This window comes from Hyperoodon ampullatus (assembly GCF_949752795.1).
Source record: "Hyperoodon ampullatus genome assembly, chromosome: 14".
In the NCBI taxonomy this organism is placed as follows: Eukaryota; Metazoa; Chordata; class Mammalia; order Artiodactyla; family Ziphiidae; genus Hyperoodon; species Hyperoodon ampullatus.
The window spans coordinates 50,081,595-50,223,570 of NC_136927.1; the positions used below are offsets into that span (position 1 = coordinate 50,081,595).

The 141,976-nt window shown below is 55.4% G+C and overlaps 1 protein-coding gene across 3 annotated transcripts; it reads right to left on the reverse strand.

Annotated features, from left to right (window-relative positions):
• Positions 1-7,525: 7,525 nt before the first annotated feature.
• On the reverse strand, positions 7,526-86,675 carry GTF2IRD1 (GTF2I repeat domain containing 1; the record flags this gene model as incomplete). Of its 3 annotated transcripts, none has more annotated exons than XM_079720057.1 (26): positions 7,526-7,878; positions 8,962-9,080; positions 11,606-11,643; positions 13,913-14,105; positions 16,344-16,421; positions 39,189-39,217; positions 39,807-39,990; positions 44,229-44,312; positions 45,805-45,861; positions 46,081-46,130; positions 51,457-51,640; positions 52,750-52,815; positions 53,722-53,769; positions 61,354-61,443; positions 62,046-62,126; positions 62,568-62,605; positions 63,476-63,584; positions 64,508-64,533; positions 70,075-70,258; positions 74,953-75,036; positions 76,455-76,544; positions 77,615-77,925; positions 78,739-78,922; positions 80,728-80,883; positions 83,717-83,858; positions 86,553-86,675. In XM_079720057.1, the coding sequence occupies 26 exons, from the start codon at positions 86,673-86,675 to the stop codon at positions 7,810-7,812; spliced, it is 2,817 nt and encodes a 938-aa protein (XP_079576183.1). In that variant the 3' UTR covers positions 7,526-7,809. The 3 variants fall into 3 exon arrangements, with proteins under 3 accessions (XP_079576183.1, XP_079576181.1, XP_079576182.1); XM_079720055.1 differs by having other exon boundaries at positions 16,344-16,514; XM_079720056.1 differs by having other exon boundaries at positions 45,805-45,903.
• Between the last annotated feature and the right edge of the window lie 55,301 nt (positions 86,676-141,976).

Consider the following 141,976-nt stretch of genomic DNA (forward strand, 5'->3'; position numbering starts at 1 on the left):
GCAAGGGACATGGGTTCGAGCCCTGGTCCGAGAAGATCCCACATGCTGTGGAGCAACTAAACTTGTGTGCCGCAACTACTGAGCCTGTGCTCTAGAGCCCGCAAGCCACAACTACTGAGCCCATGCGCCTAGAGCCCGTGCTCTGCAACAAGAGAGGCCCATGCACCAAAACGAAGAGTAGCCCCCGCTCGCCGCAACTAGAGAAAGCCCATGCGTAGTAACTAAGACCAACGCAGCCAAAAATAAATTAAAAAAAATAAAAAATCCTTACAGATACAGATAGATTGGTAGTTGGCAGAGGCAGGGAGTGGAGGATGGGTGAAATGGGTGAAGGTGGTCCAAAGGTACAAACTCCCAGTTATAAAATAAATAAGTCATGGGGATGTAATGTACACCATGGTAGGGGGGAAAAATGAAAAAATGAGAAATCAGGCTTCAAGAGGAACAGCAGATTTCCTGAGCAAGGAAGGCTTGTATCTCAGACTTCAGAGCAGGACGTCTGGAAGGCGACAGAGAAGAAAAGGACATTCTTTTTGCTGGGGGATGTTTAGGAGATATTAGGAGCTAGTGTTTCAGGCTGTGTGTTCAATAAGCTCTTTTTTTTTCAGGGGACAATAGCACATTGTGTGGAGTTTTCTGAGAGCACCTGCTGGGCCGGGACCGCCTGGGGAGGTGGCACAAGAGAGGACCTTCCTGCTGGACCACAGAGCAGGGCAGACCCTTGTGAAGCAAAGGAAAGGGGAAGGGCCAGCCAGGCTGAAAGCTGGGGCAGAGGCGTGGAGGTATGTTAGGCTCTAGAATGTTCTGAGAACAGTAAGGACATGGTTTGGCTGGAGCCCAAGGCACACTGGGAGGTACAGAAGGAGTTGTTGGGGGCTGGGCCCCAGATGCCGGAGTGAGGCCAGAGGATTTCCTCCTGGGGCAGTGGGGGCCAGCAGAGCTGTGTGCTGGCAGCGCCGGGTGTGTCCAGAGCTGTGGCTGAGGATGGCCCCTCTCTGTGCCACTTTCTCAGATGCCAGTCCAACATCTGTGAGCCAAGCACTCTGCTATAACTGGGGATTGTGACAACACCTCTAATTAACAGTTTGAAAAATATGTGTGTGTATGTGCGCATATGTGTATGAGTCTGTGTGAGTGTGTATACGTGAGATTGTATGTGTTTGTATTTCTCTAGTCCTTCCAGCTGGGGCCTCCTGTTAATGTCCCTTTCCTGTGCACTGAGTGTCTTAGCAACTTTTCTGGGCAAGCCTTGAACTGGAACCCATTTTTCCCCCCTTTTTTTTAAAAATAATTTTATTTATTTTGGGCTGTGTTGGGTCTTTGTTGCTGTGCGCGGGCTTTCTCTAGTTGTGGAGAGCGGGAGCTACTCTTCGTTGCGGTGCGCAGGCTTCTCATTGCAGTGGCTTCTCTTGTTGCAGAGCCCGGGCTCTAGGTGCGCAGGCTTCAGTAGTTGTGGCTCGTGGGCTGTAGAGCGCAGGCTCAGTAGTTGTGGTGCACAGGCTTAGTTGCTCTGCGGCATGTGGGATCTTCCCGGACCAGGGCTCAAACCCGTGTCCCCTGCACTGGCAGGCGGATTCTTAACCACTGCGCCACCAGGGAAGCCCTCCCCCTTTTCCTATTTTTAAAATAAATTTACTTATTATTTATTATTATTTTTGGCTGCGTTGGGTCTTTGTTGCTTCCCGTGGGCTTTCTCTAGTTGTGGTGAGCGGGGGCTGCTCTTTGTTGCGGTGCGTGGGTTTCTCATTGCGGCGGCTTCTCTTGTTGCAGAGTCCGGGCTCTAGGCGCACAGGCTTCAGTAATTGTGGCTCGTGGGCTCTACAGCGCAGGCTCAGTAGTTGTGGCGCACGGGCTTAGTTGCTCCACGGCATGTGGGATCTTCCCGGACAAGGGCACGAACCCGTGTCCCCTGCATTGGCAGATGGATTCTTAACCACTGCGCCACCAGGGAAGCCCCCCCTCTTTTTAAATGTACCTCTGTTCTTCTTCAAACAAGGAGGAAACGAAGACGAGAACTCCTCCCAGCTGGAGGTTGCTCACTGCTTTTCCACCCCTTGCCATGTACCCAGAGCGGGGAGGGGCAGCTGCATGCAGGATTTACCCTGGGGCAGCACTTGGTGGCCTGAATCCTCTGAGTCAGGCAGCCCTAGCTTTGAATCCTGGCTTGGTGCTCAATTTTTCCTAGTTGTGTAACCCTGGATAATAACCCTTGATCTTTTTTGAACCTCAAATTCTTCATCTGTAAGAGGAAGAAAGAATATTTACCTTGCAGGGCTGTGAGGATTAACAGTGCACACAAAAGGTCTTACCTAATGGCTCTGGCATTGTAGACAGTATATAGTGGTTATTTTACTATTATCTGCAAAAGTGTAAGCCAGGTGGAGTGTTTTTCGTACCTCTTGTAGCACCTAGTGTTTATTCTGGCTCCCATTTCCTACATCTTAGGTGGACCATTTCAGGGACATTGATGTTGAAACATCGGGCTTCTGGAGTCTAAACGTTTGACCAGAAATCAAGCAAGCAGGCTTTAATGGTGGAAAACAGGCAGAGGCACCTGTCCCGGTTCCCCATAGATGGGAGGGTGATGGGGTGGGGTCAAGGTTACTGGAATCACTAGGAAGGAGGATCTAGAGTTAAAGGAAGGGAGTTCCCTGGAGGTCCAGTGGTTTTAGGACTCGGTGCTTTCATTGCTGAGGGCTCGGGTTCAATCCCTGGTCAGGGAACTAAGATCCTGCAAGCTGAGTGGTGCAGCCAAAAAAAAAAAAAAAAAAATAGAGTTAAGGGAAGGCTCACTTTCTGCCCCCCTGTGGAGATGAGTGCAGTAATAACATGTTTTTTTTGTTTGTTTGTTTGTTTGCGGTACGCGGGCCTCTCACTGTTGTGGCCTCTCCCGTTGCGGAGCACAAGCTCTGACACACAGGCTCAGCGGCCATGGCTCACGGGCCCAGCCGCTCCGCAGCATGTGGGATCTTCCCGGACTGGGGCACGAACCCGTGTGCCCTGTATCAGCAGGCGGACTCTCAACCACTGTGCCACCAGGGAAGCCCAACATGGTTTTTTTTTTTTTTTTTTTTTTTGTGGTACGTGGGCCTCTCACTGTTGTGGCCTCTCCCGTTGCGGAGCACAGGCTCCGGACGCGCAGGCTCAGCAGCCATGGCTCACGGGCCCAGCCGCTCCGCGGCATATGGGATCCTCCCAGACCGGGGCACGAACCCGTATCCCCTGCATCGGCAGGCGGACTCTCAACCACTGCGCCACCAGGGAGGCCCCCAACATGGTTTTTTTTTTAAAGGAGGTGAAATTTAAAAATTATGAGGTGGAGGGTATTTCTGCTTTAGACTGGATGGTCTGGAGAGGCCTCTGTGGAGGGGACATTTCAGTGAGAGGTAAAACAGGAAGGCGCTGCCGCGTGAGTTGGGAAGAAGGAGAGGCCGCTTTGAGGAAATGAAAGAAGGACCCCCAACCCCATGTGACAGAAGGGCAGTGCTGGGGAGACGGCCCGGGAGATGAGATCAGGGGAGCACGGGGCAGAGGCCAGATCACTCAGAGAGAGTCTTGGGGATGTTGGGGTCCTGCTTCAATCCACACACGTCAACCTCTACTCCCCCTCCCACTTCTGCGTCCTCCAAACTCGATCAACCAGAGACTCTGACACCAAGAGCTGCCCATCCTGCGACCACCAGCCTCCAGCTCTGCTCCTGCACTGTCTTCGTGCCTCAGTTTCCCCGCGGAAAAATCCTTAATACCATTTTCCCCGAAGAGCCCCTACACGAGGCTTCAGAGAGGTGCTACCATCCCTCTCCATCTTTTCTTTCTCCTTCTCTGCCTGGCCCAGGTGGGAGGGAGCAGACCCTACACCTTGGAGGTCAGCAGCTGAGCCTTAATAAAGCTTTGACTCCTTACTTAAAAAGGTATCTAGAAGGATTGTTGTGAAGCCCCTGCCAGTAGAGCTCAGGCTCTCACCCTCCTTTTTTAGCAGAAGGGAAGCAGCTGGGCAGGTGAGGGAGGCTTCCTGCAGGGGAGCAGGTGCATGAGAGCTGCTCCCCGCCCCCCTCCGGCCTCACCCTCTCTTTGTCCCTGCTCTGATTATTGCTTTATTACTGTTTTCAGTCAGATATAATTCCGGCATTTTCTATAATCTTGATCTTTTCATTGATACCAGATTTCTATACAAAGATTTGTATATAAAATGATTATGTACCCACCAGAATACATTTCCCAGCAATTAGAACGCCTGAGATGCAGCTCCCAACATGCTTCTGCACATTCCTCATTTATTACTTTTGAAAGTGTTTTGTGATTTTTTTTTTTGGTGCATGTGTTTACAAATCCAATAACAATTCTCATTTAGAGTTGCAAAACACGAAGCCAATTTTGAACCCAGACAGATGGCGGCTAAATGAAGTTTAATTAAAGAATGAGTGCTTTGAATCAAATCACTTTAAAAAGTACAGTACACTGAGATTCTGGAGAGGTTGCATAAACAGCATCTGGCTCTCTTGCAGAAAGCAGGGGCTGCTTGGGAGGACATACTTGGTAAGGCATCTCCCAGCGTATCTGGGGGTGCTGGCTGGGCACACGGTGGGCAAAGCGAGCAGGCGGGGTCGGGGGTGGAGGGGAGGTGGCCAGCGGCCCCCACGCACATCCTCTGTACTCAGCCCGGACACACCTCCCAAAGCCCAGAGCGCCCGGGACAGGAGGGGAAACGGACACAGGTCACCTCTTGGTTCAAAAGCTTTGACTTGGCGGGTGGGGGGGTCCCCTTTATGCAATGAAGTCCGGCAACAAGGCGCGAAGGTTTGCTGCACCAACCTACCTATTTGCACACGTCCGAAAGATGACAGATGCAGAGATTCTGCAGTCCACAGCGCTGGTGTTTCGGGGTTCCAGCGCCCTTCCCCGGGGCTCCCCGCCTCTCCGCGCAGCCGGCGGCGGGCACGGTCTCGGTTACGCGGAGCCCCGCCCGCCCGGAGCCAGAGCCACTTCCGGCTCTGGCGGCAGATCTGAGCCCGGGGGCGGGGCGGCCCTGGCCGGTCTAGACAACCGGGAGGCGCCAGCTGGGGTGAGGGGGCGCCAGGTGGACCCAAGTCCCAGGCCGGCCAGGCCGCGAGGAGGCCGGTGCCAAGGCTGCAGCCGCTCACTGCTCTGTGGCTGACGTGGAGAAGAAAGGGGACAGACCGGTGGGATGAGAGGCAGAGAAGGGGGACAGACCGGGAGCGCCAAGAAGTTGGCACTCAGTGCTGCGGGGGAGGGAAAGCAGTGGGGTTTTTTAATCCAGGGAGAGACAGGATGAGATGGGGGAAGGCTGGGTGGCAAGAGAAGGGGGCTGAAGGCAAGGTGGCAGCTGCAACGATGTCCTTGATCTCCTAGGCAATTTATGCCTTGAGGGTGGTGGTCAGTATAGGGGATCGCCCCACCCATATCCTGGAGATTACAAGCCCAGCTGGGCCCAGGGCCAGGGGCCTGAGGATGGAGTGGAGAGCCCTAGCAGGTCCTGGGGCCACTGGCATGTAGCAGAGAGAGGACAAGTTTGGGTGGGGCATACCAAGCTCGTGGTTCTGGCTTCTTACATCTTTCTAGGAGGACAGGGCCTTCCCTCCCAGCTCTGGGCACCGGGCTGACCCAGAGGGCTGGCAGAAGCTGCTGAACTGTTTGGATCGTGTACTTAGCTGATTCAGGACTCAGTTCCTCCAAGCTGTAGGCCTCCTGCTGGACCTTGGCTGGACCCCGTGGTCACCCTGACTCCTCTATGCCCCAGCACTTGCATCCAATTGACCTCCAAGTCCTGTTGGCTGACCTCCCTGTTATTCTCCACCTGGCTCAAACCCCTGCCAGCTCTCGCTGGAACAACTACAAGAGCCTCCCACGTGGCCTCCAGCTTCTCTCTCCTCTGAAGTTTCCTGTCTGCTGGAAGTGGACCCTTCCAAAATGCAGATCTGGTCTTGGTTCTCCCCTGGTACTCCGTGCTGTGGCTCTCACCACCATACCCCATCACCTCTCCCCAGCCCACAAGGTCTTCCACCAGGGCCAGGGAGAACAGGATGCAACATGCAAGGCTGGGCCAGCAGAACCCAGGCTGCATTTCTGCCCCCGTCCACCTCTCAATCGCAGCACCATGTGCAGGGAACAGCCCGTCAGGAACACACCCACCTCCCCGTCACACCTCCAGCCGCGCTCCCAGAGTCCTCTGCTCCAGCGACTCCTTGTTCCTGGAGCTTCCAGCTTCTCAGTCCGGGCCTCCCTGCCTTTGCACGTGCGGCTCTCCCCCGCTTTGTCCCACCGTCCTGCGCCAGCCCTCCCCGCTTTGTCCCACCAACTCCTAATGTGCTTCTAAGACCATTTCCTGATTCTGTGCTAGGTAAGGGCGCCCTGCCTTCCCCACCAGGACTGAATGAGCGGCCACTGGGTGCCAGGCCTGGACTACCTCCAGGCCCTTTCGACTTGTCTTTCTGCCTCCGGTCTCATCCTTTCCTTCACCTTTCCACCTGCCACCAAAGTGGTCTTTCTGAGAAGCAGCTGTGACCCATCACTCTGCTTCAGTACCCAGAACTCTATCAAAAACCCACCCCAGGTGCTGGCTTCGGCAGTACATACACTAAAATTGGAACGATACAGAGATTAGCATGGCCCCTGCGCAAGGATGACACGCAAATTCGTGAAGCGTTCCGTATTTTTAAGAGAAAAACAAATACCGGATGCTAACACATATATATGGAATCTTAAAAAAAAAAAAATGGTTCTGAAGAACCTAGGGGCAGGACAGGAATAAAGACGCAGATGTAGAGAATGGACTTGAGGACGCAGGGAGGGGAAAGGTAAGCTGGGATGAAGTGAGAGAGTGGCATGGACACATATATGCTACCAAATGTAAATAGATAGCTAGTGGGAAGCACCTGCATAGCACAGGGAGATCAGCTTGGTGCTGTGTGTTCACCTAGAGGGGTGGGATAGGGAGGGTGGGAGGGTGGGAGGGAGATGCAAGAGAGGGGAGATATGGGGATATATGTATATGTATAGCTGTTCACTTTGTTGTACAGCAGAAACTAACACACCATTGCAAAGCAATTACACTCCAATAAAGATGTTGAAGAAAAACACACACAAAAAAACCCACCCCAGCCCTCCAGGCCCAACCCAAAGCCCCTTCGCCAAGATGCCTTCCCTCCAGCTATGGAGATTCCATACTTGCTTACCATACTTGACTTAAAAAAATATATATATATATATATATATTTATTTATTTGGTTGCATCAGGTCTTAGTTGCGGCAGGCAGGCTCCTTAGTTGCAGCTCACTGGCTCCTTTGTTGTGGCACGTGGGCTCCTTAGTTGTGGCATGTGGGACCTAGTTCCTGGACCGGGGCTCAAACCCAGGCCCCCTGCATTGGGAGCTCGGAATCTTAATTGCTGTGCCACCAGGGAAGTCCCCATACTTGACTTTTCTGACTTCACCTGAGTTACTGGGGCAAGGACAAGACGGCCCCTTACCACACTGAATGCTGCCTGAGGCCAGAGGGGACAGCCTAGCACTTTGCCTTCCATGGTGCCGCATCCTGAGGTCATGTGACCCCAGCAGCAGCCACAAATTCCAGGAGAGAACACGCAACAGTTAGGAACAAAGGCAATGTTTTTTTTGTTTTGTTTTTTTTTTTGTTTTTTTTACTTATTTAAAAAGGCCTTGCCGGCAGGAATATAGTGTAAAAATCATTGGAAAAACTAAAAGGCATCGATACATATCCGAATATACACTTTGTACATAAATTACATTTCCTTTAGTCTTTTTGAGTGAGGTCCTGATTCAGCACTGAGGTCTAGTAATTCAGAGGTCCCGGGAGCTGCACGTTCAGGCCGGCATAGTCCACCATGTACATTGGCCATTGCTAGAAAGAGGGGGACAGAGAGCCCGGGTTAGGACTCCAGGTGATGTGGAGAGCATACCGGAACATTCAGCGCTGCTTTCTGAAGGGCTTCCTCAGATGCTATTTATTTTGAGGCCATGGAATGCCCAGAGATGGGACGTGACCTGTCTAAGGTCACGCAGTTCACCAGTGGCCATGGGGCCTGGGCTGGAGCCTTCTGACCTATTCCCACCTGTGTCCTGGGGGCTAACCACGTGAGCAGACATGTGGGGAGGGAATTGGGGATTGGCTCAGAACTGCTGGTCACCCCCATCAACTCAGCCCCCTCCAGGCCTCAGGCTCCAGAGCAGCTGTCCTGTCTCTCTGGGTGGTGGGAGGGGCTAGGGACCCTCTGTGAGCACCCTGGCAGGAACAGAGGCAGAGCCTGAGCTTTGGGGTTTAGCAGGGAGGGGTCCAAGGATAAACAAATCCTAAAGTCATTTTCAACTGTCTTCCAATATTCTCCCCATTTGGACTCGGGATTTCAAAGCTAATAGTTTGAAATTAGAAAGAACCCTCAAGTGTGTGCCCTTAATGAGGTTTTCCTCGTGGGTGGGAGAGAAAAATCCGGCCACATGGCAGAACAGGTGGAGCCTTGGAGGTGGGGTCTCCATCCACCACTGACCAGCCATGAGGCCATAGAGTCATTCGGCCTCTGACCCTGGTTTTCCTTGTCTACATACTGTAGGGAACACCTCACAGGGCTGTGGCTCAGAGCATGTGATGTGAGCACAGAGATTAGTCTAGCATCTGATTGCCCCGGGAACCCAGGAGTCTGCTTGAGGTCCTGCCGAGTGGGTGGTCAGGTCCCTTTCCTCTCCTCGGCCTCAGCTTGCCCATCTGCACAGTGGGGGTGTGAACTCCTTCCCCGGGCGCCTGTGGGCACCTGATGAGACGGGGGTGGACCATCTCATGGGCAGGGCAGGCAGATGTGTCTGCAGACTCTATTCAGTGCCCAGCATCTCCCCGCACCCCAGACCCATGCTCCAGAGTAGACGAGCCTGCCCGAGTGCCGGCTGAAAGCCAGAGAGAAGAGCAGTCAGGTCCAGGTCTGTGCAACTTTACCACGAGTGAGATCTGGTTGGTGGATGCCACGGACTCCGGGTTAGAGGAGGAGGAAGAGGAGATGGAATTCCCTTCGGAGACCCGCTTTCTCTTGCGCTTGGGGATGCTGCTGTCTTTGGCTGGTGGGAGAAAGGGTTGCTGACGCCGGGTGCCAGAGCCACTGTGTCTTGGCCTCCTGACCCCGCCCCCCCCGGAGAAGGCCTTGCTCTCAGGTTTGAAGTCCCCTTCTCAGCACTCAAGGCTCCCGGCCCACCAGTGGCTGAGGCCCATCTCTCCAGCCTCCTTCCCTAAGCAGCCCTGTGCCCCACTCGTCCACCTTCCTGCTCCCGCTCACCTGTCTGCTTTGCTAACAATAGAGCCTCCTCCCCCAGGTAGGTCTCCCTAGCAGGTTTCCTTATACCCTCCCCAGACCATGTAGCCTGCGGGCTCCCAGCCTCCCCAGAACTCCCAGACTCTGAGCCACACAGACTTAAGTCTTAAGGGGAGTCACTTAGTGGCCAACGGGCCTTCATGTTGTCACAAGTAAAACGTAAGATCCTGCAGGCTTGCTGGGAGAGTCACATGAGCTAATGTGCCTGGTCCCCAGCAAACAGTCAGAAACTGAGAATTGCTATCAGTATTGTTGCTACTGTTACCGCTGATGTGTGATGACCCAGATCTGATTTGCTGTGAATGATGACAGGTCACAGGTACTAGTAGACAGGCAGTGTCCCAATGGAAAGAAACCCTGGTTTAGAGCCAGAAGTCCTAAGTTCAAACTCCACTGCTGCCACTTACTAGCTGTGTGACCCTGGTAAATTGATTAACCTCTCTGAGCCAAAAGGGGACAAATATGATATGAGACTCAAAGGAGATTATGTGTATGAAAGAGTCTAGTACCAAGCCCAGCACAGAGCAGGACGAGCAGGGGTTGTGTTGCTGCTGAATTCAATTCATGTGAATATGTAAGACTTATCAAAAAGATTTGCAGCTGTATATTGGGGAATTCCCTGGCGGTCCAGTGGTTAGGACTCTGCACTTCCACCGCAGGGGACCGGGTTCCATCCCTGGTCGGGGAACTAAGATCCCGCATCCTCAAGGCCAAAAGAAAAAAAAAAAAAACGATTTGCAGCTGCGTGAAGCATAGGTGGGGATTGGGCTTGACTGAGTGGATGGACAGGTTACTGACACAGCCACCAGAAGGGTCTTAATGACACAGCAGGAGGGCAGGCTGGGCCCAGTGGGCAATTATTTGTTCAGCTGCTGAAGCAAAACCAGAGCCTGGCGTCTGGGATGTGGTATAAAGACCCCGGGAAATAGGAGACTCTGGAGGCAGGAGGAGCCCAGGTTGTGAGCCAGGGAGGAGGAATTTTTGTAGGAGGCTCCACATGCAAACAAGTCAGCGGTGCTGGCCCAGGGCTGTGGCCACCCTAGGGTCACTGTAAGACCCTAAAGATGGCCATGGTGGGGGGGGGGGGTGGATGTAAGTGACAGCATCCAGTCTCTGATCATTTGTCCCAAACTCTCCTCCCTGAGGCCTCCATGGAGCCTTCTGTGTGTCTGCCTTTGACTTGGGAGCAGCTCCCAAACCTAGCCACCTCCCTACCATGAGTGCCTAGTGCCATGCCCGTGGCATCAGCACATGCTAGAAGGAGGTGGCTGCTGGTTGCCTGTGCCACCCCAGGCTGTGGTGTCCCAGGGGAACTGGGACCATCTGGAGTTGGACCATCTTGGGTCTCAGGCTGGGTTGGGGCCACCTCGCTGAATTCCGTCACTGTCCCCATTAAGCAGCCATGCTGGGGCCTGCAGTCCATGGTGGCCTGTGGTTCAGATGGATGGTCTGGACACCAGGTTCTAGGCGGCCACCAACTCACTATATGGCCTTGGCAAGTCCCTTCCCCTCCCTGGGCCTCAGTTTCCCAGAGGTACCATGAGAGGTGGGACTAGATGGGTGTTTCTTAATCAGAGGTGCACCTCCCAATCCCCAGGGCTCCATCCTCTCGAGCTCTATGGCACACCTGCTTAATCAGAATCCCAGAGTTTCCCAGGTTCTTGAACCCTGAAAGGTTCCAGAAGACCAGGGTCTGGTGCAGGTGCTGCCCTGCAAATGCAGGCAGAATCTAGGGGGCCCAGCCAGTCTCGGGCAGCGCCTGCCTGCCTCACCCCTGCCGACCCCACGCTACCCCTCCTCCCCTCCCCAGGTGACTTCCGCCATCCTACCTGACGCCCCCTCTTGCTGGTTCCAGCCTGTCCCTCATCCTCTCTAGCAGATCTGACACCCTCTCTAGCTGATCCTCTCTAGCTGATCTGGCCCTCTGTGGCAGGGCCTCTCTGAAGGGCGCCTGCAGGCTTCCTGTCCTTCCAGCACCTGGGGATACTGGCGCTGCAGAGGGAGGTCTCAGGCTCCCTGGGGAGGTACTGGGCAGGGGGATTACACTTCCCTCTATTGCGTGCCACTTGGCCCAGATCTGTCCATAGACTCTGGTCCCTGAGAGGCAGAAGGGTGGCCTTTTTTTTTTTTTTTTCCAGCCACACTGTGTGGCTTGTGGGATCTCAGTTCCCTGACCAGGGATTGAACCCGTGCCCCCTGTAGTGGAAGCTCAGAGTCCTAACCACTGGACTGCCCAGGATTTCCCAAGGATGGCCTCTTTAGCCTCTGACTTACCTGGCACCTTGGCATCATTGCAGATTTCTGCAAAAGGTCTGAAAAAGAGAAAGATGAGGTGGCAGTTAGAAAATGAGGTTTCCCCTCCTCCTTCTCACCTGCTCCCTGAGTCTGGGCGACATCTCTCATGAGATGACATGAGATGAGATGCCGCCACTGCTGGAACATTAGCCAGGTAAGACCCGGATGAAAACGGTCAGCATCCCCACCCAGAGCAGGCACGTGATCACCGGTCTCGGGACCTGGTTTCCTCTAGAGAGAGAGGGTGTCGTCTGACCAAGTGATCAAAAGTGTGTGCCTAGGGGCTTCCCTGGTGGCGCAGTGGTTGAGAGTCCGCCTGCCGATGCAGGGGACACGGGTTCGTGCCCCGGTCCGGGAGGATCCCACATGCCGCGGAGCAGCTGAGCCCGTGAGCCATGGCCGCCGAGCCTGCGCGTCCGGAGCCTGTGCTCCGCAGCGGGAGAGGCCACAACAGTGAGAGGCCTGCGTACCGCAAAAAAAAAAAAAAAAAAAAAGTGTGTGCCTAGATTTATGTAAATGGATATTTGAGACAGTAGTATATTTTAATATATCTTTCACTTTTTATTTTATTGATTATTTGACTTGCAGTGTTATTATATGAACCACCCCCCACAAATTAGACGTAACCTAAATGTCCATCGGTAGAGGACATTATGGTCCATCTAAACAGTCATTAAAGGGAGTTATCATGGAAATGGATAATGGTCAAATAAACGCAAGATAGCCAGAGAGGAAACAGCAAGTTTACTTACTGTCTACAGATAAATACTGTTTGATCTCAGTTTCATTTTTCAAAATATATATATATAACAGGCATTAAAAGAGAAGTGGAAACGTTGAAGGAAAACCCCAGAATGTCTTTGGTGGTTCTCTGTGGAAAGTATGCCTACAGGGTGTGGGGTGGGCATTTTCTCCTATTTTCCAGAAGTTACTTCAGGGGGTGGACTGTAGTTGGGAAGGAAGGGAAACCTCTACTTTTCATTTGAGACCCCTCTGCATAATTTGATTTTTTTGACACATGCAAATACTATTTTAATTTTAAAACATGGAGTATAAAATTGAAAAGAAAATTTGGGTAGAGGAAAAACTAAGAAAGAAATGCACCATCAGGGACTTCCCTGGTGGTCCAGCGGTTAAGACTCTGTGCTCCTAATGCAGGGGAACCGGCTTTGATCCCTGGTCAGGGAACTAGATCCCACATGCTGCGACTAAAGATCCTGCATGCCGCAACGAAGACCTGACACAGCCAAATAAATAAATAAATAAATAAATATTTTTTAAAAAAAAAAGCACCACCAGTGTTAACTCTGAATAGGAGTGTTATGGGTTAGCTTCCTCGTTCTTTCTACTTTTTGTATTTTCCCAAGTTTGCTGTGTGTATTGTTTCTAAATCAGAAAATAATCAAATAAACTATCATATTTTTTAAAAAACACTATAAGGATATATAGTAAAATACAGACAGTGGTTGTCTCTGGGGGGTGGGGGTAGTGAATTACTGTTATTTTCTAAATACAGTAAAATGGGTAAACATGAGGGGAATAGTAAAAAAAAAAAAAATCAAATTTAATTAAAATCAAAAAAATAAACACCCATGAATGCTGAGGCCTTGTGTTTCAGTTGAAAGGGGTTGTAATCAGGACATCCGGGGCTACAGACTGAATGCTGGTGTCCCCGAAAAATTCAAATGTTGAAACCTAATCCCCAATGTGATGGCATTTGTTGGTGGGGTCTTTGGGAGGTGATTAGGTCAGGAGGGTGGAGCCCTCGAGAACAGGATTAGTGCCCTTATTAGAGGCCCCAGATTTCTCCCTTGTCCCTCCCACCATGTGAGGACACGGTGAAAAGAGGGCCATCTGTGAACCAGGAAGAGCCTCACCAGATGCCAAATCTGCTGGCACCTTGATCTTGGACTTCCCAGCCTCCAGAATGGTGAGAAATAAACTTCTTTTGTTTAAGCTACCCGGTCTGTGGTATTTTGTTACAGCAGCCCGAATGGACTAAGCTACCTGGGTCTAGAGCCCAGCTGACCCACTGTGACTTACACTGTCCCTTTCCTCACTCTGGGTATCAGTTTCCTGATCTTTAAGATGAGAGTGTTAAGCTAGTCCGTCTCCTGGATTCTGTGCAAGTGAAAGGTCCCTCTCTCTCCTTTTCTCTCTGTCTGTCTCTCTCTCTGACTCCTGGCTGGGCCTGCTTTGGGGGTTCCTCTCCCAGATCCAAGCAGCACCCTCTCCCACAGCCCCCGCCACCCTGCCCACCCTGACGCAGGTGCTGGGGGCACTCACTGGAGCTGGTTGATGATGACCATGCGGACGTGCTCCCGGGCCTTCAGGATCTTCTCCAGCCGGTGTATGTCATATGTGTTGGGGTTCCGGAAAGGGATGTCATCAGGCAGGCCTGTGACCTCGACAGCATCTGGGCTGTCCCGAATCAGTTTGTAAGGGACCAGCACAGGCCGGTTCAGGCCCAGGGCCTCACCTAGAGGGCACAGGGAGTCAGGGAAGGTGTCCCCTGTCAAAGCCAAGCTGTGTGGGGAAGGGCTGGGACCCAGCACAGCCCCACTCAGTCACCACCGCACCACAGAGAGTTTATAAGTCAACACACACACCACTTTTTTTTTTTTATCCAATTAGCAAAACTAAAAATCCAGGAGGGGTGGGGGTGGGAAAGAGTGGGAGCTTGGGATTAGCAAATACAAACTACTATATACAGAATGAATAAACAACAAGGTCCTACTGTATAGCACAGGGAACTATATTCAATATCCTGTGATAAACCAGAATGGAAAAGAATATGAAAAAGAATATATATAACTGAGTCACTTTGCTGTACAGCAGAAATAATACAACATTGTAAATCAACTATACTTCAATAAAGTTAAAAAAAAATCCATCAAATTCCCTGGCAGTTCAGTGGTCAGACTCCACACTACCACTGCAGGGGGCATGGGTTTGATCCCTGGTCAGGGAACTAAGATCCCGCATGCCTCAAGGCTCAGCCAAAAAAAAAAAAAAAAAAAAATCAATATCCAACACTGGCAATGAAACAGGTACTTTCGCACATGCCCAGTGCAATGATTTGTTAAGTGTGCACGCCTGGACCTGACAAATGAGGACCTGATGCCTGCTAAAAATCCACTCCTGTTGTATTAGAAAACATAAAAGTCCTTACTTAGGTATTTGTGGCTGAAATGACGGGATGTCTTAGATTTGTTTCAAAGTACTAAACCTATCAAAGTGTGCCTGTGGAAACAGATGAACTAAGATTGGCAAAATGTTGGTAAGCACAGAAGCCGGGTTTGGGTTACATGGTGGGTCATTTTGTCATTCTCTCTGCTTTTGTATATGTTTGAAAACTGATTCCAAAATAAAAGGTGAAAAAGACACCACGAACCACCAGCAGAGTTGCTTCCTGTTACTCTCAAAATGAAACCCCAACTCGGAGTCCTGGCCTGCCCACCTCTCCCCGCCCCGTCATTGTGACATCTTCCCACTCCAGGCCCTCCTGCCTTCTCGCTGCTCCCCAGTCACCGAGCTGTTCCCTCTGCCTGGCAAGCTTCCTTCTAATGTCTGTCCCCTCCTGACATTCAAGTTCTGGCTAAAACGTCCCTTCGTCCAAGGAGCTTTCTTTCTTTTTTCAATTAATTAAGTAATTAATTAATTTCATTTTTGGCTGCGTTGGGTCTTCGTTGCTGAGCGTGGGCTTTCTCTAGTTGTGGCGAGTGGGGGCTACTCTTCATTGGGGTGCACGGCTTCTCACTGCAGTGGCTTCTCTTTTTGCAGAGCATGGGCTCTAGGCGCATGGGCTTCAGTAGTTGTGGCTCGCAGGCTCAGGAGCTGTGGCTCATGGGCTCTAGAGCACAGGTTCAGTAGTTGTGGTGCACGGGCTTAGTTGCTCCGCGGCATGTGGGATCTTTCCGGACCAGGGCTTGAACCCATGTCCCCTACACTGGCAGGTGGATTCTTAACCACTGCGCCACCAGGGAAGTCCCCAAGGAGCTTTCTGGTTCACCGATCCAGACAGGCCATGGCTACCCCGTCTCACCCTCATCACACTTCTACATTTTCCTGTTTTCCTTTGTCACTCTCTGAAATTCTTTCTTTTTTTTAACTGTCTTTCTCTGCTACAATACAAAGTGGAGCCAATACTACTAAATTCATCACAAACAAAGTGTATATAGAGCACCTAGTGCAGCCTGGCACCCAGTAATCTAGAAAATGCTACATCAGTGGTAACCGTATTATCAACTGCACCATCCTGGGTTCCGCCCTGGCACCTGGATGCCTTCTGCACAGGACCTGGCACCTTTCATATATTCCATGGCCAGTTCCCTCCCGACACTGAGCCCCTGGACAGTGGGATCAGATGCCTTCCTCTGGAATCTCAGGGCTGAGTGTATGTTGGGCAGACAAGCATCTGCGTGAACAAGCACTTGGCTGTGGGGCACGTACTCTGCCACACAGCCCAGCCCTAGAGAAACAGAAATGCTGACCATAGCCATCCCCACTGTGTGCACCACAGATCAGGGTTTTTTTCCCCTTTTTTGGATGGGGAGAATGAGGGATCAGCTCCCATCAGTCTCGGACAGGGCAACTATGTCCCCAGGGAGCGGACAGGCCAGCTGGGGGCAACTGGAGGCCAGGATGGCTGCAGAGGGAGGGGCGCCTCCAAGGAAGGCTGCCCCCCAGGCCCTGCCCTCCCCCGCCATGCACTGACCGTATTTCTCGTTGAAGAGCTCCTTCACCTGCTCCCGGAGGATCACCTTCTCCCCAAGTCTGTTGGCATCATCTTCATCTACAAGAGGAAGACGAGGGGGCGTGAGCGTCGGCACGGTCTCGGCCACCGGACCTGTTCCTTCTCCCCCATGGCGGCCCAGACCCTCACCTGCTGGTGCAGACTCTCCAGGGCCCGCCCACTCCCCTGCAGCCTGTGTCTGGCCTCAGCCGTCTGTCTGTACATCCATCCACCCGCCCCACATTCTCTGAACACCTTCCCCCGTACAGGCCCCATGTCAGGCATGGAGCACCCTGAGGAGAGGGAGGCCGTGAGCCTCCTCCCAGGAACTCACAGCCTAGCAGGGGTGGCGCCCAGAAGTGCGACGGGGGACACCTCCGATGAGACATGGGGCATGAATCGGGGTGCCTACACCGTCCGTGCAAGTGTGGGGAGGCCCCCTGGGAGAGCAGGATGTTCAAATGGTCTCTTGGAAGGCAGGTAGGGGTCTGTGACGAGTGGGGTGCAGGTGGGAAAAGACAGCAGGTGTAGGACTGGCCCATCCGTGGGCACTGAAGGGAGAAAGGTCACAATGTGCTGGATGCGGCTAAAGCCCGGGCCAGAGCCGGGGAGGGGGCAGTGATGGGTCCAGCAGCGCGTGCCGGCCTGACTGAGCTGGGCTCTCAGAACTCACCCTGGTTGCCTTGCAAACCAAGAGCCCCAGGCCTGTGACCAGGGAGACAGGCGTGCTTTGGGGGTGTAGGGGCCGCACACCCTTCCGGCCTAGCGTCCAGGGCAGCCCTCCACGGGCACTTTCTGCTTGGACCCCGTGCTCCCCTCACTCCTCTCCTTGGCCTAGAAGAGCGGGAGGGGGGTCAGTGGGTCCCCCCAGGGACAGGGTCGGGCTGGGCGGGAGTGGATGGCATGGCGAAGGTCCGGGTCGCGGGCTTGTGCCCTGGGCTGGGGAGGGAGCTGGAGTTCCAGGAAGGGCCCGGGCACCCTCGCACAGTAACCACAGGGCTGGGCCTCTGGGGCGGGGGGTGAGGACTAGAGCTGGCAGCCGGCAGGAAGCCAGGGCCTGGGAGGTGAGGGGCGGGGCAGACAGAGTGGGTCTGTGAAGAAAAACAGCTCCTGGGTTAATCTGGAAAATCTCACAGAACTCGGTTCCATTTAGGAAGCCAAGGGCTCTGTGCCACTCAGACTGTCTGCTGCCCCCGCCTGCCCTTCACGCCCTGTCCGGGAGGCCCAGCCCTCTCCCTGCACCAGCGCCAGGGAGGGGCCTCCAGTCCCAGGCCAGGGCCGCCCCTCAGGGCAGAGAGCTTCCCGCACTGCCTGGTGCCTCCTCCCCCTTCACCCTCTGTCCCTGGTCTGGTCCTGTTCTTGCCAGCGCTCGTGACTCTGGAACCTAGATCTGCCGTATCTCGGAGTTCCTGAATCTCTCTCTTCAACCACGGCCTACCAGCCACCTGGGTGCCCACGAAACACTGCAAATGTCAGGCATCCCAGATAACACCCTCCCTCCTGTGTCCCCATCTTGGGGAGTGATGGCTCCCCTTGGCCACACCAAGACCCCAAACTCAGCACCCCCTGGAGCCCTCCATCTTCCCATACACCCCAACATGGCCCTTCCAGATGGTTTTCAGGACCCAGGATGTGGCGAGAGTCAACCTGACCCTCCTCCAGGTCAGCAGACAACTAGGACCGAGCGCTGGGTCCCAGGGCCACCTAGAGCCTGCAGAGAGGTGGAGGACACTCTCTATCTAGCTAACCCCCTGCCACCAGGGATTGCTCTGGTGGCCGGCATTCTGCACAGGCACAGCAGCACCACAGAGGCCAGGGAAAGATCAGCCTGGATTCACCCAATGAGCGCTTGGATGCTCTGCTGGCAGCTTTCCCGGATGCGGTCATGGCCACTGCTCACCACAGCCGAGGACACAAAGGTTCAGAGAAGTTAAGTAACCTGCCCAAGGTCACACAGCCGCTAAGTGCCAGGAATACTCTGTCTGACCCAAAAGTCCTTGTCTTTCACTCTACCACGCACTCTGGGTTTCCTGCAGTCTCAGTTTCCCATCTGTAGAAAGAAGGGTTGATCTTTATAAAGTGTTTCCTCTAAACCTCTCATTCCATCAGCTCATAGTTCCACGCCTGTGTCTCCTCTCAAGCCCAGGGTAGGGCCGGACTCAGTCAGTACATGACAAAAAGCCTTCTGGATTAAAAGACAGCACCTCGGGGCTTCCCTGGTGGCGCAGTGGTTGAGAGTTCACCTGCCGATGCAGGGGATGCGGGTTCGTGCCCCGGTTCGGGAAGATCCCACACGCCGCGGAGCGGCTGGGCCCGTGAGCCGTGGCTGCTGAGCCTGCGTGTCCGGAGCCTGTGCTCCGCAGCGGGAGAGGCCACAGCAGTGAGAGGCCCACGTACCGCAAAAATAAATAAATAAATAAATAAAAGACAGCACCTCAAAGCAAGCCCACAAGCTCAGGTCCCCGTAGTTGCTGGACATGGCCGTCACCTGTGCACCTCTCTGGGAGCGCAGGACTCACTCACCAACCCCACCTCCCCCTGTAGGCTTCTGCTGCACCGCTGCCAGCTGGGGGAGAGAGACAAAGACAGGGCAGGCCTGGGCTGCACACTGCCCTCGCCTTGTGGGAGGCAATGCCAGGCCCTAAAGGGCCACGCCATGTCACCTCTCAGCATTTCAGCTCACTGTCTTGATATAGTATTCGTCTTGGACAAATATTTCACGAGCACCGTCCCATCTGGATGCAGTGCTGCCCTTGGGCACTTAGCAGAGTACAGAGCACAGCCCTAGACAAGGCAGGGGACAGTGAGGAACACTTGGTGACCCACTGGGCTTGATAACTGTCAGTGCATGGCTCGTGGAAACATGGGGTGGGGGGGGACGACCCCAACCGAGCCAGGGATCAAGGAGGGCTTCCCAGAGGAGGTGACATCCATGCCACCCAAGGCCCCGTGGGACGCAGACTTATCTGCACGTTGGGGCTGCATGCATCCCGTGGGTGCTCAACACATGTTAGGGGACATGGAAAATTTCCCCTCCCCTATGTCCTGTCTGATCTGCCGGGGAGAACACCCCCAAACCAGGCTGCAGCTGACAGGGAGGGATGACACCACATCACAGGGTAGCCAGCACGAAGAGCTCACAGGTCGGTCCCAGGCAGCAAACTGTGGCAGCAGTTAAATGTCAGGAAAGTGGGACCTGAGTTGCCTGAGGGACGCTGGTGGCACCGGGAGGTGTCCTGAATGTCTCTGGAGTGTGGTGGGAGTTTAGGGGCCTTTTTCCGTAATACCAAGAATAATCACAGCTGCTGAGTGGACCAAGCATGTCCCACGTGCAGACTGTCAGGCCCACGATGCACGTTACCACTGGATCCTCCGGCTCAGCGTCGGGCCTCTGAGAGGACGCCCACGTTTCTCCACAGCTGCTCCTGGCTTCTCCCCCACCTCTTTGTTTTTACTTAACTTCGAGGAAGGGGGTTCCATTTTTCTTAGAGGACTAGTTTTTGAATGAAATAGGCCAGGTTAGCCTCTGGCGGGGGCTGGAGGGGAGAGAGGCGCTGGTCCTCTGTGTACTCAGAGGCAACCCCTCGGGTGGTGAGGGCAAAGGAGTGACGCAGTTGCTGGGAGGTTGAACCTGAACCCCAGGTGAAGAGGCCCTGCCTGTGTTCCTGCTTGAGCCCCAGCCCTCCAGCTCCCTGCAGGGGGGAGGGCTGAACACGCTTGTGGCGGGGGCTCGGAGGTGCCCAGGACAGAGCTGCTCTCCTGTGACTTGAATCATGGCCACTGTCCTCAGCTGGCCCCTGGCCGAGTCCTGGCGAGCCCCGGTGTGGAGGAGGAAGGCCATGCACCCTGCTAGCCTGCACCTCCAGCCAAGTGGGCCTGTTGGCAGGCTGCGGGCAGGTCACAGGACTCCTTCCTGACAGAGCCAGGCTCCTGCCACCACCGTCACACACCCACTGTCTGGAGAGGGGGTGGCCAGGCCTGTGGTCACCAGGGACCTCCCCAAGGATGGCTGTGGGCAGCGGCTGTTCCAGCCTAGGCTGGGGTGGGACAGTCCCGGCAGCCATCATCTCCGAGTCTGTTCTGCTTGTGGGCGAAACTAGGATCAGGAAACATGAGAACATGGGGAGGGGGGTGAGGCACAATCACTAGGGCCCCGTGGGGCCTCGGCCGTACACCCAGTGGTCTTTCCCGGGCTCTGAGGTGCAGCCCTGTTGCCAGGAGTTAAGACTACACGCTCTGAAGTCTGACTGCCTGGTTTCAAATCTTGGCTCTGTTATTAGCTCGGGACCTTAGGCAACCACTGGATTTCCTCGTCTGGCAAGTAGCAACAGGGCTTCCCTGGTGGCGCAGTGGTTGAGAGTCCGCCTGCCAAGTGGACACGGGTTTGAGCCCTGGTCCAGGAAGATCCCACATGCCGCAGAGCGGCTGCGCCTGTGCACCACAGCTGCTGAGCTTGTGCTCTGGAGCCCGCGAGCCACAACTACTGAGCCCTCGTGCCACAACTACTGAAGCCCGCGTGCCACAACTACTGAAGCCCGCGCGCCACAACTACTGAAGCCCGTGCGCCTAGAGCCCGTGCTCCGCAACAGGGGAGGCCGCCGCAGTGAGAAGCCTGCTCAGCACAACGAAGAGTAGTCCCCAATCGCCGCAACTAGAGAAAGCCCGTGCGCAGCAGCGAAGACCCAACGCTGCCAAAAATTTAAAAAAAAAAAACCTTAAAAAAAAATTAGCAACAACGACCGCATGGAGCTGCCGTGAGGATGAGGTGAGGACATTATGCCCGTGCCTGGCACAGTCTACGGTCTAGTTATTACTCTTCTTCTCTGGGGGGGGTCCTGCCTGAGCTTCTCTGAACCCAGGTTGGTTGTAAGGACACCAACTGTTGCAAACATTTCAGAATATTCTCCATTTGGAAATGTCACAGGGCTCCATGCGGAGTGTGGTGTGCCCTCAGTGTACCCGCTTGAATGCCTGTAGACAGTGGGGAGAAAGGGGGTCCTCAGGGCCAGTGACAGGGAAGTTCCCTGGCCCAGCAGGTTGCAAGACAATCTTGACTGTAACCCTAATGCTGTGTGGTATTTGGAAAAGCACTCAACTTCTGTGAGCCTCAGTTTCCACATCCCTCAAATGGGAATCCTGGCCTGTTGGGAGGGATCCAATGATACCGTGCATAAAAAAATTTAAGGTCTTATGCCATCAGTGTCAAGTTATCATTGACGTTATTACCAGTGCCTCAGTTATCTTGTGTAGTCTCAGGAAACAAAATCTTCCATACAAAACTCTTCCACATGATGGAAGTTTGTTCTCTTAAGTCCCTGGGTTTGCTTTACTCATGTGGGGGAGACCATTTTCTAAAACTCATCAAGTACCCCTCTCTTATTAAGCACGTGGTTGGGGGTAGGCAGAGGTCACCCTCATAACCTGACCGCCAGTGCTGTCCAGAAAGTGCTGTTGAACTTGCGCTGGCTGCAGTGACATGTCCCCCACTGCCCCAGGCTGGCACTTCTCCTGCCTCTTGCTGCTGTTTCCAGTTTTCTGGTCTCCTCTCTCTCACTACTGTCTATCTCACTACTGTAGCTCTCATCTTGTTGTTTCTAATCTGCTGTCTGTTAGCCTGAGGATTAACTGAATTTTGCCTGGGGAAAGAAAGCAATCAAGCTTATTAAACCACAGTCATGCTATGTACACAGTTTTAAGCCAGTCAGCTTGGGGTGATGCCTGGGGTGGCCTCACAGCCCTCTCCTGGGGCAAAGTACACGAGCCCTGAGCAGCCTGGCCTTTCTGAGCCTAGTCTGAGGTCCCCAGCTCAGGCTGATGACTGTGTGCTGACAGCCATGATGCAAAATGACACAGAGGCAGCCAGCAGCAAGGAATGCTGCTCAGAGGGAGAGACCAGATCTCTGGGGAAGAGTGGAATAACTGTTCCTCCTCAACCCTCTCGAAGCAGCCTCTTCTCTCTGCCAGGCTTGGGCTGGGCGATCCAGGGAGAAAGCAGACCTGGGCGGGCCTGGCTCTCAAGAGAGCAGAGGGTGGATATCCACCCCACCCCGCTCTCAGGTGGGGGACGAGCCAAGTCCCTCTCTGGGACCCTGCGACTTGCAAGATACCTCCCTTTCCTGGCACCAGGCCTTTGCCAGAATAAAAGGGTAAAACTCAGTTCATCTCTTAACCCCTTCCATGATCTGTATTTAGGGGCAGCAGGAATTCTGGGGGTTTTTTGGCCAGGCTGCACGGCTTGTGGCGTCTTAGTTCCCCGACCAGGGATTGAACCCGGGCCCATGGCAGTGAAAACGCCAAGTCCTAACCACTGGACCCGCAAGGAAGTCCTCCATCTGTTTTACAGACGGAGAAGCTGAGGCTCAGAGAGGGGATGGCCGTGCTGCAGTGGGGTGGAAGCCCTCCCCAGGCCCATGACCCCATGTACCCAAGAGAATCTTTCGTATGTGTGCCAAAGAAAACATGCTCAAGCGTGCTAAGAGCACTCTTAGTAACAGCAAGACCATGGAGGGAACCCAGATGGCCAAGGACAGGAGAATGGACAAATCAATCGTGGTACAGTCACTCAATGGAATATTACAGAGCCCTGAAAACAAACAGCTATGGCCACACATTTCAACCTTGTGTTACGTCATGTTAAGTGACAGAAGCAAGTCCCAGGCTTCTTACAATAGGACACCTTGGTTATAAAAGTTAAAAAAAAAAAGGGACTTCCCTGGTGGCAAAATGGATAAGACTCTGCACTCCCAATGCAGAGGGCCTGGTTTTGATCCCTGGTTAGGGAACTAGATTCCACATGCATTCTGCAACTAAGGAGCCTGCCTGCCACAACTAAGACCTGGTACAACTAAATAAATAAATAATAATTTTTAAAAAGTTAAAAAAAAACATGAAATAATTTTGGTTTAGGCCCGTATTATATGCAATAGACATGTTAAAAGAAATCAACCTGTGAGCAGTGATTAAATCACGGGGGACACAGTGTCAAAGACATTTTTGGGAATTTGAATACAGACTGTCTATTAGATGACAGGGAGTTAGTAAGTTTTATAAGTGTGAAAATGGTATTGTGGATCTGAAAAGAATAGCATTGTTCTGGAGAGTTGTGGGTTGTGTGTTGAAATATTTAGGCATGAACAGTCAAGATGTTTGCAACTTACTTTGAATGGAGAAAGAGGCAGAGACAGAAATCAATGGGGCGGGGTCTGTGCCTGTGGGAGAGACAGACAGGGACGGAGGGAGGGAGGGAGGGAAGGAATGTGGCAAAATGTTAAGAATTAATGACTCCAGGGACTTCCCTGGTGGTCCAGCGGTTGGGACTCCACGCTCCCAATGCAGGGGGCCTGGGTTTGATCCCTGGTCGGGGAAATAGATCCGACATGCATGCCGCAACTAAAGATCCCGTGTGCCACAATGAAGACCCTGAGTGCCACAACTAAGACCTGGCACAGCCAAATAAATAAATAAATAAATAATTTTTTTAAAAGGAAAGTATTAATGACTCCAGGGAATTCCCTGGTGATCCAATGGTTAGGACTTGGCGCTTTCACTGCTAAGGGCCTGCCTGGGTTCAACCCCTGGTCGGGGAAATAAGATCCCGAATGTCTGGGATCTTCTGGTGGCGCAGTGGTTAAGAATCCGCCTGCCAAAGCAGGGGACATGGGTTCGAGCCCTGGTCCGGGAAGATCCCACATGCCGCGGAGCAACTAAGCCCGCGCGCCACAACTACTGAGCCTGCGCTCTAGAGCCCGGGGGCCACAGCTACTGAGCCTGCGTGCCGCAACTATTGAAGCCCGAGCATCTAGAGCCCGTGCTCTGCAACAAGAGAAGCCACCACAATGAGAAGCCTATGCACCGCCACGAAGAGTAGCCCCCACTTGCCCCAACTAGAGAAAGCCCGCATGCAGCAACGAGGACCCAACGCAGCCAAAAATAGAAAATAAATTTATTAAAAAAAAAAATCCCGAATGTTGCATGGCGAGGTCAAAAAATAAAAAAAAAATAAATAAATAAAAAGAAGAAAGAAGAATTAACACACACAAACACAAAAAAGAGAATTAATGAATCCAGACAAAGAATATATAGGCAGGCATTATACTATTCTTTTTTTTTCCTGCAGTTTTGCAATTTTGAAGGGAAAGAAACCAAGGGATTGACACACATAAAATTCAGAATATTTGTTCTGGGGAGAGAGGCAGACAGGATGAGGGAGAGCACGTAGGTGGATGTACGTTATTGGTTCTGTTCTGATTCTTAGACGGGTGGCGGGTTCATGGGCATTCACCATAGTATTTATTAACGAGTGAGCAAACAAATATGTGGGAATACGAATGAAAGAATAAAAATAAATGAATGCTAAATGCAATGTGGTATCCTGGACTGGATTCTGGAATGTGAAAACGACATCGGTGGAATAACTGAAGAAATCTAAATAAAGCCTATAGCTTAGTTAATCGCATGGCACCAATCGATGTTAATTTCTTAGTTTTGATAAATGGACCATGGTTATGAAAGATGTTAACATCCTACATGGGTCAGACGGTATTTGGGAACTCTGTGCTATCTTTGCAACTTTTTGTAAATTAAAAATCACTTCAGGGCTTCCCTGGTGGCGCAGTGGCTGAGCGTCCGCCTGCCGATGCAGGGGACACGGGTTCGTGCCCTGGTCTGGGAAGATCCCACATGCCACGGAGCGGCTGGGCCCGTGAGCCATGGCCGCTGAGCCTGTGCGTCCGGAGCCTGTGCTTGGCAACGGGAGAGGCCACAACAGTGAGAGGCCCGCGTACCGCAAAAAAAAAAAAAAAAAAAAAAAAAAAATCACTTCAAAATAAAAAGTTACAACCATCAATCAATTGATTGATTGATGATTACATGCAGGGATTGATGGCAGAGTGGGTTATGAGCCAGGATCGTGACGGATCTGATCAGTGCATGGGGTTCACTGGGGAGGGGGACAGGGGAGGGGAGAAAGCAAGCCTTCTCCCCCAGAGTTCCCTCGAGCTGAGCTCTGTGCCCCCATCAATCCATCTCCCTTCCCTGGGATGGAGGTGCATGGTGGGTGGACCACAACCTGCCTGGGCAGGTGATCCAGGTTCCTCCCTGGAGTCCAGCTGTCTGAACTTCAGCTGACCCAGTGCACACAAGAGCCTGGAACAATGGCCAACAGAGAGCTGCCTGGCTGGGGCCTCCCTTGTTGGGGCTCCAGGCCCTTTCACTGCCCTCCCAGCTGCCAGACACTGGGATGCAAATCTTCCATTTGCTGATGACACGTGCCCACCAGAGACAGTGCCTGGTGATTTACACAGTGATGTTCTTTATTCCTCACGACAAGCCTGACCTTTAGATGTTATGATCTCCATTTTACACATAAGGAAACCGAGGCTCAGAGGAGTCAAGGTGCCTGTTCCCAACCACCAAGGCCACATGGTTTGCGATGGGTGGCGCTGAGGCTCAAACCCAGGTCTCTCTGACCCCTGGGTGCTGCATTCCCATCTGAGAACAGCCCAGTACCTCCTCAGAGGGCTTTCTCACAAACTCTCCTGCAGCTCCATGCTCGAACCTGCAAACCTGGCTGGGCAGAGCAAGTGCCAGGTTTTCTTGTGGGGGTCTGTCTTGGACAGACAGTCCTGGGAGCAGACATGCCCATGGCCCTTCCCAAGGGAAATCGTGTCCTTCCCTCTCCTCTCCCCTTCCCTCCTCCATGGTCCCAAGGCCGAACTGTGGCCACGACTGGCCAGGTACGGAATGCCACACACTAAATGTGATGAGCAGGGCATCAGCTCCCAGCCTGGGCAAGGTGGGCAGATGGAGGCAGTGGACCGCACAGGCGAGGGAGGGCTCTACTGCCTTACGCGGGGAGGGGGTACCGATCCCGATCCTCATGCTGTACAGCAAACTCTGCAGCCAACGACCCGAGAACAGATGTTTCCTGTGGGCTGAGCGTGCAGTCTGTTTGCACGTGTTCAGGACTACAGCCCCAGCACCCGCAATAACACCCGACACATCACAAGCGCTCGGTAAATAACTGTCTGAGAAATTAAGCTCCTGCGTGCCAGGTACTCTTCTTAGATCTTTGCATGGCTTCCTTCACTTAATCCTTCTGACAACCTTATGAAGTTGGTCCTAGGACTCTCTGCATCCTACAGACGAGGAGACTGAGGCACACAGAGGAAGCCACGTGCTCTGGGTTACACAGTGAGTTAGAGGGAGAGCCAGGATTCACCCCAGCCCACTGACCACCTGGCAGTACAGCCTCGTTCTGTTGTGGCTGGGAGGACAGGGCAGGAGTGTCTGACTCAGTTGCTGCACACGGGGAGGGAAGAGATCTTCCTCTGCTCCATCCATGCTGCTGTTTCTTCTCACTCTCTCTGCATCTGCAACCCCTAAACCCATGTTTCTGCCTGCTTCCTTGAGCACCTTTGATTCTGCACATCCCGGGCCGGCTTCTCCAGGTCCCCTCAAACCTGTCCCTCCTCCCTTCTCGTGGGGCCCTGGCTCCAACCTCCCACACGGTCACTTAGGAGAGAAACCTCGGCTGAGTAGTGGCTCCCAAAGCTGTCCACGCCCTAAGCCCCGGAGCCTGTGACTATGTTTCTTTACATGGCAGAAGGGACTTTGATGGTGTGTTTAAATTAAGGATCTTGGGGCTTCCCTGGTGGCGCAGTGGTTGAGAGTCCGCCTGCCAATGCAGGGGACACGGGTTCGTGCCCCGGTCCGGGAGGATCCCACATGCCACAGAGCCGCTGGGCCCACGAGCCATGGCCGCTGAGCCTGTGCGTCCGGAGCCTGTGCTCCGCAACGGGAGAGGCCACAACAGTGAGAGGCCCGCGTACCGCAAAAATAAATAAATAAATAAATTAATTAATTAATTAATTAAGGATCTTGAGGTGGCTAGATTATCCTGGGTTATTTGAGTGGACCCTAAATGTAATCACAAGGGTCCTTGTAAGGAGGCAAGGTCAAAAGCAGAGGGAGAGGGGACAACAGAGGTTGGACGGATGCGCTTTGAAGATACAGGAGGGGCTGCAAGCCAAGGAACGCAGGCGGCCTCTAGAACATGGAAAAGACAAGGAAACAGATTCTCCCTCGGAGCCTTGGGAAGGAACCCACTCTGCGGACACCGTGACTAGCCCTGTGAGACTCATTTTGGACTTCTTAGCTCTACAACTGTAAGGAGATAAACCTGTGTTGCTTTCAGCCACCGAGTGGGTAATTTGTTACAGCAGCCAACGAAACCCCTCTGTGCCCCCTTGTCTCCATCCAAAAATCCAGGTGGGTCTTCTCACCTGCCCTCCCCGAATTCATCCTCTGCTTTGCAAGCCACTCAGATTTTTCCAAACAGTCTATCCGACCATGTCCTTCCTTCCCTTTAAACTCACTGAGGGCTCTCTGTTGTCTGTGGGGCAAATCCATCCTCCTTTCCCCGGTGAAGGAGATCCTCTGCTGGTACCAGAGAAGTTTTCACCCAGCCCTGCCACTCTCCAGGTCCCCACCCAAGAGGGCGTGCAGAACCTGCTGTTTCATGGAACAGACAGTGGAAACCCGGGGCTCCCCTACTTCGTGCAGCGGAGGGGAAAGCTTCTCCCGCTTGCCTTGGGTGGCATTTATAATCCTGCACAGTGGGCCTGGGGCCTGCTGAGAAGCCATCGTTGCTCAAGGCCTGACCCCTGACATCCCTGCAAGATGCTCAGCCGTGTCTCTGGGCTGTGGGAGCCTCACGGCCACAAGGGGAGAAGGGCTTCCCCCAGGGAGAATGGGGTTTTCCCACTCAGCCCCAGGACACCACCCACTCCTGGCCCCTCCCGGTTTTTTCCTTACCCACAAAGGCTGAAGGCACCAGGGCCCTGGCCTCTGACTCTGCTCACTCCCGATGATCTCACTCTGTTAGGGCTTTAAATACCAGCAATATGCTTGTGATTCCCCAAATTATACCTCAAGCCTGGACCACTCCCTGGACACGCCCCCCACCCTCACTCTACATGGAACAGCGCCTGGATAATACCCCACACTTAACACGCCACAAACATGCCTGAGACTCCCCCCCACCCCCCGGCCAGCTCTTCCTGCATCTTCCTCGTCTCAGCTACCTACCCGCACCTCCATCCTTCCAGAAGCTCAGCCCAAATCCCTGAGGTCAAACTCAACTCCTCTCTCTCTCACAGCCCACATCAGCAAATTGTCGGCTTCAGTTACAAACTCTGCCCAGAGTCAAGGACTTACCACCACTGCTGTCACTACTGGGCCTCACCTGCTTTGCCAGGACCAACTCCCTACATCGTCCCCTGCTGCCACCCTGTGTGTCCTCACCCAGCAGCCAGAAGGATCCTGTTAGATCCTAAACTGGATTCTGTCTCTCCTCTGCTCAGAAGCCTGCCCTGGCTCCCAGCTCACTTGGAACAAGGGTCAGCATCCTGATCCATCGTCCACAATCGGCCTTCTCTCCCATTTCCATCTCATCTCCTACCTGGTTCTCCACCCGACCTGGCCTCCCACCCTGGCAGGGGACCTCAGGGCCTTTGCAAGGCTCTTCTCTATGCCCTCCTGGCTCACTACTGCCGCCTTCAGGCCTCTGCTCACCAGCCTTCCCTGGCCACCCCACATCTAGGGTTGTGACTTCTCAGCACTCACACCTGGTACACTTTACCCTTGGCACATGGTCTGTTCTCTGCATCCACACCAGAACGTAAGTTCCACGAGGCAGGGTTCTCTTTAATTGGTGTTGATCAAAAGCTACTTACACCCAGCCCAGTGCCCGGCCCAGAAGACACCTCAGAACCGTTCACAGACTAAGTACCTGGTCCTGGGCTCCCAAACCTGCAGGGGTCCCTCCGCAGGCTGTGCTGTCCTGTCCCCATCCTCACCTCCCACCATGAGGTCTCTTTTGCCACCAGACCCTCCCCCACCCCACCCCACCCAGCCCAGGAGGTTGGAAAGATCCGGTCCACCCAGTAAGCCACGTGCGCTGAGCCATCCTTCGTGCCCCATCCCCCAGGCCTCCACTTGCGTGGCTCAAAGACGCATTTATCAGCCAGCGAGAGAGCTTCTGTTCCGCACGCAGTGCCTGGTGACCCTGAGAGCTGATCTCATTCCAGCCTAAATAAAGGCGTTAGTTGTTCCTGTCGGCTTGGGTGGTCCCAGCTGGGGAACTAGTTTCGGTGAGGTTTTCTGGAATGTTGCAGAAAAGCCTGAAGCCCCCCATTGCTCGCTCCTGGGGCCTGAGAAGCCCCCTGTCTAACAGCCGCTGGGAACCTTGAGGTACCCTTCCCCCACCTGGCAGAGCTGAGGGAGGGCAGGGCTGGGACCACTGACCAGCCCAGGGGCAGACTGGGGTGGCCACGACCCATATGGAAAGGGCGGGGCCTCCCCTCCTGCAGGAAAGGAGGCAGCCAGCCAATTCTGGGCCTGGCAGCCGGGCGTCTGCCCACAAAGGCCTCCAGGCCCCACCCAGCAGATGCCAGCTCTTCCCGGGAAGGCAGAAGTGAGATCATTACTGGAGCCTAATTAACAAAGAAAAGCAGAGATAATGAAGTGGAGAAACATGTGGCTGGCACTGGAACTGTGACATCTTTAGAAACTTGAGAAAGGAGGGTTTTATTTTGAGCTCTTACGAGTTGGAAGGGTGGAGGGGGGTGGCGTAGGGAAGAGAGGGAGGCAGGAGTGTGTGACAAGGGTCGGGGGGGTGGACCATGAGAGCTGTCGCTGCTCCATGTGACCTCGAGGCCCAGAGATAGCAAGTTAACTTATCCAGGGTCACGGACAGTAAGTTAACTCATCCAAGGTCACGCAGCTCCCGAGGGCCCAGCAGGAGACTTGTTCCTGCTCCTATTCAGTCCCTCCCCCCACCCCCAAATGCCCTCTGTTGAGGTCAATCCTAGGCCTAGCTCAGGTTCCCTTCTCCGGGAAGCCCACTCCTCCCAGCACCTGATGAGTGACAGGAGACCCCGCACAGACCTAGCAGAGGCCCCAATGGGGACAATGACAAGAGGTGCCATTTGGGGCTGGAGCCGTTCCCTCCTTGTACCCTCACCGCAAATGGGATCACAGCCCTCCCCTCCACAGACCCTTCACCCACAGCTGAGCTTCTCAAACTGGGCCTCAGGCAACGCTGGGGGTGGGAAGTAGGTCAAGTGGGAAGATCTATTTTCTCAGCAGAATGTAATATGACATAGTTCCTTGAATGAAAACGCAAGTGGAGACTCTCTGAAATGGGGGCTTCCTAGGTAAAGCTGGGGCCCGGCAGAGCTTCGGCCCTGTCCCGCGGGGGTGCTCAGGCTCCGGCCTCGGGGACGTCAGCGGAAGAGCTTGCCAAGGCCGGGTCTGCAGGGTCCAGTCCACGCTGCAAAGCCAGGCCTTCCAGGCCCTCCACGCTCCGGCCTGGCCGGCCTCTCCGCCTTACCCCTCCCGCGCACGACGGGCCATTTATTCCTCCTTTCCTTGCCCTGCTGGGGCACCCCGGGGCAGCCCCAGTGTGACTCTTCCCACTTTGCAAAGAGGGAAAGCGAGGCCCAGGCAGGCAAACCGGACTTGCTGCTGGAGTCACACAGGAAGTCGGCAGCTCTGCTCTGTCTGTGGGGCCCGGAGCCCCTTTTCCGGGGGTGGGCGGGCTTGCTGCTCACCAGGGAGTTCCCCCAAGCTGGCAGGGAGGACTGAGCTGCTGGGCTCCAAAGAACCAAACCAAAAGGAGAGGAAGCTGGAAGCCTGTGTTTGGCCAGAAGGGAGCCGGGGCAGGGCAGCTGTGGCGAAGCCTGGAGCCGGCAGCAGAGGGAAGTGAGTCGGTGGGTGGGAGACCCCTCTGTCTGTGCCCTCCCTAGTTCTAAAGGGCTGGGGCTCCGGGCAGACAGGCACAGGATGCACAAACCAAAGGTAGCTGCAGCGGGCAAAGCCCTTCCCACCTCTCCTGCAGTGCCTCCAGGTGAGTGGCTGCTTGGATGCCTCCAGTGATGGGGAACTCACTACCCAACAAGGCTTTTTATTTTTTATTTTTTTTAAAGTCACTGCTATTCGAGAACCTTTCGAGAATGTTCATTTCCTTGATCTCTCTGGTGTTGCCTAGGACTCTGCTCTCATGGGAGGTTTGCAAACAGCTGCCTGACTCAGCGCTTCTTACCCGCAAATCCCTCCACCTCCTTTCCTGCGGCTCCACCTCCTCCGTTCCTTCACAGGCTCCTCTCCCTCAAGGTCTCTTGGAGGTCGGTGTGCTCCCGGCTCTGCCCTGGGCCCTCTCTGCTGGCTCCACGCTCACCCAGGCCAGCCCCAGTGCCACCCTGCAGGCTCTCAGCACCACGACTGCTCTGGATGTCCCACAGGCCTGCAGACCCCGCCTTGGGGATGGACACCACCATCACCCTTCTGGAACCTTCTACCCTCTCTCCCTCCTCATGCCCCACTGCCACCTCTAGATCCTAACCCCACCCATCTCTGGGTCCCACAGCCCGTGCTGCTCCAGTTTTGCCTTCTCCCATCCACCTTGGTAGCTGGAAGTGTGGTTACCATGGTAATCGTAAGACAATACAAATCCAACCCTATCATTTCCTCGACTGAAAAAGCCTCCAATGCCACCAGAGAAAGCTTGAGTCCCCAGCGTTTAGGTCAAGGCCGTGCATGATTCGGCCTTATTCTTTTTCTGCGATCTTCCCCCCTGCCCAACCAGCCCAGGCTCCAGAACGGCACAGCCCTGGGTATGACTTCAGCCCTGTTTACCTATGTGACTGCTTCTTTCAGCCTCAGTGTGCTCAGCTGCAAAATGGGAATGAAAACAGCATCTACCTCGCAGGCTTGCTGTGAAGACCCCAAGAGGCTCTGGGGCAAAGGCCTGGGGCATGGCACGCCGTGGGCATTCAGCGAGGGTTGGACATGGACGGTCATTTCAGGGCTCCCCACCTCTGCAAGTGCTGCCCCTAAGCCTGGAATCCCCCCATCCCCAGGGAGGAATGTCAGCTCCCGGGGAAGCTCTCCCAGACCCCCAGATGCACGTGGCCTGCCTGCGGGGAGCTGGTTCTCCTGGGGAAGGGGGAGGACTGGTCTTTGCCTGCGGGTGGCACTGAACTTGCACGGGGCTCAGGATACCCACACCGCTGCCATCCGTCCTGTTTCCTGGGGATCAACGTGAGGGCAGACACGCCTTCCAAGCCCCTGGCCCTCCCTGTCTCGACCTCCTCTCCTCTTTCCAGTCACGTCTCAACCCCTTGGTCATCAACATTGGTGGCCCCTCCACGGTGTCCAGGTCATACTTCCTTCTGAGACTGTCCCTTCCCATCTTTCCAGCCCTCCCTCTAGGACCCTGACTCCAACAATCTTCCCTCCGCCCCAGTCACCCTTCCCCTGTCCCCCTGTGTGCAGAGGGGTTCTGGCAGTGCTCTCAGCACCGCCTTCCCCACCTCCTGTTCTCAGGGGGACATCCCTCCTCTGCCCACTCTCCCCACCCTCTCTGCTGCCATATCATCCATTTCTCTAAAATCACACTGTCACTATTCAACCTCTAAAACCCTCTCCTCATCCCATTTCACCCTGCAGCTCCCACCCCACTGCTCCTCTGTCCCTAAAGGGCCATCATCTGCAGCTGATGAGTTCATTTCTTTTCTCTTGTTCTCCCCTGAGCCCACGATTCCACTCAGGTCCTCTCCCCTCCCTGAAACTGCTCTTTTTTTTTCTTTAATAAATGTATTTATTTTATTTATTTATTTTTGGCTGTGTTGGGTCTTCATTGCTGTGCGCGGGCTTTCTCTAGTTGCGACGAGGGGGCTACTCTTCGTTGCGATGCACGGGCTTATTGCGGTGGCTTCTCTTGTTGTGGAGCACGGGCTCTAGACGCGCAGGCTTCAGTAGTTGTGGCACACGGGCTCTAGAGTGCAGGCTCAGTAGTCGTGGCGCATGGGCTTAGTTGCTCTGCAGCATGTGGGATCTTCCCGAACCAGGGCTTGAACCCGTGTCCCCTGAATTGGCAGGTAGATTCTTAACCACTGCGCCACCGGGGAAGCCCACAAAACTGCTCTTGACCGTGCTATCCTTGGACCTCTGGGCTGCTCCATCCCACAGTCCCATCTCAGGTCTGAACCTGACCTTGCAGCAGCACTGGGCCCAGGTGATCACTCTCCTTCTTCAACGGTTTCTCACTTAGCTTCCAGGACATCACACTCTCTGGGGGTTCACTTGTCTCTCCTCAGCTCTAAATGCTGGAGGGCCCCAGGGTTCATCCTTGGACCCTTGAGTCCCCAGTCCCCCCATGGATAGTCCCCTGACTATCCATGCGGAACCCCACTGTGATCCAATTTCATGACTAAAATGCATGAAATACAGAATGGCTCCCGACTGCATGTCTCCAGGGGGACTCTCTCTGTAGTCAAATGCTCTATCCCTAAGCTATACCCCTCAGTGGGGATCTCTCTGATTTGTAGATCCAACTGCCTTCCTAACCTGTCCGCTTGGGTGTCAAATTTGCCCACCACTCGGATCCTCACCTCCCTTTCCCTCTCCAGCTGCTTGGGACAAAATCTTGACGCTATCCTGTTTTGTTTTGGGTTTTTTTGTTGCCACACCATGTGGCTTGCGGGATCTTAGTTCCCCGACCAGGGATCAAACCCATGTCCCTTGCAGTGGAAGCATGCAGTCCTAACCACTGGGCCACCAGGGAAGTCCCTTGATGCCATCCTTGATCTCTCTCTTTCCCCCTCTCCACATTCACTCTCAGCAATCCTGTTGGCCCTACTTTCAAAATATGTCCAGGGCCCCAGGGCCTTTGCACTGACAACTCTTCTCCCTGGATGTCTCGACCTAGATTTCTTTCTTTTTTTTTAAACACTTATTTATTTAGTTAATTTATTTCTGGCTGCACTGGGTCCTAGTTGCAACACGCAGGATCTTCATTGAGGCACAAGGGATCTTTCGTTGCGGCACGGGCTCTTCGTTGTGGTGCGCGGGCTTCTCTCTAGTTGTGGCGTGTGGGTTTTCTCTTCTCTAGTTGTGGCGTGTGGGTTTTCTCTTCTCTAGTTGTGGCGTGTGGGCTCCAGGGCACGTGGGCTCTGTAGTTTGTGGCACGGGGGCTCTAGTTGAGGTGCGCGAGCTCAGTAGTTGTGGCACGCAGGCTTAGCTGCCCCACGGCATATGGGATCTTAGTTCCCTGATCATCGACCTAGATTTCTACATGGCTTATACCCTGTCTTCATTCAGGCCTTAACTTCTGGTGGCCTCTCTAAAATTGTGCTCTTGACAGTCCTATCTTTTGTGTGTGTCTCCATGGCACTTGTCAGTATTGAATATGATACGATTTGTTCTTATTTACCTGTCTCCCCTATTAGAATATAAACACCATGGGAGGTAGAGATTTTTTTCCTATTTTGTATTCCCAGATCTTGCTTGGCGTACAACAGGCATTAAATAATCTTTTTATTGTTGTTGTGCAAAGAAATGAACTCAAAGGATTATGAGCCTTAAGGGCTAGACAGGCAGGACTAATGTTATAGATGCTGATAGCCAGAAGGGGGCAGCAAAGACCTACCCAGTGTGGATGAAAGGTCGGGGGTGGGGAAAGCCTGGGCACATGCTGTGTGACCTTCGGCGAGTTCCTTAACCTCTCTGAGCCTGTTTCTTCCTGTAGGACTGGTTATTGGGGCAGATCAAATGTGCTGGTATGGGAAGGCTTGGTAATCAGCAAATCATCAGCCTGATGTGGATGTTAGGTATCCACGGTGTGAGAAGTTGCCCTAATGTCCATTCTTGGGGGACAGGGCTGTTATATAACTATGATGCACCCTGATGACAGACCATTGTAAAGTGTCTTAAAGACATGGGAAAATGCTTATGTTTAAGCGTGTGTGTATGTAAATTTATGGAAAGGACGAGATATACAATTAATAAGCTTGGGGAAAAATCTGGAAGAAAGGTATCATCGTAAAAATAAACAGCCATCTGGGCAGTGAGATCTCTATATTTTCCAGATTTCCACCATGGGTATGTATTCGTGTTTCCCGACCTACTAGAATGTTCTACAGCTGTTGCTACACCAGCTACCTGGGCGGAGGGCCTCTCCTTCCTTAGTCACCACTGATCTTTCCCAACATATCATGAACAGCCCCCTTTGCTGTCCTGGGTTTACACAGCCTCGGGCCCCTCTGGGTCTGGGGAGAGACCCACCTTGACTTGGTGCTGCTGAGGGCAGAGACTGTTCCCAGCCACCTGCCTCTCTGGCCCCTGGCCCAGTGTCCCTAATTTAACTCAGTGCTGCTGCAGGCAGGTGGGTGAGGTGGAGAGCAGCCTGGCCAGGTGGCAAGGAGCTTCCAGTGGTGTGCACCTCGCCCAGGCCTCACTCACTCAGGCCCCTGGGATTGAGCCTGGTTTAGTCAGACACCCGCTCTGTGCCCTCACTTAGGCTGTGCCCTGTGTTAGAACCACACAGCCTTCTGCTCAACTCCAAGGCCCAGCTTAATGTCACCTCCTCCAGGAAGCCTTCCCAACCCCCAGGAATAACAGTAACAACTGCCAACCCCATTGGCTGAGTCCTTCCTATCACAGCTGGCCCAGGGCTGAGGGCTTCACAAACATCTCTCTCGAGCATCAGCAGGGGGAAAACCGTCCTCCATGGCTCACCCACCAATGCCCACCCTTCATTCATTCAGATCACCTGGGGAGGCAGATATGACCATCTCCATCTCACCGATGAGGAAGTGGAGGCTCAGAGATGTGAAATAATGAGCCCCGAGTCACAGGGTTAGTAAGAGCCGTCTGGGGTTTCAAGCTGGGTGTGTCTGAGCACCAGCCTGTGCTCTCCCACGGCCCCCACACCACCTCGGCCCCCAATCCTAAAGCACATCATCTGCCACCCCTCCACGCGCACAGGTACAGCCTACCTTTCTCCAGGCTACGGCACCTGCCAACGTTCCGCCTTCCCCAGAGACCTGACCTCCTGCTCCAATTCACCTCGGAACCCCAGGAGCTAGCCCGCATCAGCCTTCAGCGACTGTCTAATGGACAGTTTGGGAGCAGCCCTTTCTGGGACAGGAACAGCACCCAGCGACCTCTGGTGAACCCTCGGAGGCCCCTGTGAGTCTGGACACCTTCCCAGCCCAGCGTGACAAATGGCGTTAGGAAGCACACAGCTGGCCTGCCAGCCCATCTGCCCCGGTCCCTCCAGGCTGACACCCGGCCCAGAGCGCCAATGCCTGGAAAGGCGCTGGCAGTTCCATCCCTGAGGCCTGGGGCCAGGGCCAGGTGCCCATCTCTTCTTCTAGGCAGCCTGCCACCCTCTCTCCCATACCACGTGGGCAGAGAAAGCATTTCCAAGGGCCCTCTCTGCACACAGGGGGGCCACAGGGAAGGCCGATGGGTGGGTGGACAGACTGGCACAGAAAAATGGGGGGCGGATGGCCACCCTGGGGTCATGGCTGAGATTCAAGAAGCTGTTCGAACAGGAAGATGAGCTGTCGAGCCCCCCTTGCTGGAGGGCGAGCCGTGGTCAGTGGAAGAGGTCACCCCCCCAGAAGGGGGCGATGGCTGCTGGCTGCCTCTCCGCCCCCCAGTGTTTCTCCCCAAAGCCCGACACTCCGCTATTTGGTGGCTGCTCTGAATTACATGCCGCCCGCCTGGCATCAGTGGGCCTCCCTGACGGAGCAGAGAGCCAGGTGTGGAACCAACACTTCCTCCACTACAGGTTGGGCGTCCCAGGCAAGTCACTGAAGTTCCCTTGGCCTCAGTTTCTTCATCCGTAAAAAGGGGACAAAAAAAGGTGATAGGCAAAGCGCTGAACTCACAGCCCAGCATACGATCACGTGTATTTCTTGCTTTTCAAACTCGTTAAAATATGTGCATACCCCTGGAGCAGCTATATTTTCAGGCCTCCATGGGGCCCTTCCTTCTGGGTAGGAGGGGCTGGGGATCACAGGGTGCACAGGGGGAGGCCGGCGGACTGCCTCGCCGTGTTTCTCCTCTCCATCAGCAGAGGGAGGCCCGGCCATCCTTCCTGCTGCCGCTCATGTGAAGAGGACGGACACTGCCAGGCTCTGACACCAACCTGGGCAGAAAGTGAAGTCGGGACGGGCAGTGGCTTAAAGCTGACTCAGTGGCACAGGGCTAACAGGGTCACGGGGCCCCTGCTGCGGGGCAGGCGAGTGGACCACAGGCTGCCCACCACAGTCCTGGAGCAAGGCAGGTCCACAGAGGGCTGAGTGGCCTGTCAGAGAGCAGGGATGGACCAGGGGCCCCAGGTGGCACCAGGGGACGTGTGTCCTGCCCCCCATGGCCAATGAGAAGAGGGTCCCCGGGCCTGTGATGTTCTCACGAGCACCTGAGCCCTCGTACCCCTGTTCTGTCCTGCAGCCCCCAGAAGCACAGGCCTACCTGTCCACGGGGGCGAAGTGCTCCAGATCACGGGCCTAGAGGCCGGCCAGGCCACTTGCTAGCTGTGTGACGTGGGCACATTGCTGAAATGCGAGGCTCAGTTTTCCCCAGAAGGTCAGGCTCTGGCACCAGCCTCACAGGTGTGAGGAGTAAATGAGATGCCTCCTCTGTCTGTAACCACAGTACCCAGACCACTGCCCAGCCCTAGGAGGAAGGACCGCCGGAAACATGTGTAAAATGGACCCACGTGAAGCGGTCAGCACAGGGTCTGACAGCCAGTCATCTCCTGGCAAGGTTTCCGCCGGGGCCACCACTGCTGCGCTTTGCTGCTCTCATCTTCACCATCTCTACCTTACTAACATCATCCGACTGCTTTCACACCTCCGAGAGTTCTGGAAACACACTTTGGGTGTAGGCCTTGGACCCCTGCTGCTTCCCCAGCTGACTGCCTGCCTCTCCCTCCCTCTCCTCTAGGCCCTCCAAGTCCTGCTCTCCCCCGAGGCCCCACGAGAGCCTTCCTCTCCAGGAAACCCTCCCAAGCACCCCTTCCTCTGTTCCTCCTCCTTGGGGTCCCTGCAGCCCGACAGCACCTGCCACACTGCTACCCCCCTCAGTGAGTCTGGCCCCCCTCCAGGTCGCCCTTTCCCCAGAAGCCCACCGAGCCAGGCCTGGGCGCAGGGAGTGAACAGCTATAGGTGGCAGGGTCAGTGCGCACAGAGGTGGGTGAGGAGTGAAGTGGATGAGACCGCGACTGTGAAATTGGATTCCTGTCCTGCAGGATTTCTCTGTTCCCAGCGCAGCCTCCCCAAGGGCCCAGGGCTGCCAGTGACCCCGCGCGGGAGGAGGGCAGAGGCGGCAGAACTCGTGTCTCCACGCGCAGGCTCTGGGGTCTGCGTATGCAGCTGCCTCCTTGACGGCCCGGCCAGCCGTGAGTGCTGACCAGGTGGTCATGTCACCCCCCGCAGGGACAGCCCCTGCTCATTCAGGGTTTGGGAGGGCCAGGACATAGCCTGGGGGATGGTGTGGGGGGGGTGGGTGGATGCCTTGAAATGGGGCCAGGAGAGGCATTTTACGAAGCGGGTAAGCACTCACCCACATCCCACTGCCAAGCTCGCAGGTTCCCCTGCAGACACCCCTCCCTCTGAGGTTAGGAACCCACCCCATCAACCTCATCTGCTCACCAAGGCCCCTGCATTAGGGGAAGTGGGGGGCACTGACCCGGCCAGGCCCCTCCCTCCTGAACCCCCATCCCAGGCTTAGAAGTCACCAGTGCCACCCCACCACCCCTTTCTCTGTCCCAGGAACCGGGGCCAGGTTCCAGCTTGGCCTTCCTCCTCCCTGCTGGGGCCAGAGCCCAGGGAGGCGGGACAACAGGAGGGCGGGGGCTCCCACTCCAGGGCCCTGGAACCGGTGCGCCACGGTGAGCTCCACTCCGGCCTCTGGCCCCCAGCACCATGGCCCACCCCTGTGCCAAGTGGCCCCCCCATAGCCAGCGCCTCTTACCAGGCTTTGGGATGAGTCCTTGAAAAGGCCTGGAAGAGAAACAGAGATGGGGGTGTCAGGGGAGGGCCTGGGAGCTTGTGAGGAATGCGTGGGACCCACCCCAGACCTGCTGAAGCAGAATCTGCATTTTTAACAAGATGCCCGGTGCTTCGTGTGCATGGGACCCTGGGGACCCTGGGACGATGCGGCAGGGTGGCTGTGCACCAGGCCAAGCAGGTTCTCCCGCTGGCTCTGCCCCGCTGGCTCCACCCAGCTAGCTCTGTGGCCTGGGGCAAATCACTAGTCTCGGTTTCCTCTGCTCTGACACGGGCCAAACGCCTCTTCCAGGGGATGAGGAAGGAATGCAGTGAGCAGGTGCCGCAGCAGGTAGATGGGGCCCATGAAGGCTGCCCCCGCTATGGCAGCTGGGGGGCAGGGGAGCTAGTCTTACCTCTGTGGGGCTCCCTGCACCCTGGCTGGCCTGCAGTCCCCCTTCCTCCAACCCCCAGGGCCCAGGGTGGTGCTGGAAGAGCTGCCTTGTCCATGGAGGGCAGGTCCACCCGAAGGAAAGGCCAAGGGTCTGTGGTGCGAGCTCCCTCCGGTGGTAGCCTCGCCTCTTGTCTCCCTTCCCCTGAGTACCTGGTGACGGTGAACTTGATCTTGTCAGCCACCGCAAGGATCCTCTCCAGGTTCTGGGAGCCAAAGGTGCAGGGCTTTCGGAAAGGGATCCCGGGGGGCAGCCCCTCGATGATCACCGAGCCGGGGTTACTCTTGATCCTCTTGTAGGGGACCTGGACCGGGTACTTGATGCCCAAGGCTTCCCCTGCAGACGAGAGGGACAGAGGAGGTGTCGTCAGGAGCCAGAGGCGGGGCTGGTGGGTTGTTGGCAGCCAGGGGGTGCTCCATGCACGAGTGTGATACACCCCGTGCACAGGGGGGTACAGTGGGGGGCTGTCGTGTAGCACTGCAGAAAGGCACAGTCAGTGAGGGACTGGGAAGCAGGGGCCCTAGGGGGTCGGGGGTGTGGGCGTGTGCCCAGCGCAGGCTGAGGAGTGGCCAGGGGACGTGTGGCTATGGCTGCTGGGAGAGGGCAGGGGCTAACGTCAGAGGCCTCACAGCTTGAGAATCTGAAAGCCGTCTTCCCTACAATGGCCCCTCCCTACAACGCCTGACCCTCCATCAGCCCCACAGGCTGTGCCTCACCCTGGTTCAGGATCGGCCTGGCCTAAAAGGGCAGATCGCGTCTGGGAGCAGGGAGGCCAGCCAGGGTGCGGCTCAGACCTCAGGGCTCTCTTTCCACAGCTGGGGCTCGGCCTCATTCCTGTCGCCAATCCCCTCTGCAGAGGGCTGTGGCATGTCCATCCCAGTGACTGTACTTTGTCTCACAGCCTGGGAGCGGCCCTGAGTCCACTGCTGATCCACTCTAGGCCAAGGCCTGCTGCCTGCTGTCAGGCTGATGTGAACGTCCATGGCTCTCTGACTTAGGTGGGGTGCACCATGGGAGCCCCCTCCTGGACGGAGGGCTGGACACTCCTCAGTGTCACAGGATGCCCCTTTACAAAGATGTGTTGCAGAAATCTCTGCACGTCTTTGCACTAGGAGAAGTAGCTGAACTTTTTCTGGGCAATAAACTAATTTTTATCTCGTGGACACTGGGAATGGTATAACTGGCCTCATTTCCCTTTTTGCTCTGGCTCCTAGGAAACTCAGAGCTTGATGCATGCCCTGCATCTAGCAAGTACAGAATGGCTGAGCCTTCATGTCACCCCTGGCTTCGTGCCATTGCTTCAGCTTGTTTGTTTGGCTTTATTTAACTGAGATGTAATTCACATACCATAACATTTACCATCTTAAACAATCCAGTGGTTTTTAGTGTACTCAGGAGGTTGTGAAATCATCACCACTATCTAACTCCAGAGCGTTTTCATCACCCCAAAAAGAAACCCCATCCCCATTAGCAGTCACACCTCACTCCCTCCCTCTGTGCCCTGGCAACCAAACTAATCCACTTTCTGCTTCTATGGATTTCCAGCCTGTTTTAAATTCTTTATCCTGACTTTGCTGCAGACAGAAATGTACTTATACCCATAATCCATGAATGGGGACACTGCCATCTCTACTTCCTCACTCCTTGCCCCCAAAAGGGCTCTTCCTAAAATGATTGACGGCCTCTGTGTTGCCCAACGCAGAAGATATTTGCTCTCTTTTGGCAAAATCCAACACAGATGACCACTCTCCCCTCCTTGAAGCCCTGTCCTTGGCGTCCATGATGCCTCACTTTCTTGGTTTCCCCTTTCTGGCCACTCCTCCCCTTCCTGGACTTCACCTCTGAACCCAGGGCTCCTTAGCTTTCTGCACGGGTCCTCTTTCTGCTCTCTTTGCACCCCTAGGGGTGTCTCCTCTGCGCCTACGGTCTAATTTTTGCAGCCCATCCGGACACCTCTCCTGACCAGCAGACTTGTCTCTCTGCCTGCCTGTGAGACATCTCCACTCACCCTTCAGACTCAACATATCCAAATGGAGCCCATCATCTCCCCTCTTCAAACTTCCCCGCTCAGCGAGGGCGCTGCCCCTTCTCCCTGGCTGGCAGTTTGGGTATCCACCTGTCTCTGGCAGCTCTGTGCTCCCCACTCCTCCCCCTTGTCATGGTGACAGGTCTGGGTAACCCAGGCCTAAGCCGATGAGCACGTGGCATTTCTCTGCCATGGGGATTGGGTAAAGACTGGACATGTGACTCAGTGGGGATCCATGAGAAACAGGGGAGGGCCCAGGGAATTCTGGGAAACTATCAGGCTTTCCTGAGAGAGCCTGTGGAAAAGCCAGCTCTCTCCCTGGATGGGATGTCTGGACCTGCCGTGGTCATTCTGCTAGCAAGCAGGAAGTCAGCCTGAGATGATTCTGACACAGTGGAAGGACATCAAGTTCATTCCCTGAGCTGCTGGATCCAGCTAATCCTGAAAGCCACCCTACTGCTGGATTTCCTGAGTTATGGCTAATTGTACTGTCCAAAGACAGCGGCACCAATCTTTCTCCCATCCCACATGCTCCTCTTATAGTGTAACATCGACACTCCCCATAGAGAAGGGGGTCTATATACCCTCCTCTTACACTTGGGTGGAACTTTGTAACTGCTTTGACCAATGCAGTATGGCAGAGGGGACACTGCACAACCTCTGAGGCTGGGTCATAAAAGGCAACATGGCTTCTACCTGGCTCTCTCTCTCAGGACACTCAGGAGCCCTGACCAACAAGCAGGAAATCCAGCTACCATGGAGTTGCTATGCCAGAAGGCCCAAGTAGAGGGGTCACACAGAAACTGAGAAAGATGCTTGAGGGGCCCAGCTGTTCCAGCACCAGCTCTTTCCCCAGCCCAGGCGTCAGACATGTGAGTGAGGATGCTGTCCAGATGACCCCAGCTTCATCCGCCTTCTGCCTGCAACCCCAGGACAGACCGTGAGTGACAGCTGCCCAGCTCAGCTTGCTCCCAAAGTCCTGACACCCTCAGAGATAATACATGATCATGGCTATTTTAGGCAACCACGTTTTCGGGTGATCTGTTGTGAAGTCATAGTAACTGAATCATCAGCCAATTAACCCCCTTAACGGTTGAAGCCAGTTTGTTTTTGTTACTTGAGACCAAAAAGCACCTTAACAGATACAGCTTGTCTTCCTCGAGGCAGGACGCAGCTGGATGCCCCCACTCCTCCCGCTGCCCCCATCAATCTGCGCCAGCGATTCTCCCTCTGAAGCACATCTCACTCCATCTGGTTTCCTGCAGCATCCCCGCCAGGGCCTGCCCAAGCCATCATCACTCTCGCCTAAATACCGCTCCAGCCTCTGGGCTGGTCTCCCAGTGTCCACTCCCACCCTCCCACAGCCACTCACTTTCCTCACAGCAGCCAGGAAGACACTTTAAAAGTGCAAGGCTGCTTCATTTACTTCAATCCTCCCAAAATACAAACCCGATATCATGGTTCCCTCCAAGGCCCTGGACAACTAGATGTGTCTTCTGGCCAGCTCCGCAGGGCCCTCCTCTCCCCCAGTGCCTGCCCTTATGCTTCGGATTTTTTTTTTTTTTTTCGGTACGTGGGCCTCTCACTGTTGTGGCCTCTCCCGTTGTGGAGCACAGGCTCCGGACGCGCAGGTTCAGCGGCCATGGCTCACAGGCCCAGCCGCTCTGCGGCATGTGGGATCTTCCCAGACCGGGGCACGAAACCGTGTCCCCTGCATCGGCAGGCGGACTCTCAACCACTGCGCCACCAGGGAAGCCCTATGCTTCGGATTTTGGCTCCTTCTTATATCTATCTATCTACCTACATATATATACATATGTATATGTGTATATATATATATATATATATATATATATATATATATTTTTTTTTTTTAATTTTTTGGCTGCACCGTATGGTTTGTAGGATCTTAGTTCCCTGACCAGGGCCCACGGCAGTGAAAGCACCAAGTCCTAACCACTGGACTGCCAGGGAATTCCCTTGGTTCCTTCTTAAGACAAGCCTCAGGGCCTTTGCACATGCCATTACCTCAGCCAGAATGCCCTTCCTTCACACTCTGCTGATTACCCATCGTTCAGTTCTTTCTTCCAAGAGCCCTTCCCTGGCTTCCCATCTAAGGAAAGCTGTTTTCTCTTGAGCAGCCTGCTCTTTTCCTGCATAATCATGGGACAACGCCTCACTGTCACTGGATTCTGGGTAGAGCTGCTCAATGTTGGTCTCATGTCACTGGTCTGCAGGGTCCCCCAAGGGCAGGGACTGCATGGTTTTCTTGTTTGTTTGTTTGTTTTTGGCATGTGGGACCTTAGCTCCCCGACCAGGGGTCGAACCCACAGCCCCTGCAGTGGAAGCGCAGTCTTAACCACTGGACCACCAGAGAAGTCCCCATGAGACTGCGTGTTTTCTTCACTGCCTTTTCCCCAGTGCCTGGCACACAGTAAGTGCTCAAGACATATTTGTATGCAGGTGAGTGGTCTTCCCAGAGGAGACCACGGACAGAACCGGGATGCTCCTGCCTCTCTTCCCTCCCACCAGGGTGTCCCGGGCTCACCGTATTTCTTATTGAACAGATCCTGGACTTGTTCCCTCAGCGTGTTGGCAATGTCTATCCGTGAGAGTCTGGCATCATAATTTTCTGCAAAGTGAAAAACAATTACGGATTTGGGCTGTTAAATGAAAAGGCACCTGGTGACTTTAAAGGAATATGATTTCCTAACTATGGGGAACTCCTTCTCAGGCAATTATCAGCTCCGTGGACTGGGCACCTTGGAGTCCTCCAGCACTAACTTCTTGACGGAGACGTGTGTTATTTCCGGAAGGACGCACACTCTCGCGACAACAGCAATGAGCCAGAAATTAACTGTTGACATTTGAAACCCACACCAGTGAGCCAGCCCTGGAGGTGAGAGACGCCACAAAAGGGAGCAGCCTCCTGCGTCACCGGCGGGTGGAGTGGGGCCTCGCTCAGGGTCAGGCAGGAGGCAGGAGGCAGCGCAGGGACGTGAGCTCGGCTGACAGGACGGCCCCGCGGAGGCAGGGAGCCGGCCTGGCAGCTCCCAGTGGTCACTCACTCACCCAGAGGCTATCGCTTACGGAGCCCGCGTGCCAGCACCTGCCATGAGACCCCTGGACAAGCCCCCGGCCTTGGGGAGATGAGAGCCTGGCACTGCCTTGTGGGAAGACAGAGGTGGAGGAGGATGGAGGAGGGAGGGGGTGGGTCTCTGGCTGGTCGGACCCCAGTCTGCTAAGAGGGCTGAGTATGAGGGGTCTCGGGGTGAGGTGAGAGACGGAACTCCCCCGTCCCAGAAAGTTCCGGCTGCCCAGGAAGGAGTTGAGAGGCTGGGGGGGTGGTAAGCAGGTGCCCCTCTTGGATTTGGGTCCCATCTCCCCGGGCTCCTCCACCCACAGGGGCCGGCCCTTCCTGCCGCTGGTCTGGCTGACCCTACTTTCTCCTCTGGGTCACACTGACCACCCAGGGCCCACATGGGGAGCACCCACCCTAGGGGACTCACAGCCACACCCTAGAGCTGCCCCGACGTGCACGTGGACAGCTGCTCTCAGCCACCGCAGCCCGTACTGACACCACACTTGATCTTAACCAAAAGGTAATACCAGCCTCCACTATGGGGAGGGAGCTTCCACTGTCAGTCCCTGGCCCCTCCCTGCGTCTGTTTCTCACGGCCCTCTCCACAGTCCTGCACTCAGGGTTTCCCCATCTTCCACGCCTCTTCCTCCACGCTCACATCCTCCCACCCCTCCTTGGCCCAACCAGAGTCCTCCTTCTCGGGAGAGCCCTCCCTGCCCTCCGCGACCTCCTCTCCTCTGATTTCAAAGCACTAAAAGCACGGCAGGCTGCCTAATACGAAGCGGGCAGTCAGCTGCTTCCCCAGATGGACAGCAGGCCGGCTCCCACGCCCTGTACCCCCGAACCCCCAGCCACCTTGCAGAGCCTCTCACTGGGGCTGGCAAACTCCAGCCCTGCCTGGCTGCCCGCCGGCCTCACTCAGACCCCGGGGCCCTGAGGTTGGCGGCCAGCCCCTCCCACCCCTAGCCTGGCCCTCCAAACCCAAGCCAGGTCAAGGTCATGGCACTGGGACTGCGGACCCCATCCTGAGCTGCAACCTTACCTTGAAAGCCCTGTCTCTTCAGGCTCTCGTCCACAAGAGGGTCCCCGGAATCCCTCTCTGGGGGCGGGGGGGAGAGAAGCCAGGGTGAGCAGGCAGCTCCTGGGACCCGGGACAGAGGTGGTATCTGGTGGGGGCAAACCCAGCAGGGAGGGCAATGGGGGGATGCCAGGGTAGACGGGACCAGGACAGAGGAAGCAGGAGGAGGGGTGATGGCAGAAGCCTGGGACCCCTCCCACGCCTGGCCCACGCCTCGGCCCGTGACCCTGCGCAGGGTACCTTGGCTGTCTGTGAGGGGCTCTTTGACTCCTTCGGTGAGCAGCTCAGGCCTGCAAAACACAAGTGGGGCTATCACCAAGGTCCCTCCAGGGCTCCCCGGTACCACCCAGCTCTCCCCCTGGGCCTCAGTCTGCACATCTGTGCAGTGGGAGCTCCTGGCTCTGGACAGTCAAGGTCTGGGGTTTCTGCCTCCCAGGCAGCTGTCCTGCTGACCCACGTGTGTGATCTGGGGGCTGCGCTGGGCTCTGAGGATCCAGCCAGGAGCGAAACCAGCCTGGTCCTGCCCTGGTGGAGCTGACCCCCTCACTCTCGGTTCCAGGATGCTGTATAACTGCCACTGGCCAGGGTCAGAGCACGTGGTCTGGGGGCCTTCCTACGGAGCTGGTTTGAAGTGTAGACACAGTCGGGACTGACTGTGGCAAGATCTTGGTGTAGGGAAGGTCCAAGGTTTCTGGCTGACACCATTTCACTCTGGAGTCGGGGCCTCAGGGACCAGACCCAGCTTTACACTAATGTCTGTATCCCTGCAGACTCCACAGAGCCCGTCCTCACATTAGGTAACCCGCCCGACATCCCTGAGGTAGGCGATGTTTCCATCATCCCACTTGCAGGATGAGGAGACTGAGGCATCGGGAAGGTGAGTAACGTGCCCAAGACCACACAGCGAGAGGGGCAGAGTTCAAACTAGGCATCCCCTCCTCCTCGCCTGCAGCCTCGCCAGCTGAGGGACCCCTCCCACCCCAGGCCTGTTTTCTCATCTGAAATGGAATAATAACCCTGCCCTGGCTCAGAGGGGAACGGGCCTCATAAATCCATACCTGAAGAAACAACAGGACCGCAGAAAGCACTCTGGCCTGGGAGCTGGGAGCCCTGTTCAGTGCCTTTGGGGAAATCATTACATTTTCTGGGCTTCCGTTTCCCCATAAGAAGGCAGAGAGGAAGTGATGGGGTGTCTAAATGTAGTCTGAGGGCTTTTCCAGCTCCTGAAACTGTGATCCAAGGCAGGGTTGTGCCTCCTCCCTCCCTGGCCCTGTAAGCTCGGCTCTGTGTCAGGCACAGATGCCCGCTGCCAGAAGGGACACCAAAGCCTCATCCACTTGATGGAGGGGGTGGTGCCCTGAGAGCCTGGCCTTTGGCCTCACTCCCAGGCAGGGTCTCCTGTGTCACTGCTTGGATACCCCTGTGAGGAAAAGCTCAGCATCTCCCCGGGCAGCCTCACCCACAGACCCATCCTCACACTGAACCCTGGTCCAGCATCCCTTTCCTTCGGGAGATGTGAAGGAGTGATTCTGGTACCTGTTGCACCCGCCATGCCCTGTCAGCCCTCCTCTGGCCAATGTGACCTCCCCAGTGCCCTCAGCCTGCCATTCAGCCCAGACCCCCGCCACCCAGACAGGCCTGCTACAGCTGGACAAGGTTGCACCAAAAATGGGGCACTTAGAATCAGTGCTGTATAATATAGCTTGTCTGGTCTTCAAGCCGCTGGTATCAGCCAGACCTCTTGACCTCTAGGGAGGGGAGGGGGGCTGGAGACAGTCCAATCACTTGGCCAGTAATCCAGTGAAGGCTAGCAATGGATTCCAGTAAAAGTGTGGACACTGGGGTCGGTGGAGCTGCCTGGTTGGTGAACACACTGATGTGCTGGGAGGGTGATGGGGCCTGATTTCACAGGAAGAGGGGATGGAAGCTCCACGTCCAGTCCCTCCCAGACTTTGTCCTTTATGTCGCTTCATTTGGCTGGTCCTGATTTGCATCCTTTCTATAAAACTGTCATTGCAATACAGTGCTTTCCTGGGTCCTGTAAGTCGTGCTAGTTAATTATCAAACTTGGGGAGGGGTCCTGGGAACCCCTGAATTTGCAGCCAGCTGCTCAGGAGTGTCGGTGGTCTAGGGACCTTTGAACTTTAGCTGATGTTGGAAGTGGGGGTGGTGTTGCTGGGGACTGTGTCCTGAATCCGTAGGGTCTGCTAAGTCTGGGAGGTCGGCACCAGAACTGCCCTGCAGCACTGCAGTCAGACAGACCTTCTGCCACTCCTCCCCTGGACCTCAGTCTCCCATCCGTGTGACTCCACCCATGGTTTTCAATTTCCCAAGGTTTTTTTTTTTTTAACTTTGGAGAATTTGATGAAAGCAAGGGACCCTATTTCCAGAAGAATGCACAAAAGAATATGAAAAATTTGGATACATGTTTGTTCAAGAATCTCAGTTAAGAATGTTTTTTGATCAAAGATTTAGGAAGTTTGATTTGATTCTGTGCCAACTCTCATCAACTGGCAGTTGCTGTCTGGAGGCTGTTTAGAAGGACATGGAATTCAGGTTTAGGTGGAAATCAATCCATCAGTGATATCCCCTCCAAGTGCTGATTTCTCATATATATTTTTATAGGCTCACTGTATTTCAAAATAAGGTCTTTAAATGAGGACATTAGGGTGGGCCCTAATCCAATCTGACTAGTGTCCTCATAGGGAGAGGAGATTAGGTCACAGAGAGATACCAAGGATGTGTGGACAGAGAGAAATGACCATGTGAAGACTTAGCAAGAAGGTGGTTGTCTGCAAGCCAAGGAGATAGACCTCGGGGGAAACTAACCCTGCTGACACCTTGACCCTGAACTTCCAGACTCCAGAACTGCGAGAAATAAATTTCTATTGTTTAAGACACCCAGTCTGTAGAGTACTTTGTTATGGCTCCTCTGGCAAACTAATATATATATACGTGTGTGTGTGTTTATATATATATAAACACATACGAACATACATACATAAGACACACACACACACATACATTATACTTTATTGAGATGTAATTCACTCTTTAAGGTACACGCACCAGTGGTTTTTAGTATATTCACAAAGTTGTTTATGCAGCCATACTTCTAATTCCAGAACATTTACATCACCCCCAAAATACCTATTTTTTAGAAGATTAATGAGAAGTGGCGATTTTTCACTAATATTCCCAATAGTATTTTTGGCTATTTTTTTAAATGAAGAATAACAAAATAAATATACTCAAGGGCTCAATCTCTCTTCTCCAATTATCTCTTAGAATCACCCCAACTGTTCCACTGGACAAAGTTAATCACTCTTTCCTACTTGAATCATTTTCTTCACTTGGCATTCAGAAAACGAATTATCTAAATTCACTTTTTAAAATTGATATATATATATATATATATATATATATGTTTTTTTTTTTTTTTTAAGCAATGAACTCCTGATACAGGCAACCACATGGGTGAATCTCAAAAGCTGAGTGAAAGAGCCAGACCCAATGAGATGCACAATGCATGATTCCATTTATATGACATTCTGGGAAAGGCAAAGTGGCAAAAAAATGATCAACTACCAGGTCACAGGGTCTGGGGTAGCCAACAAGAGGGCACAAGGGAAGCTTGTGGAGTGATGGAACTGTTTTGTATCTTGATGGTTGTGATGTGACAGTGTGAGTTTGCCAAAAATCAAAGAGTTGTGCATTTTAAAAGGGTGAGTTTTACTGAATGTAAATTAAACTTCAATAAACCTGACACTAAAAAAAAAAAAAAATCTTAATTGAGTACCTACACTGTGCCAGGTCTTTTGCTAAGCCTTGATCTCCAGGGCCACCCCACAAATGGTACAGTATGCCCCATTTAACACCCTGAACAACCTACCCAAGGTCAGGGGGAGTAACAGGAGGAGCTGGACTTAGACCCAGGAGCCTGCGAGTCACCCAAGGGCTTCCAGTGCTCAGTTTGAGGGAATGGATGAGGCAAGCAGCCCCCATGTGCTACGTCCCTCCTGAATGCTGACAGGTTCCCACGTTCTGTCCCCACCCCGACCTCTCTCCTGAGTCTGACCCCTGTAATCCACCTGCCAACCCTCCCTGGAAGGCCCCCACACACCTCAAACATAACACACAGCAGACCCACATCCCATATATCAGCAAATTCTACCAGCCTCATCTTCAAAACACTGTCTGAATCTGACAACTTTTCACCATCCCATCTCTACCTTTACCTAATCCAAGATGCCACTGTGTCCCCTGGGCCAGGAACAGCCTCCTCACTGGTTCCCGTTTCTGCCCCTGCTCATCCTCCTCAAAAAGTTCCGGTGAGTTCTCGTTAAATTTGAAATAAAATCCAGACTCTTTAAACTAGTCTAAGACCCTGTATGATCCAGCTCCTGCTACCTCTTGGGCCTCGCCACTCACACTCTTCCCTCACTCCCCTTGCACTAGTCACAATGGCGCCTTGCTAGACTTCAAACACACAAGGATGTCCCTGCCTCAGGGCCTTTGCACCTGCTGTTCCCGCTGCTTCAATGCTCTTCCATTGCAAATAATTTGCAAACCTTGCTTCATTAGGTCTCTGCTCCAAAGTCCCCTCCATAGACAGGTTCCCCCTGCCCCTCTTTCTTTGCCCCTTTAACCTGCATCATAGCATTTATCTCTACCTGATACTATATTGTGGTTTAATTCTGTGAGATCAGCTAACTCGAGGGCAGGACTCGGTGGCATTTGCTGCTGCATCACTCCTGGAACACGGTGGGCACTCAAGATGTATTTGTGGAAGGAAGGAACCACGTGTCCACTATTTGCATCTCCTGGAGCATCACCCTCTCTGCTTCTCCTGGCGCAAACCAGGCCCCACGAGAGAGCTCCCTGCTCAGCACCCCATCAGCAGCCTGCCACTCGAGGCGTGAAGGACACTGTGAGTCTCCCAATTTGGGGGCCATCTATTCCCCCAGGGAGAACAAACCCTTAAGAGTCTCCTCTTTCTTGTCACTTCCAACCAAACCAAAAGTAAATTTATAAGACATCACGTTAATACACAGAAGCAAAAAAACACAAAACAGTTCACCCGAGGTCCTCCCTCATCTTTTAAAAATTCAGTAGCTGCCTCCATCTCCTCCAAAGGGACTATATATCTGAGCTGGCACACAGGCTGGATACACTGGAGCTCCCTGGGTCCTCGTTGAGAAAAATTAGATGCCCGAGGAAACAGAAGAGACTCAAAATGCCAATGCCTGATTTTCCAGTCCGGGGGTCATGGGGCATTGTCCTCAGCCTGGATGCCCCCTGGCCCAGAGGATGCTCAGAATTATCCAGGAGATCAAGCTGGTGGGTGTACTCCCATTCTACATCTGGGTAAACTGGGGGCTGTTCTCGTGGGACTGAGAGGGCATTAGTGTCTGGCTGTTTAAGGTCCTTCAGGCCTGGGCTGGGCCTGGGCAACCTCGTGCCTGCTCAACTGAGGCCAAACCTCAGCGAATGCCCTATTTTTTTTTTTTTTTTTTTAAAGCCTTCCCCAGTCTGAAGAGGAAGATGGCTACTTGGCGCTGCTCCTGGGTGCCGGGCAAGCCTGGAAGGGCTCCCGTGGACCCGGCCGGGCCTTACCTCTTGATGACGAACTGGATGCTGTTGCTGGCCTCCAGGATCTTCCGGAGCTTGGCGATCCCGAAGCAGTTGGGCCTGCGGAGGGAGATGCCTTCAGGCAGCCCCACCACAAACAGCTCCTCTGGGTACATCAGGAACTTGGAGTAGGGCACCTTGACAGGCTCCGAGATGCCAATGGCCTTGGCTGCAGAGATACGGCTGCTGTAGGGCCACCCAGATCTATGGGGCCACGAGCCTCAACTCCCACCTCCCATGTCTGCATGGGGGGGCCGCAGGTGCTGGAGCCCTTTTGAAACTTAGCCCTTAGTTGAACCCTCCTGACCCTGCTGAGGTAAGTACTATTAGCCCCAGGCTGTGGGTAAGAGACCCAGAGCCCAGAGGGGACGTGACCTGTCTCAGGTCTCAGAGCCCCAGAGCTGGGGGATGTGAACCCAAGTAAGTGGGGCCCCCAGACCTACGCTCAGTTCGTGCCCTCATACCCTGGCAATGCAGGAGAAACTGCTGACGGCTGGTGAGACCTGGCATCGGCTCCACCCAAGTCCACTTGTCCCTGTGCTGCCAGAAAGGCTCTCCAGAGGGTCCCCCTGCCACCATAAATAACCCCAACCCCCTGCATGGCCCAACACCACGCCTTGGGAAGCAGAGAGATCTGAGGCCCAGGCCAGGCACTGCTGCTCACTAGTTCTGGGGCCTAGGACAAGCCACATCACTTCCCCAGGCCTCATTTTCCTCATCTGTAAAATGGGCATTAGGACACAGGCATTTTGTGAGATGGGATAGGAGAACTCATGTGAAGCACCTCGCCATTGCCTGGCCAACCACAAGGGCTGAACGAAGAGTAGGCTTCTCCCTGCATCCCTGTTCTCTTTCTCGGTCTTTCTAGTAGGAAAGACCTTGTTATTCATCTGTCCTCCTGCGGACCCTGAATGAGGGTGTCTGTGGGTATAGAGGGGCAGTGACAGCAGTCAGAGTGGCCTCTGCAAGCTGAGGCTGAGGCAGACCGTGAGTGAGTGTGAGCCTGTTGAAGGAGGAGGTGGGGACACTGCGTTTCAGAGGGTGGGGTTCTCTGGCAGCTCCTCAGTCTCCCCGGGAGGGAGGTCTAGAGCTGAGGAAGGGGCAGGATGGCAGTCCCTGCAGAGCCCTGGCCCTTTCCCAGTGGGTCCCAGCCCCTCCGGCCCCTCCCTCCCCTGTCTCTGTTCCAGGAGCAGCTGGGATGGGGAGTCAGGCCCTCTGAAAACAGGGCAGCTGGAGGGAGGCCTGGATGCCCTCGACCCTACAAGGCTCCTCGCTCACCGTATCGCGTGTTGAAAAGCAGCTCCACCTGCTTCCGCAGAGGCCGGATCACGTCACCATGACTGTCTGAAAGGCAAAGAACAGTTTGGTGAGCCTCCCCAGTGGCAGCAGGACCCTGCTTCTCAGCTCATGTCCTAGGTCTGCTGGCACCAAGAATGACCCTGTGCTGGGACCTTGGAATGGGGAAGGGTAATGGTGGCAGGTAACTTACTTCCTCAGAAGTGGCACCCCTGCAGACAGGTCCACAATTCTGGGGCTCAAATACCTGCTTGTGAAATCAGATCTAGGGCATTACCAGGACTGAATGGAAGGTTTTGAGGTCTAAGAATGACAATGGGCCTTTCTATGTGAATGTCACTCTAGACCAGCACTGTAAGTGACTTAGCTAGCACGTGAACTCTAAGCCTGCAAATTGAGTATGCCGCCACTAGGTGGCAGTGGATGTTGATTAAAACTTCAGAGTTCCTCCCCTGCCAGGCTGGGTTTGGGATTGGGAAAGTAACGCTCCTCTCCTCTGACACCCACTCATTCCGTTCCAGGGGTGGAAACAGATCCATCCTCACCTTGATCTCCCTGCCTGTCCTACTCCCACCCTCCGCAGGGTGGCAATGAGCAGTGTTCCTGAGATTGAACATGTCTATTGGACACAAAGCCAATTTTGTGCTTTCAGGCCTAAATTCGACTTGCTCAGGAAGACTCAGCCTTAAAACCTTTGTGGAAAGAGGCAGGGTGTATATAAAAACAAAATAAGAAAGGCTTACAATTTCCTTTACCAGAAAGAGCTGCTTCTACCTCTGACCGTGTACCTCTTAGTTCTACAAGACAGGTCTATAAGCCTCCTCCCAACTCAGGCAGCCCACAGAACACCCACTCCCAAACCCAGTGTTGGGAAGAGACAAAAAGGAGATGCAGGACAGGGGAGGGGAGGAGACGTGGGGTGGGGGTGAAAAATGGGGGTGAACAGTGCCTCACCCTCCACAGGCCTCTCCTCAGGCCGCGGGTCCTCGCTGGGGCCTTTGTCTGAAAAAGAGGGTGCCAGGCAGCCATGTTCATCATCTCCTGCACCACCAAAGTCAGGGCAGACAGGTGGGGAACGGCAGGCCCAGACTCTGGAGCATGGCATGGTGACGCCCAGATGGGACAGGGACCCCAATTTTGCACAAGCACCTGCCCTCGCCTCCATGTGAGTTTCAGAGACCAGATACCCTGTGACATTTGGTAAACACCCCGTGGAGACCAGCCGTGCACCAGCCTGTCCTTCCATCTACTGCCTGCCAGGTTCTGTTCTAGGCATTGAGGACACACGGGAACAAGACAAAGCCTTGTCCTCCTGGTGTGACGTCAGACATTACATACGATGCCAGATGGCAGTGATGCCGTAAAGAAAAACAGAGGGAATTCCCTGGAGGTCCAGTGGTTAGGGCTCCATGCTTCCACTGCAGGGGGCAGAGGTTCTATCCCCGGTCAGGGAACTACGATCCCACATGTCACATGGCATGGCTGGATAAGGGGGTGGAGGAAAGGCAGGTGGGGGCGTGGAGCCATCTAGGGTCACGTGGTCCCGGGGCATCTGACAAGATGACACTGGCTCTGGCCTGGGCCCAAGGGACCCAACCTTGTCCCCAGGTGCCCGTCCAACAGGCAGCAAGGTCGTGGCACAGTGAACAACAGGGGAGGTGAGGGCTCAAGCTGTACAGGAGAGGGGTGAGACTGGCCTTGGGGGGCCGATGGGGGGTACACCTGGGCTGGACCCAAGTGTCCAGGGAAAGCAGTGGGGTGGGAGAGGGACACAGGCAGGGAGGAGGGAACAGTGTGTGGGGGGAGGGTGGTGGCAAACTCAGAGATGGTGGATTTCCGCAGGAGGATGAACTCCAAGTGCGGACAGCGGAAGTGGGGTGCAGGGGGCGGGGCACAGGCTGACCGGCGGGCTGCAGGGCCTCCATCAGCAGCAGCTCTTTGGTGCCAAGAGCTGGAGGAAGGCGTGGGGACTTTCAACACTTGAAACAACCAGAAGGAAACTGCGACTTAGGAAGTTTGCCGTGTGTTTGCCAGGTGCTTTCCCAGGCAGGGCTAACCCTTAAACAGCCCTTCTCAGCCCCTGACACGAGGCTGAGCTGGTGAGGGGTGGAGCAGTCGGACCCTGGGTCTGCTCTTGGCCAGCTGGTGGAGAGGATGCTCGGTGATGAGGGATGCAGGGATGTTCCAGATGGGATCGTGAGTGGGAAGGAAAGGGGCTGATCCTGGTAGAGCTGCCCATGGTCAAGGCCCACTCACGGATGGAGGGAAGGGGAGCCTGCAACTGGGATTGCCAGACAAGCCTAAGCCTTGGGGCTTAGCCCGGAAGGTTCTGGAAGGTTTCATCTATGCTCAGCCTCTGACTTAAAAAGGGCCAGGCCTGAGCTTTCGGCCTAAATTTTCCTCATGGCAATAGGTACACTATGGGCAGGTAGATGCTGGGCCCCCCTGACTCTGCCTAGAGGCTTTTTTCTGGCTGTGGGAGCAGACCAGCAAGGTACAAGGGCTGGGATCAATGCTGGAAACAGCTCTCAGCCTGTGATGGAGGGCAGATCACCAGCCCAGCTCCCAGCTTCCTCAGCTGCGTTAACTCAGGCGTGTGATTTACGTGGGCTCCCGTGGTCCCTCAGCTCAGCTGCCCACAGGGGTGACGGGCCTGACGGCACTGCTGTCCTGTCCAGTCCCCCTTCGTACCAGGACGGCCCTTCCTGGACTCTCCTCCCAAATGAACGAAGGCCCCTGTCTCAGGGGAAGCCCCTGGGGGATGCCAAACTCATCAACTTCATCTTTGCCATTTCTAGACAGAGAGGGGCAGACAGGAGGAGAGGAGTCCGGTGGGGACAGAGGGACAAGCAGTGCTGCCAGGGAGGGTTCCCTGAGTCAGGGAGCTGGATCTGTCTCAGGGCGGAGGGAGAGGCCCAGATGTCACAGCAGCAGCACCGATCAAGTTCACGAAATGGCTTGAGAGGAACTAGAGGGGAGACCAGGAAGTCTGTCCCCGCTCTGAGCTGTCCGTGTGCGCAGGGCCACCCCAGGCGGTAGCAACAGTCTGAGAGCCAGGCAGGAGATGACCGGACCCAGACACCCACAGGGAACCAGCTCAGCTCTGTGGCTCTACTAAGCAGAGGCCACTAAGGAGGGGCTTCTGCCAGCCTTTGTTGTAGGACCCTGAAAACAGAAGGAAGCGGGGCCAGGTCCTCTCCTGGGGGGCGGGGGGCTCTTTCAAAGGCAGCAGGAGATGATGACCTGTGTACTTTGGGGGCCCTAATTCCAAACGTGAGAAAGTTGCCTGCTTTCCCCCCTGCCCCCTGGCATGGGGGCGGGGCTACTTACCCTGAACAAACCCGTCCATGTGCTCACTGCCTCCCCATTTTCAACCTTGGTAAACGATCGAGGGCATGACCAGAGATGCCCAAGGCACCAGGTGAGCAAACGAGGGATGATTTGTACAATACAGTAACACCACCAGTTGGGAGAAGCCTTTCCAATAGAAATGGCACCATGCTGGCCACGCCCCCAACCCCAGGGGCCTCCACAGATCGGGACCCCTTGGTCTTCTTTTTTTTTTTTTTTTTTTTTTTTGGCAGTATGCGGGCCTCTCACTGTTGTGGCCTCTCCCATTGCGGAGCACAGGCTCTGGACGCGCAGGCTCAGCGGCCATGGCTCACGGGCCCAGCCGCTCCGCGGCATGTGGGATCTTCCCAGACCGGGGCACGAACCCGTGTCCCCTGCATCGGCAGGCGGACTCCCAACCACTGCGCCACCAGGGAAGCCCGGTCTTCTTTTTTTTTTTAATTTATTAAATTTATTTATTTTTGGCTGCGTTGGGTCTTCATTGCTGCACAGGGGGCTTTCTCTAGTTGCGGCGAGCGGGGGCTACTCTTCATTGTGGTGCGCAGGCTTCTCATTGCGGTGGCTTGTTGCAGAGCAGGGGCTCTAGGCACGCGTGCCTCAGTAGTTGTGGCCTGAGGGCTTAGTTGCTCCACGGCATGTGGGATCTTCCCGGACCAGGGATAAAACCCATGTCCCCTACAGTGGAAGACGGATTCTTAACCACTGCACCTCCAGGGAAATCCCCCTCGGTCTTCTTTTTTTTTTGTTTTTTTTTAAAATAAATAAATAAATATATTTATTTATTTATTTATTTATTTATTTTTGGCTGCATTGGGTCTTCATTGCTGCGCGCAGGCATTTTTTTTCTAGTTGCAGTGAGTGGGGGCTACTCTTTGTTGTGGTGCACGGGCTTCTCATTGCGCTGGCTTCTCTTGCTGCAGAGCACGGGCTCTAGGCACGCGGGCTTCAGTAGTTGTGGCACGTGGGCTCAGTAATTGTGGCTTGCGGGCTCTAGAGCGCAGGCTCAATAGTTGTGGTGCACGGGCTTAGTTGCTCCGCGGCATGTGGGATCTTCCTGGACCAGAGCTCGAACCCGTGTCCCCTGCATTGGCAGGCAGATTCTTAACCACTGCGCCACCAGGGAAGTCCCCCCCTCGGTCTTCTTAATACTGCTGTGAATGCAGCCAGGTGACATGCGACTTCTTAAGGACCAGGCCACACTGTCAGCTCATCCTGAGCCTTTGGTCCACTACACTCCCCACACAGTTACCGGATTGCTTCCAATTCCACTCATGCCCAGCCCGTGCCTGACAATATTCTTTCCTCATTACCAGGGTATTAAAAGCACATCGCAACTGATTTAGGGAGTGACAAAGATAAATCGCTTAACCTAACATAGCTACTTTTTTGATATTTTCCCCCCCCAAAACAGTGATTATGTTTTCAACACAGTTGTAAACACCATCAGTTTTGTGTCTTCTACAATCTCCCTTGTTGCCTATGTTTAGTGGCTGCCTAATAGTCCATCAGGAGGATACCGTTAACAGTTCACTGACAGCTGGACGAGCTTGTTGCAATTTTTCATGGTCATCATTAACGTTGGCACGAACATCTCTGTGCAGAAAACAGTTCACATTTCAGACAATTTCCTCGGACTGGGTTCCTGCTGGACATATGGGGGAGGGGGTGGTGCTGCTCATTTTTATGGCTCTTCAAGCTGACAAATTTCTCTAAAAAGCAATTTGCCCACTTGCGTTCTTACCAGCACCAGGTCTGTGCCCATTTCCCCATGTGCTCAGCAAAAGTTCCGTTCAGTTAAAAGGTGCAAGAGATGCCCCTTTGTTCAAGCCCTTGTTTCTCTGTGGCTGCATGTGTTTGTTTCCTGTCTCTCTCTTCTGCTGTGGCAGGTACTGGGATGTACTTACTACTCAGATCCCCTTCAAGGAAGAGCTTGTTGGCCTAGCAGTGGGAAGTGTGGTCAGCGGGCAGCTGCCCCTTCAAGGACTGCCCTTCCAGGGTGGCCCGCATCTCGTGACTGATTGAGGTGGAGGTATAAAGGCCAGGATATCCAGTGCAACTGGGGGCAACTCTAAGGGGCCTTTCTGGCTCCGAGCTCCCCGTGGGGTGGGTGGACGTGTTGCCGCAGCGAGATCATGGCTTGCCTTCTCCCTCGGCCCCCTTGTGCTTCTGCCCCCTCCCTTACATAGGTGTTGATCCCAAGGGCAGCTCCTAATAAACACCCCACACATTAAACTCCATCTCAGAGACTGGGCGCCAGGGAACACAACCCATGACACACGTCCTGGGGCTGTGAATTTTTCTTGTGCATTTCAGCCCAGTGTTCTGGTCTGTCAAGGCCATGGGGAACATCATTCTTGGACGGACTGACCATTCCTCCCCAAGGATCTGCAAATTGCGTAATCTTGCGGCCTAAGGTCCCTTTATCCAACTAACTGACAAATGTTTGAGGAAGGACCAAGCCCTCCAGAACAACAGAGGAAACCTTCCCCATGTGGAGGCTGGGGTCCCCCTGCAGCCCTCCCTTTTTTTGCTTGAAATTCAAATAACTTTTATTTAAATTGAAAACAATACTTAAAAAACTGCATTTAGGGGCTCCCCTGGTGGCGCAGTGGTTGAGAGTCCGCCTGCCGATGCAGGGGCACGGGTTCGTGCCCTGGTCCGGGAAGATCCCACGTGCCGCAGGGCGGCTGGGCCCATGAGCCATGGCCGCTGAGCCGCGCGTCCGGAGCCTGTGCTCCGCAACGGGAGAGGCCACAACAGTGAGAGGCCCACGTACCGCAAAAAAAACAAAACAAAAAAAACAACAAAAAAAACTGCATTTAGAGTCAAAACCCTTTTGTTTATAAAAATCATGAGGAGCTTCCACAGCTGGAGGGTCATCTGGAGATCTTGATGTCATATGAGCCAACTCAGTCCTGTGGATGACCCCACATTGGGTCCCCTCTGATGGCTCGCTGTCGCCCATGTAGAAATCTGTTCCAGAACTGTGCCTGGGACTAACGCATGGTCCACCTGTTTGCAATTTGGGCAAAACCTCATCTCCAAGTCTATCTCTGTTGTCAGCTCATCTGTGTCCGCTGTGACTTCTCACGTCCTATGGACGTCTTAGGTATTAGCCATAGATCACACATCCACAGCAGCTCTGAGGACCCTTTATATCTCCTTACTGAACTGGACTCCCAGGTCCTCCTCACTCTTTCCTGTTTTCAGACCATTCTCCCTGACAGAGAAGACGGAAGCAGACGAGGAGCAGAGATATTCTGCCTTTATTCTGTCACCAATTAACGCAGCACCACCCATCTGGGCCTGTAGGAAACCTTCTTATTTATTTTTCCAGTCACTTGTTTATTTTTGGTAGGGGAAAACTTAAGAAGTGCAGTAAAGCATACAGAATATTATAACAAACACTCATGGACCTATCAGCCGGAATGAATACACATTAGCATTTTGTCATATTTGCACACGATTTTTAAAAATAAAACATTAGCAATACTATTTTTACATCTCCAAATTTATAGAAATGCCGTATTGTCTATATCCTTCTGCACTTGCTTTTCACATTGAACATTATGAGGTTTCTTCACGCTGTTCACTTAAATACACCTACTATGCTTTTGCACAGTATCCTTAAGCAATACCCACCCCTCTCCCCTCCTAATCAAGCCCACACCAGACATCACAGGCAAGGGAAACAAATTCCAGCCGTCTCCCTAAAGTTTCCTGCCCTGGCCCTGCATCCCTTATTACAGAGTCTTCCAAACTCAAATCATCTAAGTACTAATATCGTTTTCTGCCATATCCGCAAACCTTCTATAATTTACATACTATTTGTCTTTATAATGATTCACTTAAAAAAATTTTTTTTTTAAATTTTTTGGCTGTGCCACGCGGCACGCGGGATCTTAGTTCCCCAACCAGGGATCAAACCTGCACCCCCTGCAGTAGAAGCACAGAGTCTTAACAACTGGACCGCCAGGGAAGTCCTATAATGATTCACTTTTTAAAAACATTAACTATGCGTAATAATTCTTACTTCTTCTTATCAATAATAACATCTGTTGAGAATGGTTGGAGCTGAGAGTTGGGCATGTGAGATTCATTAAGCTATTCTTTTCAACTTTGGGTGGTTTTGAACATTTCCAAAATAAACTTTCAAAAACAAAACACACAGAACCCTACCTTCTCCCTGCTGCTATCCACCTGCCCAACCATTCCTCTTGCCTAAATTATCATCAGAGTCTGTTTCTGTCTTTGTCCCCAGACCTTCTGCAGTCTGTTCTCAGCTCCACAGTCAGAGTAAACACTGTTAAAATGTACTCCATTAGCGCCAACCCCTCACTGGTTCCTGTCTCTTCAGAGTTAAGTCTCCAGTCCTTCCTTTGATGTACACAACCCTGCATAACTCATCCACCACCTTCCTTTCCCCACCTCACTCTGCTTCAGCCACCCGGCCTCCTTGCTGTTGCTGAGACATGCTGGGCATAGCCCACCTCAGGGCCTTTGCCTATGCTGCTCCCTCTGCCTGGAAAGTTCTGTCCTGATATCCACACGGCTCCTGCCCGCACCTCCTTCAGGTCTTTGCTCCAGTGTCATTTTCTCAGTGAGGTCCTCTCTGACCACTCAGATCCTGTAATAACCACCCCTCCTGCCGCTGATACTTCCCCTCCTGGCTTTGTGTCTCCCTATAGCACTTACCACCATCTGACTTTCTATTTTTCTTTTTCCTTTTTTGGGGGGCCGCACTGCACAGCTTGCAGGATCTTAGTTCTCTGACCAGGGATCAAACCTGGGCTCCTGGCAGTGAAAGCCTGGAATCCTAACCACTGTACCGCCAGGGAATTCCCCTATTTTTCTTCTTGATTTGCTTACTACCTGTCTCCCTGCACTGGGATGTCAGCCCACAAGGGCGGGGACTTTGGTCTGTTGGGTTCACTGCTCTGTCCCCAGCACCTTGCACGGGACCTTGTACATAGTAGGTGCTCAATAAATAGTTATTGAATAAATAAACAAATTTATCCAAATGGGAGCTCCTGGGAAAGACACAGTAACCAGACTTAATATTAACTCAAGGTCTGTTTCAAGTTTTCAGAAAGGAACCTGGCTTGGATGGGGGAGCCAGGCATATACTGTTTCTTCCAAGGGGGACAGTCAATACCAAGAGAAGTCTAGAGGCTTCCTGGCCCACCCCTCTCCCTGTTACATCCCAGGGAGGTGGGTCCCCAGCCCATTTCTTACCAGTCAGCATCTCCATCCCGTAACCTGAATCTTCCGAGGGCACATGTCCAGGCATCGAGTCTGTCATTTCCTCAGAGGTTGGGGAAGGGTCTGGAGGCAAAACTCCAAATGACAACAGCATCTTCTGTCTGTCCCACCCCATCATGGTCCCTCAGGGACCTCCCAGCTCAGCATGCCCACAGAGCAGGACCCTTAAGGAAGCTTCACCCTGGACTCTGGGAGGGTAGCTGTGCCAGAGGACAGCGGGGACCCAAGGGGCCTGGAGCCTGTGGTTACCCCATACTGAGCCTCCAGATGACAAGTACATGCCCCTCTTCACAGATGTGGAAACTGACGCTCAGAGGGATCCAGGTCTGGAGTCAAACTCAGATCCTCTTACTCCAATGACCTTTTCTTCTCCCCCGCAGCCTCTCAAATCCCAGGGAAGCCAGGCCAGAGAGGTGAAGGCTGGGGGGACCTTTAGGAAGGTCGGAGCTGAGACCTGACCCCCAGCCCAGAGGGCAGATGTGGCTACAGAAAGCACACGCAATGCTGCATGCACCCTTTCACGATCAGACCAGAGAAACAGCGGCCTGGCGACCCCTTCTTGGCCGGGGCAGGTGCTCAAGAGACAGAACAGGACAGCCCGGGAGGGGACACGGTGGTGCTCAATCCCTGTACCTTCAGACGGGGGTGGCAGGATCAGCCCTTACCTGGGACAGTGACCTGAATGATATCTAGATCCTCTGGCTCAATTTTGATGGGTCTCAGCCCACCCAGCTCCCCAGAGGTTCCTGTGAGGGGGAAACGAGGAATCTGGTCAAGTGTGGGAGTGAGCTTGGCCGGGCAGGGGAGTCATTCTTGAACATTCTCCTGTCTGTAACTTGTTAGTAGTGCCAGGAAAAGTCATGTCCGCCCTGGTGTCTGAGCTATAGGTAGATACAACGTATAGACCTGGCAACTGAGGCCTGCAGCGCCAAGGATGTGGAGGCAGAGGTGATACCCGAATCCAGGTCTCCCACAAAGCCACCCACATCCCACCTGCCCCTCCCGGCCCCCAGCGAGCTCCCAGCATGCTCTGCGGCCTGGGGGAGGGTCAGGGGACAGGGGTGGACGGAGGACATTCATGAATACCCAGGCTCGTGGTCTGAGCCGGCCTCCTCCCCAGAGCTGCTGAGTGGGGCTGGTGGACTCCCTCCCACCCCGGACACGCGTAGTGGGGTCCAGATCCTCACCTGGCCCACAGTCTTCAGAGAGACTGCTTTTGTCCGACCTGCGGGAAGGAAGCCGAGAAATGACATGGCATCAGCCCCAGCTTTCCCCCTCCAAGCAGTCAGGGGCCCACAGTGGCTGCCAATTCAAAATGCACCCCTGACCATATCTGCTCCCATCCCAGCGGGATCCACGCCCCCCCACCACCACCGCCAGCAATACTCCCAGTACCCCGTCTCCCGGACAGCAGTCTCCTGGCTGCCCCAGCCGAGCTCCTGATCCGTATCCTGGGGTGACGTGCTTGGGCGTCCACCTTGCCCACCAGCTGGGAGCTCCTGAGGCCTGGGACTGGCCAGTCTAGGAGCCCCACCACTTAGTGCAGTGGGGGTTTGATCAGTGCTTGTCGGGGGGACTGAGAGCTGTAGGGACCACCCGCCTGGAGAGGCTTTAGGAGTCTGGGGAGGGGCGTGGGATGGAGGATTCGGTTCATTCATAGAACACTGTCGGGGAGGCCTAGGCTGGACGTGGGGATTCTGGGATAGATGGCCCATCCCTGGCCCCCAGGCACTCAGGGCCTGGGTGGGGGGCACTGGTGAATGGCGACCAGGCTGTAAGCTGAGTGCGAGGCCTTGTGGACATGCAGGGTAGATTCCTGACCTAGTCTGGGTGCCAGGGAAGGCTTTTGAGACTAGATAACATATGGCTAGATCCCAAGGGGTGACAAGAATCCTCCAGGTGGAAGAAAACTGGCGAAATCTCTGTTCTCCTTCTGGGTCCCTTTAGATTCTCCCTGGCCCACAGTGGGGTGAGGCGCACAGGTGCCTGTGCGGGGTGTCCAGGTGGAGTGAGACGCTGGGCCCAGCATCCTCCAGCCAGCCCTAGGCCTTGCTCCTCCCTGCAGAGCTGGCGTAGAGCTGGGGTGTGGCCTTACCGAGCAGTCCCAGCCAGGTCCAGGACGGCAGCACGGGAGACCTCCGCAGAGATGTCCTCGGGCGGGCTGGCTGGCTCCAGCTTTGTGGGGTCTTTGGTAAACTTGTTCCCTGGGGAGAGAGCCAGGGAGGGGCAGGGCGGTCAAGGCGAAGGTTCTCCAGCCTCCTCTGCCTGCGGGGCACCCAGCAGGGGCCTCTGGAGGAAGCTCCTGGGGGCACCCCTCAGGTATGGTCTGGCCTCTGTCCCTCCTTCTTGTGGCCTCCATGTCCAGCCAAGCCAGGAAGGGGTCCAGGGAGAGATGCCTCCCCTGGGATGAGGAATAAGGATGCCGGGGATCTCAGAAGATTGGGCAGGAGGAAGAAGCCAGAAATGGCTGTCCTGACCTCAGGACAGGGGCTACGCTATTGGGGCTGAGGGAGCCCTTGGGAAAGGGACCGAGTCTCTCCCATTCTCTCATTTAGTTATCCCAGGAACCCAGAGGATGGTGCTCTTATCTTTTCACAGATGTGGAAACTGAGGCCCACATGACTGTGCCCAAGGTCCCAAAGCTGGGGGGAGGTAGGGCTGGTATTGGGACTCAGATATGTTGCACCCCAAGATCCGTGCTCCCTTTGCTGCACCTGACAGAGCCCGCCTCTTCCTCCTGAGAGGCAGGCCACCTACTGGTCATGGCCTGGGCACTTCGGTTTGCATCTAGACCCCAGTGCTCACTAGCTAGACTTCAGGGAAAAACCAGAACCCACTTTATAGGACTGTTGAAAACTAAATTAAATTAAAATTAAATATGCTAACAGCTTAGGAGAGTAGCCATCACATGTTAGTATTCAGCAAATGTTAGCTTTATTATTCCCCATCCAGGGCTTCCCATGTCTGGAGGGGATGTCCTGACAGTCTGTCTGTGCCTGGGAGCTGGGGCCCCCGGATACAGAAGCCACACCCAGGCTCCCTCGGGTTCGGTGTGGTGGCAGCTCAAGCACTCTTGGGGGCATCAGCTTGGTGGCTTCAGAACAGACTAGACGGTACCCACACATACCTGTGAAAATTCGCTCATCGAACATCCTGGGGAGAGAGGAGAGATGGGCATGAGAGGGGAGCCGGCCTCCAGGTCCCCTCAGTGACGGTCACTCAAGTCCCACATGCATGGCTGCAGACCTGGGCACCGGGCTGGCCTCACATGGGGGCAGGAGAGGGCACGGTCCAGAACAGCCAGATACCCCCAAACAACCAGACATCCCAAACCATTTCTCCACAGCCAGGGAAGGCACTGGCCAGCCCCTGTGGGGGTCCCGGAAGGTCCAACCTATTTATCTCAACAACCCAGGTTGGGGGGCGGGGCTTCCTCCGGCCCTGAGCTCTCCTCGGCCACAGCTGGCGGATAACTCACACCCCTTTCCCACCAGGGCTCCGCAGCCTTTACCCACCACCACCTGTGTCTCAGCGACAGGCACGGGGTAGGCCCTGCTCCCAGGAAGCTCTCTGTCGATGGCACAAGCCAGGAGCGTTCCAGATCACAGCCTCACAGCGTGACATGTGGGACCCCTCAGATTTGTCTCAGAAGCCAAGGGGACCCAAGCAGGGAGGGGGTCAGGAAAGACTTCACGGAGTTGGGGATGGCGAGCCCAGGTGGGAGGGCAGAGAGGTTGTCCAGGTAAAGGCACAGGGAGGGCTGGCGGCTCCATCTGGCCGGCTGGAGGCGTCCTGTGGGAGGTGACCAGCCTTCAGTGCTGTGCCCGGGCATGTGGTCTCTACACCGTGGGCAACGGGGAGCCCCCAGGGGGCATGGCACCCTCAGATCACTCCATCATCACACAGAGGATGGCTTGGAGCGGGGATGGCTAGGGGCCCAGGGGCCATTTGGGAACTCCTGAGTCATCCTGATAAGACACCTGGAATTATTATTCCTGGAAAGCGAGGATGGAGTAAAGGTCAGCGAGGGAGCTGGGGTCACCTGGCCGCCTACCTGCAGGGCTGCTGTTCTGCTCTGCTCCCAGACCCCACCAGGGTGGCTCCCAGCGGGTTGGGGAGCCTCAGGCAGCTGGTCTGGGGGGCCTGCAGTAGAGCCTGCATGCCATGGAGCGGCTGGACAAGGGGACAGGGCTTTGGCCACTAAACTGGCACCCCCAGAGGCGACATGGGACAAATGAAGTCCCACTTGTCTGAGTCCAAATACAAGGGGGCCGACAGTGCCCAAGGCGGGCCCAGAGGGAAATTCAAACAGAGGCAAAAAGGTGAGTGACAGAAGGCAGAGCGTGGGTTACCAGGGCGGTGAGACCCCAAGCACGGCATCCTGTTCTTATTCTGAGAGGCGCCAGGTTCCCCCACTGTTCCTGTAGGCTCATACTCGTCTGGGTCCCCCAAGGCCGAGAAGCAGCCACAGGGAATCATTCTGGAGAAAACTGGCTTCCACTCTGAGGCATGCTTCCTCAGCTCCACCCAGGGACGGGGAGGATCCCAGCATTAACAGCAGGTTTTATTATTTATGGTTATATTTACTTATCAGGGAGCACAACGGAGGGGGTGTGACACCTTGGCCTGCAGTTCCTAGTGGAGTTGGCGGGCGGGGAGGGGGGAGACAGATGACAGGGAGAAAGTCTGATCTGACGTGGCTCCAATGCTGTGACAGACGCCCTCATGGGCTGCCCGGCCTGGAAGGCCCACCTGATGAGCACTGACCAAGGGCCGCTGTTGCACACTGCAGAGTTCTAGGACCCCCTCCAGACACTTTTCCCTCTGAAGTCCTCCCTTAGGTAGAACCGACACATGTGAACTCAGAGCCTCTCGCTCTGGGCTTGTGTCCTGGGGGGAACCGGGGATTTAGGGGTCAGGGCTGGGCATGAGTGGGGACCCAGGGGCCAGGAAGCCCCCTTCCACTAATAACAAGACCCACAGGCCTTGTCGAGGGGCTTCTCCCTTTTGTCAGGAGAGCACCCTGACCTCCCCCCCACTGCAGACACCTGGGCTGGGGTGGCAACTCCCCTCCTGGCTGCTTCCTAAGCTCTCTGTTCTCTGACTCCCGTCTGCTAGGACGATCGCAAATGTGATCTCAAATGTCTCCCTGACAAGGCTGGGATGTGCAACAGTGAAAATGCACTGGGGCTCAGAAAGGAGCAGCCTCTGTTCTAAGCACCTTGCTCACATCCATATAGTCTCCCATCAGTACTATGAAGCCTGAACAATCATTAGCCGCATTTTATTTTATTTTATTCTTTAGCCACACAGTGCAGCATGTGGGATCTTAATTCCCCCACCAGGGATCGAACCCATGCCCCCAGCAGTGGCAGCGCAGAGCGCTAACCACTGGACCGCCAGGGAATTTGACTCATTAGCCCCATTTTATAGACGAGGAAAGTAAGGCAGAGCAGTTAAGTAACTTGCCCAAGGACACACAGCTGGAAAATGGTAGGGCCAGGATTCAAACCCAGGTTGTCAGCACTGATAAACTACTTCTCTATATGTGAAGGAGATGAGGTCAAGGGAGAAGACTCGCGTTTATTGAGCATCTATTCCATGCCAGGTATGTTATGTCTACCTCCTCATACTATGTTGAGAAAAACCTGAGGAATAGGACATCATTGTCCCTATTTTTACAAATGAGGAAACTGAGGCTCAGAAGAGAAGCGCTAGTCAAGGTTATCATGCGCTGTGTGGCTTCAAGCCCAGTCTGCCTGATGCCAAGCCTCCTCCTCCAGGAAGCCCCACAGGCTTGCTGCTCAGATGCCATCGAGTCTACACCTGGAAACATGCTGTTTGATGCTCCCAGGACTCATCACAGGAGTGACCACCCCCCATGACTCGCGGTAGCCCCTGGGGGCAGATGGGGACTGTGCCTGCTGTTTCGTGAAGTCCTCAGTAGAGCTCAGTGAAGGGCTGGGCCTGCAGGAAGCGCCTGGCAAATACTAGTGAAGGATTAAATGGCCTACAGTTTGGATAGAGGGAGATGAAGGTCAGCCACAGTGAGGACTCAAATACCACAGTCAGGAATATAAGGGGTCACTGGGATGCCCTTGCTGCTTTCTGCTCTTCTAGCCTCCTCCCTTGCTACCAGGAGTCAACTGAAGGAAAAGGACTTAGGCAGCAGCAAGAGAGACTTAAGCTAGACAACAGGAGGCACTGCCTGACAGAAGGCCAAATGATTTTGTTTTTGGCCCCGCCACGCCACTCGGTTTGCGGGATGTTAGTTCCCCAGCCAGGGATCAAACCCAGGCCCTCAGCAATGGAAGTGCAGAGTCCTAACCACTGGACCGCCAGGGAATTCCCTCGAATGATTTCAAATTCACCTCCAGAATGATTTATCAAGTGGGACCCCTGGTAGGGGTTGAAGGGGAACAGAGGTGGCTCAGATGTGGTCCCACTGCCGCCAGTGATCAGGGTGATGGGGGGCCGGTGGGGACGCGGATGGGGGGAAGAAGCCATCTGCTGCGGGAGGGGGACATTCTTTCCGACTGAGGACAGGGGAGGGCTTCTAGACAGGATAGTGAGCCTTGAAAGACAGGACAGGTGGGAAGGAGGGCGGGGAGCAGCTCCAGGCAAAGGAAAGGGCTCCAGCGATGGCTGGAGACACGTGAGGAGGCAGGAGTTCAGAGAAACAGGAGGGAAGGCGGAGCGGCACTAAGGCGGGCACGGTGGCTGCTGACAGGCTGGAGTCTGGTACCCTGGGAGCTGCTACACCGGGGCTCACGGAGAGTGCGGGAGCAGGGAAGGGTTGTGAGCAGGAGTGCCCCACAGTCAGAGCTAACTCTCAGAGTCACCCCCCTCGGTGGCAGTGAGATGCCCGCCCAGCTCCCTGGCCACTCTCAGCCTCCTCTGCTGGCGGGCCCTCCTCATCCTGGCCCCGGCCTCTAACGTGGGGATCCCAGAGTCCATCTGGGTCCTCTCCACCTCTTCTTTTTTTCTTTCTCTTTTTTTTTTTTGGCCACGCTGCATGGCTTGTGGGATCTTAGTTCCCTGACCAGGAATTGAACCCGGGCCCTCAGCAGGGAAGAGTGGAGTCATAACCACTGGACCACCAGGGAATTGCTCCCTCTCTTCTCTTCTCTATTTCTCTCCTGCCCATGATCCCTTCCTGGCCCACGCTGCCAACTCTCAGATTTTTATCTCTAACTCCCAGACCTCCCTCCCGAGCTTCAGACCTCTCAGCTGGGCTTCTGAAAATTCCATCTCCTGATCATCTCCAAGGTGAACTCACTCAGAAACATGGGGGTGGTTCTTCTTCCTCACTCCCCTCCCCACTTGCACGGTCCACTCACCAGCACACCCCGTCACCACTCAGATTCCATCCCCAACCCAGCCGCTCTCTCCCTGTGCCCACCACGCTGGCCTGGCTCACGGCTGCAGCAGCCTCCTCGCCAGTCTCCTGCTTTTGCTCTCTAGAGTCCATTCTCCCCCAGAAGCCAGGGGGCCGGGCAGACCCCAGCTCTGGCATCCAGCAACCCTGCAGAGGTCCTTCCCAATGCTCAGAACAACTCCATGCTCTCAGAGTCAATACCACCCTCTTGCACCCCAGCCGTCTGGGCTGCTCACTGAGGTCAATTCTTCTGCCCAGACGCTGCCCAGCTGGGTGCAGGCGGCCCTTCTCAACCTCCCGGCTCTGGCTTAACCAATGGGACCTTCTCTCAGAGGCCCCCAGACCACCCTAAACAGGTCTCCTCACCCACCCACCATTTTTCTCTCTCCTATTACCCTGTTTATTTCCTAAGCTCTAACAAGTTAGATGGCCTGAGTCCAAATTTGGACAAGCACTTTCATCCATCCATCCTTTTATTCCACAGATATGTACTGGCATCTCCCGCATGCCAGGGACTGCTGTGGGTGCTGGGGATTCAGCCACGAGCCACACAGTCCCTGCTTACAGTCTAGGGCAACAAAGAAGTGGGCGCGTGAACACACTGGGAGCACACCCTCAGCGGGCTCCCAGAATGGATGCCTGGGAAGGGCCTGATGCAGGCAGTGCTGCTGGAGGCAGGGGGCTGGACGGCAAGGCCTCTGGCCGCCTCCGTCTCTAACTATTTAGGAGGAAGCATCCCAGGAAGCCTGGCATTGCCTGGAGATGCCTGCTCGCTGGTGAGTCCGGCCAGCTGTGAGGACAAAGCCCCCTGTGGGAGTTGGGAGACAAGGCTGGGGGGTGGGTGGCAGCAGGCTGGGGGGAAGGGGCTGCAGTTCCAGAGTCCATAGTGCTCTGCCTTCTCCCACCCACCCGCACCTGCACCAGGAAAACTGGCCACCTGGGAGGACAGGAAAGGTGGACAAACTACCAGCAGGCAGGGTAGTCTGATGGGAGGTGCAGAAAGGGAGAGGCTGGCCCAGCCCCACCTGAGCTCAGGTGGGCTCCTCTCTGAAGGGAGGTAAGTACAAAGGCCTCAGGTCTTCTTTAGTGGCAGGAAAACACCTCTAAGAACTTAGCCAGTGCCTACTCGGGTCAGGCACTGTGCCTCCATTTTTCCATTCAATACTCAGAAGAGGCCAGAAGGAGGAGGCCACGTAGCTGTCAGGTTACAGAACCCCTTCGTCCCACTCCTGACCCCTGTTGCCTCCCCAGGGCCCTGCCTTGTGCCTTCTGTTGTCCCCTTGCCCAGCCCTGCCCCCCTGGACCCCATCCCCTACCTCTTAATGACAAAGTGGATGCTGTGCCGTTCCTCCAGGATCCGCTTCAGCTTGGGGACCCCGTAGGTGCAGGGGCGCTTGAAGGGGATCTTGTCCGGGATGCCCACGATCTCCACAGCCTCCGGGTCGCAGGCGATCTTCCTGTAGGGGACGGGGACCATGTGGTCCAGGCCCAGGGCTTCCGCTGGAAGGGCAACGGCAAGGCTGAACGCGGGATGGAGGCTGCGGGACATGCAGGGCCCCAGGGCCTGGTCATCACCACCTCCCACCTCCCAGGCACCACTCTGGCCACTCAGCAGCCAGAGGGATCCTCCTGAAACACCAAATACATCACTACTCTCTTAAAAAATGCCCATAGGCTCCCCTCCCACTCAGCGATGGCCAAAGTCCTACAAGGCCCTATGTGACCAGGACCCCATCACCTCTGGCCTTATCTCCATCTTTCACCCCTCTACTTGCTCACCCCAGTCTCTCTGGCCTCCTTGTTGCTTCCCTAACATGCCAAGCACGCACTCATCCCAGGGCCTTTGCACCTGCTCTTCTGTCTACTCAGACACTCTTCTTCCAGATCACCATACCCTTCCCTCCCTCCCTCTCTCCATTCAAGCATCTGCTCAAATGTCACTTCACCAGCCTAAAACAGCCCCCTTTATCCCTCCCTAGCCCACCCTGCTTTGTTTTTCATCCCATATTTATCATAATCTGATGTTACAAACATATTCATCTGTGCGTTGGTTCACTGTCTGGAACCTAAATAGGGCAGGACATGTAGTAGCTGCTTCCTGCATATTTGGGAGTGAATGAGCGGCTGAGGGAAGCTTCCAGGCTGGAGGTGGACTCTTGGCAAGATGCTTCCAGTTGTACAGGTGTGTCCTTTCCTCCAGGGCGGGGCCCAGCACTCTGCTCACTCGTCAGTGACATGAGAGGCCGCTGGAAGCTGACAGCTTTGTCAACAGCAGTGTAGACAGAACCCGAGCTCAGGAAGTGGTTACTTGCTCTTTTCCTCCAAACCATTAGGTGCGGTCCTGTGCCATTTCAGTCACTCATACACCCCAGCTCCTCCTTTTCATTCATTCACTCACCAAATACTTCTTGAGCACCTACTATGTGCTTGATGGTACTTTCATGGGGCCCCAAGGCCTGGGAGACGAGCTGAGCTGGGTGTCCCCTTCACTCCTGCCTCTCCCAAGGGTTCCATGTCACCTCACTGCTCCTCAGGCCCCTCCCCATCCTGGCCTGGCTCCTCAGGCCACACCAGGATGTATCTGTGTTCTGACAAGTGCCAGCCCAGAGCCGGACCCCCTGCAGTCATGCCAGGACCAGGGCAGGGCAGAGTCGCCTGTCTGTGGCCCTCCCTGGGGCACCGCCAAGATTGTTTTTCTGTTGATGCGGCCTAGGTCTGCACTGGAGGCTTTGGCAGCCAGATCCCACTGTGAAGTCGCACTTAGCTCATCGTCTAATTAAACCCTCACCATCTCAGCAGCTGTCAAACCATCTCTTCCCCCAAACCCCAACATCACCAGCCACCCCGCAGCCCCAGCACTTGAGCAATGGGCTCTTGGCTTCTTCGAGTCTACGTGAATCCACCTCCCCTCGGGTTCATCTGACTTGCTAGGCCTGTCTTTTCAGCCCAGGGCACAAAAGCTCCAGCCCGTCCCTCCAGCTGCTGCCCACTTGGAAGAGGAGGATGGAGCCGCCACGCACAATTGTTAGACCCTGGCGTAATCTCAACCTCCCCCCGGGTGACAGAGACACCGCGGCTTCCTCAAGGCTGGGGCTCCCCCCATGTCTTTTCTGTTTCTTTTTCCCCCCTCTGCACCCCCAGCAACATCGCTGGCCCACTTGGCCCGGAGCTGGTAGCTGAAAGGGTGGAACCAGGAGCAGGACCGGCTCGTCCTGGGTCTGCAGGATTGTTCAGGCTGCCAAACATCCCCACCCCTGCCACAGGATCCCCCAGTACTCATGGTGGGGGGGCGGGGGGCAGCAGCTTCTCCCCAGGGCAGCTGAAGGGACAGCTCAGAGGGAGCTCTGGCCTGAGGAGGGGCAAGGTCTCAACCACTCCAAGCCCAACACTCCTCCTTGGATTTGGCCATGGTGGTGGGCCCAAGTGCTGACCTCTAGGAAAGGCTCAACATTCTGGAAACATCCAGCATGCACGACAGGCTGGAAGACTGGCAGCTGTCATGCCCGCGGCGGGGGCAGAACCCACCCCATGTGGACAGAGCCAGCCCTCCCCAGGTCCCCTCTCCCTACTCCCCGTCCTGCTCACACCTGTCTAGGGAGGGAGGGGAGAAACTTGGGTACAGGCAGCCCCCTGCAGTACGGGGCCTCGCTCAGCCCCACCCCAACCAGGATGGCCCAGCCCACCAAGCCCACGTGACCAAGCCTCCCAGGCCCCAGGGTGGATCAAAGAACACCTCCTCCATGAAGCCTCCCCTGACTCCCCAAGCCTATCGAGAGACCTCACCTTCCTCTGAGCCGTCCTCCCTTTCTGAGGGCCCCCACCCCTGCACGTTACTACATACTAGAACGTACTACTGTACACCATTGCGTGTACTGCAGACCCACCTTCAGCCACTTGGCTGAAGCACCTTGAGACCAGAGTTGGTCTGAGTGCCTGGCACAAGGTAGGGGGCTCAAAACACGATTAGAGGGACTTCCCTGGTGGTGCAGTGGTTAAGAATCTGCCTGCCAATGCAGGGGACACGGGTTCAAGCCCTGATCCGGGCAGATCCCACATGCCACGGAGCAACTAAGCCTGTGCGCCACAACTACTGAGCCTGCACTCTAGAGCCCGCGAGCCACAACTACTGAGCCCATGTGCCACAACTACTGAAGCCCGTGCACCTAGAGCCTGTGCTCCGCAACGAGAAGCCACCACAGTGAGAAGCCCGCGCACCGCAAGGAAGAGTAGCCCCCGCTCGCCGCAACTAGAGAAAGCCCGCGTGCAGCAACGAAGACCCAACTCAGCCAAAAATAAATAAATTAATTAAAAAAAACCCAAAAACGCGATTAGAGGGTTGGAAACATCCCCCACTCCTGGGAGGGGACGGGGCTGGAGGCTGAGCTCATCACCAATGGCCAGTGGTTAAATCAATCACACCTACTTAATGCAACCTCTGTAGAAACTCTAACCGAAGGGGTTCAGAGAGCTTCCATGTGCCAGGAGGCTGGTGCACCCTAGACTCCACGAGGACAGAAGCTCCTGTGCTCAAGACCCTTCCGGACTTTTCACCATGTACCTCCTCATCTGGCTGTTCATCTGTATCCTTTGCAATAAACAGGTCAACAGAAGCCAAGTGTTTCCTCCCTCAGTTCTGTGAGCCATTATGGAAAACTGCCGACCCCACGGAGGGGGGTCCTGGGAGCCACGGGTGTGCAGCCAAATTGGATGGAAGTGTGGGTACCCTGGGGACCCACTACTTGTGACTGGCATCTGAAGTGGGGTGCTGTCTTGGGGGACTGAGCCCTTAACCTGGGGAGGGGTCTGTGTAACTCTGGGGAGTTAGGGTCAGAATTGAATCGAGTTGTAGGGCCCCCAGCTGGTGGCCACAGAGAACTGGAGGGTTGCGTGGCGTGGAAAACCCACACTTCTGCTGTCAGAAGTGTTGTGAGTAGAGAAAGAGGGTTTTTTGTAGCCAAGCAGGAGGGGAGGGAGGGCAGGGAGGGCAGTGAAGCCCTACCCCGGCAGGTCTGGTCTGGTCATGGTGAGAAGGCCAAGGTTAGGCAGGGAGACTGGCCATCTCCAGGGCATCTGGAAAGCGTCCGTGGACTCCCAGGGCAGTGCTCTCCCCTGACCCGCACATGTAGGTGGCCCGGGACCCTCCTCTCTGTCCCTGCAGCTCTGGGTGGTGCCCCTCCCCCCAGCCCCCTCCCTTGGTCCGATCATGCAGAGGGACTTCCCCAGAGAGGGGTTGCGCGATTCAAGTGGGGTTCAATGACATCACGCCTGTGTGCTGAGTGATCTGTGGGTACCTGCATCATCTCCGCAGTGACTGAGAGCCACCCACCCTGGCCAGAGCCACGCTGCGTCTGACCATTGAGCGGAGCTTATAGACGGAGCGCAACAGAGGCTGAGCGAATAAGTGAGAGTGAGCGAGGACTGCTGAGGGGACAAAGGAGACCAGGTGTGGGAGGGCACTCAGGGGTCCCAGGACCCAGAGGGGGAGGGGCTTACAGGTCCGTCTGGTCCAGCCCCTGCCGTCTAGCCAATGAGTGGCCACACTTTGCACTTGGCTGAAGCTCTACCACATGGAGGGCACCCCTGCCCCAGTTACCACCTGTGTCTGCTGCCCAGAGTGCAATGAGCCGACACGTGCTCTGAGCTCGGCTCTGTCCTGGGTGCTGGGGGCACAGAGGGGCCAGTGCTGTCCTGGCTTTCACGGGTACAGATACAGACAAGGCGCATCAAGTGTGCGACATGGAACAGAGAGGAAACCATCAGAGCTTTAAGGGCTGCGTCTTGAAGAACAGGTAGGAGTCTGCCCGCAATACGTGCAAAGGGCACGCTGGGCAGGGGGCACGGCACAGGCAAAGGTGAGGAGGCAGGAGACAGGGTGGCGCATGGGGGACTTGCAGGCACAAGAGGCCAAAAGCCGTTTTCCAGGATGGTCGCCACCGCCCCCCCAAGCGGCCCGCCTCCCACAGGTGAGCCAAGGTCTGGGGCTTTGCTGTCAGTCCCGCCCCCTGGAGAATCTGGAAAGGAAATATTGACACAACCACCCCCTACCCAGACAGGAGATGACATTTGTGTTGACGGCGCGTGGTGCCAGCATATGGCTTCCACCGTCATGTTGGGGAACACGAGTGATTGCCACATAATGAGATGCTCAGTGCGCCGCTGCTGGGGCCACACCACGGGCCGCACCGCCCACTCACCATATCTGCTGTTAAACAGGATCTGCACACACTCCCGGAGCGTGTTGATGTCCTCGGTTTCTTTTATGAAGGCGTCCCACTTCTCTATCAAAACACAGGAGGTACAAGTGAGGGCCCGTTGGAGCAGGGACCCCATGGCTTGGCTGCCTCTTGCCTCTCTGTCCACCCCCATGGCAGCAGATATTGTGCAGGCTCAGCCAGTCCATCCTGGGCCTCTCCTGAGTCTTGACCTTGAAAAACTAACCCTCATGCCTTGTGCACCCAGGGTCTCACCCAGCTTTGGCCCTGTTGGAGTCCCTCGAACCCTCAGCCCTGCTGGCCTCTCCCATAAAACCAAAGCCTCTGCTTCAATTTAATATTAATAACTAGAGCGATCATTTGGTTCATTAAAATTATAAAAGGAACATATTTAATTTATTAAGTACTTATCTGTGCTAAGTACTTAATATTTATAATATCCTAGTTAATCCCTCAGGACAATGTGCAGAAATAGATATTATTCCCATTTTGCAGATGGGAAAACTGAGGCTCAGAGAAGCTGAGTAACTTGCCTGAGATCACCCAGCTAGTACCTGGTGAGATTCTATCTCTGCTTGTATCTCTTGCCCACCACGGCCTCCCACAATGCTGTTCTGCCTGGACATCCAGGTCCCCTCCCTGCCCGGGATGTATCTTGTTTGTGGCAGTGTTGGTCTCCATTCTGATCCCAGGAAACTAGGTTTCTTAAAGAACCTTTCACTGAAGGTGAGGCTGAGACCTCCACAAGGCAAAGTTGCTGGAAAGTCTCACTACATCCCTTTTTGGTACAAATGAATCCCAAACCTTCTGGTTCTCTGTGCTGTGTGGTACTTTTAAAATCTGTCTACATATTTTTTTGACCCTTGTTCCTTCATGAGGTGGAGTTTAATTCCTCTCTCTCCCTTGGGTATGAACTGGACCAAGTTCCTGACTTCTAATGGGTAGGATATGGCAGAAGTGACAGTGATTTCTGAGGCTGGGTCATAAAAGACGTGGTTCCTTCCTTACTCTCTCTCAGATCACTAGCTCCAGGAAACCAGTCACCACGTTGTGAGGACACTCAAGCAGCCCCGAAGAGGCCCAGGTAGTAAGAAATAGGTATCCTGCCAACAGCCACATGGGTGAGCTGGAAGTGGATCCTCCAGCCCCAATCGAGCCTTCAGATGTTCACAGCCCCAGCTGACATCCTGAGAAATTCTAAGCTGGGACCACCCAGCTAAGCTGCTCCTGAATTCTGACCCACAGAAACCGTAAGGTATAAATGCTTGTCATTTTAAGCTACGTTTGGGGGCAATTTGGCATGAAGCAATATGTAACTATTATATATTGGCTTTACTCTGGTTTCACTCACAAGTCCCTTGTGCGGTGCTGTTCCTCCTTTCTCTCACAAAGACCCAGTGGACACACATCCATTTCAGTAATAAGCACCACCCCAGTCCTGGATCCCCACTCTGGTCAGGGTGCTGCCACGGGCACTGTCCTACCTGACTTGTCATGGACGATGGAGAAGAGGATGCGCTTAGAGGCATGGACGTTCTGAATGAGAGGACCGCCAGGCCCAGTGGGCTTCTGTCCTGGACAAGGGAGCGGAAAGGTACAGGTTCCAGGTGGGCCCCAAGAGGGGTTCCCCAGATCTGGCCTGAGTGCGCGGGCTGGGGCTCTGGGGTAACAGTCTCCCCAGGGAGAACCCAGGACTGAGCCCTGTGATCATGAACTCAAGGCAAGTTCCCTGACCAGAGGCCTGAGACATCCTTTAGCAGAGCGTGCTCTCCGAATGGCAGATCGGGGAGGGCAGGACGTCCCAGGTCACATTTTACAGATGGGGACACTTGTTTCAGGCATATAAGTCCCATCCTCCTGCTCAGCCCTCATGGCTGTGGAGGGGAGGGGGTGTCCTTTTTTCTCCTTCTCATAATAACAGTAACAGTTAAGTATAACTTATAAGCACCTACTCTGTGCCAAGCACTGGACTCGGTGCTTTAATACAGAGGTTCTCAAACTTGAGCACCCGTCAGAAACACTTGGGGGACTCGTCAGTTTGCAGGCAGCTGGGGCTCACCCCGCCCCCAAAATGCCAGATTCAGCAGGGCTGTGGCTGGGCCTGAGAATGTGCATTTCTAACGTGCTCTGTCATTTCATCATGATAACAGCCCAGCGAGGCAGGTACTATTGGCATCTCCATTTTACGGATGAGGAAACTGAGGCTCAAAGAGGTAGAGATTTGCCCTGGGACACATAGCCATTCAGTAGAGGGCCCAAAATATGGACACAGGTCTTTCTCATGCCCAGCTGTTCTTTTTCTTCTGTTTCCAGTACCCCTAATCCACGCTGGGTGGAGGTAGTAGGTGCTCATTAAATGCATGTACCTGATTAGCATGTCTATTCTCTCCCTCCATAGACTCCCCTGGGAGTCCTTTCGGGCATCTCTTGGCCCCAGGCCAAGGATACTGTTCCCAGATGACTGGGCAGGGGCCCGGGGTCTGACTAAGTCCGAGCTACCACTCCTTCTGTCCTGCCTCAGCTCCTTGCTCCGACGTGCCCCCTGCAGCCCTGAGCACCCCGATCTGCCCTGGGAAGCTTCCCCTGCATGAGTGACCTCTGTCCCATGCCCCCAACCCCTCCCAGACTCCCAGCAGCAGCTTACCACAGCAGTCTGGGAAGTCTTGGGCAGCGGGGGCCTTGGGCTCAGGCCTGGGCCGGCCGAGGCCCAGGTCACTGGAGGCAAGAGGGCAGGCGGGTGCCTCCTGCTTGAGCTCCCGCACGGTGTGGTTGGCAAGGGCGGTGCTGTACAGGAAGCTGGCCACGGACGAGGAGGTGGCGGTTGGGGGCAGGTCCTGGGGTGGCCCCTTGGGGGCCTGGCTGTGCAGACCACAGTCCCGAGACCCCTTGGCTATCAGGGAGATGCCATTCAACTCCACCAGGGTCTTCGAGTCCCGCCCACCATCCTCCAGCGGCCTGGGTGAAGGAAAGGACACGTGACAGCTTCATCCACCTGTCCCACCAGGGGTATGTCTTCCCTGAGACCTCCCTCTGCAGAACACGACAGGCCGTGCAGTATGCAGGACCAGTCCCCATTTTACAGGTCGGGGTGCAGGCCCGGGTGGGGGTGTGACATGCCCAGGGCCACACGGCTGGGCCACCCGAGGACCTGGGCCCTGCCCCTTGGCCTCTGTGCCCCCTCTCCACCAATCACGTCCTTTCAGCTGCAGCTGATCGTCTCGCACCTCCTAAGGCATCGCTCGTGCGCTGGCCGTGGTGCCCGAGCCCTGACGGGCCACGTTCAGCCCTCAGGCTGCTTCCTGGCTGCCCCAGAGATCAGTACCCTCCCCGGCCCAGCCTCCATGACCTCATGGCCCGTCAGTCCCTAATGGAGTCCTCGGCTGACAACCCAAGCAAGCACCCACGATGTGGCTTCCTGCCTCCACGCTTTTGCACGGCTGTTCCTGATACCTGGAGGGCTGCTGGTGCTATTTCTTCCCCAACCAAGCCTCTCTGCAACACAGAAGTCCCCCGGGAAAGACTTCCATGACTCCACACCTGGCTCAGAGCATGCTCTGTGACTGAGTTTCTGCCTCACCTCTGCCATCGGACCGGGAGCTCTTACACCAGGGTCCCCTGTGGGAGTCTGAAGTCCCCTCCCCTCAGGCAGGACAAGCGGCCACAAGCGGCTGAGCCCGCACGGAAGCAGGTCATCGCCCGGCCCAGCCTGGCCCCCGGGGTCCAGCCACCAGGGCCCCGGGCCGCTCCCAGGCGGGCTGCCTCACTCACCTCTTGAGCTTGAAGCGGATCCGGTGGCTGTGCTCCAGGATGGCCATGAGGGCCTTGGGGTCGTACTCCGACGGCCTCCGGAAGGCCAGGCCCTCAGGCAGCCCCTGCACAGCCAGCAGCCCCGGTTCCCGGAGCAGCCTCTCGTAGGGCAGCGGCACCACGCTGGCCCGGCCCAGGGCCTCGCCTGTGGGAGGGGTCGAGGAGGGGGCCTAGTATGAGACGGCAGCTAGGCTGTGGTGAGGACCGGGCGCACCCTGGAGCTGGGGCCGTGCTGAGTGACGCCCTGTGGTGCCGGATCCCCAGCAAACAGGACCCCAGAGGCCCCTTCACTGCAAACTTCCTACAGAATAAGCCCCTGCCGGCGTTGAGGGGGGCGGCAGGGGCTGTGGACAGGGGCCTGTGGCCTGCACCTGAGGGCTGGGGCTGCCCCATCGAGGGGGTTCCCTGCTTCCCCCGCCATTCTCCTCTCCGGGCATCTGGGTGGAGGGGAAAGCAGGCCCCGGGGCTGCGAGCAGGGGGTGAGGAGAGAGGGGTGAGGGAGAGAAACTGCAAGAAAACAGCCACAGGAAGGAAGAGAAAAGGAAAATGAGAGAAAGGAGGGCAGGTAAGGAAGAGAGGAATGGAGAGGAAGCAGGAGAGAGAGAAGAGACAGGATGAGAAGCTGCTGAGCACGTGGGAAGGGGGGAGGGGAGGGAGGGCCGAGAGTCTGGGCTCACAGACGTCTGCTGCTTCCCACCTGGAGCCAGAAGGAAGCCCCTCCCCTCATAATCACCTCTGATTCTGCCCGAGGCAGGCAAGGGGGGTGAGCAGGGGTGCAGGGGGCTCTGGGCGTGAACCCTGCATCTGGCAAAAGCGTCTGCAGTGGCACAGCCAACCATGCGTGACAAGTCCTCCCGTCCCCGGGGCCAGCATGCCCACCAGGGCCTCCGGGCCCCCTACCCCTCTTGGCCTCCTCCTGACATCTAGACAACGGCAGGAGTCCCCCACACCCCACCCCGACCTTTGCTCCACAGAACCAAAGGCTGCGGTAGGGAAAGGAATAAAGCAAATTAGAAATCATGGGATGGGACCCTTAGGGACAAAAGGGACCCGCATGAGGTCACCCAGGGAGTGTGAAGGTCACCACTGGGCCAGAGACTCTGCAACCTGACACTTCCCAAGGGAGACCAGGCCTGCCTGTCCCCTCCCCTCTTCCCTCCAAAGGAAGCACTTGGCTGGGCAGTTAGCCTTCACTCAGTCATTCAACAAACACCCTCTGAGCACCCGCTGTTGCTGGGCTCTGAAGTGCAGGCTAGGAACAGCAGAAAGAGAAGATACAGTCCCTGATCCTGGAAAGCAACTGGGCGAGTGAGGGCACAGGGCACAGTGGGTGCCCAGAGGAGGCCTTAACCCAGCGCAGAGCTGGGGGCTTCCTGGCGCTGAGCCTTAGAGAGCAATGCAGCGTCCACCAGACAAAGGAGGGGAAGGTCGGCCCAAAGGTCACAGCAGGTGTGAAATGAAGCCAGAACGAGCGGGAGAATAGGAGGTGGGTCAGCATGGCTGGAGGGGGCTGGGGACGGGCCATGGTAGGGTCTGATGCCACGCCCAGGGTGACAGGGAGCCCGAGTAGGCAGTGGAGGGAAGAGCTTTGTGGTCAGACTTGTGCTTCGGAAAGATGCCCTTGGTCACAGGGCAGGTGGGGACAGCAGGGAGCTGGGCTGGTGGCGAGGACACCAGGGTAAGCCTGGGGCCTCTTCCAGGCACGAGGGAGCAGTGAGCAGCACAAGGGCAGGGGTGGTAGGGATGGTGGTTCAGGGAACAGGGCTGGGACGGAAGATCCACGCCTGGGGATGCAGAATGAGGGAGGGCTGGGGGTGGGGAGAGAAGGAACCCACGCCTTGAGGTTCTGCCCAGGGCCTGTAGTGGGGCAGGAGGGGGCCTCCTCCTCTGGGCAGGGCCAGGGGCTCCCACCCGCCTGGGGGCCCCAAATGGAATGAGGAAGGATCTTACTATAAAGAACATCAAACACCTCCTCTACCATCTTCCGCAGAAGGTACACGTCTGAGCCATGGTCCAGGGCAGACCGTGGGATGTTCCGGCTGCCACCCTCACCCCGAGGCACCTTCTTGGGGTGCTCTGCCTCCGGCTCCTTCCACGGGGGCCCTCCTGTGGGACACAGAGCATGCGGGGCCATGGTGAGTACTCATCACACCACCAGCCCAGTGAGCTGGGACGTCCCTGCCCTGTGCTAAGCCCTGTAGCTGGGCACCCAACACGGAGTGCAAGTGGATGAATGAAGGAAGAATAAATGGGTGAGTAAGCCCCGCCCCAACCGCCCTGCCTAGGGCCAGGGCTGCTTACCTCAGGGTTCCCAGTACCCAGCAGAGGGCATTCATCCCTGCTCACCTCTAACTCGCTGTGTGACCTTACACAAGTCCCTTCTCTCTCTGGGCCTCAGTCTGTGAGCTCTCATGAGAGACCAGATGGGCTGGCTCAGAACTGGGGTTCAACGAATGTCTGTTCCATCACCTATTTCTTTTTTCTTTTCTTTTTAAAATATTTATTTATTTATTATTTATTTACTTTGGCTGTGCCGGGTCTTAGTTGCAGCACGCGGACTCTTAGTTGCAGCATGCAGACGTCTTAGCTGCGGCATGCATGCGGGATCTAGTTCCCCAAACAAGGGATCGAACCCGGGCCCCCTGCACTGGGAGCATGGAGTCTTAGCCACTGGACCACCAGGGAAGTCCCCCATCACCTATTTCTGAATTAACCAGTTGAGGCCCTAGTTTTCTGCTCTGCCAAATGGGGAGACGATGGGGACCCCACCAGGAGGCTGAGGGTCTGGGAAGAGGCAGGTTCATGCCAGGCTGGGCCAGGGTGGGGGCCTGGGAGTGTCAGTGGATCCCTGGGCTGGGAAGATGCTAGGCACTGCACTGGAAAGGGGATGAGAAGAGGGCTTGGGGGCCCCCCTCCCAGCTTGGAGTGTGCTCTCCTCCAGGACCTGAGAAGCTTGAAATAGACCAGCCAAGTTCCCGGTGCTATAAATAGCAGCTCTGCCTGGCTCTGGGAAGCCAGGTGCACCTTCCCCAGGCCCCAGTCTGGCTCCCAGCCTGGCCATCTAGGGCCACAGGACTCTGCCACTGCCCACCCTACACCGGTCCAGCCCCCTGCCCAACCCTGGAAAGGGTACAGGTTTTGAGGGCCGGGTGGGAGAGGGGCTGGCTGGGGAAGTGGCTGGACCCCAGTAATGATACGCCCCGGCACGGCGGGGACAGCCTTCCCAGAAATGGCTGATCCCAGGGTCGAGGCCCAGGCGGGGGTCGGGTAATGGAAATGCTAATAATGGTGAGAAAAACAACAGCTGGCGTTTAGTGAGTGTGAACTAAGTGCCAGGAATTGTTCTAAGTGCTCACCATGTATTAATTCATTTAATCCTCAGATCGACCCAGGAGAGGGTAGCACTGTCCTCCCCTTTCACAGATGAGGAGGCTGAGGCCCAGCAGGCAGCAGCTGGCAGAGCCAGGATGTGGCCCCAGGTGTCTGAATCTAGGGCCTGCTCTTAACCCCAAGATCTCTGAGTCCCAACTTCTGGGCTAGAATGCCCGCCCAGGCTCTAACTCCATAGGACTTAATCCACCATGAAGGGGAAGCTGACCTGCCTCGGGAGCTCACCGCCAAGCTGGGGCATAGGCGTGGATGGAAGTTTAGGGCACAGGAAGCTGCAAGCGGTGGGGGGCAGTCAAGCATGGGTGCTGGGGCGGAGGGGCACCGATGGGGCCAGTGGCGGGAGGGATGTCAGTCTGGAGGCTGGGGAGGCATCTGCCAGGCAGAGGGGAGGAGTGAGGGCCTTCCAGGTGGGGACAAAAGGCAGTGGTGAGCAGGGACACACAGAGCCGGGGAACGTGCACTTTAGCACAGTGCAGCCTGGTGAGCACCAGGGATGCTGGGAGGAGAGAATGCAGAGGCCGGGGCTGCTTATGAGGGGCCCTGAAGGCCTAGGTAGCATTGAAGAGTTGGGGGCTTCAGAACGACCCCTTTGCCTCGGGGCTCCCAGCTCCCAGCTCTGAGTGCCGGTGCTGGTATCTTCCAGGAGCGACCAGGACCCCTTGGCAGGGGTCCCGGGGGTGCCCATGCTGCATCCCTCGTTTTTTTTTTTTTTTTTGGCTGCGCCACGTGGCATGTGGGATCTTAGTTCCCTAACCAGGGCTTGAACCCGCGTCCCCTGCATTGGAAGCGCGGAGTCTTAATCACTGGACCTCCAGGGAAGTCCCTGCATGCCCCTTGTTTTGAAGGGGTGCAGCCAAAAGAGCAAACTCCACCTCCATCACTCGTCAGCTGTGTGTCCCCTGGTTACACTCACTGCATCTCATTTTCTCGTTTGTAAACCGGTGATGACTGTTTCCCGAGCCTGCTGGGAACAGTAAACAGCACCAGCACGTGGCCCAGCCCGCGGCTCTATTTATCACATCATCCCTAACTGTTCCCGTTTCTAGAGCATTTCCTACGTGCTGGACAAGTCCTCAGTCACTTCATCCCCATGGGCCACCAGGAGGCGGCTCCAAGATTCTGCTACTGTAACAGGGTCAGTGCCAGCCTCTGACATCAGGTTAAGTGAGTTAGTGCTTAAAGGGTGTCGCACACAACAGGCGCTCACTAAGTATTAGCTGAGCACGTGCACTCGGTCCCTGCATCAGGGACGCACAGGAACTGGGCCACAGCACTGGGCCTCAGTGTCCCCTTCTGTCCATGAGCACATGGAGGCAGCTGGATCTGGCCTGCCCAGAGCCTCTATCGGCCGAGGGGCTGCTGTGTGACTCCAACAAAAACTGTGGCCGCCCCTGATAACGCGACATTGGGAAGCTTGCACCAGCCCCTCCTGCCCAGTGCCTCCTCCCACACAGGGCCACCCGGTGTTGCTCCAGGGACCCAGCAATGCGCCAGAGCTCCTCCCCTCAGGGACAGTGGGGACTGGCCCTCTGGAGCCCCGGGTACTCACGGCAGAACCTGAGGAAGTCTGATTGCAGCTCCTTGCGTGCATTCAGGAACATCCTCCCCTTCTCGGTGCCGACCACGAAGGCGCTCTCATCATGCACAGCGACACAGGCCACTTCTGCGTTCAGCTTGGAGAGTGCTGAGCACTGCAGGGGGTGCAGGGATGTGAGCCGGGGGAAAGACCCCCCACTCCAGACACCCCCAGTGCCAGCTTTGGGGGGTGGGAGGTGAGCTCCCCGCTGCCCGAGATCCCACCAGGGGCTCCAGGGAGAGGTCACCGTCCCAACGTTCTGGGTCTTAGACTGCAGTGGGAATGAACGAACGACACCCACAGAGCTTGGCCAAGGTCAGGGGGAAGAAGACAAGGTTACAGGGGCTGGAGGAGGACAAAGGCACACGTGGCCTGTGCCCCTTCCTCCTCCCAGGCCCTCCTTGCTCTGGGGTGGGCTTCCTGCTTCAGGCCTGGCCCCAGCCTCAGGGATGATCCTGTCCTGGGCTCTCTCCAAGTCCTGGATGAGGAGGTGGGATGGGACCCAGGAGAACCAAGGCACAGACAGATCCAGGCTTCAATCCTGCATCAGCCTCTTCCTGCAAGTCATGCCCTCCTCTGGGCCCCAATTTCCAAATCTGTAGAATGCGGACAAGCAGCCCAGCTCCCAGAGTTGTAATGGGCTTGTTGTGGGGATTCAATGGGGCCTGGTTGGTGGGAAAAAGTCTCTAAACCGGGGCATCCCGTGTGGGTATGAGGCAAAGAGGTTCTTTTTGCAGCCCCAGAGTTGAGACTGGCAGGCCTACTGCACAGGAAGCCCTAACACAGGGGGCCCTGCGACCAAGACCACCAGCACCTCAGGCCTACTGCACTGGGAAAACCCTGCCTGCAAAGCTCGTGGCATACGGTCGGTGCCTGATAAATGCTGGTTTTTATCTGAGTTAGCACTCTGCGGACAGTCGGGAAGTCTGGCTTCTAATCGCAGTTCCACTGCTGTGTGATCTAGGACAGGTTCTACAACCTCTCTGGGCCGTGATCATGCCTTTAGTGCCAGCTCCGGCTTGGAGTCGCTCCGGAGAGGAAGCTGGGGACATCTCAGGGCCAGCAGGACTGTCCCCCGGGAGCTCCTGGGGGCAGGGATGGTGTTCATTTCCGGCTCTCTAAGATGAAAACCAAACCCCACTGCTCCCTTGCCCTGTGGCAACACTGTATAACAAAGACGACAGAGAGATTCAGCCGTTTCCACTCTTCCAAGGAGTGGCCAGCCGAGCTGGAGGGGAGCCTTCCCTGCGCTGCATGGTCACTTCTCAGCTGAAGAAGCTGAGGCCACAGCAGGGAGTAGACTCAGCCAAAGGCACAGAGAATGGGGGTCGGGAGGAAATGCCTGGAAACGGGTCTGAGACTGGGCGGGAGGAGGTGGTGAACGGACAGCACTTTGGCCCCAGTCGTCCTGCAGACCGCCTGAGAACCTGGCCCCAGGCCCGCTGGGTGCCGGCGTTAAGTCACTGCCAAGTAAGTGCCGCTGTCACCCACGAGGTCCCTTAGGAAACCTGTAAAGGCCTTGTCGCAGGGCAGGGGGAGCCTGTCTCGTTCATGCCACCAGGACAGCTACAGGGTCACTGGCTCCTCCAAGGAGCCTCTGAAACACCCTCTAGACCAGCACTGGACCCTGGAATTTCTGCAATGATGAAAATGTTCTATTTCTACACTGTCTGATACCACAGCCGCTAGCCACATGTGGCCACTGAACTCTTGAAATGAAGCTAGTGTGATGGAGTAACTGAATTGTTTAATTTTCACAAATCGCAATTTAAATATCAACTGTCACATGTGGCTAGTGGCTGTGGCACTGGCCATCGCTGCCTGTGTCAACTGGACCTCCACCACCACACCAAGCTGACACTGCTACCGGCACAGGGCTGAGCTCCTGGGGCCCCCCTCCTCATGAAGGCCACTCTGTACAGGGGAGGGGTCAAACCCAGCTGGCCTTCCCAGGGGTGTCTACCACCTCTGCCCCAAATACCACCTAAGCAGCCCTTGAGCTGCCTGCAGCTGGAATAGCCTGGAGGGAGGCCCTTTGTCCTTGGGAAACTGTAGACTTTGCCCCTGGGAGCCCACTTTAAAAACTGATCATGCTGTGTGACATCAGGCAAAGTACTGTCCTCTCTGAAGTTCAACTTCACTGAACCAAAATGCAGGGGGTGCAGCTAACGGATGCCAGACAGATTTTTTTTTTTTTTTTTAAAGACACCTGCCTACCTTCTATCACAGAACTTGCCCCAGGAAAAGTCTACAGGAAAATGACATTATTATTTTCTCTCTCCCCTCTCTTTTTTTTGGCTGAGCCGTGCAGCTTGTGGGATCTTAGTTCCCCTACTGGGGCTCTAACCCGGGCCCCTGGCAGTGAAAGCTCTGAGTCCTAACCGCTAGACCGCCAGGGAATTCCCTATTATTTTCTCATTTGGGATAAACTGCTATAGGTTTAGGTATGGAGGCAACGGTGTCAGAGGAGTGATGCAGTTACAGCCCTGGCTTTAACAACGGGGGTGACAGCTTTCTAATGAATCACTGTGACACATTACCCTACAGGTGACCTGCTGGGAGGGAGACTTGTGACCATCCCAGGGATGGGACTTCAACTGTAAGAGGTGACGAAACGAAGACGGGGTGAGGAGGTGAGGGCTGGAGTTCCACACACTTGACCTCACTTAAGCCTCCCACCCCGGCGTCAGCAGACAGGCCTTGTAGCAGGTGGGGACACTGAGGCTCAGGTCGGCGAGGGCTCCTGCGAGCGGCAGAGGTTACAAAGGCTGGCTGCCCCACTCTTCCAGGGGTGGGCAGGGGCACTCACCATGGAATCTAAGGCAGACACGAGGCTGGTGATGATCTCGTCTTTGCGGGCGATGGCAGAGTTCCAGCGGTCAGGCCCACAGCCGTTTGTGGGGACGTCGCAGCGCTTTCCCAGCAAGGCCATGGTCGCCTGGATGGAGGAAGGGAGGAGGCGGAGGTGGCCGCGGGCCGTAGGGCGTGTCACACGTGGTGGCTGCCCCCACCACTAACCCACCAGGCCCCCGGGATCCCCAAGGCCACCTCTCCTTCCCAGGTGGGACAAATCAAGAGCTGGCCTTCTCTTCACCTAAGGGTCTTATATGCATGATGGGGGTTGAGCTTTGACAGGCCTGGACACACAGCAGCCTGCACACGGCCTGTACAGGTGTGGGAACAGACAGCAGGATAACGGAGGGGGGTGTCTCAGGGCATGTCTCCCCAAGTCTGCATCCCCAGAGCCAAACCCACAAGCAGTCTGCCTGGCAGGCCCTAAATGCCAACTCTCCCCACGCACAGCCGTCTGGCCATGGCCCTCCCTTGCTCACACACCCTCCATAGCTCCCTGCTGCCCACATTAGCTCTTGACTCCTCAGCCTGGTATTCTGGTTCTAGACTCTTGTCCCTTGCCTCAGCTCCTCCTCATACCCCATGCTCTCGGCACTCTAAGTGTCACCATCCTCCAAACACACGGACATCCTTCACGGCTCCTCAGCTGTCACCAGTTCTGTTCTCCCTGAGTGCCCTCCCTGGCCCCTTCGGCATCTATTGACTGCCCCCTTAGCTTTTTTTTTTTTTGCAGTACGTGGGCCTCTCACTGTTGTGGCCTCTCCCGTTGCGGAGCACAGGCTCCGGACGCGCAGGCTCAGCGGCCATGGCTCACAGGCCCAGCCGCTCCACGGCATGTGGGATCCTCCTGGACCGGGGCACGAACCCGTGTCCCCTGCATCGGCAGGCGGACTCCCAACCACTGCACCACCAGGGAAGCCCTGTCCCCTTAGCTTTTATCTGTCACCTCTGCTGGGAAGGTGCCCCAGATTGCCCCACCTCCTGCCCCTTCCTGCCCAGGCTGGTCAGGTGTCCCTGGCCTCCCACCTGTCCCCGAGCCCCCCATCACAGCTGTGTATCAAGTCACATGCTACCCGGGGGAAGGCCGCCACCCCAAGGCCGTGGAGCTTCGGTCTACTTCCTGGCTTCCAGGACTGAATCTCAGAGGTGCAGAGAGATACCACGGGGCAGAGGCCCCTTCACCTCAGGTGAGGCTTCCCCAACACAGGACGCTGCCCCTCGTCATGAGGTTCCCGGAGGACATAGCTGTATCCTCCCCCGCTGCTGAGGCGCCCTCAGATCAGGGCGTCATGTCGGGGCGACACCAGGCAGGGAACAAGTCTGCTGGCCCTGTATTACCCAGCCGGGCCCGGGCCCCACTAGATACAAAGGTCAGCCTCCCTCGGTCCCCGATCCATCCTGCCCCTCCCTTTCCTGACCCCAGGAATCAGGTCCAGGGGGCCCACCCACAGGACGCCCCGGTGCCAGCATCTTCCTATGGGGCAGCTGTCCCCTCGCCAATCCAAGCAAAGGAGAGGGTAGAGGGCAGAGGCAGGAACGCTCAGTTTCCCTCCCCGGGCTCGGACCTTCTAGCGCTCTGTGCAAGGGCCCCAGGTGGCCAGTTCGGGGGTGGGATCAGGGAACAGAGCTGCAGGCATCAGAGGGAGCCTGTGAGTCCTGCCCTCTCTGCTTCTTGGGGGTAAAGGAGTCTGTGCATGCAACTGGGGTTGGGGGTCGGAGGTCCTGGGTAGGTGATGGCTGGGCCTGGCACCTAATATAGTGCCAAGTCCATAGTGTCTTCTGCCACCACAGCTGCCCCGTGGACTGTAAGCTCTATGAGGGCAGGGACTGGTCTGCCAATCACTGCTGCACCCCCAGTGTCCAGCTCAGTGTAGTCCAAACCACAGACTGTAGCCTTTTAGTGGGTTATAAAATCGATGACACGGAACAGCAATCAGAGCACGTCACACATACAAGGTGAGATGCATCCAATGACAGAGATGGAAACATTCAAAGAAATTAGGGATGCACCAGAGCTTGGCTCTGGACTCCGTCCTGGCCCAAGTTGGCTACTTGGCTGTAGATAAATACTGATTTTAACAACAGGCCAGGGACTTCCCTGGTGACACAGTGGTTAAGAATCTGCCTGCCAATTCAGGGGACGCGAGTTCGAGCCCTGGTCTGGGAAGATCCCCCATGCTGTGGAGCAACTAAGTCCATGCGCCACAACTACTGAGCCCGTGTGCTGCAACTACTGAAGCCTGCGCGCCTAGAGCCCATGCTCTGCAATAAGAGAAGCCACCGCAATGAGAAGACTGCGCACCACAACGAAGAGTAGCCCCCGCTCACCACAACTAGAGAAAAGCCGGCGTGCAGCAACAAAGACCCAACGCGGCCAAAAATAAATAAAATAAAATAAATAAATTAAAACAAAACAAACAAACAAACAAAATAACTGGCCAGGTCAGCAGTTGGCCAAAATGTGTATGGGTTCACTTCTAAATGTTTATAAAATGTATTTCTTCTCCTAGGTTGCCTTATTTATTTATTTATTTTTGGCCATGCTGCGTGCATGTGGGATCTTAGTTCCCCGACCAGGGATCCGAACCTGTGCCCCCTGCAGTGGAAGCGTGGAGCCCTAACCACTGGACCACCAGGGAAGTCCCGGTTGCCTTATTTTTAATAAAAGTTTGAAACCCATGTTATTAAGGGATGCTGAGGGTATGACAGGCCCCGGATGGGACCTGCTAATGGACCAAGCATCAGCCAGGGGCGTTCTGTGGCACGAAGCCCAATCGCAGGTCTGTTGCATGACCAGCTGAGAGGTTTGCCTGCCTGGGGTGCGTGAAGTCTTGCCCCCTCCCCTCAGCCACCCCCTGCCCCCCAGTCCCTTGAGCCACTTCCAGAAAGGCCTCAGGCTGCCAGCCTCCCAGCTGCTGGAGCCTAAATCGAATCAGGGCAAAGCAGGAGGCACCAGACAGCGCTCCAGTCCTGGCCTCTGGTCGCCCCAGACGGCTGCTGGCTCCTTCCGGCAAAGGTCCTAATCCATTTAGAAAGGAGCCAGGGAGGGAGGAGGAGGGGGCCAGGCTGTGGGCCATCCCCTGACTTCTAGTCCGTCTGGGCTCCCAGGACGCTCTGTCTGGAGCTGGAGCCCAAGGAGGCCGAGCCCTAGGCAGCTGGGTGTGTTTGGGTAGGAGGGCAGGAGAAGATCCTCCCGGACCTCGGAGAGAGGGGCAGGTTCCCGTGGCTGGAGCTGCTGTGGGTGGAACAGGGGGGCCAGAGCGCTGGGCTGGGAGCCACGAGCTGTGAACCACGCACACGGTGAGACCCAGGCCTGGGGCTGCCAGGACCACATTGGACCAACCACCTAAACCCCCCGTTTTCTCATTTGTAAGGTGGGGCTACTTCTAATCTGAAAACAAGGGAGAAGAAAACCATCCAATGAAACCAACAAACGACACAGAACAGAGCGCGAAGTATGCTAGTTAACCAGAAGGCAAGTGCCCAAAAAACGAACAGGAGGAAGTCCCCAGGGGGAGTGGATGGCAGGAACAGAGGCCACTGCCTGAGCCGTCACACACGGCACACGCCAGCAAGCGAGGACGAGGGGCCGGGCGAGGCTGGAGGCAGCTAAGGGCTGCTCTGTGTCACCTGAGAGAGGATATCAGAAGTGACATCCTGGGTGATGGGTGGCTGGCTCCTGACCTGGGGCACAAGTGGCCAGGAAGCCCTCAGTGACAAGGGACTTCCACCCACTCCCGGGTTCCTGGGGCGGGTAAGGCCTACGAGGGCCAAGAGGCAGCAGGGAGCTGTGAGCATCCCTCCCCAAACCCTTCTCCCAGGGCTGCCAAGGGCCACACACCTGGCTTCCCCCCCACCTCCCGGCCACGTCCCTCCTGGCACTGACCGCTGACCGCTGGAGGGTCCTGGGCCCTCTTCTCATCCCTGTCCAACTCCCTCCCTCACTGCGAGGCAGTCTCACGGCTTACATGTCACCTGTATGCTGGGGACTCTCCATTTCTCTCTCCCCTCCCCCATCTCCTGAGATGCTACCTCCTCCCCCCCTCCTGTTCAACGTCTAACAAGCAACCCAAACGGAACACGGCCCGCGTTTCCCGCTCAGATCCGCTCCTCTCCTGTCATCAGCTCAGATGCAGGCTGACGCTGAGGCCTCACCCCCGGCTCTCTTCTGCCACGTCCCTGAAACGATCCAGGGAGAGTCCTGCGAGCTCGCCTCCAGGATGCACCCAGGTCTGCCCACTTCTCGCCGCCTCCCCGTCCAGGCCACCATCCTCGCTCACCCACGTGGGGACGGTGGCTCCTCACTAGCCTCCCTGCCCTCCTCCTGCCCCCACGGTCCCCCTGCAAGCAGCTGCCACATCAGTCGCACGTGGCTCTCCCGCTAAGAAGCTTCCAGGGGGTTCCCACCGCAGGCAGAATGTCACCTCCCCACGCTGCAGGCCCGTGTGACCTGGGCCTGTCTGCCCTCCCCGCTCTGTGCTGGCTCCAGCACTGCCCTCTTTCTGTCCCCAGAACACACCGTGTGCTCCCTTCTGGGGCCTCGGACTCACGGCTCCTCCCGCCCTGAAGGTTCTGCCCGGTCCCCGTCTCCTCCCGCTGCCCTCTTTGCTCCATCAGGCCTCAGCCCAACCACCAGGTCCTCTGAGCCTTCTCTGACCCAGCAGCCAGGCGGCAGCCCCCACCCCTTGCCCCCACCTCTTCGTTTATTTCCTTCATAACATCCGAAGTGACCTGTTCACATGCTTCCTGCCAGATTTCCCCACGTGGAATGTGGCCCCGGGAGACCAGAGGCTGTCAGGTTTACCATATTTTCACTGCCTTGAGCACCTGCTTGGGTTTTCAGGGACACTCAACAAATAGTCGGGGAAACGGGGACTTCCCTGGCCGTCCAGTGATTAGGACTCCGAGCTTCCACCGCAGGGGGCACGGGTTCGATCCCGGGTCACGGAACTAAGATTGGGGAGCTAAGATCCCGCGTGCCGCGTGGAGTGGCCCAAAACAAAAATATCTGGGGAACGGACAACAAGTGTGATGGTCAGCCACTCTGGGTGGGAGCCAGGATGTTTGCAAGCTATGAGCAGGGTGGTCTGACAACGCTGGCCTGGCCTGGCTCTCAAAATAAAAAGGTAACATGGGGGATTGCAACTTTGGATGTATTTGGATCACGAAGGAGGTACAGTCCAGGAACTGAACATGAGGGAGGCTGCTGGGTCAGACAGGTGTCCCGCACAGGTGCTCCTCCAAGTGTGGTCCCAGGACCTGCAGCATCAGCACCGCCTCGACGCTTGTCAGAATGTGAGCCGCCTTCCTTGCTGTATCATCACTCCAACACAGACAGTAGTGGGCATGAGCTCCGTCCATCTGTCCCTCTGTCACCAAGCCCGGTCCTCTCCCGTCAACATGCACCATGAGGACTGTGCCCCTCACACCTGCCAGGACGCGGGGAGCAGGAAGATCGGCCGATCGGATCCACAGCTGATGCTCAGCCAGGCTGAACAACTCGCCCTGGTTTGCCTGGGACCTTCCTGCGTTTAGTACAGAAACCGCTTAGTCCCAGGCAAAGCAGGATGGTTGGTCTCCCCATGACACAGGGACCAGCAGAGTCGGGAGCCCAAATGCCTCTCTTGGCCACTGAGGACAAGGACAGACCCCAATAAGGAAGGCAAAGCCATGGACATTAGGTCCTGCCTTTGGGTCCAAAATATCCAATTTCACTTAGAGATGAGAGACAGGCTTGGGGGCTCCTCAGGGGAAGGGACAAAGGGGGAGGGTCTCCCAGAGGAGGAGGCAGGGCTGTTTCATCCAGGAGATCACAGGAGGGGAGGAAGCCACTCTCTTGATGTGCTTGAAGGTCACACAGGGACCAGAAGGGACAACCTTGTTTTATAAAGCCCCAAAAGGCAGAGCTGGGGCAGGTGGAGGGAAGGTCTGGGTCCCCGGTCTGCAGGGACACTGCTGTGTGACACCTGCCCCATCACCTGGCTTTCCAGCCTCCCTTTGCCCATGTGTGAGCAAGGCGGGCAGGTGGCCCAGCTGCCGCCAACACCTGCCGGTCCAGCTCCCAGCTTCCTGGGGCCCACCCCCTAGAAGCCCTGAGGTGACAAGTCTACCTCAGGCCCCGGACGCTGTATTTTTCAGCCCCTGGGAGATTCTGACACGTAGTCAGGTACAGGGCCTGGATGATCTCTGGGGATGTTTCCAAGTAGCTCAGTTTTTCTGCCCGCCGCCTGCCTCCTACACTTGTCTAGGATTCCTGGCCCAGACAGTGGCAGCTTTGCTGGCCACCGAGAGGTGGAGGACTTCCCGGTCCCTGAGCCAAAGATTAGCTGAGTGCTGTGTCCATGGCTGAGTCACCGCTGCCCCAACTCAAGGCAGACTTGCCCCCGGGAGGGAGGCCCCCATGGCAGTCGGGCCCAGAAAGGCCACTCCCCCAGGCCCTGGGCGAGGGTGAGGAGACAGCACTTGGGCTGGGGTTTCCAATCTTAAACACCCCGCACTGGGCCACTGAGAGGCTAAGGGGGGACTGTCCTTGAACTTGTCCTTACTGCTGTCCATGGCCTGGGCCCTTGGGAAGACAGGTGCTCACTCTGGAGGGAACCTGACCTCCCCCAGTGACAGGGGGCCCCGTAGGAGAAGTGGATGGGGCTGATGGGGGTGGGAAGGGTGTGTAGGCAAAAAATCAGGGCTGCAGATAAACCTCCCAGCTCAACCCATAAAAAACCCGCCTTTCCCCACCCACCATCCTAGATGCCCCCTTCATCCAGGGGTTCAGCACCCCGCACGCCCCTTCCCTCCTTGCCCTGCTTCCCCTGCCAGCTCCCTCTTCCTCTCCCTGGCTGAAAAGCCACCCTCTTGTCCCCCTCCCCTGGGAGTGCCCGTTTATGAGCATGCTGACACCTGTGACCTCCACCCCTGGAGCGCAGCAGGATGGAGGGAACTGGGCCCATTTCAAGGGTGAAAAAACCAAGTCCCAGAGGCAGCACATTTTTGCTCAAAGTGAGTGATGAAGCCAGGATGAGATTAGGGGCATCTGACACTCACGGTCCGTTTTCTTTTTGCTCCTCCTTGGCGCAGAACTCCTAATTCAGAGGAACGGGGCTAAGGGTGGAACCCCAGGCACGGTGACAGGACAGGCAGGTGGCTGATGAGACGGGTGGGCTGGCCCCACTCCTGGCTGGAGCCAGGCAGACAGGAACCAGGGCAGGGCTTGTGCACTTGACCGCAGGAGCCCAGGCGCTTGTCCTTCACACCATGACCCAGGGACTCAGGGCCGCACGCAGAGGACATGCAAAGTGGGCCAGAGCCAGAACAGCAGGTGCCCAGGGGAGGGAGGGAAGAAGCCGAAGCACTGCTCCCCAGGTGCCCAGGACTGGTTAATTCTCACAACCACCCTCATTTTACAGAGAAGGATTTCGAGTTTCAAGCGTCCCAAAGCCAGGATGTGGCAAAGCCAGGACCTGAGTCCAGATCATGCCAACTAATCCCAGTTCCTTCCACCCCACGACGCAGCCTTCAACTCACTTCCCTCTGGAGCAGCGACAGATCGGGGGGCTCAGCCCGGCTGGCAGAGAAAGGGGCCCACCCTGCACCCTGCTTCCCTGCCCGTGGGACCCCAGGGCAGGCGCAGGTAAGGAGACTCCTGGCAGGAGGGTATATTTCTCCTTCCTGGGCCTGCAGGAAGCAAGCCTGTCCCCAGAGCCCAGGGCCACCTTTGACAGGTTCCTTCCCTGGACAGTGGCCCAACTGGGAATCCCACATCCCTCAAGTCTCCACCGAGGTTGAAGAGTACGTGTTGAAAGAGGCAGAAGTGTGAGTGAGCATTCATGTGTTGGCATGGGGATGGGTAAAAAAAAGAGACAGTGTGTGTATGACACACACAGAACAAGAGAAGCCACCAGTCAGAGTGAGACCAGCCTCACCAGGTCACTTGTCCCTGCTGGCTTGGGGGTGAACCAAGAAACAAACGCCACCCGCCCTCCTGCAAGTAGCCTAACTAGGGGGTGGCGAGCAACGGGCTAACCACAAGCCGGGTCTGCAGTAGCCCAAGCCCTCCTCCACGTGCCGGCGTGTCTGGGTCCCCCAGTATCAGGAGCACATGCGTTGGGCGCCCCTCCTTCCTTTCCACACACATCTGTTGAACCCCGAGGGCTACACTGGGTGCTCATCAGCCACCCAGCAAGGCCACACTGGGACAGCACAGAGAGCACACCTCCACCTGGTCATCAGTTGGGTCAAAGTCCCAAGGCAATGTGCTCTTGGGGGGTGGGGCGGGCAGCCTACAACAACTCAGCAGAAGCTGGAGGTCTGGCCACCTGTGGGGAGGCCCCAGGGGAGATGCTTCCCGGGCCTCCTTTCACCCCAATTTGTTTACTTAACACCTCCTGGAAATGACTCAGACAGCCGTGCCTCCCCTCCTAGAGCCCACAGGCCCAGTCCAAAAAAATTACAGAACCAGGGATTTCCCTGGTGGCGCAGTGGTTAAGAATCCACCTGGCAATGCAGGGGACACGGGTTTGAGCCCTGGTCTGGGAAGATTCCACATGCCACGGAGCAACTAAGCCCGTGCGCCAAAACTACTGAGCCTGCACTCTAGAGCCCACGTGCCACAACTACTGAAGCCCACGTGCCTAGAGCCCGTGCTCCACAGCAAGAGAAGCCACCGCGATAAGAAGCCTGCACACTGCAATAGCCTGTAGCCCCGACTCGCCACAACTAGAGAAAGCCTGCACGCAGCAGCGAAGACCTAATGTTGCCAAAATAAATTAATTAATTTTTAAAAAATTATAGAACCATGAAATGAGAATGAGAAGCTCACCCAGGCAACAAGGTTTGATATGGGGGGAAAAGGCTCCCCGCCTTTATTTGTTTATCAAATATTTATTTATTTATTTATTTATTTGGCTGTGCCAGGTCTTAGTTGTGGCATGCGGGATCTTTAGTTGCAGCATGTGGGATCTAGTTCCCTGACAGGGATCAAACCCGGGCCCCCTGCATTGGGAGTGCGGAGTCTTAACTGCTGGACAACAAGGGAAGTCCCCTCCCCTTTATTTAAACAATTTCTGTTTATTTAGCTTTGGGGGAGTCAGGGTTTCCAAACAAGGTTTTCCTGAGTTGATGATTGTTGAGAAGGGTTTTGAAGGGTGAAGAGGAGTTCTCTGAGAACACAAATGGACAGACAGTATTCGCATTTCTGTGGAGAGAGGCATAGGCAAGAAGCATGGCTTGGAGATACATAACACTTACTCTATGAGTAAGGGGAAGTGTCTGGTTGTACCCACTAAGTGTCAACACTAAAATGAGAGTGGCTGCTCAGTGACCTCTGCTGGAATGGGGCAAGGGGGAGAGAATGAGTGTGTACCTGACAAACACATCTCTGACCCACAGGTCACTTACCCGCAGCACAGGTGCACACGCAAGCATGCTAATGCAAGTCCTGCTGGGGCTCCCCCCGTAGGGAGACAGTCAGAGAGAAGGCACCAACCCAAGCCCAGGCCCAGCAGTGCCACACACACAGATGAACAGGACACAAACCTTGCCCTCGGGGGTCACCGTCCTGTCCAAAGTCACTGCTATACCAGGAGATGACCTGATCCCTGATCCCAGCCTCGCTGCCCTCCCTCTGGTGTCCAAAACACCAGCCTACAGGCCCCTGGACATGCCTGACCTCTGGCTTCTGGGCCGTAGCCCCCCTGTGCCCTTCAGAAGAGACACCCTTCCCTCTTCCTGGCTCACTCTTTGCTGTGGTCAGGCATGTCCTGACGCTCCAGGCTGGCCTGCTGCTCCTCGTCTGGGCACCCACAACTCCTTCTTCCCTCCAACCCTGCAACTCTCCTTCAGTTAGGATGCAGAGGCATCTGGGCCCCCATGAGACCACCAGTTCCTGTGTGCCCCCCAGGCCTGCTGAGTACCAGCCTGGTACACAAAGGCCTGGAAAGGTGTCTGATGGGAGGGGCTGTTTCTGTAGGTTTGAAAGAATCAGGAGACATGAACAAGGTGGGTGGGGAGGAAGGGGGCACTCTAGACAGGAGGTGGCATGGGCAAAGACCCTGAGTCAATAGCAAGCATGATGTGGCTCAGGGTCGTCAGTAAGGCTGGGAGGGCAGATGGCTGAAGCACTTTCTACACAGACCACGGTCAGGTTCTGGGACTGTCTAGTAGGAATCCCGCCCTTTACCTCAGAGCCTGGGACTGCACTTCAGAGGTCCTGCTCCAGCCCTGGTCCAAGGGGCAAGCAGCCTACAAGCCTAAGAGGACACACCCCGCATCTGCCCCAGACCACCTTCTGGGCACTCAGGTCCCTGGAATCCACTGGGCAAGCAATTCCCCATTCTGGACCCCCAGGGGGCCTCTTCTCTGGTGTGTCCACCCAAGGTGGCTTTAAACATGATGACAAATTCTTTAACACTTCTCCCGTCCAGTGGTGACATCCAATTCCCATCCTCTTGAATATGGGCCTTAATCACTCACTTCTTTTTTTTTAATTAATTAATTAATTAATTAATTAATCTGGCTGTACCGGGTCTTAGCTGTGGCTCGTGGGGGTCTTCACTGCCATGTGCAGGATCTTTAGTTGCGACATGCAGGATCTTTAGTTGCGGCACACAGGATCTAGTTCCCTGACCAGGGATGGAACCCGGGCCCCCTGCACTGGGAGTGAGGAGTCTTAACTGCTGCACCACGAGGGACGTCCCTTAATCACTCACTTCTAACCAACAGATGTTCTGGAGATGCCACCCTGACCTCTAAGGCCAGGTCCCAAAGGGCGCTTGGTTTCTCCTGGCATCTTGCTCTCTTGGAGACACTCAACATCGGAGCTCTGCGTCAACATATAAGCAGTCTGGCTGTCCTGAAGCCACTGTGGTGGACAGGTTGAGTGGATCTAGAGATGCCTGAGGAGCCCCAGCTCTTTCGCAGGCCAGGCACCAGCCTCGTGAGTAAGGAAGTCTTTGAGACAACCCCAACCCCAGCCATCTTTTGACTGTAATTGTAGGAGAGACCTCGAACAAGAACCATCTAGCTTAGTCTAGTCAAATCCCAAACTGTGAGAGGTTAAAATGAGAAATGACTGTTGTTTGACATTGCTAAGTTTGGGGCTATTTGTTATGCAGTGATAGGTAACTGATACACTGAGGGCAGACCATGCAGATGCAGGTGCAGGTGCATCCCCAAGGGGCAGCTGTTTGGTAGGGTGAATGGAACTTGGGTACATGTTTAGGGTGTCCACAGGCATGTGTGCAAGGTTGCCCCTACTGTGGGGCAGAGCTGAGATGGGAAGAGAAGCGGGGGTCAGCTGGGAATTTCCACCCACCCCCTCTTCCTGGTTGGTATATATTACCAGAGAGCCCTTCTATAAGAACAGCTGCTCAAATTTGCCCTTAAGGACTTGTGGTAGGCCCAAAAAAGGCCCCGCAAAGACAGTCATGTCCTAATCCCTGGAGCCTGAAATGTCACCTTATATGGAAAAATCACTTTTGCAGATGTGATTAAGTTAATGACCTTGCAATGCGGAGATTATCCTGGATTATCTGGGTGGGCCTTAAATGCCATTATACATGTCCTTATAAGGAGGCAGAAGGAGATTTGACCCACACAGAAGGCCACATGAAGATAGAGCAGAGAGAGATGGGAAGATACCGGCCTTCAAGACTGGAGTGATGCGGCCACAAGCCACAGAATGCCAGCAGCCACCAGAAGCCGCAAGAAGAGGGGACAGATTCTCCCTGAGAGCCTCTAGAGATAGCACAACCCTACTGACACCTTGATTTTGACCCAGTGGTACTGATTCTGGTTCTGGTCTCCCACAAAATAAGAAAAGAATTTTCGGTTTTTTTAAGGCACTAAGTTTATGGTAATTGTTACAGCAGCCTCAGGAATGAATCCAGGACCCCTTCACTCACCACGTCCCCCTCACAAATCCCAGTCCACATCCTCAACCTCCTGTACACACATTCCTCAGTTCAGACTTCTACAGAGCTCAGACCTGGGTTTGCTGGAAAGTTCTCCCATCGTTTCCCTATAGGAAATGCCAGGAGCCACCACTGGAAAGAGCTGGATTTTTTCCGGATGCCAGGGGAGCACCTTTGACTCAAGTCTCAATGCCCGATGTACCAGCTGGGCACTGGAGCCAGTGGAAAAAAATACTATCACCACGCCAAAGGCAAGAGCACACAAACTACCCAAACACGGCCCCCGCACCATCCGCTGCCATATGCCTGTGTTTCTTGAAAAAGAAGCTTGAGAGAACAAACAAAAAGAAATTTCTCCCCTCCTGAGGGGAGGGGGGCATCCCTTCTCCCCAGCAGTCCTACCTACAATGGGATCTCCTGTCCCAGGGGCTCCCCAGTGGGGATGGAATTACCTGGGGCCCTGAGTTCTCGCCCCCTCCCCACTGTCCACCCATCGCTGCAGCTGGCAGAGAATAAAGCAGGCCACTGCCCTGACTTCCACACCAGCGGGGCAGCTGGAGGGGGTCTTACACTGGCCACAGTACAATGGAAGGCAGCCTGGATTTGTGGTCGAGACACCAGAATCCCAATCCCACCTCTGACCCCAGTCCTTTCCCTCCTCCCTGCTAACAGAGCCCCCGTTATGTCCTGGCACCTAAATTCACACCTGGGGCAGCAAATTTTGGTGACGCCCTGAGTCTTACATCAAGGCAATCCCATTCCCTCCCTCACCTGGGATTGGTTCAAGGAGAAGCATGGAAGCTACTTCTGGCCACTGAGACATGAGGCTTCTAGGAAAGTTTTCCCTGCTCTTAGAAAGGGACTGAAACGAGGATGTCGGGATGGTCTAATGTGACACCCCCAACCATGACAGCCGTCTGAGGACCACGAGAGGAGCCAGCACAGGAGGTGAAGCCATCATGCAGAGGACAGCAGAGCAGACCCGCGGAAGAACCTGGACGCTCATGATCTGGACCTGCCACCTCCGGGCTTCAGGCTGGATATAATAATAGCCCACGTTTCATAAGCCTCGCTCGGTGGAGGTTTCTTTTTCTTGTAGCTAAAGGCATCCTAGTTAAGTTAACCTTTACCAGTTGTAAAAAAAAAAAAAAAAAAATCACCCATTTGGGGAATTCCCTGGCAGTCCAAGGGTTAGGACTCGGCGCTTTCACTTTCAGGGCCCGGGTTCAGTTCCTAGTTGGGGAACTAAGATCCCGCAAGCCTCACAGTGTGACCAAAGAAAAAAATCATCCGTTTTTGCTTCCTGGTCTATTTTATAACAGACCAACCCTCCTTTTGTAACGGGTGACTAGAGAGTGGCCATCCCATTTGGTGATCGACCCGCAGAAAGCATCTAGGATTCTGTGGCCAACGGTGTAGCTGGTTCACTCAACCCTCTTCTCTCCTGCCCACAGAGCAGGCACTGGCTGCCCCACCCCTCCCACCTGCTGCCTGGTGGCCCACAGTCCCGAGTACCTCAGGATGACCAAAGCCACCACCTAGGATGGAAAAGCCAGGGAAGGGAAGGCACTGGTCTCCCTGAAGTCCCAGAAGGCTGCCCCAGGGCTGGGCCACCCTCCTCCAGACTTCTCATTATAGGAGGAAACAAACCCCTCACTTTTTTTTTTTTTAATATTTATTTATTTGTTTGTTTATTTATTTATGTCTCAGTTGCAACATGTGGGATCTTTCGTTGCATTGCGTGGTCTCTTCGTTGTGGTGCTGGCTTCTCTCTAGTTGTGGTGCCTGGGCTCAGTAGTCACAGCTCGAGGGCTTAGTTGCCCTGCGGCATGTGGGATCTTAGTTCCCCAACCAGGGATTGAACCCGCATCCCCTGAACTGGGAGATGGATTCTTTACTACTGGACCACCGGGGAAGTCCCAACCCTCACTTCTTAAGTCTCTGTTTATCAGATTACTTACAACTGAACACAATCCTAATGGAAACAGACTCCACGGCACGCATCTTTATCAAACTTAGACTCACTTCTACTTCCGTGTCAGGACACAACCTTTGTTTTTTACTGTCTTTTAAAAAATTTTTATTGAATTTGTTACTATACTGCTTCTGTTTTATGTTTTGGTTTTTTGGCCGCAAGACATGTGGGATCTTAGCTCCCCAACCAGGGACTGAACCTGCACCCCCTGCATTGGAAGGCGAAGTCTTAACCACTGGACCACCAGGGAAGTCCTCCAACCATCTTGCTATATAGTTTATGTTTCTTTATGAATCATTCAAATCCCTTCTGAAATAAGATGGGATATAACTAAACAAAAATAAATCAATCCAATAACCTTTAAAAAAAGCCCCAGTGCCGGGCACCGTTCAAGGAGAAAAAGCCCTTCCTTCCAGGAAGCAAAATATTTAATCTCCCCAAACCTTGCTTTCCTCATCTGGAAAACAGGGCAAATCGGATGTACCTCACTGCACTGTTGAGGGATTAATTCCTGTCAATTGAAATGGAATCTATTCTTATAGACCTCAGTCTCCAAGACTCTCTTGATAAATATCACCATCTCCTAATCCTTGCCATGCAGGAACACTGGCCCAAGCATCAAATTCGAGTTTCTCCTGCCAAAGCCCCCACCTGCTTCCTTCTAGAGGGTCATCTGGAGACAGAGATGGCTGGTTGAGCTTCCCTCTACCATGATCCCTCTCACAAAGCCTCTTTCCTCCACCCTATGCCACCCCAGTTCCTGGCACTCAGATGGTCAGACGTGTTAGAAGGTAGTAGGGCTCTCATCCCACCCCTGGCATGCATCCAAGGCTGGAAGAAGTCTCAGCAGGATACTGGATGGACCGACTCAAGCACTGAAGGAGGGATCGAAAGAGGTGACTTCTCAGATCCATCCCAGGTTTGAGATCCTATATCATAGCAATGTTGATAATAATAAAATAATATTATTATTTTATTATAATAATAATAATTTATAATAATTAAAAATAATTATTTTAGGCCTTCCCTGGTGGCGCAGTGGTTGAGAGTCTGCCTGCTGATACAGGGGACATGGGTTCGTGCCCTGGTCCGGGAAGATCCCACATGCCACAGAGCGGCTAGGCCTGTGAGCCATGGCCGCTGGGCCTGCGCGTCCGGAGCCTGTGCTCTGCAATGGGAGAGGCCACAACGGTGAGAGGCCCGCGTACCGCAAAAAAAAAAAAAAAAAAAAATTATTCTTTTATTAATATTATCAGTCTCCAAGAGATAGTTATACACTTATGTCCATAGCAGCATTATGCTATGGACATAGCATAGCCAAGTGTCTATGGACACTTATAGCCAAGTGTCCACTGATGGATGAATGGATAAAGAAAATGTGGTCTATACATACAATGGAATATTATGCAGCCTTAAAAAGGAAGGAAATTCTGACACCTGCTACCACATGGATGAACCTTGAGGACATTATGCCAAGAGAAACAAGCCAGTCACAGAAAGACAAATACCGTGTGATTCTACTTATAAGCGGTACCCAGAGTAGTCAAATTCACAGAGGCAGAGTCACATGTGGGTGCCAGGGGCTGGGGAGAGGGGGGAGGGGGAGTTAGTGTTCAAGGGGGATAGAATTTCCGTTTGGGAAGAAGAAATCAGTTCTGGAGATTTGTTGCACAATAATGTGAATGTACCTAAAGCCACTGAACTGTATGTACACTTAAATATGGTTAAGGTGGTAAATTTTACGTGATGGGTATTTTACCACAATTAAAAAGTAATAAGGGGCTTCCCTGGTGGCGCAGTGGTTGAGAGTCCGCCTGCCGATGCAGGGGACACGGGTTCGTGCCCCGGTCTGGGAAGATCCCACATGCCGCAGAGCGGCTAGGCCCGTGAGCCATGGCCGCTGAGCCTGCGCGTCCGGAGCCTGTGCTCCGCAAGGGGAGAGGCCACAACAGTGAGAGGCCCGCCTACAGCAAAAAAAAAAAAAAAAAAAAAAAAAAAAAAAAAAAAAAAAAGTAATAAGAACACTAACAGTAGCTCCTACCATTTACCGAACACTATCAAGGGGACCCATGATGCCAGGCCTGGTGATGCCCATCATCTCCCCAATCTTTGATTCATGACTGGCTCCTGAAGCCCCACACTAGTCCATGTGCATTTATGTCACACTGGTAGAGATTACAGGGATACAGGCTTTGACTCAACACAGGAAAAGCTACCCCACTGGGAGGGCTGTCTCCAAATGGAAGACCAGGACCCTCGTGGGCCCCGGGGTTCCCCATCCCTGGGGGTTTTCAAGTAGAAGCTGCCCACTTATCAAGGCCTCTTAGAGAGGGTCTGTGCAAGTTTTTAAAGGAGAGACAGGCACCATCTGCAAAGATCCTTCTGTCAAGTCACCTGGCCTCGGGGTAATGTGGGCAGAGCTCAAAGACAGCTCATATTTGCTTTATGTAGAAAGTGAGGCAAGTTGGTAAATAGGATCACGAGACCAAACTTCACCCACTTTAGAAAAGAAACTCTTAGTGCTTTTAAGTATACAATGTCATAGCACTAAGAGCTGGATGGACCCCCATCCGACCACCTCCACGTGCTTCTGGGGAAACCAAGGCCCAGAGGGGACGGACTGTACCCTAGATCCCTGCACACTCACTGCAAGCTCATCCCGTAACACGGCGTGCTCTCCCATGAGCTTAAGTGCTGTGCTGGCTGCAGAGTCTTTTTTATTCACCAGAGCAGGGCCTTTAGGGAGACATACTTTATGTCTTTGAAGACGGGCAATAATCCAGATGGTATCCTGCTTTCAGTGTGTTGCCCATGTGTTTGCCTCCAATGCATTCTCCCTGATGCCTGATCTGTTGAAAAAGACATCAGATGTATGAACAAAACACAGCTACACGCCATGCCGCGGCCGAGTCTCTCCAATACGATGAAAGAATCCAGGTGCGAAAGGTCACGCTGCAGAACTCCTTTCATGTGCGGTTCAAACACAAGCCAAACTCTGATGTTACAGGTCGGGATGGTGGTCATGTTGGCAGGGAAGTGGGGTGGGTTGGCTGCTGTAAGGGGGGATGACAGAGGCCTCTGGGGGAGCTGGGAATGCTCCAAACTTGATCTGGGTAGTTACCTGGGTGACCTGCTTTCTAACACTTATCGAGCTGCTGACGTAATAAATAGCTTTGTCCCCCCTCAATAAACCGCTTTAAAGAGACAGGTTTGGGATCCCCAGTTACGCAACATACAAGAAAGTTGTCTTGACACGTCTCCTTTAACCGAGCTTTAACTGAGTTCCCACCCTTTGACCCAGTCCTTTAATCAATTTATCCTTTTTTTTTTTTTTTTTTTTTTTTTCCCTCTTGGCCGAGCCGCAAGGCATGCGGGATCTTAGTTCCCCTACCAGGGATTGAACTCGGCAGTGAAAGTGTGAAGCCCTAACCACTGGACCGCCAGGGAATTCCCTAACAATTTATCCTGAGAAAATTATCCAAAACACAAACACTTATGTACAAAAACGTTTCACCAAAGCATGCCCTACATCCGGAAATACACACGCCAACACACAAAAAAGGGAAATGACAGACAACCTAAGTGCCCCACTGGAGCTGAAACCGGCATCATACAGACTAATGACCTCACGGAAAAGCCTGGGATGGAGACTCCAGACATTTCATCTCCGTGGCCAGCATCCACGAGTGACTTTCTCTCCTCTTCTGCGTTTTGTAAATGATCTGAGGTGAGGAGTATGACTTTTTCAATTTGGAAAGAAATAACAGAAACCTCATTCTTAAAAAAAAAAGTTTTTTTAAAGAACCAACCCACGTGCTGCCCCACCCCCAAGACAGGAAAGCAGCCCAGGCCCGGGCAAAGGGCAGACACGGGCATCATGCTGCTTCCTGGGGAAATGAGGGAGGCCTTCTGCCTTCCCCGCCTTCCGCTTGGAGGAGGAGCTGGGGCCTGGCCGTGGGAAGCCCCGCCCCTGCTGAGCTCTGGATTCTGGAAGGTGGGGCTTTAGCCCTCTCAGGTGGGGATGGGGGCTCATGAAGGTGAGCTCTCTTCTCAGAGCAGGCTCCTGAGTACCAGGCTAGGGCCACGCCTGTGCTCAGGGCGCTAAGCCAACGAAGGGAACCCCCAAACCCAGGCTCTGCCCCAGAAGAGACGGGGCAGGTGCTGTTGGCAGTGTGCGGGTGTCTGGGTCGCCTCAGGGGCCTGTCCCAGCGGGAGGGGAGGCCAGGCTCCGGTAGGCAGACAGCTCCCCGGGGGTCAGGTTTCCATTTCGTTATTTAAAGCCCGGCTCCTGGCGGGCAGGCAGGGGCGGCCACCGCCTGCGTGACCAGGATGAGGAATCGCAATCCTGACTCGGGCCCGCGTGCCCATGGCAACTGGCGTCGTGGCCTTGGAGACTAATCTCCAGGCTGCCAGCCGGCTGGGGCCTCTCTGGGAGGGGCGTTGGTCCTTGCGGAGGCCCTGGGCTGGGGAGCGGGATCAGGCACTCTCCCAGCTGAGGAGGGGGCATCTGGCCTCGCAGCAGGGCCCCCAGCCAGGCTCAAAATGCACCAGTTCCCATGGGCACAGCCTCTGCCACACCCCGCCCCCAACTCATGGTCACGCATGTGGGGACATGACCATATGCACACACACGCCAAAACCATCACACTTCATTCCACAGAGCACTGGGACAGACAGCAGGTGTTCCTGCCCTAGAGAGAATCCCAGGCTGGGAGGAGATAGGATAGTTACAATAAAACGGACTCAGAAAAAAAAAAGAGATTAAAACATAGGGTGACACTTCTTGATTTGAGTGGTGGTTACACGGGGCATATACATAGGTTAAAACTCATCACGCCGGACACTTAAGATTTATGCATTTTACTGTTAAGTAAATTATACTTCCGTCAAAGGTAAAAAGTGACACACAAGAAGCACAGGATGGTGGAAGGCAGAATCAGGGAAGACTCCTTGGAGGAGGCGATACCCAAGCTGACTGCAGTGTCATGTCACATGGGAGCAGGAGTTTGCAGGGGAGCAGCAAAGCCAGGGCAGCAATACCCCGGCACCGCTCACCTACAAGGGGGATGACGGCTCTGCCCCCGCAGGGCCCACCTCCTTGGAATAAAATGCTGAGCAAATATGGCAGGACCGTTTGAAGGAAAGCCAAATTACCGGCTGCTCAGGAAACCCAACCAGCCAGGGCCGCCCATGTGTCTTGGTCGAGCCTGAGCAGAGCGCTGGGTTGAGTGGGGACGGGCCTGGCTCTGCGTGGCTGGAACGTCCAGGGCAGGGCAGGAAGTGGCGGGTGAAGACATGGGCACGGTTGCTGGGCCCAGGTCAAGGATCTTGGAAGGTCATCGTTTAGGGGATGGGAACCACCAGCAGGTTTGGGGCGGGGGCAAGACAAGGTTAGTTTAGGGGCTCCTGGCAGGTGAACTACAGGGAGCAGGACTGGAGATGGGGAACTGGTAGCTACCAAGCTTCTGCAAGAGTCCAGGCCAGGGATGGCCACGTCTGAGGCAGATGGTGGCAGTGGAACAGAGGAGAGGATGGATGTGATCACTGAGCAGGGCAGAGCTTTGTGACTGAGTGGATGGGGGTGTCCTGAGAGGGAGGCGCCTAGAGTTTCTGGTTCTGTTGATAGAGCGGATGAGGGTGCCCCCAGCTCAGCAGGGAACAGAGGGAGGAGGACAGGAGGCCTAGAGGCTGACTCTGGGATCCCGAGGGACACCTGTCACCCGTGGGTGATCAGGGGCTGGGCTTGGTTGGGAGCTCTGGGCAGAAGGGACAAGACCTGCAAGACATGCGGCAGAGCAGTAGCAAAGGCCTAGCGTGCCAGGGAGAACATAGTGGGAGAAATCAGGGGCACTGAAGACAAGGGAGAGTCAGAGAGTCAGGGGAGCGGAAAAGGGTGGAGGTCAGAGGTCAGGAGGCTGGCCAAGGAGCCTAGAGGAACACAAACACGGGGGTGGGAGGCGCGGCAAATGGGTGACCCCAGGGGAGCAGATGTAGAGGGCTGAGGAAGCAGGTGGAGGCCGTGGGGTGTGGGCGAGAAAGGAGGGGTGGGGAGGGCTCAAAAGGGCTTCATCCTTTAGGATGAGAAAACCTGGAACCAATCGGGTTGGATGGAGACACAGTCTGTGCTGGGGACCAGGCCTCCCGGGTCCTTCCAGATGGACCCCAAAGCCTCCGAGTTCAGGACACAGGCCCAAGAACCCTTGTGCCAAGCCCTCTGCCAATCCAGGACAATGAAGAGTGCCGACCCCACGGCCACTTCGTTCCATCGGACGGGAAGGTGTGTGCCGGTCAGCGGAGGCTGGAACCCAAAGACCAGCCAGGGAGGCAGAGAGAGTGCTGGTCTCACCAGCCTCCCCAACAGGACGTGCCCACGTGGGGAGGGGATTTTGTTTTGTTCACGGCTGTCCCCCAGAACCACAGCGGGCAGTCCATAGTACTTGCTGGGTGGATGAATGAGTCACTAAAAGGAACCAGAAGTCTGAAGAGTGAGGAGGAGGCAAAACCAAGCTGAGCCAAACTCCACCATCCTTGGCATCCAAGGCCCTGCCCCGGCACGTCCAACCCTACCACACTTGCACCCGGCCGGCCTGAGTCCCCCTGCTGCCCTGGCTGCCCCTCTCGGCGTGAGGAGGGGGGAAGTGCCTGGGCTTTGGGGTCAACCAAAGCTGGGATCAGGAGTCCACCCAGCTTTCACCAGCCTGTGACTTCCATTGGGCACCCAAACTCTCCACGTGTTTCCTCCTGAGCAAAATGGCACCACCAAATGCGCCGCTCTCAGCATAGAGAGGATCACGCGTGAGATAACGTGTGAAAAGTGTCTGGCTCGGGCCTGGAGATCCTACAGGCTCGTTAAAGAGGCAGCCGAGATGACGGTGATGACGGCTTCGCACTGACATCACCTGCTGAGTGGCTGTCTCCTCCTGACATCACCTGTCTCATCATCTCCAGGTCAGCTCACCCGGGGCTCCTGACAGGCAGCACAAGGACCCTTCTGTTCCCCTACGTGCCGGGGGGACTTGGGTGGGAAATGCAGGCCTGGCACTCAGCTGGGCATCAGGGGAGCTGGCTGACCCTGGGCAGCTCATCACTGAGCTGCGTGGCAGCACTGGTTCTCAGGCATCTGCAGAGCTCAGGGGCTGGGTGTCAGGAGACGGTGGGAAGAAGCTAGGTGGTGCCAGCCCCTGGGGCAAGCACATCTCCCGAGAGCCCCCCTCCCAGACGTAAACAGGCCTTCTCAGAAGGATGAGAAACCTGGACGAGGAGCACCAGGCCCTGTCTTGTTGGGAAAAGGCTGGGCGGAAGAAAGCTAATCACTTGTGGGTGAGCTAATCGGGCCGCTGGGCTTGCTCACAGGCCCCCACCCCAACTGGCAACCCAGCCCTGCCCTCCTTCCTCCTGTTTCTGGCTTCTACTCAACCTGGCCCCCTGACCTGTGAGCCACCAGGGGTGTGGAGCAAGGGTCCCAGGAACCCATCGGAAGGAACCTAGCTTCTAACTCCTGATGACACCCTGAAGTGGAGCCTGGGCTCCACCCATTTCTGAGCCTCAGTTTCCCCATCTGTAAGTGGAGAACTTGGGCTACAAGTTCTCAGCTCCAGATGGAAGGACCACCACGACCCCTCCCCGGCATCTGGCCTCTATACCTGCCCTGATCTACTCCAGAGCAGTCACCTGAGTCACCCGCCCCCTCACACCCCCTCCTCATTTCTGGCCTGTCCGCAGGCACCACCCCCAACCTGGATGCCCTCCAGCCCCCTCACCCTCTTGTTCTTACTCCTTTATTTCATTCTATTTTTTTTAATGTTTTATTTATCTATCTGTTTATTTATTTTGGCTGCTCAGGGATCTTAGTTGCAGTACACAGGATCTTCCTTGCGGCCCGTGGGATCTTTATTTGCGGCAGGCGGACTTCTTTTTTTTTTTTTTTTTTTGCGGTATGTGGGCCTCTCACTGTTGTGGCCTCTCCCGTTGCGGAGCACAGGCTCCGGACGCGCAGGCTCAACGGCCATGGCTCACGGGCCCAGCCGCTCCGCGGCACGCGGGATCCTCCCAGACCGGGGCACGAACCCGTGTCCCCTGCATCGGCAGGCGGACTCTCAACCACTGCGCCACCAGGGAAGCCCTAGGCGGACTTCTTAGTTGCGGCATGCGTGCGGAATCTAGGTCTCCGACCAGGGATTGAATCCGGGCTCCCTGCAATGGGAGCGCAGAGCTCCCACTGGACCACCAGGGAAGTCCCCTGTTCCTGCTCCTTTAAATCCTGACCACATACACTCCAGGACCCTTTCCTCCTGCCCTCCCCATTCTGGGGGCTCCCCCAGTCCTAGTCCTGTCCACCCCCCTGAGCCCCTTATCCACCTGAAGGATGCCACAGGACCCTAACTAATTGCACAGTATTTTCACTGCACCTGTTATGACATGGACCCAGAACTGGGGTGACTCAGGCCCAGTTCCCACCCCAGAGCTCCCAGGTGGGGAAAGGGAAGCCAAAGGTTATAAATGGTGACCCACACATGAGAGAGGAGGCCACCTCCGTTCAGAGGTCCACTCATCAGGTATTTGTCAACTGCACCTGCTGCCTCCCCAGGTCCCTGTACCCTCTGTCCGCACACTCACACACACATCTCATGGCTGACATGTGCTGGTGCCCCAAGTCCCATTCATTCCTTTCACAAATAGTTAAGTATCACCTGCAGACCCACTGTGTGCTCTGGACGAGGAACGCCACCAGACGGGGAAGATGGAGCCACACGGTCCATCCTGGGGGTGTCATGGTGAATCCCTGCCCCTGCAGGATGAGGGAGTTGGTTCACATCAATGACCAGGTCACCAGGGGATGACACGCATTCTTTTGTGGCGGGACGCTCACAGGCTCCCACACACAGGTGCACACTGGTCACCCCTCCCCGGCCACAGCTGCTTTCACAGACCATCACATCTGAGGCCCCTGCACCCTGGGAGGAGGGCAGGATCTAGATCATCATCCATCCTACACTGGACAGCTGAGGCCCAGCGTGTAAGTGACCCGCCCTCCACCGCACAAGCCAGGGGGAGCCAGGGCTCCAGGCCACAGGCCCGCTCCTCTCCCTGGCCCTCCCCTCCTGTGTGTACTCAGGCTGGTGCACAGACACCACTTCCTTCTCCAAACTCATGCCCCCATCTCCACGGGGAGCCTAGCTACCTCGATCCACCGGGGACACCCTGGGGCTCCCCTAAAGCTCCAGCCAGGTGATGTGATTCAGTAAAGTGACCGGTGCCTGCCTTCTCTCCCAACCCCAGGGACTGGGAGAGCCTGGAGGAACCCAGCCCAGGTCACCCCATTCCCTCCTTAGGGCCCGATCACTGCTGACGGGCAGCCCCCCCTTCCAAAAGCCCATGGTCTCAGGAGCGTGCACAGGGCCAGCCCTTGGGAGATCTGGGTCTAACTGATGGTGTGCCACCTACCGGGGCTGTGTGATGTAGAGCAACCTGCTTCCCCTCTCTGGGCCTCAGTCTCCTCCTCCCATAGACACCTATGGCACCCTGCTGCTTCCTTCCTCAGAGCAGTGGTGGGAGGTGAGAGCCAGGCCCCAACGGAGCCTTTCTATCCAAATCCCACCTTGGCCTGGGTCCTGGCTGAACCCCACTTTTCCACAAAGCCTCACAGTATGGCCATCCTTATCAGCAGCCATGTGTGACCACCCAGTGCTGTGCTGTTAGCATCCTTCTTTCAACCCCCTACAGCAACCCTCCAAGCACAACTCTACCCATCTGACAGATGAGGACACGGATGCTCAGAAAGGCTGAGTAGCTTGCCCAAGGTCACACAGCAGGAAGACTTCGAGGCCAGCTTCAAAGCAAAGTCTGCCAGAAGCAAACATGTGCCCGACACCCACACACCTCCCCCGAGCAGCCCCCCAAGCACGGCTCACTGCCCAGTGGCTGGCGTGCGGGTATCTGCAGAAAGGCTGAGGGGTCCTCCCTTGGTTCATTAGTCCAAACTGTCCTTTTTGCCTCCCTCAAGAGAGTGAGGGGCTTCAGGACAGGGGCCAGGCCTCCTTTCTGGGGTCGCAGTGAGGCCCAAGGAGGGCTTCCCGGAGTCATCATGGGTCCTGACAACCAGAAGGGACCCTACAGATACGGAGATGTAATTTTCTGAGCCAAAAACAGGGCAGAGGGCGGTGCCAAGATCGCGGACCTTCCGGGATGTTGGGATGAGTTGTGGAGACGGTGTGGAGAATTCTGGCAGCTGTCAGCCCTCCATGACCTGGGGTCGCCCAGTCTGCCCTCACATCTGCAGCAGCAGACGCCAAGCCAAAAAAATGGGAGCAAGGAGGCACTGGTTTCATTTCCAAAACAGAAACCCTGTCTGACGCCTGGGATGAGAAAATCACTCCTCTTCCAAAGTTCTGTCCCTGCAGAGGGGCAGGCCGGCAGAGAGGGGTCCCAGGCACTGCCCCTGGCATCCCTATGTCCCCTCCCATTGGGCTCCGGGGTCCTGGCCCTCCAAGGCCTGCAGAGTGAGAACCCTCCTGGTGGGACTGACATAGCTCTGAACTGGCTCCCCAAGGTGGGTGGTGGGCACCTGGACCTTAGCCAGCACCAGCTCTGTGCCACGCCCACCTGCCCACCACCCCACGTGCTCACGGAAGCCTCTCGACAGCGCCATGAGGACGGACGCGGCCCACACAGGCAGTGACTCAACATTACACCAGAAAAATGTAGCACCCGCATCACCAAGATTGGGTCCACCTCGTACCAGGAGCGTCACTACCCACGATACTCCACCTGCCCACCCCTGCCCCCGGGCTCCACGGGGGTCCTTCCAGTTCGTCAACCCCATTCTACAGATCCCAAGGACGGAGTCCGCTGGGATTTACCCTGGACACATAATGAGGCTTGAGGTTTCCCCGAGGTGACACCATGAGCTCCCGGGGGCAGAAATCAGTGCCCCTCTCTCCTGCTTGGTCCCAGGGGCCATCAGCCTACACTCTATTGCATCAACTGCTCAGCAGCCTCCTGCCTCCCGCCTCCGAGCAGAATCTACAGCCACCAGGTCCCACTGCGGACTCTCCTCTCTCCTCATCTGGGGTGTTTCCCATACCCTGATCACCCTCACTCCCCTACCACCCCCCCCACCACGGTCTGCCCCCAGACCTCCCGCCAGCTGCTCTGCCTCAGTGCGCCCACACAGCCTCCTGAAGAGGAAGCCTGGGGAGGCTCCGGGGCACCTGCCAGAGGACAGGGAGCCCTGGACCAAGAGTCACGAGATGTGGTTTTGGATCCTGATTCTTGTAACCCTGGGACCTTAGCCACTGTCTTCCCAGCCCTGGGCGTCGGCTTCTCCATCTGAAAAGGAAAAGAGGTCAACGTATCCCGAGGTCTCCTCCGCTCTAAGGGTTGTGGCACACCCCATCCAGGAGGCTCAGGAGTAGGGGAGGGAGAAGGGTGCCTGAGGAAGGTGGCACAGGGGCTCCCACAGAAGCTCTGGGCCCCAGCCCTGGGCAGGAGTCACATCCTGAAAGACAGACCCCGACTGGTTGCCAGGGGATGGGTGTGTGTGTATCTACTTAACGGGCCAGGACTTCTTTTTGGAGTGATGAAATGCTCTGAAATTAGACCATGGTGAACACTGCACAACTTTATGAATATATGAAAACACACTGCAGTGTACATTTTACTTTTTTTTTTTGGTCGCACTGTGCAGCACATGGGATCTTAGTTCCCTGACCAGGGATCGAACCCGGGCCCCCTGTAGTGGAAGCACGGAGTCTTAACCACTGGACCGCCAGGGAAGTCCTGAAGTGTGCATTTTAAAGGAAATAATTTAAAAAAAAAAAAAAAATCCAACGTGCTAGAGAGGAAGAGAACAAAGTCCCTAAAGGCACCGCTGAGCCCCAACCCGAGGCTCTGAGGACCTACCCACAGGCTTCTTCTTGAGGGGAATACATAAACCCCCCTTTGTTTACGCCTCTGTACTTGGGTTTTCTATTACCTGGAGCCAAACACGTAACTGATGGTCTCGTGCCTGTGCCACCCGCCGGGACTAGAGGGGCTCCGCACACTGGGCAGCACGCGTCTGAGGCTGGTGGTCAGGACTCAGCTAAACGTCAAGTTACTGGACACGGTCGCTGCCAGCGGCCTCTGGATCACCACACAGATGTGTGCACACGCACGTGCACGCACAAAAGCGTGTGTCTAAATAGTCCAGGGGATTAACTGTTCTGAGGCTTCACACCTGTGCTCTCTCCACACGCACCAGCTGCACTTCACGGAGGGGGAACCCCCCAAACTGGTCTGCACACAGTGCCCCCCACCACCATTGCCATTACCCTCTGGATGCCTCTGAGAGGCACCGCCAGGCCAGCAGAGGCAGCAACTGGGGACAATGGGGTGAGCCTGGGAGAGCTGGGATGGAAGGGTAGAAAAGCCCCTTGACCTTCCAAGGCCCCGCCCCACATGTCCCGGCACCCAGCTTGCTTCTAATTCACTTAACAAGTTGGTACAGGACACTCACTGTGTCAGGCAGCGATCTGGGGGCGGGAATGCGGAGGGCAGGGCGGCACGGCCCTGACCCATTGGAGGGAGACAGACAAGTACAAGGCCAGTTGGAACACAGCAGGTGAGGGGCGCCGAGCTGTAGGAACACAGAGGAGGGGCACTTAACACAGACCCGGGAGGGGACATCAGAGAAGGCTTCCGGAGGGAAGTGACATCCAAGCTGGGACCTGCCAAGAATTAGCCCAGCGAAATGGATGGGGAGCGGTAAAACGTGTTTAACGGAGAAGCAGTAGCACACTGTGAAGCAAGACGGGAACGCAGTATGTTCTGGAAACTGATGAGGCTCATCATGGCTATCATAGCAACAGGCAGGGCCTGGCTGGGAGTGAGGCAATCAGATGAAGGTCTTAACCTCGACCCAATACAAGGCCCTCCCCCAAGTTGGTCCCCGCGGAAGGCCTTCTGGAGTGTCATTTCCCATCTCTGGACCCTTTCCTACACTGCTGCCCCCACCTCGCCCCACCCCAGAATGCCCACCCCAGGCTACTCCTGAATCCCACCCGTCCTCCAGCCACCTCCTGAAGGCTGCCCCCAGGCCCACTGGGAAGTACGGTGGGGCCCATACCCCCAGGTAGCCCAGCACCAAGGTAGGGCTTGGCATCGGGATGCCTGATCACCCACCCCAAGGGTCTGAGAGGTGGACAGGCCAAGGGGACTAAGCACTTCTACCCCTGGGGTTTTCCCAGCTTACAGAAACAGAGACTCAGGCACGGCGCAGCCCACGCTCCACGGGCAGAGTAGCAGGAGCAGAGCAGGGAGTGATGGCGTCCGGTTCCTCTCTGGGCAGGCCTGGAGCTCTCCAGGGCCAGCCTCTGGGATCATCGTGTCACTGGGATGGGGACCAGATTCTCCCAGCTGAACAGGTGGATCCTCCCAAGAACCCTGTCATGCAGGGATAACCACCCTCATTTGTTCAGATGAGGCTCAGAGAGGGAAAGTCACTCGCCTGAAGTCACACAGCAGGTGAGGGGTAGCACTGGGGCTCGAACCCTTGCCTGTCTGGTTTCAAAGGCTCTGATGGTTAAATGGCACCCTGCTGGGAAGTGGGGAAGCTCTAAGGAAGCCAAAGGAGCCTGCCCGCAAGGAGGGCCACTGGCCTCCCACCCAGGGCATCCAGGTGCATCTCCCCGCCCTGGATGTGCAGAGAACAGAGCATCTGAGGCAGTGGCTGGCTCCGGGCGGGCGGGTGGGCAATGGACCAGGATCAGAGGGAGGATGTGGTTAGCCTATCCACCTAGAGGGCTGCACCCCCAGCCAGGGATGTGAACAGGGGGGCACCTAGCTCCTTCCCAGAGGCCCTACCTTTCCCAAGCTGGGCCTCTCTGCTGAAAGCCACCACACCTGAAAAACCAGCTCCTGGATAAACATGAGACGCCAGATGGGCCCAGTCACAAGACCCCCTTGGAGCCCGCCAGGACCACCTTGGAGCTGGCTGGGTGGGTGGGCAGGCAGGAGTCCTGCCTGCTCCAGGGAGCCACCCAGGGGCACCCGAGGGCCCTTCTGCACAGGGCTAGCCTGCCATGGTCCCTCCACCAAGCACAGCCCAAGGGTGGGACTCAGGGGTCCAGCTTTTGAGGACATGGGGGAGGGGACAATGGTGGGGTGGAGGGGGGGCCAGCTGGCTTATCAGGAAAAGTCAATGACTTCCTCACAAGAAACAGTTAAAACCCCCCAAATCTCTCAAGACACCCATGCAGGCCATGCTGCTGTCACCCACGGTGCTCCCTTTCCTTAGGAAGCCACGACCCCTGGGGGGGCCCCCCTTCACTCAGGGACCGCCATTCACGAGCCCACAGGCAGTGCAGCCTCCGTTTTCTAGATGGTCAAACTGAGGCTCAGCTGACTGGCAGCCGTCCAAGCCACGCGCAGCAGGCAGGCGGCAGAGCTGGAATCGGCCTGACCAGAAGCTTCTGTGACCATCCGAAATCTCAGTGCTACCGCCCACATGAACATTCAGAAAAGCCACAGCCAACTGTGGATCTCAGACGTGTGTCGACCAATGTTCCATCCAGAGCCCTAACAGGTAACTTGGATAGAAGTGGCCCTACTCCAACTCAGAGGGGGACACAGGGTGCTGGAAGCCCGCATGTCCCAACCTCCTTCCCCCGTGGGGTCCCGGGCTCTGTGGAAGCCCAGTGGCTTGTGTGACCCCTGCTGAGTCTCATGCTGGCCCTGGAAATCAGATGCTCTGTTCTGTTCACAGATGACCACGCTGAAGCACAGAGATGTGGTGTCACTCACCCGAGGTCACACAGTCCCATTCTGTTTGACCCTAAATCATGCTCCTGCCTGCCCTCCTTCCAGATCCGCTTGTTTCAGGAAAACACAGAATTTGTATCCCAAACTATAGAGCCGCAGAAGTGGAGACCAGGGACTCACTGCCAGAGACTCCCAGACTCCTGGGCGAGTGGGGCACACAGAGACGGGCAAGACACCACCGGGCACAGAGAGCTTCCCTCCCTTCAGGTTCACCCTCTGCCCCCAGAGCATCAATTGTCCAGGGAGCCACCTGGTTGATGGGCGGGTGGAAGACTGCAGCCCTGAGGGCGGCTGCAGGCAGGTGTAATTTCATCGGGAGCTCCCCGTCTGCGCAAGTCACCAGAAACGGAGGATGAAATTCCAGCTCTGCGGACAGAAGTGTGCAGCGATCCTGGCTGAGGGTCAGCTCTCAAAGCGGGTGGGGAGGGGGTGTCTTTGTGAACATGAGGAAAAGATACCCCCTCCTCTGGGCGGCCCCGAGCCGGAGCTCAGCTCTCCTCCACGAGAAGAGTGGCAGAGCTCTGTGGTATAGCCGTGCCGTGGAGTACTACTCAGCCACCAAAAGGACCAGCTCCCGATGCCCCAACAATGCATTAGGTGGAATGGAAGAAGCTAGACGCAGGCCGCATACCGCGTGATTGCATTTATGTGACGCTCTGGAGGATGCGAAGCCACAGAGACAGAAACCAGATCAGGGGTGGCCAGGGGCTGGGGGAAGGGAGGGGCCTGGCTGCATACGGGCTTGAGAGAACCTTTGGGAGGGATGGAATGTTCTATGTCTTGACAGGGGCTGGGCTATGTGAATGCATGCATTGGTCGAGTTCCTTGGACAGCACACTTAAGCCCTGGGCATTTCACCAGATATTCCTCATCCCTTGACAATATATATGATAACACGTGGGGTGAGCCCTTCCTACGTGCAGGCCCGGGGCTGGATGCCAGGACCTGAGACCCTGCAGACTTGGTGCCTCTGCAAGTTTCTCACTAGCTTGTGGAGTGACCGATGGATGGATGGACAGATACAGACCCCCCCATAGGGCAAGTCTGCCAGTAGCCAGAAAACGTACCTTGAGACCCCACTAGACCCCACCAGCAAACAGGCCTGGCCCTGCCCAAGCCTCCAGGAGAGAAGCAGCCTGAAGAGTCTCCTCCAGCTACAGGCCAGGAAGGCACATGGCCTCAGCTGTCCCTCCTTCCCCGACCACACAGCCAGGCCGGGTACCTGTGAGCTGCCCAGGACCCTAAGCCCTCAAGCTGGGACCTCTCGCCTCTGGCTTCCCACCCCGTCTCCACTCCAGACCTGCAGCGGTGTGACCCACCTACCCCTCTGTGGAGCCTCCACCATGCAACACTGAGCCCCCCAAAACCACAGCACCACCATCGGGCTCGGGCAGAGCGGGGGCATCACCGCCACTTTACACACAAACACACAGCCAGCTGGGGGGAGGGGACATGGGTCACTCCCTGGCCTTGGGCCCTCCCGCGACATTCCAGGGGCCTCAGTGCAACACAGGGGCTGGGGCTTCTGCCTCCGATGGCGGCATGGCGGCATGGCGACATGGCAGCGGGGAGGTAATTCCCAGCAACCAGCATGCTGTACTCACCCGGCATCCCTTTAAAGGGACAACCCCTCAAACCTGTGACCAGCCCAGCAAGGACCCTCCCGTACCAGGGGCCCCAGAGGCGCAATCTCCAGCCTTGGTGGGGGTGAGCACCAGAGAAACAGCCTCCCAGGGCTCAGGCCTGGCTCTGCAAATCCTAAGTCGGTGTCAGACAGGGCGACCCCGGCAACCTCCCTGCTCCTGCCAACACTTCTTCACACACCGTATGGACCGCAGTGGCACAGAAGACTCTGAACACCAGGGCCTCCCAGACTGGGGATCCCTGAGGCCCCACACTACCCAGGCCTAACAGGAGATCTGGACGCTTGGACCCCAGACAGGAGAAAGCCCAACCGAGGAAATCAGAATCGCCGCTGCCTGATTCAGACTCGCTCTAGACCATCCCCCGACCCTCAGGTTGAGTCCTGCCCCCAACCCCAGGCCCCAGCCACACCCTGAGTCCCTCCCTAGCCCCCAACAGTCTCACTGCCCAGAGGCCGCAGCTGAAAGGTTGCCAGAAAAAAACACAAGACCCCCAGTGCAGTCTGAACGTCAGGTAAACAGGAAGTAAATTTTTAGTGTCATTTAGAGCCCCAATACTGCATTATCTGTCGCTTATCCGAAATCCAAATGTAACTGGGTGTCCCTCTTTTAACTGGCTAAATCTGGCAGCCCGGAGCAGGTGGTCCTGAAGGAGGGAGACAGGTGGGCACACAAATAGCTGTGGGTCAGCCAGGCCCAGCTCGGGACCAGGAGGAAGTTCGGAGCGAGAGTTCTGCTCCCTGCCTGGCACACCCCCGCGAGTCACGCCAAGCCCGTGCCTGGTCAAAGCAAAGCCTCACCCAGCTCATTCAGGAAACCTAACTCACCCCGAAGTGAACAAGGGCTGGGCCCCATGCGCCAGCCTCCCCCAGCGCTCTGAGCCTCTTTGTGTCATCAGACATAACCCATAGCACTCAGTCTGAAGTGACGAAATATCGACCCCAGTGAGACAGTCCCAGCCAGACACCCTGCAAATGAGGAACCTGGGCGCCCAGCGAGGCTGGCTCCCCTTGGGACTCACCTGGACACCCCAACATTTACACTCAGAAGTCTCCCGTCACCAAAGGGGTGACACGCCACTGTCTTCGGACCAGGTTTGTCTCCTTCACTCCTCCCATATAAAACAATCCTCCCCACCGTCTGCCCCTGCTTGTGAATTCCTGCCGGGAATTCCCTTCCAGTCACCGCAAGGGGTCACATCTCATAGGCCCCACATCCGCCTGGGGGATCCCGAGCCCTCGGTCCTGGGTCTCGCTCTGCTCTCCGGGACTTGTGAATTAACCCTGCAGCTCTTGTTCCCAGTGCCCCCTGAGGCCTCCACAGAACCCCTGGAGCTGGCACACCCTCCTGGTCTGTCCCAAGGAACCTGGCTCTGTCCTGGCTGCAGGGCATCAAAGAGAGAGATGTCCGCACATGGCTGAGAGTCGGAGGATCAAGAGACGCTGGATGGATGACGCTTGGGGAGCAAAGTCCCAGGCTCAGGTTTGGGGGAGACACAGGCTGGGGTGATGGGGTGAGGAGCCTCCCAGAGGATGCGGGGCAGGAAGCTCAGGGAAAGACCCTGGGATCCAACCATTGTGGGAACCTGCCCCAGAGATGGGAATTCAGGAACAACACGAGAAAGTGTGCTTAGCAATTCGGACCCTGGGGCAGGACTTCATTCATTCATTCACTCAATAAGTATTTGGGGACCAGCCCTGGGGCACCACGGAACCAAAAGCAAGCCTCAGTCCCCACCCTGTCCCTAGTACAGTCGGGACCTGTAACACTTGATTAAGGTCAATGTTGGGACAGGGGAAGGACAGAATGTCATGGGGACACAGAGGTGGCACCTTGGCCAGTCCTGGGAAGGTTTGGGAAGGCTTCCGGCTGGAGGACATGACAGCCAGCTGAGTCCTGACAGAGGAGAGGAAAAAGGCAAATTCTACAGCTCTTATCCCCCATCCTCACCAAGTGGGGCCATTTAAGGAAGCCCTGCCCCAGCAGGTGGGAAGAACCTCTGAGGTGAGAGGAACGGCACATGCAAAGGCCATTCAGGAAAACTGCAAGATTGCAGGTTTCAAAGAATGGGCCCAGGAGGCAGCGGGTGGGCAGACGAGAGCCAGAGGACACGAAGCAGAACCTGGAATGAGGAGGGACCAGAAGATGCGGTCTGTGGTCCCAAGGTCACGCTTAGGACACGAGAGCCCCAAGCTGTCACCCAGCACATCACCCTCAGATCCACACCCGGGGTCTCCAACAACTGGGCCATTACCAAACTGGGGACGCCCTGGGTGCTGGAGACAGGGAGGCTGCAAGAACAGTTTTCTCCGAGACCCCTATCATTACGTCTGCCTTTCCGACTATTTCCAAGCATCAAACAACTGGAACCACGTCAGAAGGCTAGCCAGCTCCGGGAGACTGCCTTAAATGAACAGATGAAGCACACTGCAAATAAATGACCCTTCCTCCAGCATCTAGAGAACGGTCCTCTTAAGTAGGTTAAGCCTGCCCCTACAATGCTACCTTCCCAGACCCAGTTTTGCAACCTTTTCCCCCCAAATCCACCCACATTTTGAACGAGTGGTCAGTGAGTGGCGGCCGAGTCCCAACCCTGCCTCGCTTCCTCCGCTGGGGTCCTCTGGGACCCTCTGAGCCAGAGCCACAACTTTCTAGGTCACCCTCGGAGCAGGGTACAGAATGGGGTGTGGTCTTAAGCTCCCCACCTCCCAAAAGCAGATTGGGTGCTCCGACATCCTGTCCCCTTGGAGCCAGGTCTATCCCTTGGTCCACAGGTCCCTGTTCAGAAGAAGGCAGAGTGTACCCCCCACCCTCCTGGACCCCTACTCCTGATGGCCACCTGACCGCCCCCATCCTTTCTGCCCTTGTGCCCGGCCCCTCCCTGCCAGCAGTCACCAGCCTCCCCACCACCACTGCCTCTCACTCTGAATAAATAATCGATGCCGATGCCCTTACCCTTTGGGAATGACGTTGCTGAAATAAATGGGCTACTCAGAGGCACTTCCCCAGCCCGGAGGCCCCAGGTCAGTACCAAGGAGCAGCAGTCCTAGCCACCGAGCAACCAGACACACGAGGGAGACGATGGCCAGTGGGGTCAGAGCAGCTTCTGGCCACCCCTTCCTCCTGCTGTGGGCAGTAGGAGAAGCCCCCGCAAATGCCCACTCCTCTAGAAGCTGTCCGGGCCTGCCCCACGCCCCACATCAACAGCACCATACTCCACCCAAGGCCATCGCTTTCCCCACGTGCTGGGCAAGGAGACCCCTACATGCCAAGCTCCCTCACTTGGGCTGTGATGTGGACACAGGAGCCTCCCAGCCCAGGTCTAGTCCTGGGAGTCTGGGTCACAGGGCCAGATGTCCAGGGCTCGAGCCCCCTCCAGCAATGCCAGGAGAGCGGAACTCTCAGATGCACTGTCCCCCTCTGCCCTGGGCCCAGGCCGGGGCATCACCCCTCTCCCTGGCCACAGGCAGGAGCTGGGGAACCCAGGAAAGGCATTAAGCCCATCATACTCAAAGCCCATCCAGCATCCTATGGCTGCTCCAGGGGCCTCCCCACCCATCTGCGGGAACTCAGAGACCACCCACAGACAGGGCATCCCCAACTTGCTCCTCTGAAAGCTTTGCGACCCCCACTGCCATCCTCTGAGTCTCCTTCCCCCCCACCCCACGAGGAGCTCAGCTGCCACCACTCAGGCCAGCCCCCTCCCCAGGGACCCCAACAGGAACCACTGTGCCGGGGCAGTCCTGCCTGGCTGTCCTGTTCAGTCCTGCCTGAACTCAGCCTATAAGTGGGGGGCACCGGCCAGGAGACCGGCCCAGCCCGAGAAGGGTGGAGGTGGGGGGAATTAGGGGGCGGGGGCCGCGGCCTTCACAGCCCCCTCCGCTCCCACACTGGCGCCCGCCGTCTGGGCAGCACAACTGACCTCATTCGCCAACTGCAGCAGCCTGCGGGCGCCCGCTGCCCGCCCCGGGCGCCCCTACCTCCGGAAGGGCCGGGGGGTGACAGCTCCCGACTGCCACCCCCTCCTGGCAGGTGGGGGCGGCCGTCCCTCCCCTCCCCCGGCCCGAATTATAATCCCAGTCACGTGCCTCCCAATGCACCCAAAAGCCGGACCCAGATTCTGTAACACCTTGAGGGGGAGGGGCGGGGGCCCCGGGTGGAGGGGGTGGGAAGAGAGGGGAGAAGGGCCTCGGCGCCCGCCCCCCGCAAAAGTTTCTCCTACCTTGGAGGATCCCCAAGCGCTCCTGCCAGCGGCGCCCCGGCCCCGGCCCGCGGCCAGGACTCAGACTCCTGCCGCTGCCTCCTTAATTAATCCAGGAGAATGGGGGAAGGAGAGGCAGAGGGAGGCGCGGAGCGGCGGAGGGGGCGGGCGGGAGGAGAGCGGGGCGCTGGGCGGGGAGGGGGCCCGGCGGGGGCTCTCGGGCCGGCCGGGGGGCTGGCGCTCGGCGGCCCCCACCCCCGGCGCGGGCTGCGGCGGAGGGCGGGGCGCGGCGCGGGGAGCGGAGCCGAGAGCGGGAGCGCAGGGAGGCTCTTTGTTCTGTAATCCCAGTAAGATTGCCAGCCATTCGCCCCGGCCCTAATCCCAGCCCCGCGCAACACCACCCTCCATTGGCTGCCATTTACATACGGGATTAGCCCGCCCTGCCCGCCCCGCGCCCCGGCCTGGGCACCGCGGGGGGAGCGCCGTGCCCCCGCCCCGCGCCCGGCACCCTGAGCGCGCTCCGCCGCAGCGCCCGCCGCCAGGGTAGCCCGCAGGAGGGGCGGCCCCGGCGCCCCCTGGCTGCCCGCGACGCCCCTCTGCCTCCCCAGGTCAGGCCGGGGCGGATTAGAAAGCCGCGGCTCGGCCCCGGGAGACCCGGGCACAGGAGCCGGGCCGGAGGGTCAAGGTCACTCAGCGGGCGCCGGGAGGATCCCCGGGAGACACCAGGGCCCTGAGCGACCGTAGGCCCGGCGCGCCACGCGCTGGGGAAACTGGAAGTGCAGCGGCTGGTCACCCCTGCCGTGCCCAGGTTAGCCCGGGTGCCTCTTTCAGCCTTTGTCCCCTGGGATGGAAAGGAAGACAGTGACATGCTCAAGGTCACAGCAGAGGCAGTGGAACACGCCAGGTCCCATCTTGTCTGGGCAGAGCCCTCCCGATTCCCTCGACCCAGGCCACCCCCTTCCCCTCCATACCAGCTGTGCTAAGAGTCAGAAGCACACCTCCGATCCTCTGCAAAGCATGCATCTTAATTCATCACGAGGAGCACGGTGGTTCATAGCAGTGCCCTGAGCCCTGTGCTAGGCCCTTGCTATGCTGGACACTGTGGGGAGGGAAACAGACCAGGCAGGCCCCAACCCCAGGGAGTGCCTGGCCTAGATGGAGGGAGTCAGATTGAGAATCTTCTAGGTCCTAGCAAAGCCCACTGGGGCCCTGCCGGGCACACAACGGGCCCTTGGTAAAGGCTGACCTTGTCTGGCCAGGTGTCCCCCTGGCAGGCTGTGTCCACACTGCCCAGCCCAAGGCCAAACCCAGAGGGGCCCTTGTGCCCAATGAATGCCTTGCCCACAGAGAGTATCAGCCAGAGCAGGGGATTGGGAATGAGGCCACAGTCATGCCTTCTAGCCCATGCTGCTCCGGCCTCTTGGGGATACTCTCTCATCCTCCTTGTCGCTGGGAGGCCTGGGGACACCTCGAAGCACCCTGTCTTGTGGTCCCCCTCAGACTCACATCCCCACCCACCCTGTGCTGGCCCTGGTGTGGCAGGGTGACTAAGGGGAAGGGCCAGGGTCTGGAGCCTGACCAGGTGACTTCAAATCCTGCCTCTTACCACCATGTGACCTTGGGCAAGGCAGTTCACCCCTCAGAGCCTCCATTTCCCCCTTCCTGCAGCCTCTCAGTGAACCACGGCGTGGCCTCTGCAGATAACAGTGATGATGGACACTGCTAGTTAAGTGTCTACTAGGCACCTATATCTACTAGGCATATTACCTAGGCTATCACCGTTCCTTACATGAAGCCTGCAAGGCAGTATTATTGGCCTTTTTTTTTTTTTTGCGGTACACGGGCCTCTCACTGTTGTGGCCTCTCCCGTTGCGGAGCACAGGCTCCGGACGCGCAGGCCCAGCGGCCATGGCTCACAGGCCCAGCCACACCGCGGCATGTGGGACCTTCCCGGACCAGGGCACGAACCCGCATCCCCTGCATCGGCAGGCGGACTCTCAACCACTGCGCCACCAGGGAAGCCCTGGCCTTGTTTCATAATGAGATGAAGTGACTTGCTTAGGGACATGCAGCATGTGAGTGGCATTGCTGGGACCCTCTCCATAGCCCTCATTCTGCCCACTGGCCTATGGTCCTTCCATTACATCTGCACAGACCCATGAGGTCTTGGGGGTTAGGCATGGCCTCAGTGGGCCCACCTAGGGGAAGCTGGTCCCAGGAAGGGCTGGCTGGCTGAGCTGTTGGCTTCTGGGCAGAATGCTTCCTGGACCCCAAGTCCAGGGGCAGAGTGCCAGAAACCTCTGGACCCCGGCCGGGGCCTAAAGTATCCAAGGCTTGGTGTGTGCTCAGGACTGCCCTCTGCAGGCAGAATCCAGAGCAGCAGACAAACAAGTGGAGTGCTGGGAGGGCACGTCCTGCCCCTGGGCTGCCCCTCCCCGTGGGAACAGCCAGCCTCACTTCAGCCTCACCCAGGCAGAGACTGGGGGCAGTGTGATAGAGCAGAGGGCCCTGCCCCTCTCAGTTGCGTGTGACTGGGGTATGACAGCTGGCTCCACGTTCACTGGCTGTGTCCTAGGCCAAGTTAGTTGCCCTCTCTGGGCCTCAGCTTCCTCATCTGTAAAATGGAGTCAAGATAGTCCTTTCTTAGAAACGAAATTGGGTCATTTGTAGAGAAGTGGATTGACCTAGAGACTGTCATACAGAGTGAAGTAAGTCAGAAAGAGAAAAACAAATATTGTATATTAATGCATATATGTGGAAACTAGAAAAATGGTACAGATGAACCGGCTTGCAAGGCAGAAACAAAGACACAGATGTAGAGAACAAACATATGGACACAAGGGGGGAAAGTGGGGGTGGGGGGGATGAATTGGGAGATTGGGATGAACATATATATACTAATATGTATAAAATAGATAACTAATATCTATTAGAACTTGCTGTATAAAAAAATAAATTAACTTTTTTAAAAAGATAGTCCTTTCTTCATAAGATTGCTATGAGGATTAAATGGCATGTAATACAGGAAAATGTTTAGCAAAGTACTTGATGCATAGTAGGTGCTCGACAAAGGGTAATTCTCATTTTAAAAATTTGTTGGTTTCATCTAGGGGCAAAGTCAGACGTGGAGTTTTTGCTTGGACTGCTCTTCATAAGGAGGTGGGGATTCTAAGGACAAGGTCATGGACACTCACATTTCTGTCAAGTTCAATTCCTTCTCCCGAGAAGGGCAACAACATCTCCTTAAGCAGAGAGGGGAGTTTGGTTGAGAAATCCTTGCCCGTGGCTTCTTTCCACCTACAGGAACTTCTCCTGCCAGCTTTATGAAGCGCCTTTGCACTGGCCCTGCCCCATCCTCGCCCAGGCCTGGCCAGGTCCCCACTATTACACAGACGTGGAAACCAAGGCTCTTCTCTCCACCTTCCTCCTAACTCTCTCAAAGCCACAGGATTGCTCCCATGACAAAGCCCTTTCCACGCCCTCGTTCACTTGTCCCATTTCACAGGTAGGAATGTAGGATGGTTGGTCATTTGTGGAAGTGACGGTGCGTCTGGGCGTCCTGTCTCCCCATCAGCCCAGGAATTCCCAGGCAGGAGCCGGTCTCTTCTTCCTGGCTCAGTGTGTTTGATTCAGGGTCTCTGACCAGCAGACTGGCCACCCGAGAGACCTGCCATATGGACTCTGCCCTCTGCTCCCTGGGGGTTTGGGCCCAACCTGGATCCCTGACCGCCTTGTGCATTGTTTCCTTTCCCACGATTCTGGGCCACTTCTGTCTCCTTGTTCCTTGGAGGTGAGACTCCATGGGGTGGGGGTGGGAGTAGGGGGGAGAGGGACAGCCCAGCCATCTCCATCAAGGTATCCCTTTTCTGAACACTGGGACAAGCCCAGAGGGAGCCTGGGGCTTGGCTGCCCTGGATGTGAACACAAGGACCAAAGGTGAGGATGGTGAGCCCAATGCTCTCATCTTACAGGTAAGCAGCCCGCAGTACTGAGAGGGGAAGGATCAACCCACAGCAGCCCAGCGGCGAGTGGCAGGCGAGGACCTCTGGACTCCCAATCCCCCCAACTGCCGTTCTTTTCTGCCATCTCCGTGGCTTTCCTTGGATTTTCAGGAAGAATGATTTTATCTAATAATAACTATCTAGCCTTTAAAAATGAGACTTGAATGGTTTCTGGATTTAACTACTCCTATTTCTCTTCAGAGCAACCTATCTCTTATTCCATCATGGAAACCAAAGGGAAAATAGATTCGATGTATGGAAATGTGCTTTCAAGGCAGCATGCAGAATCCATAAAACAAGGTCAGGCGAGGTGAGCAGAGAATCTGTAAGCCTAGATGTTAAATGTTATCCCTATCAGCCAGGGTGCTCAGATGGTGTGAGGGCTGCGAAGGAGAAAAGGATTGGTGATGGGCTTGCTTGGGGGTCCCAAGTCTGGGACCCAGATTTCCAACCCCCTCCCCCAACAAAGGGCCATCCCTCAGGCCTCCGGGCATCTCCTTTCATCCCCTGCCTGGGCCCTGTCCCCCAGATTTTTCTTTCCATGGCTCATCCAGAAGGCTAAGGGCAGAAATCATCTCCCTTCTTCCAAGCTTTCCAGACCCCAGAAAGCAAAGCCCCAGTACTGGGATTTCAGGCACCCTGGCCAGCTGGAGCAGACAACTGGGAGGCAGGGAGGTCTTCCTTTCATGACACAGGCAGCTCTGCAGCCCCAGCCTCCCAGGCCGCAGGGTTTGGCCCTGGTAAGTAGTGTACGGCCACGCGGGCCAACAGAAATAGAATATGAGCCACAAATGCACACCATGGAGGAAATTTTAAATTTCCTGGTAGCCATGTTGAAAGAGTAAAAGAACTAGGTGAAATTCATTTTAGTCGTATATTTGAATTAACCCAACATACCCAAAGTGTGTTCAACGTGTAATTTTTTTTTTTTTTGCGGTACGTGGGCCTCTCACTGTTGTGGCCTCTCCCGTTGTGGAGCACAGGCTCCGGACGCACAGGCTCAGCGGCCATGGCTCACGGGCCCAGCCGCTCCGCAGCATGTGGGATCTTCCCGGACCGGGGCACGAACCCACATCCCCTGCATCGGCAGGCAGACTCTCAACCACTGCGCCACCAGGGAAGCCCCAACATGTAATATTTTTAAAAATTGAGATATTTTACATTATTTTCCTTGTACTAAGTCTTTGAAATCACACTTAAAACACATCCCAGTTTCGGCCAGACAGACTTTAATATGTAACTAGTGGCCATGTGTTGGACGATATGGGTCTGTGAGGTAATTTTCCAACCCTTTTTAAGTTGCAAAATCTTTTTTTCCAATAAACTCTTGCAAAGAAGCTCAGTCCATATGCTGCTCTGGATGGGAGCAGAAGTGGAGGTCCTGGAGCTGCCTCGAAATTCCCTTCATCTGCTGATTCCTCTGAGAAGCCCCTGTAGACCCCCTGTCCCCCGCTTTTCATCCCTCCCTTCCCTGCTCCACAGAGCAACCACTGAAAAATACTAGTAAAAACAATAACGTGGGAGTTCCCTGATGATCCAGTGGTTAAGACTAGGTGCTTTCACTGCCGTGGGCCTGGGTTCAATCCCTGGTTGGGAAAATTAAGATCCTGCAAGCCACGCGGCACAGCCAAAAAAAACCAAAAACCAAAAAAACCCACAATAACTAACATTTACTGAATGCTTTCTCTAAGCCAGGCGTGGTGCTCAGCATCTTCCATCAAGCCCATTCTGTGGAAGAAACAGGCTCAGGGAGGTACCTGAGAAACACGGTCAAGGTTACAATTCCATCATCCCACCCAGAAGTTAGGCTGAGGCCGCCGGTGAGTCTTCTGTGGCCCCAACTTGGAGGATGTGGGACAAGGGGGAACAAAGTCTTTGTCCCTCACATCATCCCCCACGAGAGGCCCCTGCTTCTCAGGTCTTGGCCCTCCAGCCCCCCAGTCCCACCCCCACCCCCAGCAGGAACCAGCAGGCTTGACTTTCCAGCAAGTACCAGGCAGCAGCTCTGCTAAGCAAATTTAGAGTTATAAATTAGGGAAGACTTAGAACAACTTTAGGGCCAGAAAAGGAAAAAACAAGGGGAAAACACTTCAAAGCAACTTCCCCAGAAACCGTAGAAAAGAGCAAAGTCAGTAGAAAAGCTCTGGGGGGACTTCCCGCTATGAGTGTGTGTCCATGGAGGGTGTGGGGAAGAGAGGACACGGAGCAGCCAGGCGCCCCCCTCCCTGCTGGAAGTCTAGCACAGCAAGAACTGAAGCTCAGCTGTGTTGTTTGGGTACTTTCTTTTCTCCAAGCCTCAGTTTTCTCATCTGTAGAGGGAGTTTCTAACATAGCCCAAGGCCTATAGTGAGTTGAGCCCCAGCCCAGTGCTTGACACAAGGGCAGGGACCAGGTGAGGCAAGTGGACGAGCTGGAACTGGGGGTCGTGTTGTGGCATCTTCCATCTCAGCTCGGCTACTGACGGGGGGACTTGGGCCTCAGTTTCCTCCCCTGTGCTTGTTAAAAGCACAGGTCCAGGGACTTCCCTGGTGGTCCAGTGGTTAAGACCCTGTGCTTCCACTGCAGGGGGCAAGGGTTTGATCCCTGGTTGGGGAACTAACATCCTGCATGCTGCATGGTGAGCAAAAAAAAAAAGTGCAGGTCCAGACCCTTCCTGGAGATGTGTTGGCCCGGACACCGGAGGGGTTGGGAACTTTGCACTTTAGCACCCAGTCCTCAGGTCTTTCTGATACACATTCAAGTTTGGGGAGCACTAGCCTTCATGTTCTCCAAGGGTCGCTCAGGCGCTGGCATCTGTGGTTTGCCCACACTCAGCCACACAGTTCCAGCCCATAGCCACGTCCCCTGTGCCACACAGCACTCCAGTCTGGCTCCTCCTTCACAGGCTGCTGGTGCCCAGACCAGCAGTCGGGCCAGACATCTGGCTGGGCCAGATCAGCCCTGCAATGGGAGAGCCCTAATTCCACACCAAAGTGCCCTCTCTGTAGCAGACATCATTTAGGCCCAGTCTCCACCTGCCCCTGGGAGCTCTGAGCCAACAGTGAACAAACAACGATGTGGTGTATGCAGCAATGAAGAGGCCCTGTGCACTGGAGCCAGAGGGGGCACCCAACTCAGCCTGAGGAGGAATGGGGGTGGCCGAGGCCACGCTCTCGGGTCCCATGGGAAATAGTAAACCAGCAGCCCCGTCTGGCATCCATGCCATGGGCCCACTGGTCCAGGGCCTCAGCACATGCTGAAATAGTCCTTTCCGCCCCAGGAGAATACTTAACACACAGGGTCTCCCTGTCTCCCCCATCAGCCTTCCATACCACTCCATCTCCCAAGGGGAAGTCTGGTCCAGGCCTTGGAACCAAGTCTTTGCTTTTGCATCAGTGCATGCAAGTGGGCCTTTGCATACACAGTCCTTCTAAACCCAGCGCCTAACCAAGTCAGCTCTTCGTCCTCCAGATCTCAGCCTTTCTGACCGCACTGACCCGGCCACCCATCCCACCAAGGCTCTCAGAGCCCCTTAGGAAAGAGCAGGGGAGAAACCCTGAACACTTGTTCCCATTGGAATTTTACGTTGGGTGAGTGATGATTCAGTCCCTATCTGACTCACCCATTAAAATCACGTGAGGGGCTTCCCTGGTGGCGCAGTGGTTGAGAGTCCGCCTGCCAATGCAGGGGACACGGGTTCGTGCCCCGGTCCGGGAAGATCCCACATGCTGCGGAGCGGCTGGGCCTGTGAGCCATGGCCGCTGAGCCTGCGTGTCCAGAGCCTGTGTTCCGCAAAGGGAGAGGCCACAACAGTGAGAGGCCCACGTACCGCAAAAAAAAAATCACTTGAGGACCGACATGGAGAGGGGTCCTGGTGTGCCTCGGGGTCCCCAGCACCCAGCCCTCCACAGTAGGGCTCTACAAACATTTGCTGAATGAATGAATGGATGAATGAATGAATGAAAAAGGCCTCATCTGTCTGCTGTCATGTGACTTGCCGGTCTCTGTTTTCTCTCTCTCCCTGTTACTCTCCATCTGTTGCTGTCTTTTTATGTAGTTCTCTCCAGCAAAATATGCACCTGGGTATGTTTCTATGTCCTTGTGTCTGCCCTGGCCTCTGTCTCTCCTTCTCCCGTATCATCTCCGTCTCTCTCTGAATCTGTCTCTGTCTCTCTGTCTACATCTTTCACGTGATGCTGTCTGTCATCTCTCTCTCTGTGAGCCTTTATCTCTCCCAGCTCTCTCAGGGGCTGCTGTTTCTCTCTGTCTCTGTGTTTCTGTCTCTCTCTGTCTCTGGGGGTCCTCACTTCTCTTGCTCTCTGCGACTCTCTCTCCTTGAGCCTCTTGTCCCCGCCGTCCCTGCTCTCTGTATCCTCTGACTCTCCTCTCCTGGAATCTTTCAAGAACAGAGAGAGGCATGTAATTGCGCTGGGGCCGTCTCCATGGTTGCAGCTGCGGCGTAACTGAAAGATCACTTTGGAATGACCGTCTCTGTAATAATTGCACAGTAATAGTTTCTGTGAGGCAGAGTAGGGCTCGGTGTGAGGTGGCCAGGACAGCCAGGGACCCCAGTGGGAAAGGGCCGCCTGTAGCTACCAGTATCCCAGGGCCAGGCTCCGGAGGGGACACTTGGCCTTGGCCAGAAAACAGCAGGGGGGCAAGAGTGGGTGAGTGGGGAGGGAGGCCAGTCTCCCTGCCGTTACATGCCCTCCCTGCGCCTACCCGCCGAGGCCTGCTCCTGTTTGTAATTTATGCTTATGATCAGAATTATCAGCAATAATGATAACGTGATTATAATTGCCGAGCTGCCTGGCTCGATTGCAGCACTGTTGGTAAATAATATGAGAGAGAATAGCATGAGGTCACTACCTCCCAGACCTTGAGGATAGGATGAGGGATAGGAGGGGCAGAGCGGGTATGTGGTCCCCACTCCATCCTCACCAGAAGAACTTCTGCTTGGCCATTTGCTGATCCATTTTTTTTTTTTTTTGCGGTACGCGGGCCTCTCCCGCCGCGGAGCACAGGCTCTGGACGCGCAGGCTCAGCGGCCACGGCTCACGGGCCCAGCCGCTCCGTGGCACACGGGATCCTCGTGGACTGGGGCACGAACCCGCATCCCCTGCATCGGCAGGCGGACCCTCAGCCACTGCGCCACCAGGGAAGCCCTTGCTGATCCATTTTAACCCCCAACGATCCTCCCCGTGTCTACCTTAAATCATTCCTGCTTTCGGCTCAGCAGGAAGCACTTAGAAGCCTGCAGGCTGTCACCCCACCAACAGAGGGCTCTCCAGAGCTGTGGTGTGACTGCCACCTGGGAGGTGAGGGGGCACAGAAAGGATGGTCCTTCCACACCCAAGTTGGGTTTGACTGGCGATTCAGTCCCACAGGAGCTCGGGGGTGGTCTGAGGGGTCTTGGCAGAGGGCTAAGGGGCAGGACAGGGCCACTGCCCTGAGCACAGTCCCTGGGGGACGGGGGACGCTTCTGACATCCAGAGGCACCGCTCCCTGCCCAGGAGAAGTGAGGCTGGAGGCCCAGGGTGTGAACAAGAACAAGAACTGCATCCTGCATCGGATGTAAAAACAGCCCCTTTAAGGGAGGCCACCCAGATCATCCAAGGACAGGGACAAGATGTGCCCACTGCCACCACCCAACAGCCCACTTGGCCGAGCTGAGCCCCCTGGATCTCGGTGGGACCTGGCGCCCCCTCAGCCTGCGTCCTCCAGCAGCCTGGAATAACCGTCCGGCTCTGATGCTATTAAGTGCGTGGTTAGAAAAGATGGGTGGGCTCTGAGCATCAGAGCGAGGCTATAGGTGATTGCACCGGTGCCCCAGGAGAGGGCCAAGGTGACAGCGAGGACAGACTGGCCCTCCATGGGCTGCTTTGCGGGTGGCAGGGCGAAGCTCCACACTCCTGTTTTATATCTGGAGACTCAGAGGCTCAGAGACACTTCCCAAACCCCGAGGAGCAAGGGGCACAGCCGGCATGTGCTCTGGGCCCGTCTGTGGTGACTTGGAACCTTTCCGGACAGGACAGAGCCCGGCCGGCCCCGGGTCCTCCATGGGCTGCATTATTCACGAGCCCCACATTCCCCCCGGGGATAAACATTCAGAAGGAGCGTTTCAAATCCACTTTCCTCCTCTGAAAATAAATGAATGAGCGGAGAATGCCAGCGCACACGGAGGCCATGGGCCCAGACCCCTGAGAGTCCTGGGAAAGCTCACAGATGGCCTGTTTCTGTCCCCTCACCCCGGGCCCCTGACCAACAGGGCCTGAGACCAACACAATTGGCAAGCTGGGCCGAGCCCAGAGTGGGGGGTCTGAGGCCAGATGCCCCTCTCTGTCCACTTTTCCTGTCCCGCCCCACCCCCAAATCCAGGTGACCCAGGTGACTCTGGTCCCTGGCACTTGTTGGGTCCCAGGCAGTTGGCACAGTCTCGGGATCTTCCGGGGACTGGAAGCTGGTCAGACCCAGAGGAACTGCCTGGGCTCCTTGCCAGGGTCAGGCTGGACACACACTTAACTGGTGCTTTTGTGGCCTGAAAAATAAATAGAAGAGGCAGCATGCTCCTGTCTCCATTGCCTGGAAGATGCCCCTGCAGCCTCCAATCCCTCCGAGCTGCCTCTGCCCTTCTCCACCATCCCCTCGGGAGGAGCACATCACACAGGAGGTCCTCGGCCCAGAACTCTGGGCTGGACCCTTGCCAGAGAGGGCCTCGAAGATGGGAATGTTAATTCAGTTGAACCCACGTCAATGTTAATTAAAAAAAGGAGGTCAGTGCTCGGGGCCAAGGTCACAGAAAATGGACTTGGTTTCAACAGCAAGGGGCAAACTGAGAATTGTCCATTTGAAGTTCAAGTGGAGACGTCGCATCGTACAGGAGCTGTACCTTCAGGGCTGGGCTGCTGAGATGAGGGAGGACAGGGGAAAGCCATCCAGGTAGCAAACTCCGAAGAATGCATTCAAAGAACTCATCAGCTCTGGTCCCCGAGGAAGGCAGAGCTGTGGGCAAACGTGTTTTTGCTGTACAGGAGACAAGGGGGAGTACCTGGACCCAGGGAACCAGGGTCTCACCCTTGGAATTTCCTTCTCTGCAGCCCCAGCCCAGGGCCCCATCCTGCACCAGCGAGCTGAGTGTGGATAGGATTTCAGTCCCCACCTGCCCCCTCAGCACAAACTGTCCAATCCCCGAGGTCTCACCTCCCAGGTCCCTGGAGGCTGAGGGACATTTTGAGATCTCAAAAAGGAAGTATCCTTTGGGTGACAGAATGGGACTGTTTGCTTTACTCTGGAGCAAGGAGTCAGGAGTTGCTGTGCTACTGCAGGCAAGTCCCTTTCCCTCTCTGAGCCTCCGTTTTTTTCAAAATGGGAGGAGTTATCCAACGTTCTAATGAATTTCCCTGGGCTTCATCCTAAATGGTTGAAAAGGGGCCATCTAGGGGAGAAGGATAAATTGGAAGATTGGGACTGACATATACACACTACTATATATAAAACAGATAACTAAAAGGACCTAATGTATAGAACAGGGAACTCTACTCAATACTCTGTAATGACCTATATGGGAAAAGAATCTAAAAAAGAGTGGATTTATGTATATGTATAACTGAATCACTTTGCTGTACACCTGAAACTAACACAGTGTTGTAAATCAACTACACTCCAGTAAAAATTTTTAAAAAAAGGGTGGGTCACTTAAGCCAGAACCTAAGGGAACCAAGAGGTAAAGAGAAAGAGGTTGTTCAGACTAATGGTTAAGAGTGTAAATCCCAGGGCTTCCCTGGTGGCGCAGTGGTTGAGAGTCCACCTGCCGATGCAGGGGACACGGGTTCATGCCCCAGTCTGGGAAGATCCCACATGCCGCAGAGCGGCTGGGCCCGTGAGCCATGGCCACTGAGCCTGCGCTTCCGGAGCCTGTGCTCCGCAACGGGAGAGGCCACAGCAGTGAGAGGCCCGCGTACCGCAAAAAAAAAAAATAATAAAATAAAAGAGTGTAAATCCCAGCACTGCCCCTCGCTAGCTGTGTGTCTCTGGGCAAATAACCTCACCTCTCTGTGCATCAGTGACTTCACTGATCAAATGGGAATGAGGAACTTGCCTACCTCGAGGAGGTGCCGTGGGAGCTAAATGAGTCCGTGCATCTGAATGGTTAGCACTGTGCCTGGCATATGTAAGGCTCCACGGCACCAGCTATGAGTGCCCCCCAACTACCCTCAGCTCTAAGGGACCCTATGGGGGAAGCAGGCCAGGCACCTGCAAGGACAGACACACTGGATGTCTAGACCTGCTGAGCCAGATCTGGGTGGCTGGACAGGCTGTGGGCAGGTGACCGGGGCTGAAGTCCAGGTCACACTCAGCTCACCCGGGCTCAGTGGTGTGAGGTTGCTTCCAAGGTCAGCCCATCATGCTTTGGGCATGGCATCTGCCCAAAGCAGAGACACTTTCTAATGTGTTCAGAGGCCACCAGCCCCCTGCCTGCTGAGCCCTCCTGAGAGGTATCCCTCGACACCTGTGGAATCTGGGTCACCTGCCCAAGCTCCCGGAGAGCAACGTCCTCTTCTGAGATACTGTTGGTCCAGTCCTGTCCTACCCAAGGCCCTGCTGGACCCGGCGCTTCCTGTCACCGCTGACGGCCGAGACTATCTCTCCCCAAGCTCTTGGTCAATTCCAGCCAGCTGTCCCCACGCATCCAGGACTCTGGTCTGTGTCATTTTCTGCTCTATGTCTTGCGCCCAGAAGACTGCCTGAAGAAGTGCAAGAGATGTTCGTTCATTGAATGAGGGGTGGGTAGGCCTCTATAGGCCCTGGATCTGCAGTGCTGGGCCCCCTGTCCCTGGGGCACCATCTTTCACCTTGCCTTGTGACAGGTCCTCTGGGGCCAGTGCAAGGCCACCTGGAGCTGCCGCCCAGGTGGACGCACGTGCCAGGGCCAGCCGGGCACTCAGCCCTGAGGCTCCAAGGTGGGTAGCCGCCCGGCATCCTCAAAGCCCCTTCGCCTGTCAGCATTCTGTTCACCTCTCCAGGCCCGGCTCTCACGTCGCTGCCTCCAGGAAGGAGTCCCTGATCTCAGGCTGGTCAGCTGCTCGTCTGGGCCCCCGTGGCCACACAGCACTCTGCCCCTGCTCAATCAGGTTTGCAGAGTCTTGAATAAAGAAGAAAAATAAAACCACGTAACACAAGCTTCTCTTCCTGCCTGACCCAGGGCCGGGGCCTGCTACAGAACTGCAGAATGAAAACGGGGGGTTGAGGGTAGGTTACGGGGGGCAGGTGCTCATTGTTCAACAAGCAAGAAAAATGTGTCCTTAAAGGTACTAAAATGTAAAACTTTCCCTTTCTTCCGCAGTCTCTCTTTAGATTTATCATGGTGTTTTGAAAATTTTGCTATTTTTTTTAGAATTTATTTTTTAAATTAAATTATTTATTTATTTTAAAAATTAATTAATTAATTAATTTTTGCTGTGTTGGGTCTTCTTGCTGCGTGCGGGCTTTCTCTAGTTGCAGCGAGTGGGGGTTACTCTTTGTTGTGGTGCACGGGCTTCTCATCGCAGTGGCTTCTCTTGTTGCAGAGCATGGGCTCTAGGCACGCGGGCTTCAGTAGCTGTGGCACGTGGGCTCAGTAGCTGTGGCTCACGGGCTTAGTTGCTCCATGGCATGTGGGATCTTCCTGGACCAGGGCTTGAACCTGTGATCCCTGCATCGGCAGGCGGACTCTCAACCACTGCACCACCAGGGAAGCCCAGGGCCAGTTTTAAATGCAGCTATAAGAGCGTTTAACTCATATGTGGAACCCCCGAGTTTACACAGTTTATATCATGCCTTGTACATGCCTGTGTATGTCATTCTTACTCCAATAGGTGGAAACATGGCACAAAACTAACTCAACTGTTTTAATTTCACTTTACCATACACATGCATTCAACCAACTCCCTCTACCTCTGGCTTATGATGTGTAAGAAAAGGACCAAAAGGAAAAGAAACTCTGAGTTGCCCTACTTTTTCTTTTCCTTCTATGTCGTCATTTTCGGCATGAGTGGTTGGCTAACGCGGGGAAGTAACGGATAAGGAAGTGTATGATAGGCTTCCTTGGTCCTTTGTGACTCTTAGAAGTCATTGCCTTCTTTTCTGCATTCAAAGCAAGTTGTGGTTTGAACAGAAAGCAGCGCTTCTCGAGGTTGTCAGCAGCCCCCTGGTATGACACGCTCACCTTGTACTTGATTTGAGTTTCCTGCTCTTGATGGGTCCACTGGAATTTCATGCCCAATGGGCATCGCCTCCACTGTAGACTATGGTGGCACAGAACATGGATACGTACCAGGTACCTCCTCTGTTCCCACGCATGTTCATTGTCCTGTTGGAATTCACTTACAAAACACACATTCAATGACAGAATTATTAAGAATTTTAAGATGGCAACAGCAGAGCATTTAACTGAGCGTGGAGCCCTTCTGAGCGCAGGGTCCTGTGTGGCCCAGGAGGTGGGCCCTGCCAAGGGGGGCACAGTTTGCTCATCTGCCTGTTTATACATCATCAGTGCACACCTGCAGGGCTGGTTCTTTTTGGTGACTAAAGGGAGTCTGCGCAACCCTAGGGGCTTTCCTGGGGCCTCACCCTAAGGCCAGTCAAAGGCATCAACCCCAGCCTGGTCCTCCTCATGGGCCCAAACTTTTGTTTCAGGAGCCCATTTACTGGTCCCTTCACCCCCAGCTTGTCCTCCTTCCCAGAAACCAGAGACCTGTCTCCTGACCTCTGCTGCCCATGAGCTGTGCAACCTTGGCTAGGGTACCTCCCCTCTCTGGGTCTCTTTTTCCCTGGGATGATAGCCATGGTGCTGTGGCTGCCTGATCAGCTTTGTGAACTTGCCATCAGCCAAGCCGGCAGGAGGGAGGTGTCCTTCTCTCTTGTCCGCCTCTATGTCACACTCAGTTATGTTATAAGGAACTGTCGGTGTTCACAGTCACACAGGCTGGCCCCCTTTCTGGGGTGGGGGGTGTTCATCCCAAAGTGCATTGGTTTCCTACCAGTTGGAGTTTCTGCTGACACAGCCGTATTTTCAGTGCTGGCATTGTGCTTGTATTTAGGTCAGGCCTATTTTAATTCCACTGGGACTAGTGCTGGGCTGAGACCGCCTTCTGGGGCTGACACAAAGGAGTACTGGGTTGGTTCAGACGGGCTGGGCTCCTGAGGCTTCTGGGAGGTGGCAGAGGGAGGAGATGGGGAGGTGGGGAGGGTGGCGGGACAGGGCAGGTGGCCTTGGCCCCAAACCCTGGCCCACCTGAGACTCCTTCACCCTATTCCTTCTTGGTGGGAACCCCCAACACACATACTTAACTGCTGAGGAGGAGAGAGACTCCTGGACTGAGCACCCAGGAACATGGTTTACATTCCACCAACATGCAGTATGTTTTGGGCAAGTGATGCCCTCTCCTGCCTCAGTTTCCCCACCTGTGCAATGACCGCCTGCTTGATGATGCTAGCCAGCACGTCTAGGTCCTCGTGTCCCTGTGGTTAAGAACCCGGACTGGTGTCCTCGTGCAGTCACTTGCTAGCTGTGTGACCTTGTCAAGTTACAAAACCTCTCTGTGCCCAAATGTCCCCATCTGAAAAATGGAGATAAAAATAGGACCACTCTCATGAGGCTGTAGGGAGTGAGATGATAGAAGGCACAGAAAAGTGGTCACGTGGGCCCTGCCTAGAACTCGGGAACTGCTCAGCAGGAGGTAACTGGCGGTGGTGTTATTTCATTACCAATGTCCACCCAAGGTGCCCCTCAGCTCCCAGCCCCTTCTTGGCCCAGGCCCGAGCCACAGAGGCTGCACGCTCATTGGCATTCTGACCATCAGCATCCTTACCCGGCCTGAGTAAACCTACCCCGCGTCTATCACCAGATCTGGTAATTAATACCCTTGACGGTTTTTATTGGAATGAGGCAGGACCTGCACATGACTTGCTTTTTAATTAATAACCAGCCTCCCTCCTCACTCCCCTCCCTTCCCCCTGATGTCCTTGAGGACAGGTCGGGGTGGGGGACCCAAAGTCACCCAGGCCAGTTCGGCCATCTCTGGAGGGAGGGGTACATGGCGGGGCCCAGGGAGGCAGCCCTGTGATTATTTCTGACACTCCCCCCTCAACGTTCTCTGTGCAGAAGGGCTGACTCTGGGGAGGGGGGCAGACCCAGGGGAGGTCCCCAATGTGGCCCCCGACCTTGGGGTGCATGTAGCCCCGGATGGCTAGACCCACAGAGACATCAATTCTAAGAGCAGGTGCTACAAGAGAAGTTTGTGGAAGGGCAGAGACAGAGATAACCAGCCTGGCCTGGAGGCTCCGGAAAGGTGCCTTTGAGCTGCTGATGCTTGAAGGATGACGTAGCTGTCCTGGTGGGAAAGAGGAGACACTGCTGTCGCAGGATGCAGGAGTGGCCTGTGCAATGGCTTCGCATGAGAGTGAGGCCGGGTGATCAGAAAGGATGCTCCCTTGGCTGGAGCACCGGGGAGCCCTGAGGACATGGTGGGAGATGAGGCTGAGGGACCAGACAGGACAGGCCTTGAGCGCAGGGCTGAGGTTTTATCCTCAGGGCAACGGACAGCATCAGCAGGTTATATACAGAAGAGTGACAGGGTCAGATCTGATTTTTAGAATCATTGCTTGAGTGTCCAGTGTGCTAAAAGGACTCATGGGAGCCTGACTACAGTGGGGACCCCGGGCTGTCAGAGCTGTGGACCACACTCAGGCTCTGAGACCTGGACGCCCCACCAGGGGCCCAAGAGTCTGGACCCTCCCGGGTCACAGGGTTGGCTGCCTCCCTCCAAGCCCAAAGCTACCTCCTCCTCCTGCTATTTTTAATATAGAACCTTGTTAGGATTCAAATGAGCATCTCCAATCTGGGCTTCTTTGCATAATGTCCCTCAATTAACATTTCTAAGGTGCCAAAGAAGAAGACAACACACACACCCCAAGTGGGGACCCCCTTGCTCTGGGAGGAACCCCACTTTGCCGGTGAGAAGTACATTGCCATCGTCCTGGAAGCTCAGTCCCAGATGGGGTCTCACTGAACCTGACTGAGGGCCCTCTGCCTCTCTGGGACTCAGTTTCCCCTTTGTAAAATGAGGCAGCTGGTGACGTGATCTCTAAAGAGCTTTGCCCTCTCCTGGCTCAGAAACTGCAAATCGTCTCTTTTCCTCCCTGCAAACTTGTAAGGGCGATAAGGGGGATGGATCCATTGAACAGATAAGGAAACTGAGACACAGAGCACGGGAGGGATTTGCCCAACATCACTCAGGGCTTCAATGTCCTTTCATCTCACCCCGTAGGGTCTCCCGAGCTCTATGGGCCCCCAGGGAATTTGGGGAGACCAGGCCCTCACCAGAAAACAACGAAAGGAAAATTGAGGCAAGACAAAGCCGTGGTCCCTGAGGGTTGGGGCAGCCAGGAAACCCTTCCTTTTTGTTCTCCATGTCTCAGCCCCAACTCACCTCCTCCAAGAAGTCTTCCTGGATCTCTCACTTCTCTGAGCTACTTCACCCCTTACTGTCCATGTTGCCCACCAACACCTGACCCTCCAGGTGGTCCTCTTCTCCCAGGATGCTCTGGTCTCCTTGATGGACCATGGCTTCACTGAGGTCAAGGAGGAATCCCCTTGGTTCCTGGGCTTCCTGCCTCTGAGCCCCACATGTGGCTTTGCACAGACCTGAGCAAACAGGGCTGGCCATCCCCAACTACCTGCATTCCCAACACATGGCAGGACACTCCATGTGTGCTGGACTCATAAATGAGCGCCAGTCCCCGGGCGCTGACATAGGTCACTCTTTCCATGGCTGGACTGGACACTCCCAGAAGGCAGGGACCAAGTCGTCTCCTCTTTTTTGACCAACAAGTCCTACCCCAGGATCTCCGTGTACGGGGCTGAGTTTACTGTTGGTGCTCAATAAGGCATTTGGGATGTAAGTCACTTTGCTTCTTGGGTCCGTGTCTCCATCTGCAAAATGAGAATTCTTGAGCATTTTGTGGAGCATCTGCTATGTGCAGGTCCCAGTGATAGACCCTGGGACCCACAGAGGAAGCAGATCTGACCATTCCCTGTTCTCTAGGAGCCCAAGCCTAGCTGGGGAGAGAGGGCGTCCAAGAATAAATACCAGGCAATTAGATGGATCCTCTGAAGAAGGCAACAGGCTGTGGGGATGAGAGAAAGAGAGAGATAAAGAACAAAAGAAGGTGAGTGGAGAGACACACACTAGCTTCTAAGCTGGACCTCAGTGATGGGAGAGGAGCAAGGACAGATCAGGACGAGGAAAGAGCCTGTGGACAAGCCAGGATGCAGAGACAACACAGGAAGCGTCAGGAATAACGAGTTGTCCAGCTTGACCCAACTGTGGGAGAGAAGATGGGAAAGAGAAGCGGCAGATTTACCGGGAGGGGCCCCGCGGGCAGGGGTGGTGGTGGACCACAGTCATAATGTCGGGGGGACACGATGCTGTTTGTGACACTTTTGCTGTTGGTGTCCTCCCCATATACCCTTGACCCACCTGGCATTACCTGCAAACAGCATCCCATGACTCCACCTAAGGGTGATGTCTGGCTCTAGGTAAGGGGGGCACCCTCAACCATTGAGAGGCAGAAGCTGGAAACTGAGCACCCCAGCTGCCCCCGCTCCGTGGGACGATCCTGAGGCACGAAGCCAGCCACAGATCTCAGAGGGTCCCGGGCCCCCGTTACCCCAAAGTCACCTGCTAACTGACACACTCTTTACTGGCTTTTCTCCCTGTCCCACCCCCTCCACAGTCATCCTGGGTCACCTCCCAATCACTTGCACTTAAATCCCTGGGGAATTCGAGCAAAACCAGCCAGAATTTCCTATTTCTCTGGGATTGACTCCTATTTAAGAAGCAGCCCAGGAGTATGGGGCTGCAGAAGCCCTGGGGAAGAGGGGGTGTCTGAAGCTATAAAGGCTGAGACACCCCAGAAGTAAGCATCTGTGGAAAAAGTTTGCATCTTTACTCTTTCAATTATTCAGTTATCTCGACTGTACCTCCTTTCAGAGAAAATTTAAAGCCACTTTCAACAGCACATGTATAACACTCATGTCAGTTGGGTCATCTTGTGCCTTATTAACTGACATGGCCCCATTGCAGCAGCTTGGTCCTTAAGGCCACTGCTTCAGCCTCCCGCCATGTACCCTGGGGTTCAGTGTTAACATTGCTGGTTTGTCTGGAACCCACCCCCCGCCCAGACAAAACACATCCTTTATGGTCTTTTTTAGGTGCATGAGGGTAAGTTTCATGTACTGGGTTTTAACCTTTTTCTTACTGATTTGTAGGAATTCTTTAGATACAATAGATCCCAATTCTTTGTGTAAAATTTTAAAACACTTAGCTATATGCACTGCAAATCCTTCCCCAAACTAAGAGTTAACACTCATTTGTTGTCAATATTTATTTATTAAAATAAGTTAAATATTTTACTTATTAGAAGTTTTACATTTTAATTTAGTCACAGTTGCCAATATTTTCCTTTAACATTTGTGCTTTTTGCACCTTGTTTCAAAAAAATTACTATGGCTGATTCTGTTGGGGGCCTCCAACATCCATTCTACCTTTCTGCCTTAGTAACAGAATACCAGTTTTTAGCTGGACATATTGCCACTCAGCTAAAAGACTACATTTCCCAGTCCTCTTTCCAGCTGGGTGTGGCCATTAGACTGACATCTGGCCGATGATATATGAGTGAAAGTGTTTTGTGGGACTTCTGGGACATTCCCCTTCCTTACCTTCTTCATTCTGCCATCTAGAATGTAGATGTGATGGTTGGAGCTCCAGCAGTCAATTTGGACTTTGAGCTGACCTCAGAATGGAAGCAACATGCTGAATATGGCAGGGCCAAAGTTAGAAGCCTAATTCTTGGTATCACTGTGAATCAGTCATAACAGTTTTTCTGGTTTAGTTTAGTTTTGTTTTGTTGCCTACTTCTAGAGTGATTATACCTGATATAGAAATGATCTTAAATAAGAGAGAACTTACTTAAGCCACTATTGCTTTGGGTGTTTCCAGTTGAACACACTTCCCTATCCTACATTTTCTTTTAAAAGTTGAACAACTTTACTTTTCACACGTAGTTCTTTAATTCATCTGCAGTTGATATTTGCTTATGTAGGAGGTGGGAATCTAATTTTATTCTTTCTCCATATGGACAGCTAATTGTCCTAGCATCATTTATTGAATAGTCCAAAACAAAGTATAAGGTATTTGGAATACATTTAATAAAAGTTACTCAAGACCTAATAGATAACATTGTAAAATTAACTTTGGGATGTAAATTTAAAAAACACTTAGATATGGGGAATTCCCTGGTGGTCCAGTGATTAGGATCCCTCGTTTCCACTGCAGGGGGCACGGGTTAGGTCCCTGGCCAGGGAACTAAGATCCCCGAATGGCACAGCCCAAAAACAAACAAACAAACAAAAAACACCTAGATAGGGCTTCCCTGGTGGCGCAGTGGTTGAGAGTCCGCCTGCCGATGCAGGGGACACGGGTTCGCGCCTCGGTCCGGGAAGATCCCACATGCCGCGGAGCGGCTGGGCCCATGAGCCATGGCCGCTGAGCCTGCGCATCCGGAGCCTGTGCTCCGCAACGGGAGAGGCCACAACAGTGAGAGGCCCGCGTAACGTAAAAAAAAAAAAAAAAAAAAAACACCTAGATAAATGGAAAGATATACCATGCTTACAGATGGGAGGATAATTCATGGATGGGAAGCTAATTCTCCCTTCAATTAATCTATAAATTCAATGCCACCCCAATCAAATCCTAATGTGGGTTTTTCAAGTTATATTTGCAAAGATAAACAAAAACAGGTTAGGAAATTAGGGAAAATAATGGCAGGAAAAAAA